The sequence below is a fragment of the Acipenser ruthenus genome, chromosome 28 (genome assembly GCF_902713425.1).
Source record: "Acipenser ruthenus chromosome 28, fAciRut3.2 maternal haplotype, whole genome shotgun sequence".
Taxonomy (NCBI): Eukaryota; Metazoa; Chordata; class Actinopteri; order Acipenseriformes; family Acipenseridae; genus Acipenser; species Acipenser ruthenus.
Genome location: NC_081216.1, coordinates 14,743,940 through 14,844,878, shown reverse-complemented (window position 1 = coordinate 14,844,878; position 100,939 = coordinate 14,743,940). Strand labels below are relative to the sequence as shown.

At 39.2% G+C, this 100,939-nt stretch overlaps 1 protein-coding gene across 3 annotated transcripts; it reads left to right on the top strand.

Moving 5' to 3' along the window:
- Window positions 1-531: 531 nt before the first annotated feature.
- LOC117435123 (USP6 N-terminal-like protein) lies at window positions 532-96,861 on the top strand. 3 transcript variants are annotated; one of them, XM_059002980.1, is made up of 15 exons: window positions 532-737; window positions 3,718-4,567; window positions 45,419-45,492; window positions 59,712-59,797; window positions 59,926-59,965; window positions 62,134-62,214; window positions 63,204-63,311; window positions 67,049-67,158; window positions 70,796-70,844; window positions 71,876-71,996; window positions 75,444-75,538; window positions 80,219-80,284; window positions 85,305-85,404; window positions 87,222-87,374; window positions 87,724-96,861. In XM_059002980.1, the coding sequence occupies exons 3-15, from the start codon at window positions 45,427-45,429 to the stop codon at window positions 89,337-89,339; spliced, it is 2,691 nt and encodes an 896-aa protein (XP_058858963.1). In that variant the 5' UTR covers window positions 532-737; window positions 3,718-4,567; window positions 45,419-45,426; the 3' UTR covers window positions 89,340-96,861. The 3 variants fall into 3 exon arrangements, with proteins under 3 accessions (XP_058858963.1, XP_033913967.2, XP_058858962.1); XM_034058076.3 differs by lacking the exon at window positions 3,718-4,567; XM_059002979.1 differs by lacking the exons at window positions 532-737; window positions 3,718-4,567 and adding an exon at window positions 45,739-45,805.
- The last annotated feature ends 4,078 nt before the right edge of the window (window positions 96,862-100,939 follow it).

The following is a 100,939-nucleotide window of genomic DNA, read 5'->3' as shown; positions in this document are numbered from 1 at the left end:
GGAACAAAATACGGGAGAAAATCGGTCCCAGGAGTTGTCCGGGATTTGTGTCCAAAAAAACAGGAGAGTCCCGGCAAATAATGGAGAGTTGACAGGTCATTCATTCTGGTGCAGACTTGAGGTGAACAAACGTTTTTTTTATTTTATTTTAACTGAGCCACGACAACACGGCCCCCTCGCAATTGCATGTGCTGCATGTGCCTTAAACCGCTACTGAGCACACACTACTGCATGTATTAGTCTCTATATTGTACAGTTATTTGAACTGCTTCAGCTTGCTATGTCCCGGTTTTTCACTCTGGAAATCTGATAACCCTATTCACGTAGGCACGTTTTATTTATTTTTTGTGAGTAAATATGAACGTATCAGTGCAAAACCTAGTAATAAACGAGCAAGCTGATACATCTGAACATGGTTGTTTCCTCTTTGTCTAACCCACAAAAACGAAATGATGTTTTCGTTTTAAAAAAAATATTCGTAAAATACAGACACTCCCTAAATTGACAGTTTTCTCTCCTCGCAGGGCGCGCTTCAGTGCGCTTGCTCGCTTTGCAGAGCATCCCGTGCATGTATTTGGATGCCATTTGTTCACTGTGTTAGTGGGGTAGTGTAGTGTTTGTATTGCATTGTTTTCTCTGTGACAGCTCTTTTGGTTTAATCAGTTTGTAAACAGGAAAATAATGAAAACCGTGGATAATTATTCTGAGAGGACAGCAACAAAATACCACAACAAACGGTAAGGACGCGGTTTTTATTAATATTATTTGTTTTAGTGATACAGTCAGGAGCTTTGTAATTTAAAAAAAATGTAATGTGCATGCAGTGGTAGGCTTTGTAAAGTATTGGGATAGCGTAGCTTGATATCCAAATCCCCATTAAATTAAAACGTGTTCTTTTGATCTATCCAGCGTTTTGTGACAAACTAAATGTTCAGAGAAGCAGACTTGATTCCAGTTAGCCTGAAGCGCTAATGTTTCCAATGTTAACTCGTCGATTGTGATTCGTTATATTAACAACACAACACTGAACATCGGATTTCCTGTCTAGGTTATTTAAATAGAAGCATAACTAAAGTAGTTGTCTGTGGAATTGATCAAACCGTCGCGTAGCATTAGCACGGATAACTGTGGCATTTTTCTCCCATGGGACAGCAAAACTTAATATTCGAATTCACATTGTAGATAAGAAAATACTTATCATTTTTAAACTGCATGTATTATTCATGGTAAAATATCATGTGCATACTAATAATAAGGGAACATATTTAGAAAGTCGACAAAAAATAAATAACGGTACCTTTCAATTTGACTTGTAGTAGTCATATCAACATGTTTCCAGATGATTAAAAACCAAACGCTTTGAGATATGTCTTCATAGTCACAATCTAACTGTTGTGCGATTATCTTGAAGTTCCATCGTGCATGCGGTAAAATGAACCCTTCTGCAACAGTGATGTTTTGTGCACAAAACCACCCTATTATTGTTTCAGAATCAGATGTGTGTGCCTAATTGTTTAAGTAGTATTACTAAATTATGAATTCATTACAGTTAAAGCTGGGTAAGGTAGCCTCCACAAAACATTTATACTAATGCAGTCCTATAATGAACTACCTATATACATTCTATCTATCTGTCTATATATAAGTATTAAACAGTCAATAATGCTAAATTTAGATATACTAAAAGAACATTGAATATATTGAAAAAATTCTTTTAGCAGTATCGCATGTAATATGGATCTGAGCTATGGCTCTGATACTTCTATTTACATATACTAGGTGTTATATAAGAATATATTTAAGCATATTTCTATATGGAACATGTTTTGACAGATTTCTTTGCTACAGTAAAACACAGTCTTATGTATTTTTTGGCTCTATAGAATTGTAGTGACTTCAAGTCAAAAGATCTACTGGCACGCAGTGATTAAACAGTGTGATTAAATAGAGTGCCTTTATCTGCACCTGGAGTTGTGTGATACTGAAGTCAGTGCTGACATTGCTGCATCAAATTATGTCATGTTGAAAGACAAGCCATTCAGCATGTGGACCGCTGCTTTTCTTCCTAATGCCAAGCTTGTGCGACTGATGGGAGCTACACTTTTTTTGGTTTAAAAATATTCAAACCAAGCTTTAAATGTAGCCTATTTGGTGGCATGTTTGTATTCGTTCTTGTAACAGAATTTAGAAATGACTGTATCCAAGAGATGCAAAGGAAATCAATGCATGAATGGTATCTGTAATACATCACACACTTTCTACTATAAAGATTAGTGTTTCTCTCCTTTCTTCAATGGTTAATTTGATGGGGTGCCAGGAGTAATTTACTCCCAACAGTTCATTTTATCATTTAAATAATATACTTCATCAAAGGCAGGTCTGAAATCCAGGAAGGATGCCGGGCTAGTGTAAGTTTCAAAAAGATCTGCAGATTGTTTTCAAATTGTGAGTGCCTGACAGAGAGCAGGTAAAGTGCTGATAGCTAACAAAATAATTCCATCAACTATTATTATTATTATTATTTATTTCTTAGCAGACGCCCTTATCCAGGGCGACTTACAATTGTTACAAGATATCACATTATACATTATTTCACATTATACAGATATCACATCATTTTTACATACAATTACCCATTTATACAGTTGGGTTTTTACTGGAGCAATCTAGGTAAAGTACCTTGCTCAAGGGTACAACAACAGTGTCCCCCACTGGGGATTGAACCCACAACCCTCCGGTCAAGAGTCAAGAGCCCTAACCACTACTCCACACTGCTCCCCAACTATACCTGTTGTGCACATCTGTTTTCTAAATATATCTCATAAGTGCAGTTTAGAAAGAAACACGTACTTTGACTTTCAAAAATGATAGCTGGTACTTGGATAAAGTGTTGTTTGTGTGTGTTATTTAGGCTTTTACTTCCTAGGTGATTTTACTTGGAGATTGAAATTGTTGCCTGCTACAGTGAAACCTCCCTATTATGGCCAGTCAAGGGACCAACAAAATGTCCATAACAGTGGGGTGTCCTTGCTACTGAAGTTACATGGTCGAAACATTGGCCAAGGAATTTTACTAACATTTTATTTATTCTTCTATGCAAACTGTATAATTTACTTGTTTTGTGTTTTATATATCTAAATCTTCTAGGGAGAAGCAGTGGTTTACATTGCTGATGCGGGGACCTTCATACTGAAAAAGGGGTAGCCTTAATATTGAAGGTTGCTAGATATTACAATCGGCACCGCTTTATTGGGAGGCATTTGAGACGACCTTAGTCACACTTGTTTGTTTATAAATGAAAAGAAAAATAATGAAATCACATCACGTAATGATTACATGTTAAATACATCATTTAAAATACAAGTCAATTGTTTGTTTTTTTTATTCCTAAACTAAACAATTCATGCCAAGATGCCCGATTCCAGCCTTGCTGAAGCACCCCCAGATCATCACCGATCCTCCACCACATTTCACAGTGGGTGCGAGACACTGTGGCTTGTAGGCCTCTCCAGGTCTCCGTCTAACCATTAGACGACCAGGTGTTGGGCAAAGCTGAAAATTGGACTCATTTGGGGGTGCTTCAGCAAGGCTGGAATCGGGCAGATTTGTCTTTGTGAAGGACGCATGAATCAAGCCAAGTACAAGGTTGTCCTGGAAGAAAACTTGCTTCCTTCTGCTCTGACAATGTTCCCCAACTCTGAGGATTGGTTTTTCCAGCAGGACAATGCTCCATGCCACACAGCCAGGTCAATCAAGGTGTGGATGGAGGACCACCAGATCAAGACCCTGTCATGGCCAGCCAAATCTCCAGACCTGAACCCCATTGAAAACCTCTGGAATGTGATCAAGAGGAAGATGGATGGTCACAAGCCATCAAACAAAGCTGAGCTGCTTGAATTTTTGCGCCAGGAGTGGCATAAAGTCACCCAACATCAATGTGAAAGACTGGTGGCGAGCATGCCAAGACGCATGAAAGCTGTGCTTGAAAATCAGGGTTATTCCACCAAATATTGATTTCTGAACTCTTCCTAAGTTAAAACATTAGTATTGTGTTGTTTAAAAATGAATATGAACTTATTTTCTTTGCTTTATTCGAGGTCTGACAACACGCATCAACACGAAAGCATCTTTTTTGTTATTTTGACCAATTGTCATTTTCTGCAAATAAATGCTCTAAATGACAATATTTTTATTTGGAATTTGGGAGAAATGTTGTCAGAAGTTTATAGAAAAAAACAAAAATGTTCATTTTACCCAAACACATACCTATAAATAGTAAAACCAGAGAAACTAATAATTTTGTAGTGGTCTCTTAATTTTTTCCAGAGCTGTATATATATACTGTATATAGTGGCAGAATAGAGGGAGGAAAGGTGAGGTTCAGGACTACATCCCCCAGAATTCCACAGGGTTGGTATTAGCCAGGATTGGAATCACCTGGCTCTAATTTAATGAGGGACATCTGTCTGGGATTAAGCAGGTGTGTAAAATAGCAGGTCTGACAGGGAGGTCTGCGTTAAGGCTAAGGCCTGGAGGAAGCTCTTTGGGTACAGGCTGATATAAAAAGGTATTGTGATACTTTGATAAGTATATGTGTTGTGTTACCGTTAAACGGCCTAGCCGTCTGGTTTTTCGTAGCTTGGACTTGTGAGAAGTTTATTTAAGCACTCCTTGGTGGAGTTAAGCTTTTGTTTGTTTTTGTGTACTGGAAATAAATATGCAGGCACTGCCCTGTTTACACCCTATCTGTTCAAGTACTTCATTTACACTTAAAGGCAGTGTTAAAGATCCCGAAGTGTGGCAAAGCAACCCCATTTTGCCACACTATATATAATAAAATCACATGTTTAAATGGTATTAGCTGATCTTATTTTTCTAACCTGGCTTTTTGTACATGTTTTGGTCAGGTGACAATAGAAATAATGCAGTGAATTGTTATGATCTGCAATAAATACACCTGATATTTAACTTTCAAATTATTATGTTTTATTTAGCAGACGCCTTTATCCAAGGCGACTTACAGAGACTAGGGTGTGTTAACTATGCATCAGCTGCAGAGTCACTTTACAATTACAATCTCACCCGAAAGACGGAGCACAAAGAGGTTAAGTGACTTGCTCAGGGTCACACAATGAGTAAGTGGCTGAGGTGGGATTTGAACTGGGGACCTCCTGGTTACAAGCCCTTTTCTTTAACCACTGGACCACACATTGATTGTGTTATTATATACAGACTGCTTCAGAGTTGCTGTGGCATCAATTTGACAGTACAGATTTGCATGCCCTCTGTTTAATCATAGCACTATGTGTTACAACAAATGGCTCTTTTATGGTAGAAAATAATATCCAGTAACTAAACCTTTTTTTACCCAGTTATTTCAGCTATTACCTGTTACTTAGATCACTGTTTACCATGATCTAATGTCTTACTTGAAGTCTGCCGTTGCTTGGAGAAAAATGTAAAATTAATTAAAAATTCAGTATAAGAAATTAACCACTGTTACAGATTGATCAGAATTCCAGTACATGCTATCTTGTAAATATATACCTTGTGATTTATATTAAGTTAATATGCTATGTTTGGGGTGTCTCTTATTGTAACACAAATCATTTTGCATAGTTTGAGCAGCCAGAGAGCCCTGCTAAAGATGACATCTCTTATAATAGGACACTGTACACACTGCATGCAGTTCTATTATTTATGTATTTATTTTTAAAAACACATCCTTAACTATAGCCACCTTGGCTTAAAGCCCTTGTTTCCTCATTATTTTTGTTTTACTTACATTTTCACTGTTGATGCAATATTTTACTGATACTCAAATGTCCTTGCTTTAATTTCACATTATTCACATTGCCCAGTTCACTTCTTATCAAGTCTCCGGGCTCTTCAGTTTAATCCATCAAGCCAGGCTCTCTGCACACCCAGAGACATTGCCCCTTGTTTTGAGCATAGTGCCATTCACACTACGTTTGGGTATCTGCAAGAAAATAAAATAACGTAAGATTATAAGAATTTAAGAGAAAGCTGTTTGGCTCATCAATCCTAATAGCTGATTGATCTAAAAACGAAGAAGTTTAAGGATGCAAATTGTAAAGGAACAGAGAGTTCAAATTAGTGGACAGGACTAAGTAGAAAACAACTGCCAAAAGCCTCCCCTGGGATATGACGGCACCTCATTATTTTGCTCATTGCTAAAACATATGTTGCTTAGTAAAGAATTCTTCAAGACAAACTTGAGCTATCCACATTAGCTCAGTAACCAAGATGTGAGTGCTGCAGTGCTCAATGTGTTAGCATTGCTGTGTCAGAGCGGAAAATGGCAGTGGTTTGAGTGCTGGTTACTACTTCCTGTTGCATTGTCAGCCAGGCAATAATGAAATTTCACAGTGTGGACTAAAACTTTAATTTCAACACTCTTCCAGCGAGGGCCATTTGTTGCCAATGCTATAACTAGGCCTTCTGATTTTCGGTTTAACCGATAAATAGAACACCCCAGATAGAAAAAAATGTAATCTGAAATAGTTACTCAGTTCATGTTGACTTCACCCATTTCCATTTAAAAAAACCCAAATCCTACTACAAAAAAACAAAAACAAACTACCTTTCCCAGTGTAGTTGGGCAATATCCCTCCTTCCTGACTTGTATCTATCATTGATTCGATCTGAATACTTTAAACACACCCCATCCTCTGAGTAGAATCAGGTTACTATATTTCCATGGGTGGAAGGTTTTCCGTCTGTAGACGAAATTCCTTCAAAATGGCCTCTCACAGGTCCATTCCTATGATTCGTGTAGAAATGGCAAAAAAAAAATTAGGAGGTGGGGTGTATGTTTTTTTTCTTGTGGAAAACTGTAAAATGTTTTCGCATGTACTTGACTTTTGTGACCTTTTGTTTTCTGCTGAACTGTAACTTGATTTAGACCATAGACGCCTAACCCATTGGGCACAGGGAAGGCGAACTATATATTTTGTCTCTCTACTTTTTTGCTCCGTATATACACACTGTTATTCTATGTGTTGTTATGGTTTTGCCTTTAAACGGTTTAAAATATAATAAAAAAAAGTCATTCAGAAGACTTTTCAGAAAAAAAAAAATAAATAAATAAACTAAATAAAAGGCACCCTACACGAACATTGGTTTGACCCATAGTCGGCACTGCACTATTTACAACACATTAGCAGCGGTGAGACTGCAACAGAAGATGCTGTGCAGTCCGTGGAGACTACAAAAAATGATTAATTAAATATAGGCTAGGTAGTTGTTAGTTTAGTTTGTTTTTATTGTCTATTCATGGAATATATGGATTGAAAAAAAGGCAAGAGAGAACCAGACAGGTAATAAGGAAGTCAGCAGGTTCATATTGCTGCGGGGTCATGAACAGGTTTAAGTTCAACACCAACTCTAAATAAAATGTTGTTCCTGTTATTAAGCACTGGTAATAATCTGAAGCAGTTGTATTTCAGAATAGCAGAAGCCCGTTTTTACTTTAGTGAAGTAACTAGAATGTTTTTGTTTTTCATTGCTAACTTGTCGTTCTTTAATGAAATACATTTTCAGCTTTCATATTAAAGCTTGTGTACTTATTCAGTCAAATAATGTATATTCATAGTGTAGGAATTTGCTTGCATCGTTTAAGATGTTTTTAAATTCAAGTAAACTTATTTGTGTATAAAAAATGACAATAGTCACAGTCCTTCTTTCGCAGCCAGTGTCATCTTACTTTAACAGCATGTACCTGAAATCGTAAGAGAATTCATATGTTGCTTATATTACACTCCTTGCAGTGGCAGCTATTACAGTATTGTTTTTAGTTATTTTATTATGGGCAAACTTTGCCCTCTAACTGAATGGACCATATTTAGAAAGGCAAAGACAGAATTTCTTAGAGGAATAAGACCATTTGAATGGTATCTTTCCTGTGCACAAGTTTTTACTGTTAAATAGATACTGCTGAAATAGTTTTATTCAGCAAAAAAAAAAAAGTCTTTGCATTTATATAGTAAACCAGTGCTTCGGACATGGCAAGTATTTTGAACGACCTTAAATTATGGAATGCTTACCTTCAAAAGAACAGTACCTGCTTTTCTTTGTTTAACACTTTCCTTGCAGAGATGCCATTGGTACTGGTTGTGCCATTTGGTGCTACTTGCATGTGTTTGTAATTGTTGCATGCTCAGTAAGTACATATTGAACATTTTATGCTGAAACACCTGCCCAATTTTGTTGGTTTGCAATTACTAAAACCGTAACTTCACAAGAGCAAAGTTGCCTTGGTTTCTTAGAGCTTCTTAATTGTAAATATAAATAAATTTGCCTCTCTACGCTCGGCAGTTAGTCCTTCAGTTTGCCCCCCACTTTTTAACAAAATTAAGTGCCTGTGATTGAGACACAACATTCTTGGACTATTGCTTCTGACATTTGTTTAAAACACTGAATTGTTGTACTGCTTTTAGAATGAAACACTCACTTATAAGTACCAAAATGTTACTGAATAAGGAAGTTTACTTGTCCACAGCTTCTGTATACTCACAGTGAGTATAATATAGATTTTAACAGTGAACAAAATCAATTCGTGAATAACAGGGGCGGATCTAGCCTCGTAGCTTGACTGGCTCACAAAATGACTGATACACAAAAGGCCTCCTGTGACCCCACCTCACCTCACCTCACCTCAACAAATGTGTATAACGTACTTTAAGGAAATGTTCCTTTCAGTGCAGTTTGGAACACATTTACTAGTAAATGTAAATAACATACTAAGAGTACAACAATAATAAGCAATACTTGGGAGTCATTCAAATATAAAAATAGCTTCAGCCTGTTTTTTTTCCACACTTTCTCTATAAGCAGAATTCAACTCCTGATGTACAGGTGTTTTAGTTTGCATCACAGATACAAAATCATTGCCAACTATTACTGCAGCTTTGTGGAATTCTGATTTTTCTTTGTTCTTTCAGTTTTGTAACTGCTGAACCCCAGGTGTTTAAAGGACTTGTGTGTAACCTGCCAAGTTTCTTTGTTTTTTTGTTTTGTTTATTTCTATTATAAACTTATTTTTTAAACAGTGTACAACATTTTACAGCTATTTTTCCTCATCTAACATCTTGTCCCGTGATGGCTAACTGCAACTGTGCTGCAGCACAGTGATCCTGGTTTTATACCTTGATGGGTTTTTTTGGGAGGGCTACATTCTTTCCCTGCACTACTCTCACTGAAAAAGTACATAAATTAATTAATACATAAACACATTGCCATGAGATTTACAGTTTATTTTATTTTAAAATAATAATACAATATTGTATAGGTAATCTCATATAAGCATTTCATGTTTATCATTATAAACATGTTTGTCAATCTTCATGTTTTAATAGTTTCACAAATTGATGGATTGTGCAATAACTAATATCGCTTCCATTCAAAACTAGTACAAAATGTTTTTTTTTTTTTTTTTTTAAATATAGCGTTTAAATCTAAAAAATATGGTAAATGGCAAACTAGGTTAGCAATACTAAAATTGAAAGAAAACACATTATTACATTTTTTGCCAGGGAAAGTTTGACTTGAAATGCTTCTAAACAGTAAACTTCTTTTAAAACATCCCAACAAGTACAGGCTTGACCACGAAGTGTTATAAATTACACAACACGATTTCTTGTAATCCACTAACACCTTAGCGACTATGGTGGGGTTTTTCTTTTGTAAATTTACTAGATTGCTGCATTTAAATGTCAGGTTCATGTATTAAGAAAGCAGTATCACTTATTTGCTAATTTACAAAAAACGTAAATAATACCTTAAGTTAAAAAGGTTAGTCTGTGCCTTGCCAGAGGCTGCAAGGGCAGACATTTCTGTGTTTCTTTGTAACCAATAGAATATCCGCTTTTCCCCGCAGCTAGCCAATCAGAAGTAATAGGGGTGGGACGTAAACACTTTAAAAAATGTTTGTGTAGGTGCTAGACTTCCGCAGTTCAGTTTTCAGACACTTGCGTGGCCCTCTAGAAATATACCCGGAGTGTGTTTCAAGCAACAGAACGAACATAGGAAAAATAAATAAATAAAAAACTATTTGTCTAACTGGCAAAGTATAACTGCAAAACTTGTTGTCCTTCACACAAATCTTGTTGTCCCGGGCGTCGCGCGATATGAATTGCACACCCCTGAATGTTGGTAAACTATCAGACCTACCTAGAGAACTTCTTTTCGTTTTGGTTAGTACAGTACTCTGTGAACATTCATGGTGTATTCTCTATTTATAATTCTGTGTTTGTCCTGTTGGTAACTTTACCATTCAATTGCACGACTACAGTATCTATCACAAACATTTGGAGAAATGACATGCTGAATGGAGCACTGCATTAGTGCCGGATTATGCTGATTTTATGAATCGCTAAAAGCTTTCCAATTATCTGATGGAAAGAGCTAATTAAGGAAATGAAAACTTTCACACAAATGTAGCGTAAATATTGTCTCATGCAGACTTGTGTAACCAGAAGCTTATTGTGTAACTTTATCCAGTGGAAGGAGGGTAAGATGAGGTTGTATAATACACTGGGGAGACTAGCCTATTCTGGTTACCACAGCACCAAAGGGACATTGTGGTCCTGGAGACGGCTCAAAGAAGAGAAACCAGACTAATCCTTGGGTAGGAATGAGCTATAAAAATAGGCTGAAAGAACTGAATCTTTTAAGCCTAGAACATAGAAAACTTAGGGGAGACTTGATTTGAAGTTAGCCTTAACTAGTACTTTAAGTGCAATGTGTAGTTACCTACAGTACTGTGCTGTTTGGGGTAGGCTATTGTTTTTAAAATTTCTGAATTTTTTTTATTTTTTTTATTGGTGTAGTACACATCTCTGTCATTTTTGAAAGCTGGAATTGCTATATTATGCAGAACATAGCAAACCACAAATATTTTTGCACACATTTTTGGGAGATAATTACAGCACACCTCCAGATCTGTCCAAACACCTGAAACGCATCCTAATAATCCAACTCTCCTAACATATTTCAGGGTTTAAATACTCTCGACTCTTGACCCTATTCCTGTTGACAGGAATCTCGGCCACAAAAGCATTAAGAGCAGCCATTTCTTCTGCCAAAACACCCTCGTTAACACCCTCGTTATTACATTAATATAAGCCTGCATGTATAAATGTGTATTCCATTACACAAGAGTAGATGTTGAAACTTCATGCTGATTTGAACTCGGCTCTCACCAAGATAAGCACCAACTAAGACATAGCTTTACAGTAAACTAATGTGATCCATCTGTGTCTCCATTCATTTGCGTTTCCTTCCATATGATGATGTAGATATCCTTCTGTCTGGTGTTGATGGCTGAAGTGTAATGCTGGCTCCAGGGATCAGCTTATTTGCCTCCCTGGCGCATCAGCACACACAACGGCTGTGATGCTGGCTCCGGGGATCAACCACAGTGCACTCTCCCCAGCGCATCAGCATGACAACCGTCTGGATCGAGCGATGTAGGGTACATCTCTGGGGTCTTCAAGTGGGCATCTTCCATCCTCGGTGTTTCGTCGACTAGCCCACGACACCTCAAGAGGGCTCGACGGTGATTCTGGCGTCCCAGCATCACCCCCCTCCGTCCCCCACTCAACTCAGCCCAGCTTACTTACCCGTACATCAGCGTTTCTTTCTTTCTACTGTGCTTGAGATCCCCAGCCAGAATTGTTCCGTCTCAACCACAGCCAGTTGCGGCTCCTCTCTGCTGCTTCAGATAAGTTCTTCACTGTGCGACGCAACTCTTGGCCACTGAATCCGACGTCTCTGAGAAACCAGGTTGTAGAGTGTGCCACAAATCCTCGACAACCCACCTCCACTGGGTAAACCCGGACTCTCCATCCTCACTGTTCCGCTTCAGAGGCTAGTTGAGCATATCGCAGTTTTCTTCCTCTCATACGCCTCATCTACAGCATCCTCCCATGGCACTGTTAACTCTAGCAGGTGAACAAGGCGTGCTGATAAATAAAGTTTGCAACATGTTGGCTATTTTTAATTATCAGCAAAGCACCACAATGTCAAAAAAATCACAAATAGTAATAATAAAAATACAAATCTAGTCGTGGAAGCCTAAGTAGAAAAATGTATGGTTATAAATGGAACTAAAATGTTTAAGTGTGGAAGTTTTGTTTTTAGTACTGCATGGCACACTCACTTGGGCATTTTAGCAGGGCGTAGCAAAGGCTGTGCAGTTTCTATAGAGTTTGTGTTGATGCTTTTAATAAAGCTGTTTAGTATTGCAGTAGAAAACCCCAGTCTGCTGCTGGCAGTTGCTGATTTGTTTTGGTCTTTGTTGCTTGTACGAGGCAGTGACAGTGTCTGCAGGTGGTACCAGCTTCCAGATGGGCCTATGAATAGACTGAGTGTGAAATGTTTCACCATTTAATTCTCTCAGAAGGTGATATGTGTACCATTGCATTTGCCTATTGAAATTAGAGATCAGCAAGTTTACTTTAAAGCAAAATATTTCTGACTTATGTTTGAAATACAGTGAAACTGTAAGATGAAACCAGAATTATTAGAAGATTTTAAAATGATTTAAAATAGGGCTAGCCATGGTTCATTGAGCTCAACTATATGGCTCTTTGGAAGTTTCCCTTTGTATTGGGTTTGAAAAGACAGCAAGAACAGAATCTGTAGTCTTAGGCAGAAGCAAGCATATTGATGCACCATATTGCAGCATATTAACATTGTGTTTTACACGATGTCATCGCTACAGGCTGTGAAAAGTGTAGTTGTTTCTTTTTTGTCCCTTATAAATATATGTATATTTATTTATTTATGTGTGTGTGTGTGTATATATATATATATATATATATATATATATATATATATATATATATATATATATAATGTATAATATATTACATTGTCTTTTATTTTCTTATTCTTTTTACAATATTTTTTGTAATTACTGTGTGAAGCGCCTTGAAACTCTTGGTGCTCAACAAATAGTTTATTTATTTTATTTATTATATATATATATATATATATATATATATATATATATATATATATATATATATATATATATATATATATATAATATATATTATATATACACTGATGCACAATGAAAACGCAACAGTCTGAGTTTTACATCAATAGCTCATTGGGCACTGTGGCAAAGTGGTTTGCAATGCGCAGGTGTAGTGGTGATGTGATTACGAAACAGAAGACGGACTACAAAGTTGACGGTCCAAACAATACGTTTATTTTGTAATCCCAGTCTGGCGACCGCAAAGAATATTCCCAATTTCCAAATAATAAACACAGTTCGAAAAAATAAACACAGTAGAACACACACAAAGACACACACCCGATCACAAGTCTAGAGTGAGTGCTAAAGTGCTTGTGGTGAAATACAATTTATTTGTGCACATTTGTGAAGTGTTGTCCGGGTTTATTGCTGGCCTGTAGCGATAGCTCCGGATCGTGTTAGCCGTCTAATAATCACAAACAGTACAAACAGTACAGACTCAACAAACAAACAAAAGACTCATGGTTAAATCACAGTTCTCCTTTCTTGGTTTCAGCTTAACCATAACAAAAGGAACAGATCACCTAGCCACGTCTCCTTTTGTACCATCAGTCACACCCCCTTGGTTAGCGAGTGCAACCGTTTCTCCTCCAATCTGCGGTTGCCACATCACTTCCCTTCTGGGGTGATGACTTGGTGTACCGTAGCTCTGCCCCCTTGCTAGATGGCCGACTTCCACCTAACCCTTGGAATGAATTGTCTTACCATCCAGTCTGGGGCACTCTGTTCCCTTTACACAGCGCCCTCACAGGTCGGGAGGGAGATTTATAGCCAAGATTCATTCTTTGTCACAGGCACGTTAGATAATGTTATTTACATTTTAAATAATGAGCAGATTGTTTGAGTAGTATTGTTCCTTGGGATAACAAAATACTGAGCTCAAGTCATGTGATTTCATAAAAACGCCAGGTGCTCAGTGTTTGATATTTGAGTTGTTAATATTGCCAAAGTGAGTTGATTAACCCTTTGCGGTCCATTTATTAATTGCGCGTCAGGCACATCAGGTCTAATTAATTTTCACATGCGCAGTTAATTTTAGACGCGCTGTTTAAAAGTATTTTTTTCCACAGTCAAACGGGTTTAAATGGCCCTGCATATCAACATAGCACTCACTAGGCATCTCCAGCCCCGCCCCACCCTTTCGTTTGCTATAGTGTTCACCTATGTAAGAAATAAATAATAATAATAATAATAGTCGTACATACCGATCGATCATCTCCGGATCACTCGTTTTATCACCAAACTCCTCAATAATGCGATCCAAGTCATTATTTTATTACTATAACATCTCAAAAAAGCTCTGCAAATGTCCGTGTTTTCTGTGCGCTGATTCAGTCAGCCAACTTGTTTACTTACGACCCGCCCCGTTATCTGATACCAGATACCATGTATGACTAATCATGAGATACACCTTTTTTTTTTTTTTTTTTTCGACTTGTCTCGGCTCTTGTCGCTCCCACTCGGCAATTGAATGGTTTTCTCGGCTTTTTCCGGAGAAAAAACGACTAGAAACCCGTTTTTTGCGTTGCTATAATGATGTCAGACCCAGTCCGACAATGAGGTGGCAGCAGAGAGAGTGGTGGAGTGTTTTATTCACCAATGAATGCCGTGTGTGGCGATGTCATGGTGAGCGTTATGCTGACTTTTGCCTGTTCAAGCCAACCGGTGGGGCAGCGGAAGTGTGATGTTTTGGGGAGGAATCTCCTTTAACACAAGAATGCCTTTGGTGCAAATTGAGGACAACCTTACTGCTCAGCAATACATTGACTAAGTCCTTGAGGTAACAATTTTTCCGTTCCTGCAAGCCAATCCGGACGTGTCGATTTTCCAGCAGGACAATGCAACATGACACAGTGCTAGGATTACAGTTGCACGACTTCAAGAAAACAATGTCAAGGTCTTGCCATGGTCCAATAGAACATCTGTGAGACCAAATCACCAAATTGCCATCCACAGGAGATAACTGTGACCAGCCAACCTTCGCCAGCTGGCTGCAGTTGCACAGGAAGAGTGGCAGAACATCCAACAGCAATCAATCCAGAGGCTGTTCAGGTCTATGCGTCAACGCTGCCAGGATTGTGTTAATGCTAAGTGATTTCATACCCGATACTAACTGTAATGTTTTCATTTTGACAGTGTGTCATTTTTCATACTAAAAACTTAGCAAGATTGTTTGATCTGTTTGTGATAATGAATACAAAATTAATGTTAATAAATAAATTACTTTCACTGCATAGTTACTACATATAAACAACAAGACCAAAATCTATATTTGACGTACATATTTCTTATAGCATTTAAGTATTTAGATCAAATTCAAAATTAAAGTTTGAATAAGTCATCAGATCATTTGAGACTTCAGTACTTTCAAGTTGTCTGAAACCTGAATTATAAAACTTAATTTAATATTAATTAACCTCATGGTGAAACTACAAACAAACCACCATCATTTTTGTTTTAATTTAGAAGGGTTAAGGCTGAGATATTGATGTGGGTCACAAGGCAAGTAAAACCACTAGATACACGATGACAAGGGCAGCAGGAAGTGGCAGATCAGCTGGTTTGGTCACTGTGTTTTACTCGGCCTTTTGCAGTAACTGTGATGATTTTGGAATCCAGAATATTCTGAAATGAATTCAGCATACTGCAGGTATATCAGCTAAATGAATGGCAAGCAAATAAAAAGATTTTCGCAGGGTCCTTCGGCTACAGGACATTATGAACATTCAAATGTAAACCACAAGTGACATCAAAGACTTAGGGTAGGAGACACTTCACACAAAGAGTGGTGAGGTTATGGAATGAGTTACCTACTGTAGCCTTGTTGCTGATGCTGAATCACTGGGATCCTTTAAGACCAAGCTCAACAAAGTTTTGAGAGCAATAAGCTACTAGGAACCGGACGAGCACAGAGGGGTCAGATGGCCTCCTCATTTGTAAATGTTCTTATGATCTTAGTAGTGATTGACTTAATGTAAAGGTCTCAAGGCATCACCCCTCCAGCAGTATTTATGGTACCTGATATATTGCAAAAAAGAACATATTAGAATGCCTAAGATTCACTTCTCTGATACCGTTTTCACACAAAGCTAGTCCACCTCACATCCAAACTTAATATTTCCACCTCTGGCGATAACTTCACAACGAAGTTTGCCTAATCTTCTAATTAATACGTTCATTTAAGCATATAGAGCTCTGGCCAAAAGTTTTGCATCACCTAGAATATTATTACACCAAAAAATAAAAAAATGAGCAAGTAGCTATGACAGGGTTTAAGTAGCAGCTCCCTGCTTTATGAAACGAGTAGGAGTAAATGTAAACATCTAACATTATGTACATCCAGCTGTTCATCATTGTGATGCAGAGCACTCGCCATTGCCTGATGAAGTTTCTATTTCGATCTTCTTTTTTTGTAACAGTGGTTAGCAAACTACTGTTGTGCAGACACTGCAGACTGAACAACTCATTTGAGCACTATCGTTATTAAACTCTAGCCATGGGTACATCTTCAGCCAGTTGCTTGAAAATCTTTTTTTTTTTATTTGAAATTGGCAATTATTTTTGCTTATTTTCTCCCCAATTTGGTAAGCCCAATTCTTGTTTATTTCAACCCTGCCACCCCCGCGCTGACTCGAGGGATGAAGACGGACACACGCGTTCTCCGAAACATGTGCCGTCAGCTGTCCGCATCTTTTCACTCTGCAGGCACGCCATGCAACCACCTTGGAGCTACAGTGTCACAGGACCACGCAGCTCTGGACAACTTTACATGCAGCCCGCAGGTGCCCGGCCAGTCTACTGGGGTCGCTGGTGCATGGTGAGCTGAGGACACCCTGGCCAACCTAAGCCCGCCCCCCCTGCGTGGCGGTCTGCCAATTGTGCACTGCCCCCTGGGAACTCCCATCCACGGTCGGCAGTGGAGTAGCCTGGACTCGAACCGGCGACCTCCAGGCTATAGGGTGCATCCTGCACTCCATGCAGAGTTTCTTTACCGGATGCACCACTCGGGAGCCCACTGAAAATCATTTACTTTTCCTTTACTGACATTGCTTATTTGTGCTGTTGTATCACTAAGGCTGTATAGCTGTATATAAGCCTAGTCTAATCTATGTATTAGTCAGTGGTGTGTGACAGTTTAGTAAAAAATACCCTGAATATTTATTTTTTTTATACCATTTGATTTTTACAATGGATAAGTGACATTTATTTTTGTAACAATTAGGCTGTGTTTGTTTGAATTAATTTCATCAACATAATAGGCACTCTGTATTTCTTTTTTGTTGTTTTATGAGTATGAAATCACCTTGGTGCCCTTGGGTTGGATTTATGTTTTGCCTTTTTGTCCCCTAGAACTGCCGGTGCCCCTGAATCTTCACGTCCAACGAGGCAACATTGCCTTGCCCTTCATGACCTTAACTTCATGCCCTGTAGTCCTGCATCGTCTGCTTTAGGTTCTGTATAGTAGCGATGACACACTTTAAAATGTTTTTAATCTGATTATGAACGTTACCACTGCCCCTCCCTCCCCCTTTCATTGTGGTGGGAATCTTTTTGTTACTTGCTTTTATATGCAAATATTTATCAGCTAGATCTGTTAATTTTAACTAGAGTACAGGAAATGATTGGGATAAAGAATCAGCAACTTTTCATATGTAGCATTGTATTTTAAATATCTATGTAGGAACATAAGAAAAGTCTGAGAATGAGAAAAGGCCATTCGGCCCATCAAGGCTTATCAAGCCTTGTCCCTTGTTAGCACACCATTCTCCCCTACTGGGGAGCAACCAATTTAATAGTGGAGAATCTCGTCTTTTTTATGTTCCCAGTGTTTTAGGTACTACTGCTTCACCTGGTAGGCTTTCCATGCATTTATAACTGTGTAACAAAAGGGCTTCCTACCATCTGTTCTAAACTTCCTTATACTCCGCTTCCATTTATGCCCCCTCGTTCTTCTCCCTGGCTAAATTTGAAGTAGTGTCTTGGGTTAATGTTATCTATACCATTTATGATTTTAAAGATTTCAATCAAGCCCCCTCTTTCTCTTCTTTGTAGTTTTTGTCTGCATTTCTATTGATTGGAAACACCTTTCAGGGTGTACCAGATAAACTACTATTCCCAGAAGACACTGCGCGTCCATATGCCTATTGCATTGTGACAGCGAGAACATCAGTAAATTGAGATATTTTCAAAGTTTCATATTCTGATGTGACTTCCTTTCCCTGGGAACAAATCTAGTTGTTTTAGTGTTGTTTTTTTCTCTGTTCGTGTTTGTTGGAAGTTGTGTTTGTGTTATTTTAGCCCCAGCAGTGTTTGTTTATCCAGCGAGGGTAAACTGTTTCACTTTCTTTTCACCTGTACGGTATATAATTATTTTGTTGGTCAATTAAGTCTCATATATTGTTTGCAAAGTATGTACCAATGTCGTGTACAGTGCATTTTTAAACATAGCAGTGTGTAACAATTACGTTTTTTAGAATAAACTATGATGGGCAACTGTTTGCTTTTCTCTGTTGGCTAGTGGAGCAAATGCATTTAACAGACAAATTGGGGTACACCTGTTTAGACTGCACTTGTAGATATATTGATCTGCCCCTCCTACTATGCACTGGACTTCCCTGATCTGCACCACGTTACTGGACCCTGAGCTGATGCACTGTCCTTGCACTGATACACTACTGTTATGTCATAGTAGATATAACTTGACATCCTAACTTGTTACATCCTCATTCATATTGTATTTTAGTAGTATTTTTTGCATTTACTGTAACCTATACTTTATTTAAATATTAATCTTGCATTGTAACACTATACTGCCCTATAACACCTGTATGTCACATTTAATAATAATAATTAATAATAATAATAATAATAATAATAATAATAATAATACTAATAATATGAAAAGTGCTGTCAGTCTGAATACAATGCTGGGAGTTTAAGAGGACCCTAAGCCCTCTGCCTTTTTTCTCCTTTCCCATTTATTTTGGCCACCAGCTGCCACTTTTATTTACAGTATCTATCTATCTATCTCTCTATCTATCTCTATCTTTCTATCTATCAAAAAAAACAGAGCATGGGTGGTAGGTGTTGCAGCTCTCAGTAGGATGTGCAATACTGCAAAATAAACAACAGTGAACTCTGCTTTGTCATTTCAATGTTTGAATCAATTTCATTTGGTTAAAATATATTATTAATAAGTCATGTAAGCTGCAGTGTCAGTTGTACCAGAGCATGGTTACAGGTTATTTTCAGCGCTATGAAAAGCGTGTTTGTGTGAGAAACGGATGAGTGGTCAGGCTAGCTATCTGTGCAGTTTTAGGTATTTTGAGCTTCAACATCATAATTTGTCATGCCTCATTTGTAATTTGTCATGTGATGTTATGTTCTTAAAGCTGAAGTCACTGCGTATAGTACCTAGTGATGGGACAGTGTAGTCAAATACACCATTACACGAAAATAAAAAACTATTCGAATAGCATATTACATATTCGAGTACTCGAAATAGACTTGTATTAGCTAGGCTACTAGTAGAAGCTGCTAGTAAATACTGCTGCTTGATAAGTGTTCGAAGAGCGTTGAACCCCGCGCGTTCATGTGAATGAGATGCATGCATTGCTTGTAACAGCAAAGTTCTACAGTAAATGTATTCTGTTTGAAATTGCTGCCAATTTTGTTTCCATGTTTTCAGCTAATGTTAACAGATCCCCTGCTTGAGTTCCCCTGTAATGACTGCACACAGCTGCTGTTGGTAGGCAGTTGTGAAACAGCTTCCAGGAGCACGGCTACCTTTGTAAACAAATGGATATAGCAAGTGCTGAAAAGGAAGACAAACTTTGGTAACATTGAAATTAGAAAGCTAATTTAGCTTTATGATAAATATAAAGACGTACTAAATGCTAAGTAGAACAAAGCAATGACTAATAAGAAAACAGCATGGAAGTTTTTTTTAACTCTGGATGGCAGTACAATGTGAAACATCTACTGTTGACTTTCTATGAATGGATGGAGTAACGTCAACATTTGCACTGACCATTAAAAGTACAACCAGGTATCCTTGTTTTTGAATTATTTACAAGTTATTGAATAAACAAAGTAACTTGAAGAAATCATTCTCGTCTTGGACGGCTGGGTCCTCCGAAGAGTGAGGTAGAGCCGCACCAGTCCCCTGCAAGAGAGGGAGCGCCGCACCAGTCCCCTGCAAGAGCAGGAGACTACACGCTGCTCCCACCGTCGCCAGGAGACTACACGCTGCTCCCACCTCCGTCGCCAGGAGACTACACACTGCTCCCACCTCCGTCGCCAGGAGCAGAGCAGCAGGAGCTGCCTCTGCCTCTGCCACCTCCAGGAGCAGAGCAGCAGGAGCTGCCTCTGCATCCGCCACCTCCAGGAGCAGAGCAGCAGGAGCTGCCTCTGGCTCCACCGCCACCTCCACCAGCAGAGGGTGAATACCTGCTGGTTGCACCTTCATTGTCGCGGGAGGACTGCTTGCCCCTCCCACCTCCACCAGCAGAGGGTGAATACCTGCTGGTTCCGCCTTCATCGCTATGGGAAGATTGCTTGCCGCTCCCACTTCCACCACCAGAGGAGCTACAGCTGAGTTTCACACAGCCCAAGAATGCCTGCCTCGCCTCGCTTCGGCCAAGGATGCCTGCCTCGCTTCACCCAAGGATGCCAGCCTCGCATCGCCCGGGGCTGCCTGTTGCTCCGCATCGCCCGGGGCTGCCTGTTGCTCCGCATCGCCCGGGGCTGCCTGTTGCTCCGCATCGCCCGGGGCTGCCTGTTGCTCCGCATCGCCCGGGGCTGCCTGTTGCTCCGCATCGCCCGGGGCTGCCTGTTGCTCCGCATCGCCCGGGGCTGCCTGTTGCTCCGCATCGCTGCAGGAGATACTGTGGTCGGAGCCCCGGAAAAGGGAGCTGCCTGCTACGAAGAAGGGGGGAGGTCAGGAGACCACCCCCCAAGCAGCCTTTCCGCTGCCAGGACTACCCCGGCTGGAGAAGCCAGACTGGGGACTATTAATGTCTCTGCTGACAGCATTTCCGCTGTCAGCTGGGAAGCTGCCGGCTTTGAAGAAGGGGGAGGTCAGGGGACCACCTGCCCCTGCAGCTTTTCCGCTGCCAGGACTGCCCCGGCTGAAGGAGTCAGCCTGGGAGCTGTCGGCAGTTATGCTGACAGCATTGCCAGTAGCAGCCTGTGTGTATTCTTGTGTTTTATGTTGTATGTTGCGTGTGGTGTGTTAATGTTGGTGTATAGAGATGGCTGCACAGGATATAAATGGGTGTGTGCAGCATGAGTTATTTAAAATGTATAATTGTATTGTAATCACTTCACGTGCATTTAAAGTATATAATATGTGAGCACGAGGTTGCACATAATAAATTCACGTGCTGGGATTCAAGTGAATGATTAATTAGTAATTGAATTCCGGCACAACAGATGCACGTTTCACTCACTCGGGGTTGTGTGTTCGGTGAGTGGAGAATGGGTGTGGAGAGGAGGTAAAATAAATGCTAATAAAAAGATAATATTATTATTATTATTATTATTATTATTATTATTATTATTATTAATAATAATAACTGTTTAGACTCACTGTGTTTGTTTGTCTGTCCGTCCATTGTTTGTTTTAGTGTTAATCCGTTTTGTTTGTCTGTTTATTTTGGCCTCAAGTGCCGTGTCCTGTTCTGTTTAAAAACTTTTGTTTGTTTATTAAATGTACTGAGCGCAGCCATTGTGTCTCAGTTTCAAGCCCAGTACCATCTGTCAGTGTGTTTCTTTCTGGCCTGAAGTCCTCCCTGCAGCTAGCCTGTCGCAGTATGTTACTAAGAAAATGTTTAAACGTAACTTTTTGAGAATCTTCTTAATCAGGAAATCCATCATAATAAGCACTCCAATAGAACATTTTATTATTTTGTTTATAAATTACAGCAAAATGTATGTTTTTTAATTGAGTTATTTATTTTTTGTGTGAGCATCTGCGCAATGAAAAGTAGTATTATTGGGTGATATGGAACTAAAAAGCTATTGGTCGCAGCTGTATTGTGGGTTTCGTGTTATAAAAAGAGACGAGGGACCATTGAAGTAAAAATGAAAATAAAGTGTATTTAAACACAATATACTGAAGACGGAAATAAATGTTTTGAACAAGCAGTATCAGGACTGTAATCAGGTAAGATAGTGCCAGGATTTGTTTTTTATTTATTTTATTTTATTTTTTAAAATTCATTTTGACAGGTGTTTTGAAAGTATGAGTCTGACTCAGTTTCAATAAAATGACATAGACAGGCCCTTTGAAAGTTTTATTCAGTGGAGGCTGAAGTTTGAAAAATGTAAGCCTTTAATGGCTTTATCGCAGGATTTACAATCTGTACTAAGATGCTAAATTGTAGGATATACTGACTATTTCTCTAAGTGTCAATTTGACTATTCCACATAGACAGATTATTTTCAATAATGTAAGTGTTGTAGTATTTATTAAAACACTTTCAGACATTTTAAAGTTGTAGGAAACTTGGACTTGATTTAGGGGATAATGGCTGATTCAGGCACAGGCCACAGCAATGACATTGTCACTGTTACTACTTTTATAAGTTTATTTATTTATTTACCTCTGTTTGTCTGAAATACTCATTGTAGTCCACTGGAAGGGTTTTTGAGAGTAGGGTTCGAGAGTCTGTGTGAAGCATTTTTAGTAAGCACTGGTTTAATTAGTGTCATCTGTCAGCTGTGCTTCATTTGTCATTCTCTTATTGCATAATAACAGAATGGCTGATAGAAAACAATTGGAGAACAGCATAATAATCTGTACTTGCACTATACAGACTGTACAGTTTAGAGTTGAAATGTTTTCCAGGTCTTAAACATCTAGAATTGCTCCCAAATGTTTAACAATGCAGACCAAATTAGAGGTCAGCTGTAGTCTTCTTCATATAGTAGGATGGTGTAAGGTTATTTCAATTCACTGCTTATTTAAAGCTTTTTCCATAGAACGTTGTGCTCATGTAGGCTCACATTCATTTTGTTGTGTATCATTAAACGTTTCAGTACTCTAATGGAGGGCTTCTTGTGGTGGCTTTATTTTGATTAGTTGTAAACATTTGTAGTATGATACAATTTAAACATTTAGGAAATTAAACAGGACCCAGGGTTGATCCAGGATTTAACTAGAAAACCCATTACAGATGTCACTGGCCACTATCTGGTTTAAAATACATTAATATCTGAGCTTGTTCTTGATGTCATAAGTTCATTGTGTGACCTTGGTTACATTTGTTTGCAATAAATACTTTACATATCAGACTGTATACATGAGCTGGTTTTTAACACAGTAGAATACTCTGGTGTATCAAGCCTTCCTGCTTCACAAGAAATGAGACACTCTGCTCCACGTTAATATTCTTCTATGCAACACACAGGCCAATTTATTCTGGATCTCAATGGCAGGATTCTGTTTTTAATACTTGGACATTTATATTACAGTGTGTACCAGAATCTGGAGATGTGTGGATTCAAGTGTATGTATGTCTGTCTGTATTTGTAGCACTTTTTAAATATTCCAGGAGAGCTGCTTGTCCAGTTGAGAGAAAAACATGGTACGAAGGGTTCGATTTGAAGGATTTTTTTCTGATTGTCCCATGGACTGGTTGACCGTATAAATTAAGTTACATATAAACAACAGGGTTAATACAGTAATATGCAAATTTACAATAGTGTACTACAGTGTATGTAGTTCTTAAAGTTTCTTCCTAAAGAACGGCACTGCAAACCACATATCTTACACAGCTCAAAGTGACAGGCACTTTTACAGGGATGCACCCATTGTGTTTTTTGGGGCCGATTCCAATTACCTATATTCCATATCAATAAATGGCAGATACCGATTACGATAGAGATATTTGTTTTCCATTATTAATAATGCAATTGTAAATCATCACTTAAAATTATAATTTGACACTTGACAATGTATTTAAGCTTTAAACTGAACACATCACAGATTTTACTTATTGTAGGTATTTAGATACATTCTGGCAGAAGTGAATTTAGCAAAACACTGGTAAATCTATAGCATGTGACACGTTTACTGAACTTATATGCATAATGTACATGCAGTGGTGGGCGGACTTACTAAATAGTGGTATCAGAGGTCGCACTACACTAAAACCTGCATTTTATAAATCTACACATTTTTTACAGATTCTATTGCATTATTCATATTACAGTTCTGTTTAATGCTTCAAACATGAAGTACACCATTTACCATGAAAAACGAGTGTACTACTAGAAATAATAAAAGTAAAGACAAACATCGAAAAACGTTATTTTGAAATCTTTTAGTGTAATATGCATCCAACATATGTGTCAGACACATAACCTAACAGAAAACACATAGACAAGGTGTCAATGAGAACTATTTTTGCATCCTCACCACATGATTACACACATTTAAAGGGTAAATGGAGACAGTATTGTGCTCTACTGCAGTAGTAAATGCACTAATTAGCAGTACAATGTTTTCTGATCTTCAATAACAATTAAAATATAAAATCTATATGGGTTATACAATATATTGCATGTTATGACTTTGTTATTACAATTGTGCTGACAAATCCTGCCAGGACACACTATTTGGCACAACACCGGTACCTGAAACAAAGGTCCAAGAAACGCAGATGATGAACTGTATGAAAAGAATTGGAAAGCCCCAAGCATACAAAGTGGTTATGCATTAACAGAACTATTATAGAGCGTTAACATGACTAAAAGTTTGCAAACAAAAAAAGTTATAAATAAGATTACACTTCCTACTGCGAGCCTCCACAGTCACAACAGTGTGCTCTGACCAATGGCGAGTTTGCTTGATTGATGGGAAGACCCACATGCATGGGATGGCAGAGCGGAGATTGAAGATGAAAACTCTTACCCCCATGCTGAATTGAAGTCTAACAACACAGATTTGAGACAGAGCTTACAAGAGCGGATAATAATAATAATAATAATAATCTCTAGTGAAACGCTGATTACAGAATATAGTATTTTATTAATAAGTGTCAATTCTGATTCCTACGCATTCCGTCACCTGCAGGACATGCATCTACATCCCATAATAGTACTGCGAGCTGCAGACTGAAACTGCAAGATGTTGCTACAGTATGTACACTGCTGAAATGGTTTCCGCTGGTTTCCAGCATCTCTATGATCTTTAGCTACTGTACCACTGCATATATGCTAGCACACACCAATGCAGGAAGCGTCAGCTTTCATTATACAAGATGTTAAAATACATTTATTCATGAAGCACTTGTCCTACAGACCAGAGAATATGTTGGAAGCACTATGTCCATCCAAATTTTGGACTGTCCTGGGCAAATGGGCAAACCTTAAAATGGAACCCTGGTACGGTCTTTCTCTAGCACAAGCATCAGATTGTGGAGATGCATGGAGCTGTCTGTCAGTGTGTATGGATATTCAGCACATACTGTTTTTGCCTTGCATCTAGGGAACTTGTCCAATTATGAATACTTTGTTTTTCAGAGTATCAGAGATGTAGGCCATGTTGATCACTTCAAAAGTAGCCCTATACAAATTAGTGTCAAAAGATGCTTTCTAAAATGTGTTATACATTGAAATTATTTTATACTGTCATTACTGTTTTCCTAAAATCTCAAATCTAACATTACTAGACACATCTCTATTTGAAACTGTTATAGCTGAATTACCTCCAACATCTCATAGTTTTAAGATTACTGTGCACAACAAAATAGGACAAAAATAACGTTAATACAAACAAAGTTTCATCAGAATTGGATTAGTTGTTTTCTGATCACGTTCATTATATCCCCTGCAAGGGACAATACATCTCACCTGAGTCTTTAGGTTAACTATTTGGAGCTGTTGATGTTACTACAGGGTAAAAACTATTTATTTAAGAGGAGGCTGTTTGCTCAAATTCCTGGTTGCAGTGCAAATGCAAGTTTGTAACCTTGGGTGATGCATATGTGGTCACTCTAGTATGTGCATGTATAGTTAACTTCAGACTGAGAAAGTGTTTCTCACCTACTTGAAAATTCCATAAAAGGATGTCATGTCAAAAAATCCCTTTCTCACACACATTACATCAGCATGATTCACTTGGGCATTGCAGTTATTACTTTGGCGCTGTCTGATCTCCTGGGACAGGCATGAACGGTTAGGAAGTTAGCTGCTCCTATAAAGATTTTGTTTAGATGTGTTGTTTGAAGAAGTTTGTTTACAGGAATCTGGAGTAAAATCTAAAGAGCACTTTAAAAGAGTGATATTAGAAAAGTCCATATAGACTACAGTGTCTAGGGGACTGGAGGAACCCTGCTTCCTCTTAGAGGGTAAGGGAGCAGTTCAATCTCCATGCCTCAAACCTGCTCTGGAATGGTGGGACCACCCTTTCTGTTAGGGGTGAGGGAGCAGTTCAGCCAGGGCAAGCTTAAGCCATGGAGACTGGAGGGACCACCCTTTCTCTAAGCATTAAGTCTGTCATTGACTAAAGGGACAACCTGTTGCATCAGAACTTCTTGTCAAACTTTTTAAAAGGACCGGGGCTGAAAACCACTACTCTAGATTACTGATTATCCACTTGAGATGAAGCACATTGATAAGGAAGGACATTCTTTATCACAGCTTATTGACAGTGTCGGTTTTGTGGGCTATACAGAAGTGTCTGTACTCATAGATGTCCCTTAGATGTGTACATATCCATACAGTGGGTGTAGGTCAGGGTGTTTTTCTTTTGCATGATATTGATAGCTCTAGTTTTGAATCTAGAGCCCTGGTGGGGGAGGTGTGAGTTAATAATTATTATTTTTATTATTTGTTTATTTAGCAGGCGCCTTTATCCAAGGCGACTTACAGAGACTAGGGTGTGTGAAGTTAATGACATGCTACAGTAGTTTCCTTCCCCTGTGGTCAGCCTTTGTGAGCTCAGTTGTGTTTAAAGTGCTTATGGTGAATTTATGATTCTTCTGCTGCACTTCAGACATTAGGAGACAGATGGGATATGTGCTTAAAAAGGGGAGGTCACAGCTTGAGATCTCCGAACATCCCAAAGTGAAAGGATGAAAAGCTTACGCTGCTATTTCATCCTAGTTTATTTTAAATTCCTCTGGGGGGGGGGGGGGGATACACATCCTGTTTGTTTTTGTCTAATAAACAACTAATATGAACAGAGATGAAGGTATTGTGTGGTTTCACTTACATACTGTAAAAAGTACTGTAGAGTAAGCAGCCACCAGTTATGTTACTGTAGTGGTGGAGCTTCGATGGTACAGTCAGTAGTTCTTGATTGAAAGGGGCTTCTGTGTCTACGACTGGATAAAGTATTGATGTTTTTATGAGGAACAAAGTGGTGGCCATTCTGGAAGCCTGCATTTTGAAGCAGATATCCACCCCTTACCAAAATGAGGAGTTGAGAATTTCCATCCAGAACAGTTTAAACTCTTAGCAGACTTGTCACATCAAATTCAAATGTTGGTACTGTAGCTGGATCTTCTTTTTTTTATATATAAAATATATTTTACTCAAATGATTCAGTATTTTTTTTTAAATTGTGTTCAAATAGATTTGTAGTCAGACATCTTCCTTTAATTATCTCCCTGGGCTCACACACTTGAAGAGCCATAGTATTTTTCTTTAATTTATTATGCCATAGAGTATTGAGTCCTGCTGGAGGCTTTGATGATTTTCCAAAATTAAGTGTTTTTCAAGTAAGAATTAAAATTGGATGGGGTATCTGACTTGAGCATTTATATTCTGAATACTATTTTGTTTTGTAACGGCATTAATATTGCAAATTAAAAATCCAATGTATTTGTTTTTGTTGCAAGTGCAGGTTTAGGAGACACTATTGAGATACATGTGATGGTTCTAGTGAGCTGCTGTTTGTGATGTGCAGTGTAATATAATATCAGATGTGCATTAATGATCCTTAATGATGGACTGTTTTGGTAAAAGAGATATGAAGAGCATGCATTCATACCAACTATCATTTAGACATCAATCAAGAACCATTTGCTGGACTACACTTAGATATGTAGGGCTTTTATCCATTTACCGCAATACAATATATATATATAGGACAGCTGATTCCAGGCTATTACTTAATAATTGACCTCAGCACATTTATCCTACAACATGCACAGAGTAGGGGTATGCCAGCAACAAAACATTTTTACAACAAAAATATCGTACCCAATAGGCTGGAGTCAGCTATCCTATTTATTTGTATTTTATTAAAAGAAAAAATTAAATACAAATTGTAGAAAGCTGTTGGCAACTGCCTGTTCTCATTGATGGAGAGTAGTTAGGGTAGAAAGAGTTTCAACAGGTGCAGGTGCTAAGGTATGAAAATCAAAGTTTACATCCAGCGCTATTTTTCTTTTAGTGTCAAGATAAAATAAATAACGTTAAAACAATGCTCACAATGAGCTAGTCAGTGTTTTGTGACGTGGTACTGCAGGTAATAGGCTATCAAGCATTACTAGTGGTATAATAATTACATGTCATATTCAAAGGTTCTAGCTCTCCAGTGTTTAATATGTAAATACATACACACACAGGGCTGCTATTTAGAGTAAAGTGGTTGTAGTTTACATTGTTTATGAGGAACTGCGTGGCAAAGAACTGCTATGAAGCCACAAGGGACATTGCAATACTGTGAAGCAAATTCTACTTCCGTAAACGATCTCGATAATTTAATTATTAGCAACACTTTAATTACTGATATTTCAGAGTATTGCAGAGTATTTTAAAAAAATGTATATATATATATATATATATATATATATATATATATATATATATATATATATATATATATATATATAATATATATATTCTATTAAGTAGTGGTGCATTGGTATGGACGATATATCACTCCAGACTCTCTAGGTTCGGTTCAATTGATAAGGAATCATTCATACCGATACAAATGAACTGCAACTCATTAAGTAAACACAGTGATAGTGCAACATCGAAAAATAAACTTGTGTGTCAACACCATGTCACACCAAAGTTAAAGTGCAGAAGAAGGGTTTGTCGGTCAAACATGAGAGGGTGATCTTATGACCTGGGGATAATGGAATAATACAGCTTGAGAGTACAATTATTTGAATGTTTTTGAAAAGCTCTGTAGCCCAAGTAGAACAAAAGTTATTTTACTCATGAAAATGGCTGTAAAAAACCCACTCAGGTCTATAATCTTTCCACCATCCTTATTCTTGGAATAACTACAGTAGTATTACATAAAGATTATTCTTTTGTTTATTCATTTTAATTTACAGATGTATATTTTAGCTTTAATGAACAGCCTTGGAGTGCTCTGAATTAAAAAAATAAGATTGCTTCCATATGTAACCAATGGGTTATGCAATCAAAGCAAATAAAAACCCTCAGGAGGTTCTGCAGCTTCATGTCACATTGCTGTGATCAGAACTGTCAGCTTCGAATAATCAAACTCTCCGATGCCAACAGGGTTTACCCACTCCAATCCATATGCTTTACCATTTTTTTCTGAGCTGTTCTGGCTTGTTCTATTCATCATTAGTTAAAACCCTGCCTTTTTCAAAAGAGCAGATCATGCAGCTTGGTCTGTGTATTTGTACAGGTAACTAACCCACTCTGACTCGTCTGAAAAGCATGACAACTGGCATCACTCTTCAAAAAGCAACAATGTGTGCACTGTAAATTGCTCTTTGGTTTGTCAAGAGGCTATCGGTAACCTTTTTCTTCTGTCTTTTTTAGACAGTCATGTCTTATGGAATCTTATGCATGTCATCCAAGTTTCTAAAAGTCTGATAGAGTTTCCAGATTATGTTTTATTGATTGTCTCTGTAAGGTATTTTTTGTCTTCTAGGAGATGTAACCCTAATGGTTTTAGTAATATTATTGTTGCTATGACGAACATGGGTTTTTCATGTTGGAATATTATTTCAAAATTAAACAACATAAAAATATAATCTGTATCATACTGCAGTTAAAAAAAAGTACACTTTTAGTACACTGTGTTGTATGTACTTCGTGCGCTGCCATTGCTGGTAGTGTCACGTGAGCTGTTCCGTGTGTTGGTATGTAAATAAATCCTGTACATCTGCAGGGCGTATCAACTTCAACCTCCGTTTCGATCTCCTGCCTGTCACTCAGCAGTGCATGCACGCACCCACATGGCAGATGGCTACCCTGTCAGAGGCATTAATACCCTGTATCTTTCTAAACAAGGGATTTAGGGGAGCTCCCTAATAAAAGCTGAATCTCAAAACAATAATTGTGTGAATATAGTAATTGTTACAGCTGTGTATAATGGTATTTAAAACAGGATTCATTCATCCGCCTTTTTACATATCCGCCCTTACTCTGGTCCCAGCGCAGTCGGATATGCGACGGATTTCTGTACCTTATTAAACAATTGTTATATGTATTATTTCCTGAGCCTTAAAATAGCTAGTAGACATTTATATTCTAATGCTGCAGTAGTAACACGTCCAACTTGCCCTTTATTCTCTTCTTTTTTTTCCCCAAGTGTTGTAGCTAACTATGCTGCCTCCTAAATTCATTACCTATGTGTTACTCATGCATCACATTTTCTGATAAGCTACTCCTATCTATTTTTAGATAATGCTAGTTGAATTGTAGCAGTTTTGCCTAAGATACTAGCAGACAGCTGGCCATTGACTTATGGAAAGCAAAATCCACACACACAGCACTATACCATTTCAGCAATTGAATTTAAATAGTCAATGTGATAAAGAATGTCACACATATAAGCAGTATCTTCTTGATATACAGTATGTAAAAATGTAATTCGCAGACTTACACACTGTACTTGCAGCCCCCTCTCCTACAGTGCATTCCCCAGGACATCATTAAAGCTGCATCCACACTGGACGTGAGCGACGTGAGCGAATCATTTAGAAGTCACTGCAGTCAAATGGGAGTATCCACACCAGCAGCGAAAAGTTTGCGTCGTTAAAATAGAACCTGTTTCTATTTTTTTTTTCTTTGCTCGACTGGAATGAAACCGACCAATCAGAAGCAAGGTTGACACCCTTGAAACACGTCCAGCACACGCCTCAAAACACGTCATGACTCAAAACAAGTCACGCCTTAACGTTATTAAGTCATAGAGGCAGTGTGATCCAGTGGTTAAAGTCCAGGGCTTGTAACCAGAAGGTCACCGGTTCAAATCCCACCTCTGCCACTGACAGACTCACTGTGTGACCCTGAGCAAGTCACTTAACCTCCTTGTGCTCCGTCCTGCGGATGAGATGTAAAATCAATGTCCTATTGTAAGTGACTCTGCATATAATGCACAGTTCACAGCCTACCTCTGTAATACGCTTTGTGATGGTGGTCCACTATAAAAGGCGCTATATACAAATAAAGATTCTTCTTCTTCTTCTTCTTCTTCTTCTTCTTCTTCTTCTTCTTCTTCTTCTTCTTCTTCTTCTTCTTCTTCTTCTTCTTCTTCTTCTTCTTCTTCTTCTTCTTCTGCCTGGGTGGCTTGCAGGTGGTGCATTTAGCAGCACCTAGACATTTTCTTTCCAATTATGCAAGTTGCATAAGAATAGGTTTATTAATAAGCAAAAATAAATCTGTGACAGGAAAAAGTTATTTACATACGCATAAAGCAAAGTTTTGTGAAGATTCACCAAACAAACACAAATATAATCGAGGTCCTATTATTCCATAAGTTGTAAAACAAAGCCATCGATACGTTTGCATTCTATGTGACACATCCCAACATTACCAAGCTCATACATAGTGTTGAAGATTGTGAGCCATAAAACATTTTCTGTCAAGTTCACCGGATTGTTTTAAAAGGAAACACTAAATAAAACTAAATAATAATACAAGGTAAGTTGTGATAATAACACATATTTTAATAATAATAATAATAATAATAATAATAATAATAATAATTTTAATAATGAAGATGGTGATTATGTTGTGCTTAACAACAATAATAATAATAATAATAATAATAATAATAATGAGGTTCAATGGGTTCAATTCAGGCCTCAGGGGTCTGTCTGTGGAGTTTGCATGTTCTCCCAGTGTTCGCGTGGTTTTTCTCAGGGTACTCTGGTTTCCTCCCACAGTCCAAAGACATGCTGGCTAGGTGGATTGGCCTCTCTAAATTGCCCCTTAGTTGACCTGCGATGGACTGGCGTCCCGTCCAGGGTGTAGTCCTGCCTTGCACCCTGTGTCTGCCAGGTCAGGCTCCGGCTCACCGTGACCATCTATAGGATTAAGCGATTACAGATAATGGATGGATGGATGATAATAATAATAATAAAGCTGCACTTTAAAATACTAAACAAAAAGGATCAAAGAAGGAATTTGTAAAGAAACACAATTGAGATTGCAGTAAGTTGTATATATAAATGTGTAACAATAAAATAATTTTGTTGAAAATATCACTTCAACTATACTATTATTGTCCAGCAGTCTTCTGACAACTGGAGATGTACTGGGCTTCAAATCAGACTACTAACTACTACTGGTACCACGAAAAAAAAAAATACTATGACTACAACTCTACAATTACTACTACTAATAATGATAACAATAAAACTGTTGGATATATAGGGATGTTCAATAACTCTGATCTATAGATTTTACAAGTCCAACCTTTATTTTACAACGGATTTGCCGGAGATCGGGGTGGTAACCAAACAAGACCTGTTTTGTAATGGGACAGGCTGTCTCTAGTATGTCCAATAGGAATGCATGGGCGGGGTCATATATTTATTTCCAGTATTTTGGATCGTTTCCAAGTCATGTCTGGTGTGGACTGACATTCGGCGACTTCGCCCACGTCGCTCTTTCCAGTGTGGATGCAGCTTAAGACCACTTAGTAGATGTCCGTACATTACCACAGATTTTTTTTCATTCATCTAGCTATTGAAATAGATTTAGCTATTGAAATAGATTTAGCTGTAGAGAAACTAAGACCAGCCTGTTAAATGGATCAGCTTTCTTCTGTATGTCTGTATTCTTTAAATAGGATTCAGTTTGTTACATGCAAAGCCCTATAATCTTACAGGCACAGTTCCATTTCCTGCTTGTGTTTCAGTAATTAATCTCCCTGAAGCTTTATTAAAGATGCACCAGTCCATTAGGGTAAATATGGGCTAGGAGCAGCTGAGGAACGTGTAAAATAGGGGCAGCCCTTTCTGTTGAGCTTCAGTGAGGTACAAGACAGCGAGACCGCACAGCTACAGGAGAACACATCACAAAAAAATGAACCAGGTATGTCCAGGTCAGAGTGGGTTACCTAAGGATAAGTCCTCTTGAGGAGTGTCAGTTTGTTGTTTCTTGCAAAAAAAAAAAAAAGAAATAAAGTAAAATAAAAATAATTAAAGACAAAGTCAGGCCCCATATCATAATAGTTCTGGGCAAACATGGGCTATTGATGTTTGAATATTTTGTCAAATAAATATTCTTTCACTTTGAATGAAACTATAATTTGTACCATATTACAGGAGTAAAATAAACCTGCTCTCCCTTCAAATTACCTATTAAAGAAAGGAGAATAACACTCTTCTGCACAGTAGAATGTGTGTTATTTATTTTAGACATTTATGCATTGCATCTTTACAACTAGGTATACATTATTTCATATGATTGAATACAAACATGGTAATCTTTGCTACTGAATACATTCCAAATATTTGTTTGAATATCCAATATTTGTCCCAGTACTACATCATAATGTTATGTAGTAGAACTGTACAGTACATCGTTAGGATGTTTAAAAGTATATTATTTGTGAAGACGTGTTCGATATTTTGTCAAGCAAGTGCAATCTCCCTCTAGCTATTGAGCAGACATTTAGAAGCATGTTTGTTTGCATTTCAGTTTAAAGATGAACTGCCTTATAAATGACACACTTTATATTCAAGTGGAAATACAGCATTGTTTTGCTTAACTGTTGTGCAAGAAGTAAAATATGAGTGGGTGTTTGGGTGATGTAAAACAAAGCTTTTTATTAGTGTTACAGTGCAATAAATATCCCTGAGCAGTCATGACAGAAGAAAACCCATTACCCCCAAAAACCTAAATGGACTGAGATAAGTTAAGGTTACTGTGACCAGGCTGTCTGGTGGTGACGTCAGACCCGGAAGAAGTAACACACAGACAGTACTACAGGGTATGAAAGCGCAACTTGCATGTTTTATTAATAAATAAAAAGGTTGAACAAAGACAAAACACTTCACAAAACAGCACAGTGGCCAAAACAAACAGACACGGAACAAAACCAGTATAGTGCTAGTCAAAAACTAGCACCCATAGCAATTGCTTTCTCTTTTAGTTTCACTTTCTCTTTACCTCCCGTCTCTCATTCCGCCTCTAAACACACCAACCCCATGTGCGTGAAACACGATTACTAATCAATCATTGAATTGAATCTCGGCACAGGCTGCATGTGAACTAATTGTGCACCTCCCGTGCCCCCATACAAATACTCATCTGCACGTGAAGTGATTGTGTAATCCCTGTGCCTAAATACAAGTACACATTTTAAATCACCTGTGCTACATAACCTACACTTTCGTGCAATACTACACGCATACGTGATTGTGACTTGCGATCGGCTGATTAAAGTCTTTATATAGTGGTGGTGCCCCACCTGGACCGAGAATTATTAAACTGTGAAGGAGACAGATTACCAAGTCAATTATTTCACCAAGTCCTTCAAACGCTCACCTATAACCCATGAATGCTTGTTTCAGAACTTTGCAAGACTACCCCCCCCCCCCCCCCCCCCCCACAGAAGAGGGTGTATCTGAGCAAATCATCACTGAGCTCAAAATCTTGAGGCTGGGATTTTTCTGGATTTTGGTTGATTTCACACGGAATGACCCTGTAACAAATGAATGCACTTACCCGTCACACGCTACTTATGACTTCGTCACAAGTTTTCTGATAGAAAGCCCATCTCTTCAATGTTACAATATACTTGATTATCCATCACAGCCCGCATTTTTTCTTTCTGACGAAAATGCAGCAAAAACAAAGCTACGGTAATGTTAAAGTTAATCATTAAACAGTTTTAGATACTGTGATGCATTTTCTTTTTTAAATCTCTGATCTTTAGGCCCTGACCACACTACATAACCGATCTGGAGAACTGTACTCAAAACCGTTCTAATTAATCCAGCTCAAAGCATCCACACTGAAGTACTGTTTCATGTTTAGTCAGGCTTAATGTGTACACACACTATTAAAATAGTTTGGTTACAGTTCCTAGCAGTGCAATGAACAGTGGAAATTACTATGATAGTGTCCCACCAAGCACTGTATTTAATTTTAAAATAATGTGTTATACCCCATATTATCAAAGGTCCATATTGCTAAAAATAAATAAAATAAGTACTGTATTTTGGAAAAAGAAAATATGAACACACAATCACCAGTAAGGTTTGAAGTTTTCTGGTTTTATTTCTAATCAGGTGACATCACTTTTAAACAAATTGAGCTGATTCTGTTTCATAATTAAACCCAGCAAAAGTTGTTAATTACACAAAATCTGAGCCCAATTGTGGTCCCCTTAATTTTATTTCAAACAGAGCTGACAAATGACAAATTGTTCATCCCCGATTTTTCATTTTTCATTTTTGCAGTCACCTAATTTATCGTTGTGCTTTTGTTATTTTCCCCACCAGTTTAACAGAGATGTTGTGACAGATTTTTTTTTTTTTTAAGCATAAGAATAAATACCCAGTGCGGAGTGTACACTGATAGCAAATCCTTCAGGCGCCTGCTCTGGGTATTTCGCGAAACGTATCAGAAAGCATTTTGGGATATTGGAGGATACACAAAAAATGTAGTTCAGTATTACAGCATCCACACTTCTGACAAACTGCACTACCTGATGCGATCTAATTTAGAACTGGAGGTGGTCTTGAGTCCAGTTCTTGAATATGGCATTAAAGTCTGGGCTGGCAATATTGAAGTTGCTTGTATTGTTTATAAACTTAGCACTGGCTTTTTAATAACTAAACGATTTCATACTGCATTTCAAATGAAGTGCTGGAGATGGGAGATGGATTTATTTAGTCTAGATTATCATGTGTCTCTCAAAGTTCTACCAAGTTGAATCTATTTCAGGAGATGCAGAACAGCTGTATCAGGGAAGCTAACCACTGGGTGCAGCTCCAGCTTGGCCAATGTTAAATCTTCCAGGCACTCTGTTCCCTGGAGTCTAATGTTTCTGTTTCACATGAGAGGAGAGGGAGGTTTAAAGCAACAGTAACACTTACAAAAACACAGTCAACTTTATTGGGAATGCAAATCAATATACTGCGAATGTAAGGGACTGTCTAAGTGGGAGTACAATTTTTAAAACATGAATTACTTCAGAAACTAATCATTCAATTTGCAATCCATTGAATGGCTGGCATTTATGTTTTAGATATTTCTATTTTTGTCAGTGTATTTTCATAACTAGGGTAGTACATTGTGTTTGCCTTAAATCATATCCATTTATAATCTAACCATTTTAGCTCTTTAGGTTCTCATTTATTTACTGGAAATCTGTTACCTTTTTGAGTTAGAGTGTGGTTCCTTCACCCTATTTCTGTAGCTCTGTCTTTTAAGCGCTGGGATTAGTATGCTTTTGTTGGAAACTCTCCAGGGCCACAATATCCTTTGGGTAATGTGAATTGAATACATCTGATTTTGTACTCTAAACCTTTGACTAGATTCATAATCCATTATCTTAGATTTCCAAATGCCATGTTTTCTAAATGTGATGGTTGTAGAATTATTGATTTGTGATAATCCATATTTTTGTGATACATTTTATTTTTTTGATAACAGGGAAAATGAATATCCACAGTACTCTACATGGTTTTGGTAGATTACATAGTCTGGCTAGGAACGTAGCATCATTGCCGCTAGCTCACGCTGCCACCACGCTGCTTTCTCATTCATTCTGCCTTCACTCTCTCTTCATGCTACTCTCCTGCACATTTCACCCGACTCTCACGCTACCTTCACGTGGCATTCTTATATTGTGTCCAATGAGGGAACTGCAGCACTACAGACAGCAATATGTGCTTTAACACTAGAACCACCGCGGTTATACTCGTACCTAAAAATGCAGCCGGCAGTCATTATGACGGTTACATTTTAAACAACATCAGTATTAAAATGAAAGACAAACTATCGGATACAACTCAAAAGTTTTATTGAAGCACATCATATCAAACATCTGCACAGCCGAAACGCCGTATTTAAATGAACAATTAAGCATAAAAGGGTTTATTTTCTAACTTGCCACGTATAAAGCATTGCTTTAAAAAATGAAAAACTGTAATAAAATAAACATTTCAAAAGAAACTAGTTTGTAAACAGGTATATGTACATACAAAACTGAAAAAAACGAAATTCGTTTTTAATTTAAAACGAAAGTAACATGTTTTCTCTTGCGTGTGTCACTCGGTGCAGCACAGAACCCAGGTTGAGCTGCAGCAACCTGCTGCTTTGCAGTTTTCTTATCGAAATGTTTATGCCGAAGCGCTGTGGCTAACTTCAAGATAAAATCTCTCCTGCTGATATTTTCCCCAGTGCATTCCTTGTACAAAACAAATGAATTTGTGGCTGCCAGGTCCAGTAGAGATAACAACAGGCTTGTATATAAAAATAGAATATTGTAGGTTATATTCAAAATAAAAACATGTATTGTAAAAGGCAGTCAAAATGACTGTTCTGGCGGTTCTAGGTAAAGGGGATTATAACTTTTATTTTTGCGATCCTGCCTTTCAAACACCATCAGGGTATTTAATACATGTATTTAGTCAAGTATGATTCACACACGCAGAGTAATTTTAAATTTTAAAAGTCAAAATGACTGCCATGGCAGGTGTTAGTAGTCCCTACTCTGTACCTCCTCCAGTGACAAGCAGAAAGAGGAATTTAGAAAAGTGTGAAAGCCTCAACATAAAGCAGCTGGAGATCTTATTACTAATTAGTATATGTGACAGGGTACACCCCACCCCTGTGTGTAGTTTGTCTGTTTTGTATTGTTTTGTAATGTATTATTATTATGATGTAAATGTACTGTTTTGTGTTTTACACTATGGTTTGTTATTGTTATTTTACAACATGGATGGGGTTAAAATTCCCCGTCATGTTAAACCAGTGCAGATTGTGACCGTCTCCAGCTTGATTAATTTATTACTAATCTGGAGACGGTCGCATATATAAAAACCCGCAGCTTTCACTGAACGAGTTGGGGTGTTCAGAGGTGGAACGATAGAGTCAGACAGTAAACTTCATAAATAAACAATTGCTACCCGTGATGGTTTTACACCAGCACGTTACTTGTTTGTTTGTGTATCCTGGTTTATTTTGGCCACCATGCTGTTTTGTTTGCTTAAATAATTTTATTTGAAATAAATCTGTGCACCAGCGCATTCACTCTCCTTACTTGTTGCCTATTTCCTGGTCTGCCGTCACCACCAAGCCATCATACCACAACATACCAGGGCTGTGTTCGAAGGTTCGTTCGCCAGCCAGGAATTCAAAGGTAGTTTTAAACCTTCGAAGGTTCGTCAAGTTACATTCACGCACTCCATGTGTTTTTTTGTTGTTTTTTTCTGTTAACAGAAACCGTTTTACAATGTGTGAGTACTATAAATGACACATTAAATGTCACTCGCATGCAAAATTCGATCTTTTGATTTCTATAATGCATATTACGTAAACAGAAGTTGTTGTATTAAAATCCACTGCCAAATCGTAGCAACTCTATATGGTGCTGCTGCCGTGTATGAAGCAGGGTATAGTATGCCAAAGCACTGGGGCGGTACCTATAGCGGTTGTAGTGCTTCAGTAAAATATGTACTGAATACCTAGTGTACCAGACAGTGTAAGAGAAGTGCTATGGTAGAATATGTTTGAAACATACAAAATATACAGTAACACTAAATTTTAATTTTGAAAACTGAGCACCATCTGCCTCTCCACCCTTCAGCTTGTGTTATCCAGAGGCAAACTTTAATTTCTTAATTCGCCTTTTCGACAGCAAAGCGTTGTATAGCGTAAACTGTATTGAAGAAATGTCTCGAAACCCCTATGCTGTTTGGGATTTTTTTGTTAAATGCCCAGACTACCAAAAAAAAAAAAAAGTTGAATACAAACTGTGCAAGCGAGTCGTGTCATGGAGCCATACCCAATCTCTGGGGTCACTTGACAAGCATAAGCTCATATTATTATTATTATTATTATTATTATTATTATTATTATTATTATTATTATTATTATTATTATTATTATTATTAGTGTTATTATTAATATTTATAGTAGTAATGAAGTGTGACTGCTGCTGATAACCTGCTTAGAATGATCACTTTAAATAAAGCTTTGTTTTGCCTAAGTCCATTGCAGTTGGTGCTGCTGCAATGCAAGCTTACTGTATATATCACAAGCAGCATCAATTACGTGTACATAAATGTGTATTTTTATTTTTTATTGAAATTATAAAAACATGATTACTGTTCTAATATAATGTATTTTTATCTACATGTGAATGTTTTAATCCATTTATATGGATTAATTGTAAAATAGGATTTTCAATCAAATCTAAACTAGTAGCTATGGTGACGTCACCAGTAAATTATGCAAATGAGTACCATGGAAGGTTTGAACCTTCCTTCGGTAATGTGTTCCGAACCTTCGAAGGTCAAAATGTACCCTTTGTTGCAGCCCTTTTTGCAAATTTAATAACTTCTTCTTTTGCATGATTTCATATATTCGTTGCAATTTTCTACAGGGTCTGGACCAACAAACTCTTGCCATAACGCTTTTAATAGGACAACCATTTATTGATCATAATAACTCTGCCCTTTCCCTCATATTAATGGTGCTGTATTGACTAATAAAGGCACATTTCTAGTACAATAAAAATAGTTATATTAGGTCTACATCAAGTTTAGAAATTTCACAGACAACCTGCATCACAAAGACAGAAGCGGTACACAAGATTGTAATAGTGTGATGATATGAAAGAACTGCTTAGACACTTTTTTAATCTTGTTTTTTTTGCCAGGTTGTAAAAATGTTACTTTTTTTGTAGGTAATTAGGAATATAATGTATAATGGGGCTTTGAAACTAAGGGTAATAGCTGCTTGCCTATTCTGCCGTCTGACGGTAAACTAGTTCATTGCTGAATTTTCAATAGAAATGATCAAATACTGTAGCATGGTATGCAAACAAACAAAAGCTTTAGCTTGTATCTCAGTGTTTAATTTGAACACGTTCCTTTATATATATTTTCTATAGAAATATTTTTATAATTACTCCTTGTGATCTTGCATATTTGGTTTATAGTCATAAAGGCAATATGGTATTAAAGAAACTCAGTGGAAACATGTTTCAACAAAATCCTTTTTGTACTGGTTTACCTGAAGATCCAGCGGCAGGGTACAGTCCAGTATCACCCTTTGATTCTGGTAGTGGGATTAGGTATGGATTGGGGGGGACTGCTTTAATGCTTAAAAGTGTCACCGTTTCTAAATTTCAGGCATCGATATTAAAATCCACTGCTGTTTAGATAAATAAAATAAATCAAATTATACAAATGTTTTTGCCGATTCTTACACTTATTTTGAGTGTATACAACTTTGGAAGAGTTACCTACAGCATCTCAAGATCTGCTCAAAAGGAATATATATATATATATATATATATATATATATATATATATATATATATATACTTTAAAAAATACTTTTCCAGTGAGAAGTTTTCTGTTTATTTAATCTAATCAAATGTGCAATTCATGTTCAGATGGTTTGGTAGTTTTACAACATTTTGGTTTCATAAGAGGCCATTTAAAAGTGTCTTAAATGGACTGCTGATGGTGGCCGATAATAGTAAATTGGGACTATAACACATTGGCCTTAACTGTAAGGTGATCTTTTTTTTTGGGTGGCCTTAAAACAAGTTTGGTCTATATTTGGTATATTAGGCAGTGCATTCATTGTATTCAGAGCATGGGAGTAGCATTAGGGTTCTCTTTGGTTTTAATCCTTGTAAAAAAGCAGAATCATTAGCATAGCTTGCTCATTTTAGTCCTGTGGTTTCAGCAACGTAACTGACCCTTCACTTTTTGGTGGTTGATATGAATTAGGCACACACATACTCAGAGCACACTCGACACCTCACAGACGTGATCTCTCACCCTCAGTAATGTATCGGTTCCATTTAATAGTGCAGCTGTGAGACATTGAAAAGGCTGCTGATTGTCAGAAATACTCTTTGAATACCATGAAACTGCATAACGGCAGTGATGAAAGTGACGATTGTAACGTGTTGTATTGTCATGTAGTGAAATAAAAGTTGTGAACGGTCATCCAAAAACAAAAAAGTTACTGTGTAAATGTTATTCATACCGAAGTGTGATGCACAGAACACCACAAGAAGGTGTTAATATGAAATGACAGCCTGAGCTTCAGACAAAAGTTCAAGTAAACGGTTACAAATACATCCGTTTAACCCGTAAAACAATGTTCAAATTGGTCTGGAGTCCAGTCTGATTAGTTTTATTAAGAACATTTCAGAACAAGAGGAGGCCCTTTGGCCCATTCTTCTGTCCATATCTGCTCATTTTAGCAACCCGTCTGTTTATTTCCCATTAAAATATCTATTATGTTGTTGATATCAACTCTTCTATGTCTGAAAATGTTCAGTATATTTTAGAGATATATTAAAAGATTTTAGGCTATAGTGTCCCACAGTCCTGATCCAACAGTTTGTTGTTCATTTTGATTGTCCTTTCGCTATATATATATATATATATACAGACGTGCTCAAATTTGTTGGTACCCCTCCACAAAAAACGAAGAATGCACAATTTTCTCTGAAATAACTTGAAACTGACAAAAGTAATTGGCATCCACCATTGTTTATTCCATATTTAATAGAAATCAGACTTTGCTTTTGATTTTTTATTCAACATAATATTGTAAATAAGAAAACAAATGAAAATGGCATGGACAAAAATGATGGGACCGCTAACCTAATATTTTGTTGCACAACCTTTAGAGGCAATCACTGCAATCAAACGTTTTCTGTAGCTCTCAATGAGACTTCTGCACCTGTTAACAGGTAGTTTGGCCCACTCTTCCTGAGCAAACTGCTCCAGCTGTCTCAGGTTTGATGGGTGCCTTCTCCAGACTGCAAGTTTCAGCTCTTTCCATAGATGTTCGATAGGATTCAGATCAGGACTCATAGAAGGCCACTTCAGAATAGTCCAATGTTTTGTTCTTATCCATTCTTGGGTGCTTTTAGCTGTGTGTTTTGGGTGATTATCCTGTTGGAGGACCCATGACCTGCGACTGAGACAGAGCTTTCTGACACTGGGCAGTACGTTTTGCTCCAGAATGCCTTGATAGTCTTGAGATTTCATTGTGCCCTGCACAGATTCAAGGCACCCTGTGCCAGGCGCAGCAAAGCAGCCCCAAAACATAACCAAACCTCCTCCATGTTTCACTGTAGGTATGGTGTTCTTTTCTTTGAAAGCTTCATTTTTTCATCTGTGAACATACAGCTGATGTGACTTGCCAAAAAGCTCCAGTTTTGACTCATCTGTCCAAAGGACATTCTCCCAGAAGGATTGTGGCTTGTCAATATGCATTTTAGCAAATTCCAGTCTGGCTTTTTTATGTTTTTCTTTCAAAAGTGGAGTCCTCCTGGGTCTTCTTCCATGGAGCCCACTTTCGCTCAAAAAGCGACGGATGGTGCGATCAGAAACTGACGTACCTTCACCTTGGAGTTCAGCTTGTATCTCTTTGGCAGTTATCCTTGGTTCTTTTTCTACCATTCGCACTATCCTTCTGTTCACTCTGGGGTCGATTTTCCTCTTGCGGCCGCGCCCAGGGAGGTTGGCTACAGTTCCATGGACCTTAAACTTCTTAATAATATTTGCAACTGTTGTCACAGGAACATCAAGCTGCTTGGAGATGGTCTTGTAGCCTTTACCTTTACCATGCTTGTCTATTATTTTCTTTCTGATCTCCTCAGACAACTCTCTCCTTTGCTTTCTCTGGTCCATGTTCAGTGTGGTGCACACAATGATACCAAACAGCACAGTGACTACTTTTCTCCATTTAAATAGGCTGAATGACTGATTACAAGATTGGAGACATGTGTGATACTAATTAAAGAAACTAATTAGTTTGAGATATCACTATAATCCAATTATTTATTATCTTTTCTAAGGGGTACCAACAAATGTGTCCAGGCCATTTTAGAATATCTTTGTAGAATAAGCAATAATTCATCTCTTTTCACAGCTTCTTTGCTTTATTCTATGACATACCAAAGGCAAGTATACATGATAAAATAGCTTTTAATTTCATCACTTTTCAGGAGGAATGAAGCATTATTTCAATGAGCTGCAAGGGTACCAACAAATTTGAGCACGTCTGTATATATATATATATATATATATATATATATATATATATATATATATATATATATATATATATAATTTTTTTTGTCACAGTGATGCAAATGTTTTTGCAGTTTTGTTTTAAGAGTACTTAAATCGATCTAGAAGAAATGGATTGTAAATTGGATTGGATTGGTGTTTATTCTTGTTGTCTTTTGTGGTGATACTTAAAATATACTGTGACATATTTGAATATTCAGACTAACAGTGCTTGAAATATACTTCACTCTGCTTCTACTCAGAAGGCTGCAATCTCACTCAAAACTCGCTTGTGGGTATCCTACAGCAAGTATTAGGACAGCTTAATCAATGTAGAATGACTGAGGTTCGGAAATATAGGCTGTGAAAGGAAGCGTCAGGAATGAGACTCAGAGTCTGGAAGCTGCAGTTAAAGTGCTGTTGCGCACGTTTATTAATGCAATAAACAGAAAACACAGGGACAAAATAAACACAAGAACAAGGAACAAAAATAAAAGGTTTAAACAAAACAAAACCCTACTTTCCAGGCTGGGCATCACCTTCACTAGAACTTCTGCTTTTAAAACTCCTGTTCAGGCTGGGCATAAACCTTCACTGAACCCTCTTCTCTCAAACAAGGGATTTGGCTCCCCTTGTATACCATGTGGCTGGGGCTTGATTGACCATCAGTTAGTCAATCAAATCCCAGCCACCTTCCACACGTGAATCTGGCAGGGATGGAATTAACCCCATCCCTGCCAAACTTAAATTCAACGGAATACATCTTTATTTACACACAGCCAAACGAAACACTGTTTACAGACAGGGCTTCCACCCTGTCACATGAGCACGTTATTGTTTCCCGTGAAAATCAGTCTTTAACAGGGCGATGTTACATACGTGGGTCTTCACTGAATAATACCGAGTCAGACACAGAGCAGTGGGTATTGACACGCCACACAGGCTTGCAGATTTAATAATACCAACAATGGTAATCCTAGTGCCAGATTTCATAAAGAAAACAAAACAAAGCTCAAAATAAAAGTTTGCCACACACTGCGAGTGCTAGCCTCACTAAAAGAGACGTCCCGCTCCAGGAACCTACTGTACGAAACCCTCACCGTACTGTTGTTGGGATCAAAATCCCCTAAACTAACCTAGCCAAGTCCCGGCATCCTCCCGGCGACTCCAGCCTCTTCCTGATGGCCACGAGCACCGTCTTGGAGTGGAAGGGTTTCGTGCAGTAGTTCTGTCCTCTGGAGCAGACTTTCTCCTCGGTGTACACTAACACAGAGGCTTTCTCTCAGCACCCGTCTGTGTAGCCATGGCGTTGCAGTAGCCTTGAATGTTGGCACTGCTGTCTTATACAGGTGTAAGCTCCCCAGGCATGCCCCCTGCCAGCCAATCAGGACCTCCCAATCCGCTCAGCTCCGGGCAAGCCTTCCTGTTTACCAAAGCAACAGCGCAGCTGAACCAGCGACAGGGTCCTTCCTGTCACACAGTCTATATATCACAACTTTTTGGGCTTGTTATTTAAAATGTTTGTTTTTAATACATGTCCACCAGTTTACATTTTCCTTTATTCCTGCTAAATTGAAAAATAAAATAAATAAACAGACAATAATTTAGGTTAATTAAAAAACAATGTTTTACTTTTTTTTTTTTTATTACAGCACGTTCCACGGCTTTCTATACAGCAAGAACAATAAACTTTAAAAGAGTTTTTTGTGTGGAACCATCTCAAAGCTCTGTACATATTGCACACAAACTGTTACAACACTGCCCCAGCATAACACTGAGAGTTCAGTGTTTTTAAAGCAGTACTGCTTTGAGCCAATGATAAGTCACCTCTGAAAAAGGTCTACATTCATGCAGGTTCTAACAGGTTCATTTTGTGCTTATTTTGCAGATATTGACATGAAGAAAGACATTGAGACGTTGATAGCACAAGAACGAGCTGAAATCATCTCCAAATATGACAAGGTACTGTAGTGTGTTGCAGGTTAAAAATAGATTAACAAAAATATGTCCAACTGTGATTTATGTATTGTACAGGGACAGATGTTCAAATATTGTTTTTACAGTTATTTAATGTTGTGTTTTTTTTAAACACGATTGCTTGAAGGATGGTTCAAAACTTCCTATTACATTTGGTGAAATATTATCAACTGTATTTTTTAAACATGATTCCTGTATATGCTTTATTTATTGGTTTGTTTATTTACACAGAAGCTGGTCGTTCATTTATGAGCCCATCCTTATACAGCGCCGCCCTGTTCCACAGAAAAAAGACAACGTAAAGAAAACTTGCACCGTGCATATGCATGTTTATAGTAAACAGGGGTTGGACATATAAATACACATCTGCAATATTAATATGATCTGTGTCATGATACATATGATGGTCCTAATGGGCTTCTTGTATGATGCATAATAGTTTCAAATTATCATATATTTTGTTAAAAGACAAAAATGAAATGATAGGGCAGTATGTATTCATACCAACTTTGCTTCATTCAAGAACCATTATGCTGTGCTGTTGGTCTTGTGTCACAATACAAATGATACATAAATTGTTTGTACGATATGTCATGTAAAGAAAGTATTGAGATTCATTGATACACGATTAATCATTACACCTTCTGCTGTAAACTCAGGATTCATTTTATAAATGCCTCGTGCAAAATTAATCATTAACCTTAACCTTAAATACCCCAGCCCAGCCCAAACCTTGCTGACAGTGTCATGGCAGTTCTTATTACTTTTATGTACAACCCCTGCAGCTTACATTTGTATTACTGTACAGTGGTAGCCAAAACCAGCTATAAAAATGTCGAAATATGACGTGGTACTCTTCGTGATAAAAATGAAGTCAACGCGATATGCAGTTCAGTTAACCAGTCCTGCATATTCTGCACACTAGAGGGCGCTATCTGACTAGAAGCTAGTTTGTTACAGATTGCCAGGGATCCTAGTTTTCCGCAATTCAAAAAAATAAATAAAAAAGATTAAAATCTGCGTTATTCTCCAATTAAAATAAAAGGCTAAAATTGAGCCACCCGCGTCACATTATAAGTTACACAAACAGTACTACTGAAGAAAAGTTAACACAGGAAATATTTATTGGTACACTTTTAAATTATAAGGAAGTTACACGCTCACCGGTGTCATCAATCAATAATATAAACGAATTTACCATTTTACTTTAAAGATTACAAATAAACAGTAATAATAAAAACCAAAAGATAGTATTCATATTAGTTTATCTCCAAGTTAATCTTTGTCGTCTGGATGGCTAATGCCAAACTTATTGACCCGATCTTTTAGCATCTTTAAACAGCTTGTTCAGTAGTAACAATGCACTGGGTACTGAAGTAAACTGCAGCTACGTTTCAGCATGTTCAACCTTGACCTCTGTTTACCAGAAGCAGTTTTACTGAACAAGTATGTTTATGTAAATTTAAAGCAAAATTGCCTGTGTTGATGATTATATATGACAAGTGTACTGATTTGGTTATTAAACAAATCCTTGCATGATTTTGCTTCGCCCCAAGTGTAAAACTAAATTATCCAACAGCATAGAAAATCCGAGATTTAGTATTTTTCATGACAAGCATGTGAAGGTGGCTTCATCTTTTCCTAGCTATTGGGTTAAATAAAAAATAAGGTGCTGTCCGTCCGTCCTTTTTTTTTTTTTTTTTTTTTTTTTTTTAATTAAATTTATTTTCTGTTCTAAAAAGATGGATGGAAATCCTTCCATGAATATTTTCTCTAAATATTTGTAAACCACTCTAAATAAGCGAGTAAAATCTAAAGCAAGACATTGATAATTTCAAACTTGTAAGCGCTTATTTCTCAGACATAAGAAGGTCATGATTGGGAATTTGATGTCCAGGACACTCATGATATCTGAACCGTATCAGCAGTGGACCAACAATGTCAATTACCATGGATCCATGGCAAAAAAGGGCTGACTAGAAACCGGAAGGATATTCTATTAGGATATTTGCACAGACGGTTCTATCAGCTTTGGTTTCAAAAGTGGAGGAGGCAATTTCTGTAGCTAAGGCATGTAGTAATACAATTAAAAATAAACTTTCTTTTCATTCATATTGGCACTTTTGCGACGTTCAGAGAACAGGAAGGGGTATTTCACAGCCACTCTATGGTCCCAATGTTCAAAACAGAAAATATGTTTATAGTACTGTGACCATAGACAGCGGAAATGGTATCAGCGTTGCCAGATTGTTTTTGCAATGCCCCACCACATTTTGGAAGAAACCAGCCAAAAACAACACATATTTAAGACTTAAATATATATTACAAACGCATAAAAAGTGCTACACATTTATTTATTTATATGCTTTGCTTGTTTTTTTTCCTCACAATTTACAGTACAGGCACCGCTGTTTCTTATCTGATGAGCTCAAATGTGGTAGATCCAGGAAAAAAAGAAATTCAGAATGTAGTGTAAAATTAAATTGTCCAGAACTGCCAGCGGATACAGTGTTAAAAAAATGTATTTCAGAACAAAAACAATTGTAATTGTACTGATACAGTCCTTAAATTGGTGAAGAATAAAACTAACTTTATTTCTCCTCGTTTCACAATCAAACAAGAAGTAATGTGTAAGAATCCCCATATAATCAGTCCAACGCAGAAATGCAAGCACCACATTGCCCTGTGTAGTATACCACACCCTCCCCTTTTTTTTGGAGCTCAGCATCCAGTAAAATTACAAATCACACAAACGCTCGCACTTGCAGTCTTGAGCCAGATTTGCTGAATGCACAATAAAAATAGCCGAACCACCAAAGACAATATTTACCCGCTAGATGCTTTCAAAATGAGCCAAATTAATCTATCTGCCAAATTACACTGCCATGTCTGGCAGCACTGAATGGTCTCACGATTGAGAAATTTCACAATGAAAAAACTTGTACAAACAGTTCTTTACTACTTCTCCTGTCTGCTGGAGATCACCAAGAATACATTGCATGCCAACGCTGCCTTTGTTGATTGATGTTTCTGCTGGGTCATAGTGGAGATGTTATACAAATTGTTGAGAAATACAAGTTGTAGTACTTCTGCAATGTGAGGGGGACATTTCCCCATTGTTGAAAAAGTGATCATCTCCTGTGCCATTCAAAAAAGGATGAGTGTTTTGTGCTGTATTAAAACTTGTAAGCACTTTTTATACAGCCTGCTATATTGATTTTAGTTGAATAACTATAACTCCTCCTGTTTGAACGAGCGTGAACAATCAAGCATAACTCCAAAGCTAAATTTTGAAGTCCACAGCGATCCCTGCTGGTTTATTTAATGCATTTTCTGCTCTCCTTTGCCTCCTGCTGGCAGGACTAATGAAGTGCAGCTGATTCAATGGTAGTCAGAAAAAACAAGATTGTAAAGCTGCGACAAGTTTCCGTCATCGCACTGCGACAGTATCGCGACAGGTTAATAGCTGGTTTTGGCTGCCACTGCAGACTATGTGTAACACATGCAAAGCAATATAGTTTTTAAACATAACCTTACACAGCATGAGGGTTGTGTTTATGAGTGCTGTGTGCATTTTGGTTGAACAGCAATAAGCCATCATTGTATACAACATATTGTGAGGACTGCATATACTAGAGTTTGGGAGCAGAACACCTAAACCAGTTTGCTTTCAGATAAAGCATTTGAGAGTCACTATGTCTCCAATGTGTAGTTTTTAGCCAACATATATTTTCTTTTAAATAAATGATATCTGGGACTACACTACTGTGTATTAAATAAATATCTGTTTGCAGGCCTAAATACCTAAATAAATTAAAACTACCTTTCAACATTATACACAAGTCCTTTTATAAACACAGTTTTGTGTCCGTTATTGTGAACCAGGGCCCTAAGGGGATATAGCGCTATACTTCGCATAGGTTTGTGGGCTCCAATCTGGAATATATACTGTAATGGTGCATAAGGGCTTTCTTCTGTATGTTTAAGAAACAGCTACTGTAGCTATGAGTGAGTGGCTGGGCGAGAATTCAAAACCAGAACATGTTGGCTCTTGAAATCAACTCTAACCACCAAGGGATCTGCCTGCCATCAACTTCTCATAAAAGATGTGAGAGAGATGGGAAAAATCCATTGCAGCCACGCAGTTTCTCATTGAATTGACTCTTCCATGTACTTAGAAATAACCAGGACTTTCTAATTCTTGTCAGCCAAAGGGAGGGACTCTTAAATATATAGCAACCAGGGGTTTTAAAGAACATAACAGGGCTTGAAACTCGTAGTAGCCCTACACCCAATCCTGGTTTCAGAACTACCTTCAATTAAGTTTATTATTTAAATGATCAGGAGCCAGTAGTTTGTTGTTACTCCTTTTATAACTGCAGCAGCAACAACTTCTGCTAGTGAAGTAGTACAGACTCAGCAGGGACTTATTCATGCTATGATGAGAAATGTGATCAGTTCAGAGCAGATTTACCAGGGAACGGATACAGTACTAGATTCAATACTATACCTAAACAATCCAAGTTCTGAAACCCAGGACTGGATGCAGTTTCAAGCCCATGTGCTACTAGAATAAGAGCAGTACACCTGTGTTCTGTGCTGCCCATGTGATCCTAGTCAAGTGTGATCCTATTGCTTGAACAGCCAGAACTAAACAAGTTCTTCAGTCAAACTTAGTGTCGTGGCTGGTTAAAGGCCTTCATCTGAGTCAAAGTAAAAACAGTAAGAACATAAGGTAATAAGGTAATGTAGCAATTCAATGCTAGAGAGGAGAGAAAATGTTTTTTAAACACTGGAATCTGTCATCGTACATACGTATAGATAAATGGATGTCACACTTCACATTTTTCCATATATCTGGAGGAGTCACCCATCTAATATTAATGAAACTTGGTTATTAACATTATTTAGCATGCATTTTTGAGAGTATCAGATTCTGGGAAGAAAGGGGTTTGTCTGTCCATACTGTCCATCTGTATGTCACACTTACATTTTTACATACATTTGGAGAATTGCTTATCAGATTGTGCTTAAACATTTCATTCCTTGTTCTATACCATTCTGTACATACTATACATGGTCATCAACTTTTTCATCATGCTGATGACTCTAAATTTACAGCCGTGGTGGGGGTGTACTGATATGCGTGTTGTAAACTTACGATCATTGACATTCGCACAGTACTACCACTTGTGTGCTATTCTAAATTGCCATTGGCAGTAAAAGGCCAGAATCTTTTGCACCTCCTGGGTGGACTATTTCCTTTCCCCAAATCTTAGATTGCTAGCTCAAAACCGACAGGGACAATATGATTAAATAGTAAAGAACAAACAGAACTGTAAGAGTTTGGGGTTTAATGCAGCAGCTGTCGTCTTTAATCAGCATGTGTGTTTTTTCCAGGAGACCATGGGAACATGAAACCGTCCCAATGTTGTAATTAGAGCCTGTGTTAGAAATCTGGGTCAGCATCCTTTGGCATCCAAATAGAGAATGAGCAGGCAAAATTAGACCATTGTACTTGAAGGCAGTATTTTATTTACAGTATGTCTGAACACTTTGCTGTGCGATTTATAATGATACAGGTTGGTGTTTATTCATTTAAAAGATTAGCACAATCTTGCAGATGTCTGTTTGATCGCTCCAAGGCTACCTTTGCTCTGAAGTTTATAAAAAGGAACCGTTCTCGGGACAGTTGGACAAATGTCAAACTGCTGGGGGTGAGATATTCACCCCACTGTCTAAAAATGAACTTGCTAAAAATATATACAGTCAGCACTCACATATCCAATTTTCCTATTTATTATACAGAGGAAGATAACCACTAACGTGCAAAATCCCCAGCACCATCAGGTAAGTATTGCACAGCATCAGACACTGTACCAGCACTTAGCATCTCCGCTCTGCGGGTCAGCTGACGCGTAGGCGTCGGTGCTAGCGTTCCACACTCAGTACTTGCGCTTCGGCGCTCGCGCTCCGGTGCTTTTGGTGTCAGCGCTTCTGCGCTTGGTGCAGCGCTTCGGCGCTTTGTGCAGCGCTTCTGCGCTTGGTGCTTAGTGCTTCTGCACTTGGGGCTCGGTGCTCGACGCTCGACGCTTCGGCTCTCGGTGCTCGACGCTCGGTGCACGTTCCATCGACGCTCGGTGCTCGACGCTTCGGTGCTCGACGCTTCGGTGCTCAACGCTCGGTGCTCGACGCTTCGGTGCTCGACGCTCGGTGCTCGGCGCTTCGGCGCTCGACGCTCGGTGCTCGACGCACGCATCCTCGGCGCTCGACGCTCGACGCGTCGGTGCTTGACGCATCGGTGCTTGACGCATCGATGCTCGATGCATGCACCTCGGCGCTTGACGCGGCGGCGCTTGATGCACGCACTTCGGTGCTCGACGCTTCGGCGTTTGACGCACGCACATCGGTGCTCCTCGCTTCGCTCTACTGCTCGTCAGTGCTTGCGAGTGCTAGGCACGATGTCTGAGTTTCACCGCTGCGTGACCTGCCAAGCCAAGTTGCCTGCCAGCGATCCACACGAAGACTGCGTAGCATGTTTGGGGCCGGACCATGCCGTATCTGCCCTGGCAGATAGGGCATACTGCCATCTATGTGCGGGTTTCCAGACACGCACCCTTCGCCAGGGGGCAAGGAAGGCAGTTGTGGGTCGTTCCCCATCCTCGGGGTCGTCCCATACCATCTCGGCCCCACCCTCGTCTGTTTTGACGCCGCCGGTGACGTCACAGCTACCCAGGAGCCCATCCTCCCAGCTTACAGCTGGTCAGAGGTCCCCAGCCAGGCGTGCTCGGGAACGTTCCCGCAATCCCTCCTCTCGTGGGGCACATCCCCGTCGGGAGTCTAGGTCGAGATCGCCTCGCTGTAGAAGGCACTCTCGCTCCCCTCGAAGGGGCAGGCGACATCAGGACACATTTGGAGTGGCTGAGCTCACCTCCAAAATGTCACAGTTCATGGAGGTCATGATGGGACAGCAATCCCTCCTCATGACCCTAGCGAATGTGGCGCCTCGGGCTCCAGAGCTAACATCCGGGCCCATCGCTAGTCAGCCGGTGGTTCCTCCACCAGTGCCTCACGGCCAACCCCAGGAAGGGTGGGACGTCGATGCTGTCTCAAGGGACGCGTCCAACGCAGAGCCCCTATTTGAAGAGGGCACGGAGCCTGAGGTGGCATCCCAGCACTCTGGGCAGGATGACCCTGAAGTGCTGGATACTAATGACCCTATGTGGTCAGTGGTGGAGAGGGCAGCCCATCACTTAGGCGTGGACTGGCCTATGTTAGAGCCAACACGACGCTTTCTATTTGAGTCGCCGTCAGCTCAGCCCCTTCAGTCCAGGATGCTACCGGCATGCCCTGATTTTATTAAGGAGGTGCAGTCCACCTGGGGGGCCCCGGCCTCTGCCCCTGCAACTTCTCGCAAGGCTTCGGCCTTCACCATGCACGGGGCGAGCGAAGCTGGGTTAGCGTCCTTCCCACCAGTGGGCGCTGCGTTCGCCGCGTTGGTAAAGGCGCCAACATTATCGGGGCTGGCTAAGGACCCCTCCTGCCCTAACAGGCAGTGTAGGATTATGGAGGCCCACCTAAAAAAGGGATACGCCGCGGCTACAGAGGCAGTTAGGCTGTCTAACGTGGCCAGCCTCCTGATGGTCTACCAGGCGGCGCTCTTCCGTGATCTGCCTGAGTGCCCATCCGTTGCCCTTAGGACCGAGCTGGGTGCAATTGCGCAGCTATTGGTTAAGCTGGCTCAATTGAATGCGCGAGCACAGGGCAGGAGCATCGCTTCTCTTGTGGTGGCAAGAAGGCAGCTCTGGCTCTCGCAGGCGAGGGTACAGGAGCCTGATAAGGCCCCATTGCTAGATGCTCCGATATCACCGGGGCACACGTTTGGCCCAGCGGTTGAGGAGATGCTGCAACGCTCCGTCAAGGCACGTGAGGCGTCACAGCAGTTGGCAAAAATGTGGCCAAGCAAACCCTTCCAGCCAAGGCGGCCACAGGAGCACCAGTGGCGCAGGGCACCGCCGCAGCAGCAGGCACAACCACAGGGCAGTAAAACCGCCCCTTTGGGTGTATCAGCACGCAGCCAACCCGCGTTTGCAAGACCGCAGCACGGAGGGTGGCACCCTAGAGGAGGTGGCAGACCACGTCCTTGTGGCTCTGGCCAGGCCCCTCGTGAGCGAGCGCAGCCTAAGCAGCCCTGAGAAACCCAGGCAGCTGTTAACCCACCCCTACACTGTTCCACAGCTCCTGTTCTGGCAACAATGCACCAACGACATCTGGGTGCACAAAACTATACTCACCAGGTACACCCTTCAATTCCGGTTAAACCCCCCCCCCCCCCCCCCCCCCTTCAGGGGAGTGGTGGTAACTGCAGTGAGGACTCGGTTCAGTCCTCAGCTCTGAATGTGGAAATACAGGCATTGCTCAAGAAGCGTGCCATTCAACTAGTAGACCCTGCTCTGACCGACCAGGGGTTCTACTCCAAGTACTTCCTAGTGCCAAAAAAGGACGGCGGGCTCCGCCCTATTTTATATCTGCGAGTACTGAACAAATACCTACGGGTGTTGTCGTTCAAGATGCTTATGCACAGGCACATTGTCCAGTCTGTCCGGCAGGGCGACTGGTTTACCACCGTAGACCTGACAGATGCGTACTTTCACGTTCCCATCTGTCCGGGTCACAGGAAGTATCTACGATTCGCATTTCAGAGCAGGGTCTACGAGTTTTGTGTCCTGCCATTCGGCCTATCTCTAGCTCCTCGAATCTTTTTGAAGTGTATGGATGCCATTTTAGCTCCTTTCCGGGCTCAAGGCGTCCGACTGCTGAACTATCTAGACGACTGGCTCGTCTGCACGCAGTCAAAGGAGCAGTTGGCACAGCACACAGTGATGGTTACAGACCATCTTCAGCGGCTAGGTCTGAAGGTCAATTCAGAAAACAGCCGCCTCGTGCCGAGCCAATAGACCGAATTCTTGGGTCTGCATCTGGACTCTGTGTCCATGGAAGCAACCCTGTCGACACAAAGAGTTGCCTTGCTGGAGCGGTGTCTCTCCCTATTCAGGTTGAGAGAAACAGTCAGCATGGAGCTGTGTCAGCGCATGCTGGGGTTGATGGCTGCCGCCTCGCAAGCCCTTCCTTTGGGCTTACTACACCAGAGACCTCTGAAGGGCCTGGTTCAATGCCTTCACGTTGCATCCGCGGAGAGACAAACACCGTAGGTTGAGGGTATCCCGAACCTGCTGGGAAGCACTGCGCTGGTGGAAAGTTCTGTCGAACATCCGCCAGGGCGTACGCTTGGGTCCCATCTTCCGAAGGGAGGTTATTACGACCGACGCTTCCAACCAGGGTTGGGGAGCAGTCTGGAACGGGTCGGGGACTCGCGGAGTGTGGTCAGGACCCTGGAGGTCAGCCCACATCAATGCTCTGGAACTCAGAGCGGTGGACCTCGCCCTTCGGTACTTCTTGCCAGTGCTTCTAGGCAAGCACGTGTTAGTGCGGTCAGACAACACCACGGTAGTGGCGTATATCAACCGCCAGGGCGGCTTGCGGTCCCCTGGTCTTCACCAGATGGTAACACGGCTGTTGCTTTGGGCACAACTGCGTTTAGCCTCTCTGCGTGCGGTTCACCTACCGGGCAGAGTCAATTATGCAGCGGATCTCCTGTCCAGAGGAGGTCCTCTTGCAGACGAATGGCGTCTTCACCCTCGGGTGGTAGAGCGCATTTGGGAATGGTTCGGCACAGCACAAGTCGATCTCTTCGCTTCGCGAGAGACCACGCACTGTCCCCTATGGTTCTCGGTGAAGGACCTCGACAGCCCCCTAGGAGTCGATGCACTGGCTCACGAATGGCCGCCAGGGCTCCTGTATGCATTTCCACCGATTCCGATGCTCCCCGCCTTCTTGGAGAAGGTCAGGGTAGAGCAAGCGACAGTGATTCTGATCGCTCCTCGGTGGCCTCGGAGAATATGGTTCCCGAGTCTGGTACAGTTGTTGCACGGTCGCCCGAGGGAGCTCCATCTGCGAGCGGACCTGTTGTCCCAAGCCCAAGGAGGGCTATGGCACCCAAACCCCAAACTCATGCAGTTATGGGCTTGGCCCCTGAGCGGGAGCGCCTGTCAGCCTTAGGGCTTTCGACGGCGGTTATATCGACCATTCAGAGTGCGAGAGCGCCCTCTACTAGGTCGCAGTATGCGTATAAGTGGCAATTGTTTCAAAGTTGGTGTCTGGCTGAGGGCCATGACCCGGTCTCCTGCCCTATGGCAGTGATATTACAGTTTCTGCAGAAGCTGCTAGATGAGGGGAAATCTCCCTCTACACTTAAAGTGTATTTAGCTGCCATTTCGGCTTGCCATGTACGCATTGATGGGTTATCACCTGGTTGCCATTTTCTGGCATCTCAGTTCCTGAAAGGTGCAAGACGCTTGCGGCCTCCAAGGACGACCAGTTTACCGTCATGGAGCCTTGATGTGGTGCTAGAAGCCCTTACCAAGGCACCGTTCGAGCCTCTCCACAGTGTGGATATGAAGCTCGTGTCTATGAAGACTGTGTTTTTGCTATCAGTGGTATCAGCAAAACGACTGGGCGAGTTACATGCACTTTCGGTGCATTCATCATGTACTCGTTTCGCAGGAGACAGTTCTAAGGTCTCCATGCGTCCAAATCCGGCCTTTTTACCCAAGGTCATATCCCCGTTTCTTATGAACCAACCAGTCGAGTTGATGGCGTTCCATCCTCCTCCTTTTACTTCCCCAGAGGAAGAGCGGTTACACATGCTCTGCCCTGTGCGGGCATTGAGGTGTTCTATTGACCGCACAAGGACTGTGAGGCAAACAGAACAGCTGTTCATATGCCATGGTTCTAAGACTTTGGGTCAGCCGTTGTCTAAGCAACGCCTTTCCCATTGGATAGTGGATGCTATTAAGTTAGCATATGATTCTATGGGCCTTCTGCCACCAGGGCAGTTGAAGGCACATTCCACTAGGGGTATGGCAACATCCTGGGCCCTCTTTAGAGGGGTGCTGGTGTCGACATTTGCGCTGCAGCCAGTTGGGTTACACCGCATACTTTTACGAGGTTCTACCGGTTGAATGTACTGGAATCCTCTGCTCCGTCATTTGGAGCATCTGTGTTACACTCTACGACACCTCATGTTGCGGACGTATAGAGTGGTTGACAATATGGTGTGACTATTCCACCTTAGGACAGGTGTCATTGCGAGCATAGACGCTGAGGCGCAGCTCCGCATATGCGTAGATGTACTGCCTACGCAGTTGCGTTATGACATAAGTCTGTCCTACTGCCGAGAATCCTCCCTCGCGACGGCTTGGGTACACTGTTCCCATACCTTGATGGTTATTTTCGACTTGAAAGGGAACGATAGGTTGCGGATGCAACCCCGGTTCCCTGAAAGAGAAAATAACCATCAAGCCGCGAGGTCGCTCTGGAGGCCTTCACGGCCTGAAGGGCAAAAGAGGAAGTGACTCTCCGCGCGTTGCGTATAGTAAGCTCCCAGGGGGGCGGGCTTACACGGCAGCTTGCGCGGAGGCCTATCGGCAGCTTTGACATAAAGCTCAGCCAATCCCTACTGCCTGACGGCAATGTCCCATACCTTGATGGTTATTTTCTCTTTCAGGGAACCGGGGTTGCATCCGCAACCTATCGTTTTTTATATGTACATCGAGCGAAGTTGGCGACTCAGTGAGTGCAGAGGTAACGGTTGCGGGGACCAGCACTGGTGTTTACATTTACTGGATCCGAGGACGACCCAAGCCCCAGTGCTTTATTTGTCAGGAGATTCGGTCGCCATTTATCTACAAAGTATTCAGAATGTGAAAAAAATTACATCTTTAAATATAAGAAACAGGTACTTTGCCATCAGCAGCTTTTAATGCGTAAAATGACAACATTCCTTGATTAACTGGTAAGTTATTTAAATACTTTACTTTCTACATGTACTTATACATATACACATACAATGTGGTTTGTCAAACTTGTACTTTACTTGAACAAAAGTTATTGTATTTCTTGCTCTTATTGTATTACTTGTATTGTAACGCTTGAAATGTTTTTGCTTACGATTGTAAGTCGCCCTGGATAAGGGCGTCTGCTAAGAAATAAATAATAAAATGCTGATGTGTAAAAAATGCGTGTCAAGTGGTCCGTGGGAAACATCCAAACACCGAGATGGTCCCTACATTGAAAAAGGCTGGGAACCATTGATCTAATTTAAAGCAGCTTCCAAATATTTGTCCGCAGCATCCCTTCCGCTTGTTTTGTAGCTTCGCTCAGTTAATCCTGCTTATTCCAGTTCCTCAACTAACATTTTCTTTTCTTTTAATAAGTTTGCATTTGGCTGTTTGGCACCATTATTAAATGTGTTTATTAAGTCTACAGAGAGTAATTTAAGAGATGCGACAGAGACCTATGGGGTGACATTTTGCAATATCATCCATTTTGTAACTAAAAAAATTCCAGCTTCAGCTTTTCACTTTTTTTTTTTCTTTTTTTTTTTTTTTTTTAACAAAGCTAGTACTAGCACCAGCACCTTTCATCAACAAACCGCCATAGACACCTCAATAGAGAATATGAAGCTAAAGTTATCCCTGGTGTAAAACCAACAAGGGTATCAATTGCTTTCTAGATGTATTATTTTTATCTCACAACTCGCGTCTCTCGTTTCACTTCTGAACACAGCTGATCCGCTCTTTATATGTACGTGATCATCTCCAAGCTGATAAGTTTAATTAATTTGGAGATGATCACATTATGCACATGCTTTAGCTGGATGGGGGATTTTAACCCCACCCATGCTGTAAAATAATTAACAACAAAACAACATTCAAACAAAGACAGTACCTTTTAAATATTAATACTACAAATACAAAACAACACAAAACATAAAGTACGCACAGGGTTGGGGAGTACCCCGTCACAAGTGTACAAAACTGCCAGCTGGTGTTTTTGAGAAATCTGAAACACGTGTGTCACAGCTGAGTTAGTTTATCAACATTCCAGAATTCAAATTAATTGTGATGACTTTTGTGATCAAAAGCTTGGAGCTGAGATGAAGAGCACAGTTGTACTGTTTGTTCTTTTTAATATGTTCAGTTTTAACTTTAACACCACTAGATTTGCTTCAGTGAAACATTTTTTTCTCTTTTTAACAGAAAAGAGAGAACTTTAACGACAAACATATATTACTTACCAGCACCCTGTGCAGCACATGGATGTACTGGGGAAGAAGTGCAGAACATTGAGGAGGGGCATTTAATTAACATTTAACTACCCCACGAGCGCAGTGGTACACCAGATATTATCCATTTACACCTATGCAGAATGACTGGGTGGGACATTTGTTCTTTATTATATCCAAGTTGCAGTGAGTTCACTGCTTGAGAACCTGGCAAAATGTAAAGATGAATTGCTTTAGCTCGGTCTTCGGCTGCACTGCTTTCTCAATCACTTTGACCAGACTTTATAAAATACAGATGATTTCTATTCTATAATTCTCTCAATAAAGTTCTGTTACAGGTGGTGTCTAATGAACATTAACCATTTCAGTGCCACGTTCTTTTAACCTCTGACCCTTATTGATACAGGCCACTCGCTTTCAGACGTGGTCTTTACACGCTTTAATTTCCTTTCTCCCAAAAAAGTCACAGCTGGTGTTGTCTAGGAAAAATTCACCTTCGTGTTTTAACCTCTTGAAAGAAAGTGTTGAGTCTGATACGTAATTAGTTTTATTTTACTTCAGATTTACAAACCATTCATTGTGATATGACTTACGCAGTGGATTATGCTACCATTGTTCTCAAAAAGTCCTAGTTCATAAGGTGTCAGAGCTCAATACAAGCCTTGAGGTTCTTGTGATGAAAGGCGCTATATAAATGTAAATTAAATAAATAAATATAGTGTATCTAAACTAACCTGTGCATTGGTTTTTGGGGACTGCATCCCTTAGAAAAGGTTGCCACTGTAATTTGTACAGTCATTTTGCCCATTCCATATTTCTTATGTATTGCCATCTCTCTGGGCTCACAATGTTATGCTTTTACTATGGGAAACATTATAAGGGGTTTGGATAAAAGCCTGTTTTTCACTGAACGGATATGTCTGCACTCCTGTGGCACAAATGCTGTAGATTTACACCTGCATGGCTTGTGAGTGCACCGCTGCTGATTTTTATTCTAATCTCTCTGTTATGATTTCAGGGTCGGTGTGAAGGAGCACAGATCGACCCCTGGGAAGATGCTGATTTTAATATATACAAAGTCACTGACCGCTTTGGCTTCCTGCAGTAAGTGCTTTTCAGTTATTCAGACGATGAATCAGTTTGTGTACAGATAAATGGTGTTATCTCGTGGAAGTGCTTTGTATTTTTCAATGCGGAACTAATTCATGACTCTCTTTTGTTTTGCCCTTTAGTGATGAGGGGCTGCCGACACCGAGTGCACTGGAGGAGAAGGTAGGAGTCGCCTCAGCAGTTCTGTTTTAATTTAGTACATTAAAGTGTTACAGATTACCCTGTAAAGTGGACATGAAACACATTATCCTGTTGTCTGTATTGCAGAGTTATATTTTTAAACATATACACTTGAAATTAGTATTCACACATCTATAAATTAACTGGGCAATACATTTCTCAACATTTACTCAGGAGCGTTCACCGGGAGAAAAAATAAATACTCTAAGGATCACAGTGTGTCCAGTTCATGCTCCCTCCTGCAACAATGACAGTTTTTTGTTCCCACAATATATGCTGCTCATTTCCACCAGAGTGTGTGAATAAAAAAAATCCAAACAATCGCTATAATGTTGGAAAAATAAAATTGCCGCTATTTGGGCAACATGGGATACAGCAAAGGTAAAGTAATATGTTTCTTGTAAACACTGCAGGGGGGGTCTGGAACACTTTTAATGCAAAAAGAGAACTGAAAAGAACTTACTTTAAATCATCCACCTTTCTTATTTTTCAATTTTTAACTGTTTAATATCCTATTAGGTTTTTTTGTATACTTTTTTATTGATGTTTACCACAAGAAAAGCTTAGTTAGTAAGCTTGGTAAATAATTGTCTAGCAGAAACACAATGTAGAATTACTTATTAGTTAGGCAGCAATTGCGAATTTTCTGAAAAACCTTAATTCAGCAACACTTTGTTATTCCTGCCACCAGAAGAACATTTAATAATTCATTAAAATAACAGCAGGGGTTACATAAACCCCCTTGCAAAATGTATTTGTGACCTTGACCTTGACCTGCTATATTGAGATCATGTGACTGTTTTAAATGTCGTCTGTACAGACAGAGTTATTGTCTTAATGTACAGGAGGTATCCTCTGAACAGTACATGTTTCAGTGCCCCAATGTTTAAAGGTACAGAATGAATGATACACTTTCAAACAGTGTCTTTACAGTTTGTACATTGATGTAGTCATAAGATTTTCTCAATAAAATTCCAATGCAGGTAGTGGTCAGTAGAATAAACCATTTCACTCCCACATTGTTTTATATTTATAAATTGTTGTAGTGTGGCCGTGTGCAGTGGTAAAGATTCTTGAAACACAATATTGATGATGTTTCAACAAGTTTTATTTACAAAACAACAAAATCTGTCTCTTCTTGGAGAACTAAATACACTTTTCAAATAAACCCCTACCTACAACAGGACAGCTAAGCCGTTTTTTCTGTGATTTTTACCAATTTGTAAACCTTTTTTTACTCTACACTCTGCCACGCCACGCCACTCTCGTCTTTCTCCTTCTTACTCCCCACCCAGAGCTACAAAAATTGAGGCTTTTTATACTATAGATTTAATTGCTTAACAATTCATTTGTTTCACTTTTTACATGCTGTCACTTAACTGCCCAGTTTAAACATGTTCAATAAAAGAAAACGAGAAAACAAGGGAATAATAAAATTACTGTACCATTAAAAAGGTAAAACCAGATTTTTTCCCCGACCCCCAGTTTGTGTCTGCACTTTATCGGGTCAGTAGTATATGTGCAGCGCTGTACTGTGGTGTTTTGACACACTGATTCATATATTAACAAATGCAACATTAACAGGACTGTATAATCGTTTGATACAGAGTAGTGAATCATTATAGTTGGAAGTGTACAAGTAATGTACCAGTAGTGTAAATGAATATTTACATTAATATTATAACAAATATTTCCAATCAGAGATTCTTGCTGGATTGATCATCTCCTGTGCCCTTAAAAAAGGGTGGGTGTTTTGTGGGGCATTTGTAAGCACTTGTTAACAGCAGGCTATATTGATTTTAGTTCAATAACTGTAACTCCTGTTTGAACGAGTGTGGACAATCAACTGCAAACCATGTGCAGTTTAGCAACGCTCTGACAAAATCCACAATTGCCTTTAAATCCTCAGCGCTTCCTGCTGTTTTGTTAAAATGCATTTTCTGATGAAGTGCAGCTAAAGTAGTAAAAAAAAACAGGATTGCAAAGCTGTGACATTTTTGCGTTATCGCTCTGCAACAATATTTCAACAGGTAAATAGCTGGTTTTGGCTACCACTGTAGTGTTTAAAGTAATGGATGTACTAATGTGTAACTCTAGTTTTAGTCTATTTACAGTCAGATTTAAATCCAGTTTTATGTCTTGTGTTTAAGCAAAAACAGCAAGAGATTGAAAGAGTGGACAAATGGCTGAAAATGATAAAGAAATGGGATAAATACAGAAACAGTGAGAAGGTAAGAATGATAAACGTTGAAACGTTTGTCACTGGATGTATTTAGTGTCTTTAGCATTTCTAAAATTAGCACTGTTGAGTGGATGAAAGTAAAACATGAAATCACTGAAATGACTGAAAATGACACTGTATAAGGTATAAACAAAAGAGCAATACAGATTATCCCTTATAAAAGTGTACCACAGTAAAAGTATAGCAAAATGTAATAAAGCGAAGTGAAAGCATGGCAAAGCAAAAGTTAGCATTGTAAAGACCAGATGAGTATGGTAAAGCATATTGTAAAACATGCCAAACCAAGGTAAACTATGTTTAATACATGGGGGGGAAGCATGGGAAAACTGCAAAATGATAGTGGTAAACTTTTATAAAGGATCCCCAGCACAGGGCTAAAGTAGAGATGAACTGTAAGTAATAGAGCTGACCTACCACTGGAAACACTTGATAATTCATTTGGCTACGGCTGCTTGTGTTGAATATTATAAGTGGGCTTCTGTTTATCTGCAGTCATCTCAGAATCTCGGTTTATTTTTCCCTTGTTCTTGTATATCATACATAACTATTGATTTTAGAAATACTAAAAGAAACATAGTAAATTAAATGACAAACATTTCAACTAGAAGTCTTTTCAGTGTCTTAATGTTGGAATGGTTTGAGATTCACTACCTACAACCGTGGATTGTGGATGATCTCTTAATGGTCACATTAAGAGGAGTGGGTGTGTGCTGATTATCCACTAAATGGGGCATTAAGCTTCCAGAAGTAAAAAATAAATTACATAAAAAATGCAGACGAATTAGAAAAGTTGGTAAGAGGGTAGAATAAAATGAACAACTTCTTATACGGTAAAGAACAGATATCCTAAAAATTGTGTACACCATTTCCTTGTTACTGTACTGCAGAGCCTTCAATAATGTCATCACTTTGTCAGCTTGCTGCAGTCATAAAATATGCACCATATAGTGTCATTGATCCATGTGTATCGCCTCTCAGATGATGCGGAGAGTCTATAAGGGAATTCCCCTGCATCTACGAGGTCAGGTCTGGTCTGTGCTGCTCGATGTGGAGAAACTAAAGAATGAAAACACAGGAAAATACGAGGTAAGAGAAATGACAACAGCTTGTAAAGAATTCAAGGATAGCTGGTGCTACAACACTGTGACGTTTAAATTCAAATCTTTGAAATGTAAAAACACAAAACCAAACATTTAAATAGGTTTGTGTCTAAGATAATAAAATCAAGACTAAAGTATTTTATGTTTCCAGGGTAGTAGTTTTCTGCCTTTTACACCAGTGTGCCAGAAGGAACAGTGTCTATTCTTTTAGTTTGATTTGCTGCAATGCAGAACTAGGTTTTATTTATGGAAGTGTTTGTAGCTAACTAAATCATTTCATAACTCTTACCTGACGTGCACTTCCAGTGGGGCTTTTTGTGTTATCAATGTGACAAGTTGAACTGAACTAAGGCTATTTGAGCTGGTCTTCAGTAGATAGGCTTGTGGCTATAAAACTCACTCTGCTTAAACCTTTTTAAAAAGACGTTTCAATGATGTGATGAAAAACAGAAACAAGACAAGAAATGAAAACCAAATGAAATCCAAATCTTTTTTTTTTTTAAACCCTTTAATTCCTGCCTTCCTACCTTGTCATTTGACTATTGTCTTTTTAAAAGATACTAATTTGAAATAAGGTGCTGACATTGTAAGACTCCAGCAATGTAGATAAAAGAAAAGCATGCCGCTCATGTATGACATGTCATCAGCTTAAGCTCTTAATGCCTCTGTTGGCCTAACAGGTTACAGAATGTATTATATTATAATGTATTATACTCCCTCATCCTGAGGATGTGTCGTATCAGGACATTTGACTACCTATGTAACTGTGTACAGGACAGAGGAACAAAATGACAAACACCTGCAATATGTAACACACACATTTGTGTACACGGACTGTACGCTTTATTCATATAATATATGGTATGCATATACTTGAATCCCTGAAATGTAATTATACTATATTATACTGTATAAAACTACAAATCAGTGATATATAGAAGCTGTATCTCCCCAATGCAAGTCACTTTGTCCCAAAAGGAATGGTTATGTAGCCCTGATTTTGAGAATCAATTATTCAGGTAGTTTTTAGGTGGCATCAATGGTAGGAAAATTATTCAAATATAAGTTTTAGAAATATATTACTATTAGAACAAACTGCTTAACAGTTTGTACAAGCCTCGAGTGAAAATTCCAACTCGTGCAAACAGAAGGCAGTCTTTGTTTAACTATTTTGTGAAGAAGCTCTGGCCGCTTTGTAGATTGAGAGAAAAACGCAGCTGTTCCTTCCAAATTTTTGAAAAATAGCCTGCATTCCCTAATATGCTGCAAAACTAAGGACACGATTTTAAACATGTGCACAGCAGTGAACAAAAAGTGCAGAACTTTTCACACACACGTTTCTGAAGTCCACTTTCTTCGCGTGCCATTACTCCTGCACCATCATATCTCTGAGCAACCAACTCATAGTTCTTCTGGCACACTGCATCAGCATGCAGGAAAGGGGCAGCTGCAGTCCGACTGTCGGTAACATCAGTAAAACCAACAAAGTGTTCCACAACATCACTGTCACATAACGCAGTACAGTTGAAAGCTAGATCTGAGGGTTCATCAAGTAGAATAGCAACAAATGGTGCCTCCTCATTTTCTTTGGCAATGGCATTAAGTTGGACATTACTCACTGCTTCGATTAGGTCATTCTGAATCTTGTTTGATGTCCCAGAAAAAACAGTTAAGGTTTCCAAATGCTGTTCCAGTAAAGGGTCAAACTCACTGACTAGCTGTAAGGTTTCGACATAATTTCCACGATTCAGGGAGTCATCCGATTCGTCGTGCCCACGAAAGGCCATCTCTTGTTCTCCGAGATGACATATAACACGTCTTTGCAAAATCCCAATAAGGGAGCCTCTTATCAAATCAAAAAGCCAGCTCTCTGGGAATCCGCTTAAATGCTTATGAGCCGCTGTAGGCGCAGAGCTGGCAGATGGTAGGGCTTGCACAATAGGCTTGTCTGATTAGGAGCAGGATCTGTTTAATGTAATAGGCATGTGTCAGATTCTTTCACAGCAGATTAGAGTGTGGCAGGTAGGATCAGATGCACTCAGGTAGGCGAGAAGGGAGATTGCACAGCATATTGTATACAGCGATGACCAAACATTTTGCATCACCCTATAGAATTAACTCATTTTGCTTCATAAAGTCAATTGAAACCTGCTGAATAATGTTACGTTAACATATTGAATTACATATTGCTTTGTAGTTTTCTAGATACTTAACGAAAAACTGACAACAATTAAAAAATGTGACATTTAAAAATCTAACATTATCTGTATTACTATTATGGCTTTGGGTAGATTTTTGCATGATTATTTTGTACTTTCTTTGATTACATGATGTTAAATAAAATATCTAAATTATGTTCATATCGTTCATGTCTAAAGTTGTAGGTGATGCAAAACCTTTGGCCATAGCTGTATAATACTAAACATATCAACTACCTGTTTTTAGGTACAGTTTTATGTACATAGGTTGAACAAAAAATGATACATATCCCGTAACATAAAACATAATTTGTGACAGAAAAAGAGAGAACTGATTATCCAATTGTGATAAAACTTGGTGAGGATATTCTTTACCATAAAATACTATAAAGCATATCAGAATCTAGGGATTTATGGAGGCACCTCTCTATCTTCATATATGAATGCTTGTCACCCTTTTACTTCACCATACTGTGGTGATCTACTTGAACATGTTGCTCTGATGTTATATTTATTGTGAGTGTTACTGAGAGTATTGTTTTTATATACAATACGTCCTTTAAAGTGATTGTCGTTAAGAAATGATTTCCTTAAATCGAACATATCGGTCGGAAGACGTTGGGTCAGACAGCACATCCCCTGTCTTGCCATTTGGCCTCTCTCTCTAGCTCCCTGTGCCTTCTCGAAGTGCATGGAAGCTATCCTGGCCCCTTTGACACTCAAAGGCATCAGAGTGCTCAATTATCTGGACAACTGGCTCCTTTGTGCCCAGTCTCCAGCACAGGCAGATGCCCACACGGGACTTGTCAATGGTTGGGCCTTATGGTGAATCATCTGGAGCCAGCTCACGCCTTCTCAGACAGCCTTCTATCTAGGAGTGTGCGTCGACTCCAGGTCCATACTGACCACTGTCGGACAGCAGAGTGCAGAGAACAGCTGTCTGTTTAGGATCTCTTTCATCTCATCGCACTCATGGTACTGACGTTCCAGAATCCTCTGGGTTTGATGGCAGCAGCTTCCTAGACCCTTCCAAAAATAAATAAAAAAGGCAAACCATGTAAAACCTCTAAATTACTGTGGTAAACTTTTATAAGGGTAACACTACAAACCGGTATCTACAGTATCAAAAACACATTATGGCACTGTAGAGAGTCCAACAAAGAGCAACTAGACTGAATCTATTTAGCTTAGAACAAAGGGGAACTTGATTTAAAGTCCTTAATGTTAAAAGGAGTTGGAAATTCGGTGGACATTGACAGAGGGTGGTGAGGGTAAAGAATGGGTTGCATAGTCATGTTGATGATGCTGAATCACTGAGATCCTTTAAGACCCAGGTTGACAAAGTTTTGAAATCAGTCAGCTACTCGGAAGCGAATGAGCATAGATGGGCTGAATGACCTCCTCTTGTTTACACATTTTATTATGTTCTTCCGTATCATGGTTCAGATGGAAAAGACTGCACTACCCAAGCTCATACTGTGGTTTAGAATCATCATATAAACTGCAACTCTGTTTTGTTCCACAGAAAATGAAACAGCAAGCCAGGCACCACTCCACAGAAATCAAACAGATAGATCTGGATGTGAACCGCACCTTTAGAAACCACATCATGTTCAGGGATCGCTTTGGAGTGAAGTAAGTAAAAATGGATACTGTGACAAGCAGTGTCTCGTCACTGGCTTCTTGGAGGCATGTGCATGTTCGGACGCTCCATCTGGACCTTGCTACCTGCTGTGTTTGGTTGTGAGTTAAAGCAGCGGGGGGATTGACCAGCTGGGATCCCTAACCAGCAGGTGGGTGTGGTAAAGCAGGGGGGGATTGATCCCTAACCAGCAGGTGGGTGTGGTAAAGCAGGGGGGGATTGATCCCTAACCAGCAGGTGGGTGTAGTAAAGCAGGGGGGGATTGATCCCTAACCAGCAGGTGGGTGTAGTAAAGCAGGGGGGGATTGATCCCTGACCAGCAGGTGGGTGTAGTAAAGCAGGGGGGGATTGATCCCTGACCAGCAGGTGGGTGTGGTAAAGCAGGGGGGGATTGATCCCTAACCAGCAGGTGGGTGTAGTAAAGCAGGGGGGGATTGATCCCTGACCAGCAGGTGGGTGTAGTAAAGCAGGGGGGGATTGATCCCTGACCAGCAGCTGGGTGTGTCCAGTTGGAGCGTCTCACTACAAAAGGGAAGTGCCGACAAACTATCGAGGCTGGCAGCCAAGGTACGATCACCTTACAAACAAAGTCAGACAAACCTTTTTGCAGAACCTTGGGTAACAGAGAAAATAACTACTACGAACCACCAAGTGTGGTTATAGTTTTCCCCCTTAGTAACAGGGATTAATTAGTTAGGGGATTCTAAAATCCCAAAACAGTGGAATTTTGTGAGTGTGTGTCAGCGTAGGACCTCATTGTATAGCAGTGTTTTGTTTTCAACCTTTTTGTACTTTCTATTATTTTACACTCAGCGCCTGTACTGTCGGCCGCAGCGAGTGCCATTGTTGGTACCAGCACCTTGGTTGTTTACTTTCTGGACTTCTGTACTGTAAGGAATAAATCCTGAGCAGTGTTTCAAACACAACTTCTGTGTCTGTCTGTTCTGTCAGCAGATTTACCCACACCCCTACCCACTTCTCCTGTCACAGATACTTTAAAGGGATGCTTAAGAAATAGAACATTAAGGCTGTAAGGACCTTATTTATAAAGTGTTTACTCTGGTCATAAAATTATTCTTATTTTTTGAAAGAGGTATAACACTTTTTACAAAATAAGAACCAAACAACTAACTAATGTAATCCAAGTTTCTTATTTTATAACATTTAACATGAATTTTTCATTTAAAAAAGGGATTCAAGAATGAGGAAAGACTTTGAAAATACGGACAAAAGGTTAAACATTTAAATGGTAAACGAAAATCTAAATGGCATTGTGTTTTACTAAACATTTAATTGAAAATTCTAAGTAAATACTAAATCAAGTCTACTTTGTCATTGGAAATAAGTTTGAGTTTAAATGACCATTTAGACAGACTTTAATCTGTTAAACATAGATTCACAGCCTTATATAAGGTAAGTAAATTCATAACAATTTACCCTGTTATGTTATCATTCATTGTGCAATGTTGATAAGAAGATACAGCTTTGTGTAAATTGTATGTTTTAATCCTGAAGCATGCATTTTGCTGTACTGTGCTTATATTCCCTTTCACTCGACCTGGAGACAAACACTCACTAAAACATTTGCCATGTAATCCGCAGCAGCTGTTAGAATGACCTGCCTCTCCCCTTGCTCTTAGCGCTACACTGAACAGTATTGCAGATTTATTCTTTTCTATTTCAGGGAACCAGGGTTATGGTAATAACCTAATGTTATTTTTTTTTACTCCAGGTCAATATTATGGACAGATATACAAAGTACAAAATGCATGTTTTAGGATTCAAATATTGGACGTCATATCATTCTTCTTATGAACTAGAATATGACCCTAAACAATGAATGAAAGCAAAATAAGTGTTTGTTGATTTATTTACTAAACTTCAGTGTGTTTAAAAATAATTATCTCTGTAAATAAAACAGTTTTATTAGAAGTGCCACAAATAAACACAATAAAGTTTGGGGAAATTGCAAATAAGGTATTTATTAGTTTTCTAGGAAATGTAGCAGCTCACCTGCAATGTTCAGTTGTAAAATAAACTGATCAGGTAAAGCTAGCAAAGTTACCCTGTATCAGGCCTACAGTATGTTTAACAGACAATTTTTTTTGTATAAAACAGTATTTTCACTTACTCAAGCAGGCCACATTTATTATGCAAATTGGTAAAAACAGACCTATAGCTTTTGCCGCGTTTCCTACAGACTTCTTTTTCCTAGAATGCATGTTTTGTAATTTAAGAAAAAATATTTAGCCTTTTCACAAAGATAAAAAAATATATTTTTTATAAATTAATAAAATGTTTATAAACTAGTTAACAGTTAAACAAACCCCCCCAAAAAAATACATACTAAAAAAAATGTAGGCTTTTAAAGAGCCTATTTATAATTTGAGTATTTGAGGATTTTAGCTGAAATTCATACTATGAATGTTTTGTGCTATGACCTTCAGTTTAGTGCACAGAGCCGTCAGACAAAGTGCTAAACAAAAATCATCAGCAACTTCCTTTACATCGGTGCATGGTCTTCCTGTAACTAAATACAGCCTCTTATGGTTTACAGGAGAGGCGATATGCTCTTGAACAGTGTTTATGTGCTAATTTTAAATCTCTAGTCTTTAGATTGTACGATTAGTAGCAAACAGTAAGGTAGCTGCACAACAAAGGGGGGCATTGCTACCTGTGCTAGTGCTAATAATTAAAATTGATGTTTAAAGATTGGTCCTTCAAGGTCTTAGATATTAAAATCTCAATGCCATGAGCTACTGGAAACAGCTACCATTTCCTGTTGTGTTTACCATTCAGGTAAAACAGTACCTGAAGATGCAGTTGGAATTTAAGTGGGGAAGTAATTAATGATTTCATCTAATTTATAACTTATTGTCTTTGGTTCTGGTTTTTATTCCTTACTTAATCTTAAAAGGAGTTGATAAAGTTAGCCTTAACCACCACTTTTAAGCACAGAAACCGGTACCTTAAGACACATTTGGAATTTAAGTGGGGATGGACTTAGGACAAAGTGTTACACTTTAGACAGAGAGTGGTTATGTTATCGAATGGGCTACCTTGTCATGTTATTGATGCTGAGATCCTTTAAGACCCGACTTGACTGCTTTTTAAGATCAGTCAGCTACTAGGAAGCAAACAAGCATAGATGGGCTAAATGGCCTCCTCTTGTTTGTACGTTTGTTCTTATGTGATGTAGAAAGAGGGCTGAGAACACTGGAAGGCCACTTGTAGCACATACTTTGGTGGATATGAGCAGTCCCACAAATGACTGAATCATTTGTTATGCAATAAATATACTACTGACAACTCCATATTTCAAGTCATTTTAAGCAATGGTAGAAAAGACCGTACAACAGACTTTAATAGAGGGCTGGTAGTAGGACATGTTCTTCCATATCCAATGCAGACAGATATTATTGATATTACTCAATGATCTGTCTCAAAAGTGATGACAACAGATGACTAGAGATTTCCATCCCCAGCTAGTGATATGTGACCATTCTTCAAAGTGTATTCAGTGGCCCTACACCATATCAGCATTGGTATGTCAACTCCTGTATAACATGTCCCTAGATTTCTGTTAAGAAACAGCCGATTGTAACAAGGTTCATCTTCATCTCTCTACAGGCAGCAGGCACTGTTTGATGTCTTGGCAGCTTACTCCGTTTACAACACAGTGAGTTATTTCTGAAATATTACAGCATGTGTATTAAACACTGTGGGAGACTCACAGTATGTTGGTGATTCAGATGTTCAGATACACAGCAAAGAGTGAATCGTTACTGGAGGTAAGGTTACTAGACTTTAACTGTGAGGAACAGAAATCAAGATTCTAGTAAAAAATCTATACTTTTGAGGGACATGAGTGCCACTCACTGACACATCTCACTTTCCACTGCTGTTTGTTTTCCAATTCAGAAAGCAGAACTAATGTAGAATTTGACTTTTCTACTGAAATGCTTTTTAAAAGTTACATTTATTATTTGTACTGTTATAGTTACAGGAGATTAAAGGCTAAGGCGGACTTTCATGAATTACTCCATTAGCTCAGATATGTTGAAAAAACTTTTAAACACTCAACGGTGCTACATTTAGAAATACTACCCTAACTTAATAGGTTCAGTGGCAATCATTTTGACAAGAATTATTTTAAAAAAAGTGTTTGTCATATGATTTAGTCATTTCTTTTAGTACTTCTGAAAACTAGAAATATACAATTTAAGAAAACCTTGAATTCAATTTTATTTGAAGTATTGTTACTTCAGAATTGTGCTAATGAAACTTTAGCTGTGTGATATTCCCTCTTATTCTTTATCTATTGATTCTGTAGAAGAAATTAAACGTATAATTTATCATTTACAACAGAGCTGTCCAACCTGTTTGGCTTTGATTATTAGAACTAAATCGCTAACTGAACAGATCCAAAGAAGTGCTAGTATTTTTGTGTCATGTTTAAACAGAACATAGCTGTTGCTGCATTTTGACTGTAGTCTTTTTCCAACCCATAAAGATCCTTGAATGGTATTCTCCACTTCTTCATGAAACTACATGGGGGGGCTTAGTGAGACATACAGGGTTCAAGTCATCTGTTGGACAGCCCTGGTGTCTATATAAAACAATAGCACAGCATGTTTTGTAAAAACTATTGGAAATGCTTCATTTATTTTTGCCAGCCTAAATGATTCTCTTTGAATATATTCACTGCAGGAGGTGAGCTACTGTCAAGGAATGAGTCAAATTGCAGCCATCCTTCTGATGTATCTCAATGAAGAGGATGCTTTCTGGGCGTTGTCACAGCTGCTGACAAATCAGAAACACGCAATGCATGGTAAGAAAGAAGAGAATCCCCCGAAAATACTGATGTCAAATTCACCCATTAAAGTGGTTAAAGCTAATTAAATCATTCCCTAGATACTGACTGTGACAGGGCAGAGAGATTCCGTTTTTTGATGTGTGTGTGTTTGTTTAAACCGTTTGTTTTGTTAAATATGAAAAGTGCACCAAAGGGCTGAATTGCAGTCTGCCACCTCTGGGTTTGTTATTTCTGCCACTGGCCAGCCTTGACCACGATGCTTCAATATGCCACACAGACCTTTTGATGGTTATCATCAAAAAGTGTAATTTTCATTGTGTAAGCGGGACTTGTCATATGTGAGAGAATCCGTTACCCAGTTACATATCGAATTTCACAACACAGTAGAGCAATATTATTTTGAAGAACGTCGGTATTGCATGACTTCTGGCAGTGCAGGAATCGAGATTGGATTTAAGAAGCTCCTAACGATCAAAATTCTTTGCTCTCTTTATTTCAACTTTATTCATGCTTCAGGCTTCATTCACACTGGGTCCGTTTCGAATGGACTCGTTTCGTTTGAAACAATGTATCAATGTGCTTGTTGTTCACACATATCTGCGAGCAAAGGGACTGAGTTTGTTTGGATGCGAGCTAAAGTGTTTTTTTTTGGTTTTTTTTGGTCCTTTTCGATTTTTTTCCAGGACCGAGTTAGTTTGTGTTCACAATGCAGTTTGCAGGTGCACTTGGCCCGTTTATATGGTCTGTGAACCAGATGTTTACAATACCCTGCGAGGTATCTTGAAGGATGGCAGCTTTGATGTATTGCTGTAGTTTTTAAAAGCGTGTTTTAGATTCTTCATACTGGTGTGGAAGATGGCACTGGGGGAGCACTTCGCTAATTTAATTAATACATTTCTCGAATGTAGGAAAATAGGCTGAACACAGAGACAATCCCAGTATTCCCAGGTAACCCTAATGTAGTTCCCAGAGACATTTAGTTTTTTGCTCTACTTATTTCCTCAGAATATGAACTAATCTATGTGCAAAATGTTTACTTCCTTGTATAGTTTGTTTCCTATGTGCAAAAGGAGCCCAGCTGTGCACATTGAGGTTTAACAAGCGAACCAGGTGCGTTTGCCAATCGGACCGAGACCACCTCTTTAGGTCAAAGCTGCTTGTATGAGCCCCCACTGCATCAGCCACGAAGACCCCACCCCCGAGGGTATAAGGTGTCGCAAGCAGGAGGGATCAGGGCCATCTTCTCTTTAGCCTTGCCTGAGAAGGAGCAACTGCGTCTGAGCGTCATGGTTGTTTTGTGAAAAATATTCACGCTTCTAGTATATGTCATACTTTATTCTGCACCTTTAGCCCTCGTTTATGGTTACTTTTCACCGCGGCCTTGTGCATCGGTGGAACCTCCATTTCCCCCCTCTGGGTTAACTCCATGCTCTTCCACTCCTTGCTCCTGCGCTCCTGTGGAACCTTTTCTTCTATTTCTCTTCATTAGGGAAAAAAAAAGGAAATACAATATTTGTATGGTTACTGGTTCTCGGACTGGTCCAGCCTATGGCATCCCAACCCAGCGAGCCCTGAGCGGGTGCAACTAAGCCAGCTCGGTCTCTCGGATGAGGTTATTGCAACCCTCCAGAATGCCAGGGCCGCTTCTACGCGTTCCCAGTACGAGTTTAAATGGGGTTTTCCAGGTTTGGTGTGTCTCGTGGGCTGGACCCCATGTGGTCCAGTGGTTAAAGAAAAGGGCTTATAACCGGGAGGTCCCCAGTTCAAATCCCACCTCAGCCACTGACTCATTGTGTGACCCTGAGCAAGTCACTTAACCTCCTTGTGCTCCATCTTTCGGGTGAGACATAATTGTAAGTGACTCTGCAGCTGATGCATAGTTCACACACCCTAGTCTCTGTAAGTCGCCTTGGATAAAGGCGTCTGCTAAATAAACAAATAATAATGCTGCAATTGCAGGACCTTTTTAACAAGGGTAAATATCCCTCTACTCTTTAAGGTCTTCCTGGCAGTTACTTCAGCTTGCCATATTTAAAATACTCTGTCTCCCCAGGAGATCACTTCCTGGCAGGACAGTTTTTGAAGGGAGCTCGGAGGTTGCATCCTCCTAGGAAGGACCTTGTACCTCGCTTCTGGTTGAAGATGGTGCTTAACGCACTTACAAAACCACTATTCAAGCGAGCCCCTGCATTCAGCAGAGCTGAAATATTTATCTTTAAAGGCGGTTTTCCTACAAGCAATCACCTCTGTGAAGCGAGTAGGTGAAATGCAAGCATTTTTCATTGCTAAAGCCTGCCTGTTTTTCACAGAGACCAGGACTAAGGTCACGCTCCGTACTAACCCTGCTTTCCTCCCTAAAAGCATCTCTGCTTTTCATGTCAACCAGTCAATGGAGTTGGAGCCTTTTCATCCACCATCTTTTCAATCTGACAGTAAGAGGGCATTAGCGTACTATGTTGACCGGACTCAGGGTTGACGTCAAACACAGCAGCTCTTTATCTGCTATGTTCCATGGACAAGCCCTGTCCAAACAGCAGCTGTCAAAGAGTTCTCAGGGCAGCCACCCAGTCTACCATTTGACACACATATACCATAGTGTGGGTTTAACCTACATTTTGTCTCTAGTTTCTGTACACTAGATGTCATGGATTCCTGAAAAACCCTGGGTTCTTACACCAGTGCTAAAGGTAGCTGTTCAGTCTACATTTTGCAGGTGCAGGTTCTCCCCACAAATTTTTTTTTGTTTTTGTTTCAGTGGACCATATGTCATGGGTCCTCAAAACCTAGGTTTTGGGACCAGAGTGCTAAGGACAGCCTCTCAGTCTACCCCTTTATAACACATCTGCAAGTCCTACACTATCCCAATCGGTAATGGAATAACATTGCGTACTTAAAAGGGAACGTTATGTTATATATTATAGCCCTGGTTCCCTGAAATAGAAATGTTACCTATTACCTTTCGAGGTAGCTGCGCTGACTCCAACACAGTGGGCTTGAATAGAAATTGGCGCAGATCCCTTCTGCTAATGGCACCTTATCCCCTCGGGGGTGGGGTCTCCATGCCTGACGCAGAGGGGGCTCTCCGAGCAGCTTTGTCATATGTACTCAGATCAATCGGGCTACACAGAGGTATATCCCAATCGGTAATGCAATAGCATTTCTATTTCAGGAAACGGTTTACAGTATTCTAAAATGTTATAGTGTATGTGTGATTGCTTGATCTGTAAGCAGTTTGTTTAGTCAAATTTAATATATCTTGATGTGATCCCCCAGAGAAACAATTGCAGTTGCTTGGAGTAACATGAAAGAACATTTCTTCACCGAGCATGCCAATGTTGCTTGCTTGCTTGCATACTAATAGAGATTACAAAGAAACAATTGTGTTGTTTTTTTTTTTTTTTTACTGTGACTATTTTGTCTTCGTCCCAGGTTACATGCTGTTGTATCTTTTTTTCCTCATAGGGTTTTTTATTCCTGGATTCCACAAGCTTCTGCGGTTTCAAGCACACCACGACCAGATACTATCCAGACTGATTCCCAAGCTGAAGAAGCACTTGGTAATGGTTGTGTTTTGTCAATTTTGTATCTGAGTTTTATAAATGATTTATTCACAGAAATAAATTGTTTTCAGTACTTTAAAGTAATTGTAGCTAATAAAGTAAATCTTACCTGCTGTGCACTTCCATTAGCTACATATGACTCACATGTGCAGTTTAATAATTTACAGGTATTTTTATTTTAAAACATGATAGCCAGGACTACTTTTGGTTAAAGAATGTTTTAATTTCCCATGCCTTATTCCTAGGACATCTGTTACACTTGCACATCCTGGGTCACTACACCCACCAGGGTGGTCTGGGTCGAAGCAGTCTATTGGATGAAAGCATGTCAGTCAATAGGGGGAAGCAGCTGGTGGGTAATTGCTTTAACCAAGTGTAGTACCAGATGTCATGTTTTAAAATAAATGTAACTGGAGCATGCCTTCATTTTTAAATTTTTATTTATTTATTTATTTTTTTCCCTACAAATGCTTTGAATTCGTTCATAGATCTTTTCCAAGGCTTATAGGCCAGCTTGCTTCCAGTTTAGCAGGAGCAGCATCTAACCAACACAGGTCAAGGTCTCACTGTACTTCACAGGGGACTGTCATTACTTTTGAGTAGCTGGTGAATTTAAGGCTGGATAACTGTAAAGGCCGGTTCCCTTTCAAGTACGAAATAAAACCATTACCAAATGGGTATTTACCTCCTAAAGACCCGAATCCTGAATATTGTATACCAAAGCTGCTCAACCTGTGACACAGTCATGCCCTCCCCCGAGGGCACAAAAGTACTGCGCTCACAGATCTCAGCACCATTTTTCCTTTCAAGGCTTTCAGGAGGTAACAGCTCTGCTGCAAAAGCAGGCTATTCGCAGTATACACCCCCTCAACTTGGAGGAAGGGTTCTACTCTAGGTAGTTCCTAGTGCCCAAGCGGGATGGTGGCCTCAGGTCGCCCAACCTCAACGTCAACCTGCATCTGAGCCAAAGGAGGTTCAAAATTTTGACAATGCAACAGCTGTTGCAGTCAATCAGGCCAGCGACTGGTTCACCACGGTGGACCTCACACCCCCATAAGACCAGCGCACAGGAAGTACCTGTGGTTCACCTTTCAGGGAACAGCGTACGAGTTCCGTATCTTGCCATTTGGCCTCTCCCTAGCTCCCCGTGCCTGCTCGAAGTGCATGAAAGCTATCTTGGCCCCATTGAGACTCAAAGGCATCAGAGTACTCGGTCATATGGATGGCTGGCTAATCTTCAACACAGGCAGAGGCTCACATGGAACTTGTCACCGGCCACCCTCAATGCTTGGGCTTTATGGTGACTCATGCAATGAGCCAGCTCACGCCTTCCAGACAGCCTCCTATCTAGGAGTGTGCTCGGCCTCCAGGTCCATGCTGGCCACTCTGTCGGACAGGAGAGTGCACTCACGGTAGTGACGTTGCAGAAACCTCTACCATTGGTTGCTTTTCATATATTTCAGAATACACATCAGGAATACCATTTGTATAACAGTGACCTCGTTTTCAGCCGATTTGACTGTGAAGCATCAGGCATAGGAGAACCAGTCATTTATCCAACATTTTTTATATTTCTGTACTTTTAAACCTTACTGACTTTGTATATAAGTAAAAAGAAATAGCTACAGCAGATACTGAATGTACCTTTCATGTATGTGAAACATACCATATAAGCAATTGTTATCTTTTAAATAGAATTAAAAGGCATACGAGTCTCTGTTTGGATGAGATGCTAATATTTCAAGCCACCTGGTCATGCTGTCGCTGTAATGAGTGCATGCTGTGGCGAGGTGCCGTTTTAGAAAAAGTTTAAATGTTGAACAAATCAAATACCACCACAGGAAGTCATAGAGCACCTGTTTTGTACTGACTGGTGGTACATGTGTTTTATTCATACAGTAGTAGCCTTCCTATTCTGTTACCTTACAGTTGTTTCAACCATTTTTACTATAAAAAATTATAGTAACACAGCAAATTATTCAAACATTTATAACCATAGTTGAGAATGCATAGGTCACTCTTATATGTTTACATACTGTATATAGAGAGAACCATTGCAGAATGCAGTTGTGATGAAACCTGTCTTTCCATCAGTGCGTATTTACATATTTACTATCTACCACCACTTGTCTCTCTAATTCCCTTTTCACTCCCCTAGTCTGCTTTTTAAGGTCTCTACAGGCCTCTCTATTCTATGTGTGAGGCTGCTCCCTTTGATTTAATAGAAAGATAACATTTTCTTTTATTTTTAATACCCACCTTAATAGATCGATTTATCCATCATGGTTTATTTTTCTTAAGTTTACCTTTTCTAATTTTTGGGATACATTTATCCTGCAATTGTAACATTTATATCCCTAAGTGTAATCCAATTGTTTTCAGCTTCATCTATTAGTATTCTATCCCAAGCTCCTGTTGCATTACTTTGTAATCTACTCTCCTGGAATTGTAAACCATTGTCTTTGATTTATGTTATTATTATTATTATTATTATTATTATTATTATTATTATTTATTTCTTAGCTGACGCCCTTATCCAGGGCGACTTACAATTGTTACAAGATATCACATTATTTTTACATACAATTACCCATTTATACAGTTGGGTTTTTACTGGAGCAATCTAGGTAAAGTACCTTGCTCAAGGGTACAGCAGCAGTGTCCCCGCTGGGATTTGAACCCACGACCCTCCGGTCAAGAGTCCAGAGCCCTAACCACTACTCTACACTGCTGCCCCGATTTATTTATTCATGTTCTGCCCTTGATTTATTTGCCACAAATTCTATCACATTATGGTCACTTATTCCTAGTGGTTCTGTTACCTGTAAGTTATGTATCCTTGCTTCATTGTTTGTTAATGATTAATTTTAATGAATTGTCAGAACTTGGGGCCTATAACAGACTCCCATTATTAAACATTTAGATTTGTTTTTATTTAATTTAATCCATATTGATTAATTGTTGTTGCCATTACTTTCCAGTATTCCCATTCTAAGTCATTTTTAATGTGTATTGCGACCCCTCCTCCATCTTTCCTAACTAACCTATATCCTTCCATGTTAAACTTGTCTCCATCATTTGGAGTTTACCAGGATTCTGTTATTCCTATGTCATAGTTATCCACATTGACTACGGCTTCTAATTCTAGAAAAGTATTTCGAATGCTTCTTGCATTTACATATAGGCATTTCAGTTTATGAACATTGGCAACAATTTGGTTGCACTTTGTTTGCTGTGTAGTTTGTAGTGTAGCTCCCATTGGTTCTATCCTCCCTGCCCCCCAACTTAACTGTCTCCCCAGTACACTGGATCCCCTCCTGTTCAGATGCAGCCCGGATCCCCACCTGTACAGGCCACGCCCCGTCGAGAAGGTTCCCCAGTGACCCATAAACCTGTGCCCCTTTTGGCTGCACCAGTTTATTAGCCACGTGTTAAAATTTCTAATCCTCGCTTGACTTCTTGACCCTGCGTGTGGCACCGCAGTATTTCCGAGAAAACTACCACAGAGGCTTTGCTTTTAATCCTTTTCCCTAGCTCTAGAAATGTATTTTGCAGAGCCTTCCGACTCTGTTTACCTATGTTGTTTTTTCTTACGTGAACAACGACAACTGGATCCTCCCCAGCCCATGCCAAGAGCCGGTCCACCCGTGTGGTGTTATCATGCACCCATGCCTGGTAAGGCCGTCTTGCCGAAGGGAGTAACCTAGTTCCTACCCGGTACTGACTGTTCACTCCCCCACCCCCCACCTCTATTTGAGGGCTACTGTTTGAACTAGTGTTTTTTGTTGTTTACATTCACTCGGTAGATGGTAGATGGTAGTTGTTGCAGTTACAATGGATGCAGTAGATGGATTATGCACACAAGCCAATCGCTCTGTAATAAAATAAGTAAACAGAATTAAATGAAAATAGACTTTTAGCTTTTGGTGGCGGTAGCCCTGTTCCTCCTTCTCCTCCCCCCTTGCTCTCTCTCGTTCTGGTTCTCACTTCCGCTTGCTCTCGCTCTCACTCTCACTCTGTCTCGTGTTCCTGCATCTGGACTGCACACATTACATCCTCTATTTCTGTCCTCTCAGAGCTATATAAATAGAAACTTCTCCTTGTATTGCGTTTGATTCACTCACATCCCTCCGCCTCTCCTAGCTCCGCTCTTGTTGCTACCCCTTTGGTACTGTCTGCCTCGTCCAACAGGCCAGGTGTTGGACCCTCAAGCCAAGCGGGTTTGAGACTTCTTTATTTCTGTGTATCGCATAATCATCAATAAAATATTCATTATTCACATTTCTGTGTTGTGGGGGTTTGTTCTGATCGACTGAATTCAAAATTAGAGCAATCAGTGAAAACAAAAAGGAGTAAATCTGAACCTCATATTCAGTGTATAGCAAGATTATTATACTCTCAACAATGCTAAATTTAGAATCACTAAAATGAACTAGATAGATTAAATGACACATGTTTCAGCTAGCCTTGAAGTAAAGAATGTCCTTACCAAATGTAATCACAATTGGATATATAGTTCCTAGATACTGGGGTTATACATGGTTCTCATGTTTCCCAAGAGCCACTAAAGGAAACCCCTTGTGAATTACTGGCGTGTAACTGTCTGTTTTGTTGTTGAATTTCCACAGCCACTGTGTCTCCGTAATAATCACTTACCAGCCCTCTTTTGAATTCTAGGACAAGGAGCAGATGTCTACAGGGATTTATACCACGAAATGGTTCCTCCAGTGTTTTATAGACAGGGTAAGTGTTTAATTATTCAAGTATATTGGATGTAAATATTATCTGATTTTTTTTTTCTCCGAATGTTGCTGTATTTCAAGGCTAAAAACCAAGCCTCTTCACCAGTATAACACCTAGTTCAGAGAATCTGTACCCCTAATTGAGTGTCTCTGCATACAAAGTGCTTTAAGGCCACCAGTTTAGATAAGACTGGAGAATGGAGATCATGCAAGTCTTTAATTACGCATCTCATCTGGGGTGGAAACCAGGACCAGAGGACACTGTTGGAAATTAAGTGGAGATAGATTTAGGATAGAGAGTAGGAGACTTCTTTACACATAGATGTGTAAGGTTTTGAAATCATCCAGGTATGAGGAAGCAGGTGAGCACTGATAGGCCAAATGGCCTCTCGTTTCTAAATCCAGTATTTAAATTGTAAATGACGCATAGTGAAATGGTGAATGTAAATGTGCCTTATAATTTAAATAGGGTTTGCAACTTAGTTTTGGGGTACCTGTTTCTTACCATAAAAATTGCATTTTTATAGAGTCCTTCAAAATTCAAAAGCAGCTCTTCATGCCAAATAAAGAAAAGCATGATAAAAAAAAAAGATATATGTTTAAATGAACCTTGTGAACCATGTCAGCACTCCAGATGCATTACACTGCACAGGAATTTCCAGAGCTGTGGAGCATGGCAGCTAAACATCCTGGCAGAACCACGGCTCTTTGCTGCGGCTAGCAGGGCCAAGACCAAACCCAACTTTGTTTTAACCTAGAATTTCATGTTTTATTTCAGTATTGTTTTCCAGTGCACATATAGCACTAATAATAATCTTACTATAATAAATAGTGCAAAGCTACAGTGGTCACTCTATGTACTAAAATACAATACCATTTTTTTAACCTACATCTTCATTGAAAATCTTAATTAAATTAATGAATTAATTAACAGGCAGCTCATTGGTTACTGACAGGGGAAAAGGCCCTGAGGGGGTGGGGACAATCTTACTCTCCTAATGGAGTGACCAAGAAAGTGCAAGACTGTCTGAAAGCAGAGATTGTACGTATTAAAGTACCAGATGTTTTAAAATATAGGCTTCTTTAAATAAAAACATTTCATACTTGTATAGTGAACAGATAGCGTGGACATTTTACAGTATTATTTTGTTAGCTTAAATCACTAAATTAATAGTTCAGAGAACCAAGAAGGCACTTTTCCTACAGGAATTTTAAAATAACTGAACCATTACAAATGTATAGGATTCTCTTAATCCTGGACTCCTCAGGGATCTATTCTTGGAATGATTTCCTGGGTGTTTTGGGTGATGCTATGGTCTTCAACTGTATTTCCTGTAAACATATCCAAGTTCCATTGACTTTGATGAGCTAAGCAAAGATGAGCCATTGTCCACATTCCAAACCCACACTCAAATTCAGCACAGGCAGCACAGCTTGCATTAAGTCAAGACCGCATGTCTCAGAGTTTAACACTTTGAGGGAAACTTCTTGAGCTACTAGAAACTGGGTGAGTTTTAAATTATGTTCTCTTGTCTGCAATAGTATACCCTTGTTTTTTTTGTTACCTCACTTAACAGTATTCCCAAATGGAATTATGTTTTTCTGGCAGATACAGCTGTAGACATTTCATCTAATGCTTTCATCAGCGTTCTGGTTATCAATGTAAGTGCAGTAACAGTTACTGTTATACAGGTGTACCTTTGTAAAAGCATTAAAAAGTGCAATAAAGCACAGTCAAAGCATGGTGTTGTGAAGCTTCCCTTATGAAGTTTCCCTTCTATCACGTCCCAAGTTATTTCTGTTGTTCAGTATTGGCTATATATTTAATCGCTACATACATCTGCAGATTGGAGTGTGGTATCAAGGAACATAAGAAAATTTACGAACGAGAGGAAACCATTTGACCAGTCTATGCTTGTCCACTTAATTTCTGTGCCCTCTGGCCCTGGTGTCTATGCTTAATGTATTTGGTTAACTTTGTCAGTTCCTTTGAAGATTGAACAAAAATAAAAAGACGGGGGGTCCCCGAGTGGCTCAACCACCAAACACACACACGCACCCATGTGCAGAGCCTGTGCTCTGTCACAAGGCCATTTGGACCATCAATGCTCCTCTGGTTCCGAGTAGCTGATTAATCTCAAAACTTTGTCAAGTTGGCTCTGAAAGGACAACGTGGCTCGGTAACCCATATCCTAGCTCAAAGTCAGAGAACGGCCCTGAAGCTGCATTAGCATATACATGGTATATTTTTAAAAGGAGTTCTTTTTGGGAAATACATTTTAGAAAGTAACTGTTCAGCATTATTTTGATGGTAAAATACACAATACAAAAAATGGAGGTTGGTGCCATACATGTGGCCACCACTAAAATAGCAGGTAATTATAACAAACTCAAGACTTCTGGCTGTTGAAAAAGCCTGACTGAAATGTTTTTGCACTATTTTGCACTGAGGATGGATGCACTTTATCTTGTTCATCATCTATCTGTGAATAAATGTTTCGCCAAGCAAATTTGGATCTGACTTCTTATCTATTACTGTGTATGTCTGTTGAGATTTCCTTGGCTCATCAGTAAAAATGACAAATCAAATTACAAATTGCAAATTTACCCTATGAATAAAATACAGAAGGAGATAGGGTATAGGCCTACATTACTAGCCTCGTTGTCAATCAAAAATGTGTTTTACATTTTGACCTTTGAAGGTTAGGACCACATTACCGAAGGAAGGTTGGAACCTTCGATGGTACTCATTTGCATAATTTACTGGTGACGTCACCATAGCTAATTACTATTCTGACTTCTATTCAGTTTATAAATCCCTGCTCATGTAAGATTACTATTTAAAACCCCACAACCATGCAATCTAAAATACAAACAAGAATAACAATTTTAAACCACAGATCGATCAAATCTCTAGCAAAAGGGGATTTCCCAAAAATATAAATAATAAAAAGTGATTACAAACATTATTATTATTATTATTATTATTATTATTATTATTATTATTATTTAGTCATTTAGGAGACACTTTCATCCAAAGTGACTTACAGAGACTTGGAGATGAACTATGCATCACAACTGCTGCTGCAGAGTCACTTACCATAAGACCTCAGTTTGACGTCTCATCCGAAGGATGGAGCACAAGGAGGTTAAGTAACTTGCTCAGGGTTACACACAGTGACTGAGTCAATGGCTGAGCTGGGATTGAACCCGGTACATCCTGATAACAAGCCCCTTTCTTTAACCACTGGACCACCACAGTGGGAAACATGTCAAATAAAACATTTTTAAAATTATATAGATTTTTTTGCTTTAGTAGTCTTGTTGTCGATTAAACAATTTACTTTTAAAAATATAGTACCCAGGAGAGGGAGGGGAGTATTAAACAAATCCTGAGCAGAAATCCTCTTGTTAAGGAAAAGCAGTGTTCAGACCATTCAATTCCTAAAAGCTCTCTGGTGCACTGTGCTGGAAGAAGAAAGTATTGCTTTTACGCTTGTTTCTCTGATCCAGTATTTCTTCAGTGCAAATGGAAATGCGTAAATATTAATCTAAAAATCCAACAGTGTTCCCAGACAAAGCAGAATTAATGAATGAAAGGTAGGTAGAAGTGGTGATCAATGCAAGTCTGGCATTAGTATTCTGTGTCTTAAAATACTGGTGGTCAAGCAGTATTGTACCAAACTTCAAACGTTATGTTTCAGTTGAGGCAATAAATTCCTAAAGACAGACTTGATGTCTGCCGAATATGTGTTTCATACGAAATCTGGTCAAAAATGGAGTAATACTGCCATCAGGTGGACAATGGAGAGATTCAGTTTGTAATTAAAATATATCGTCTTCTCTGGAGATTTACAGAAATTGTTATTAAAACAATATTCTTGTGAACTCGTAAATTTACAAACATAGAAAATGTAGTGTTTTAAAAGCCTTACTTAAATCACTAAAAATTAAGTAATGTGTCATTCAGGAAATTGATTAAAATTGAATTAATTCATTAGAATGAGAATTATGGTACGTATATGATTAATTTTGGTACTACATTGTGGCACATCAGGAAAATAGAAATGTGATTAAGTAAAAATTAATAATTAGGAAAAGTTATTTCACAAGAGTATTTAACTAAATGCATTTTGTAAGATTTATGACTGTCTTTTGTAAGATTTATGACTGGAGTGAATTTACAGTGTAATCTTGCTTACATTCAAAACAGCCAATCATTTAAATGATAATGAGAAATATGCTAATGAGAACTGTTCTGTGATTTGATAATCTTGACCATGTCCTGCCCATTTGCAATGTTATAACAATGCTTGCAGCATGGGATAACACGCTCTCAAAGAAATAAAACTCTGTCTCTGTCAAAGAAAAGGAAGACACTGAACATGAAAGCTGTCTCTTGGAAAAGCTACACATATTTGGGGGTTCATTGAATTCTCACCACATACCTCTTTTCCATGAGCACGGATTGCCCACCAATCCGATCTGATCCGAGTTCTCCTGCATTCCTCCTGAACCCCTGTTGATAGTCTACCTGAGCTGAGTGAAAAGACTGCGAGTTTTCGATGGATGTTGCGGGTCGCATTCATTTGTTAAAAACCGAAAGGATGGACACTATGTTGCTTTGTTTCCAATAATCCTAACAATTGTTTGGAGCTTTTTGTTACTAAAAAAAAAAAAACAATACCGGATATGTTTACGCCCACTCGTCACTTGATTGGTCAGTATTGTGACGTACTTCCACCCATCCTGCTTTGGGAAAAGAGTCCGAAAAAAATCGGGGGCAGCTCGAATTGGAAGCCATTGCAAATTGGCTAAATTAACATGGAAACGCAGTATCAGGGGCAGCAGGGTTTTCATCTCGGGTTGAGTGGTGCATAGACACGAGCTATAAGATTACTAGAACAATGACTAGAACTTTAGATGTCCTCCTCTAGTTCTGCCCTACATTATCTATATATATTATATATAATGTGTATGTATGTATGTATGTGTATTAATGACTCTTTCTTCCTGGACAGACCCCATTTACGTTGACTCTTCGTCTATGGGATATCTATATTTTGGAAGGTGAACGGATCCTGACTGCAATGGCTTACACCATACTTAAACTCCACAAGAGTAAGGACTTCTTTTTTTTTTTGAGTCATAGTTGTGTTATAAAACTGGCTAACTGTACAGAATACAAATGCGCATACAAAGATTTCCTAAAACAGTTCATGTTACCCTGAGAGTTTTTTTGCCCAAAGATGTCTTCATCGATCAATAACTTTTAATCCTAAGAGCATAGTTTGTCCCAGAAAAGCAACTATTGAGGAAGGTATTCATTGATCCACAGGTAAAAATTTAAAATTGTTGGGTTTCATAAACTTAGCTAGTTTAAATGAATATAAAGCCTTCCTCACACTGGATGCATGGTGAGCGAATTTCCCTCTCTAGATGAGTCACAGCAAATGCGACACCTCGTCCATCACTATTTCCTTGTGAAATGTACATACATTTGCTTGCTAACATCTTAACCTCATTCCACAACCGATGTGACTGTTTCCATTGATATCTATGGTTACTTGTCATGCGCCAGGTGTGAGGAGTGCTTTAAGATATTAATAACCAGTTCAAAAAGTGGTTGCGGTCATTTCCTTTTTTCAAGTCCTTCAAAGGAATTCCTGAGAGAGGCCCAAAACTGAATGGAAGAGAGTGTTCATGTTTGAAATGCAGTCTTATGGAGTCCATGTCACAGTACTGACATAACCGACAGTGTATCACACAGTACTGACATAACCATAACGACAGCGCATCGCACAGTACTGACATAACCGTAACGACAGCGCGTCACACAGTACTGACATAACCGTAACGACAGTGCATCACACAGTACTGACATAACCGACAGTGCATCACACAGTACTGACATAACCATAACGACAGCGCATCGCACAGTACTGACATAACCGTAACGACAGCGCATCGCTCAGTACTGACATAACCGTAACGACAGCGCAGCACACAGTACTGACATAACCGTAACGACAGCGCAGCACACAGTACTGACATAACCGTAACGACAGCGCAGCACACAGTACTGACATAACCATAACGACAGCGCAGCACACAGTACTGACATAACCATAACGACAGCGCATCACACAGTACTGACATAACCATAACGACAGTACATCACACAGTACTGACATAACCGTAACGACAGCGCATCACACAGTACTGACATAACCGTAACGACAGCGCATCACACAGTACTGACATAACCGTAACGACAGCGCATCACACAGTACTGACATAACCGTAACGACAGCGCATCACACAGTACTGACATAACCGTAACGACAGCGCATCACACAGTACTGACATAACCGTAACGACAGCGCAGCACACAGTACTGACATAACCGTAACGACAGTGCAGCACACAGTACTGACATAACCGTAACGACAGTGCATCACACAGTACTGACATAACCGTAACGACAGTGCATCACACAGTACTGACATAACCGTAACGACAGTGCATCACACAGTACTGACAGTGGCACATGGCGCTGGAGCAAAGGGGCAGTGGAATAGATTATAGTATTGGGATTACAAAAGAGCAGCAAAAGTAAAGAATGGTAGATAACCAACACTGTGTTTAACTTAATCCATAAGTATTAAAGACTCAAGAGTGCTCAGCTAAGAAATGCTAAAAGAAACTTGAATGACAAATGTTTGGACAAGAAGACTTTTTCATTTGAAGACAATAAAAAAGACTTGTAGTCCAATCTTTGTCATTTAAATAAAATATATTTTAATATTTCTAAATGTAACTCTTTTAAACTAAAGCTGCAGAAAATACAAATAATTTTAATTGAAAACAGTATTTGGAGTTTAGATCCACAAGACTGCATAGATGTGGGTGTTCATTTTTAAAATCTTGTGTTTCAGAGACCCTGTTGAAGATGTCCTTAGAAGAGCTGCGTGAGTTTCTTCAAGAGAATATTGTCAGATCTTTTAATTTGAATGATGACATTGTCATAGAGCAGCTCCAAGCATCCATGACTGAACTGCGGAAAATGAAGCTTGATCTTCCACCTCCAGGTATTAAAAATGTGCCCTCTTTTTTTTAAATACATGAAATTCATACGTCTATTAAAGAAATCATGTTTATTTTGAAATTATGCATATTTTCCAAAGATTTCCAAAGAGCTAAAAATAGTTTCTTAAATTTCTTAAAAATGGTTCTGTACCCAGTGACAATGGAGGTGGGTAATGAGCCAATACATCACAACTTCAACGTCTTCTGTCCAGCAGTTGTTATATATGTGCACTGAAAAGAACGTCTTTCAGAACTTGTCCAGACAAGCCCCTGCACAGTATCAGGTTATGATTATTTGTCCCATTTCTGTTGTGAATGGGTTTAATGAATATATTTTCATTTTTTAAACAGCAAAACCTGATGAATTTCCCAAAAAACCACTTGGCCAGGAGATACCAGTCACCCTTATACCCATGAAACCACACCATGCTGCCAACGGGAAGAATAAAATCGCCAGGCCAGAGTCTGTCAAACTCAAAATTGAGGGAGATCAGGAAAGGATACTGTCAGATAACAGCCCTCTGTCACTCAATGAGAACAATTCTAATACAGTTAATGGTGAAAACCTGCCCATTCCTTCTCCAGAGCCCGTTCTGGTTCATGCTCACAAACTGCACAATGACTCCTTGCCAGGAGAGCAGCCCTTCACTCTTGCTGGAAGTCAAGTCAATGCCTCAGAAACAAGCCGGCCTCTGATTTTGGAAAACCCTAGCACTTTTTCAGCAAGAGAGAATATAGCTTCTACTGGGCCTGGGGTCTCAAATTTTAACAAAGATATTATTTCAGAAAAGGAGGAGGGAACCCCCTTGTTAGAAAACCTTGCAGGTCCTGCTATGGAAGGAGGTTTCCATACAGCAGAGGGATGCTTTCCTGCCCTGGAGATAAAAACTAAAGCAGACGAGAGCCAAGTTGCCATTCACACAGAGCAACAGCAAGAGCTAAACGACTGGCCCCCACCGTATGTACCTGTTGAGACTGATAGTACATGCTGTACTGCTCAGGTAGTAGAGAATGAGGAATTATTCGTACAACAGCCAGAAGACTTTGACTTGCCTCCACCCCCACCAGAATCGTATCTTTGTGATGACTGTTGCACTGCTCTCCTACCTCAAGATGATATTTCTTTCTCAGAAGACCTACCACTGCCCTCAGATCCAGTTCCCCTCCTAATTAAGGAGGACCTCTCCTTTCCCCCGCCTATACCAGAAGACAATATGGTTACTCTTGGGGTACCAGAACACTTGGGAGAAAGACGGCCCTCAAATACATCCCATTATGATAATTTGTCAGAAGGGGAATTTGAGGATCAGTACTTGGTCAAACTTCTTGAACTGACTGGTACTGGATCTCAAAGTGAAATTGCAGTACAAAGCTCAGAAGTATCCAACCTTCCCAAACCTCCTGATGACAGTTCAAACATGCCGGCACTGTTGGAGAAAGAGGACTTTGCATTGTTTCCTCCACCGCCACCACCACCTTTACCCTTTTACCCACCAAAGCAAACATCTGCAGCTTCTTCCAGACAACCCCCATTCCTCCAGATTTATGACCCCAATCAAGATATAGGCTACACGGGGCAAGAGTACAGCAGGACTGTTACCAACCAATCGTCTGTTCAAGAGGAGGCACTGAGTCCATTTCAAATAGTCAGATCCACCCCCCCGATCCATATGGCCTACGCCCGGGGGCGCAACCACTTGAACCAAAAGCAAGTAGCCTTGCCCATCCAGGACGAGCTGATAGAAAGCTGTAATGAAGCAGCTAAGCTCTTCATAGTTGAAGAAGGGGAACCTACACACTGTCCAAGAGACATTTCTACTGTGTTAGTGAGAAGGAAGCCTTCTCCCATCCTAACCTCGCTGCCCCCTGCAGTAAAAGCTAAATCAGTCCCCACTGCCCATTCAGATACAGAATGCTATCGGGCACACTCCTCAAATCCCCAGCTTTCTAAATCAGTAACATTTTAAATTACAGCTTGATGGCTTTGGGCAGACTTTAAGTTTGCCGAACACTTTGTGAATAAAACTTTTTTTTTTACTGGAACTGTCTACTCTGATGTAACTATCTGCAAATTATTTTGCTTTGATATGTATGTCACGTATCCAGGGTCATTCATCAGCTGTGGAATAAAACCGAACAAAAACTGGTCTCAAATGATCTTCAACCGAACATTAGATCACAACATTAGATCACTGTGACTTAGTAAATAACAGCTCCCATACTGAGCATGAGAGTTCTCTGGTTTGAGTTAAGTGTCAGGTAGACACTACAAACCAATGGAGTGACTCTCTGATTGGTCTTTTTAATGATCATTTAATGATCCGGGGTCCAGTGTGTACTTAATAAATACCAAATCACAGTTATGTATAACAGTAACATATTAAGTGCCAATTTCTGACCAACCTTCTGCGTTTTCCAAAATGAGCAGCTGTTACACAAGCTTCTTCCTTCATTAGATGTAAACATACTGTGCAATTACTAATGCTTTAACTTTTAGAAATGTGTAAATGTCTTGCAAGTTTTCCTAACCTTTTATTTACTACTTTGAAAAGTATGCTTTTTAAAGTTTCTATTTTTTAGATTCACACCATTATTTTTTTAACATATTTCACCATGACTTTTTGATCAGTTCCGCTTCTTAAAAAACAGAAATACGACTGAATATATGAAGGACTAATGACCAACTTAAATGTATTTATTTATTGAATTGTGCACAGACAGTTATTCAAAGAGCGACAAAAAGCCATATATTAAAACAGAAATGTTTTATTTTTTACGTGTTTTAAATAAACAGTACAGCATTGGCTTTTTAGCAACTTCTGTGCTTAAAATCTGTAATCTGCAATTTCCTAATGGTGGATGTCATGCTCATTATGTCTTTTCTATATCATTCACTATTCCTGTGGCTGCTTAGATTATTATTTACCAGCCTAATGAACTATTTCAACAAAATGTCCTTCAACCACTTCAAAAAGCTCTCAAGTGAGAAGGGTTGAAAAAGGACCACAAGGGCTGTATAGCTGTAATCCCTGTCTCCTCTGAAACTGGGATATTTGTTTACACATTTTTTCATTTTCTAACTTAGTTAGAGGGGACATATATTACAGTTGCACACCATTTAAAAATTCAGCTTTTAGAAGTGGTTGAATATTTTACTTTGATAGAATGGTCATTAATGATCTAAGCAATGAAGAAAGATAGAAGACACACATAGTTGGGTATGAAACAGATAATAGATCAAATATTCTGAATTTGGATGATCTGAAAATCCCTGTAATGGCTATTGGTAATCTGCATATTAACAGATCTATGTGTCCCTAATAAAGGTACTAGAATCCACCCCCAAAGTATTTATTAATACTTACCATGGTTTCTATGGTTCTGTATCAGGTTCAGGTGGGGTGGTAGTGCAGGTGCTCTGTGGTTCTGTATCAGGTTCAGGTGGGGTGGCAGTGCAGGTGCTCTGTGGTTCTGTATCAGGTTCAGGTGGGGTGGTAGTGCAGGTGCTCTGTGGTTCTGTATCAGGTTCAGGTGGGGTGGTAGTGCAGGTGCTCTGTGGTTCTGTATCAGGTTCAGGTGGGGTGGTAGTGCAGGTGCTCTGTGGTTCTGTATCAGGTTCAGGTGGGGTGGCAGTGCAGGTGCTCTGTGGTTCTGTATCTGATTCAGGTGGGGTGGTGGTGCAGGTGCTCTGTGGTTCTGTATCAGGTTTAGGTGGGGTGGTAGTGCAGGTGCTCTGTGGTTCTGTATCAGGTTCAGGTGGGGTGGTAGTGCAGGTGCTCTGTGGTTCTGGATCAGGTTCAGGTGGGGTGGTAGCGCAGGTGCTCTGTGGTTCTGTATCTGATTCAGGTGGGGTGGTAGTGCAGGTGCTCTGTGGTTCTGTATCTGATTCAGGTGGGGTGGTAGTGCAGGTGCTCTGTGGTTCTGTATCAGGTTCAGGTGGGGTGGTAGTGCAGTTGCTCTGTGGTTCTGTATCAGGTTCAGGTGGGGTGGTAGTGCAGGTGCTCTGTGGTTCTGTATCAGGTTCAGGTGGGGTGGTAGTGCAGTTGCTCTGTGGTTCTGTATCAGGTTCAGGTGGGGTGGTAGTGCAGGTGCTCTGTGGTTCTGTATCAGGTTCAGGTGGGGTGGTAGTGCAGTTGCTCTGTGGTTCTGTATCAGGTTCAGGTGGGGTGGTAGCGCTGGCTTCATAGCTTCAGCTCCGGTGGTGTCCGCCTGCACAAAATACAAAAACAATAACAAACACAGCGCTCCAGCTTGTCTACTTGTCAGTGTAAGGATCTGTACTCACGTAGCTGCATCCCCTTTGTACTGCCAAACTCCTCCCCATGATCAGCACGGCGCGACGCTCTATCCAATTGCAATGCACAACCTGATCACAATAGAGTTGTTTGGGGACTTGTTTAGCACGGCCTTTCACCAAGATGTCCGATTTTAGGTTCCGTACTACCATTGAGGCGGCCCGTCCCTGTGAATGCATACCACCAACCTTACTTAGCGCCCTTCCTGGTCGGAAGGTAGATTTGCAGCTCCAGTTCATTCTCTCCTGTTCACATGGGGTTTTACAGTTTTAGGGAGGGATAGCAAGAGTTTAGAACCGATTTGTAAAGCTCTGTCAATAATTATGCACCACAAAGCTTTAATTTGTTTGTTTTTTTGTTTATCATACTGTATATTTTGATGCAGAAAAAAATGTAGAATTTCATTTGGCTTTAAAAGATTTTTGCAGTATAAAATGCTAATTCTTTTGATATATGTACAGCAATAAATAATGTTTTGTAGGAGTATTGTAGATATTTTGTATTTTAAAAGTATGAATATTTCTAGTTTCTCAAGTACTTTTGAATGGGTTTGTAAATAGAATCACATAGATTGTGCCTTCATCTGTGTTACTTTTGTGTACCCGACTTACCTTATTCTTGTGTTTTTTATGTTATAGAGGAAGTTGGTGTATGAATAATACCATATTTGTGGCATTCATTACTAGTTCCTGGACGTTTGCATAGGCTTTCATTTTCATATATGGGTGCTGTACGATACCAGCTGATATCCACTCTATGATCGGTCAGAGCAGTCAGCTCTTCAGTGGGGTAACGTCTATCGTAACTACCTATAATATCCCTGTGACGGGGAACTCCCCGCCCCTGTGCATAATATGTATTATTTTGTATGATTATTATGATTATTATTTATGTATTTAGAATATGACAACAAAAGCCCTTTTGTTTAAATGTAGGACGGGCGGAAATGCCGTCCGCTATTTGTTTTGTTTTAAATTCCTTGTGGAAGTCAGCGATTGAATTAGCTGACAGTCACACATCTTTAGTAAACCTGTGCAGAATATGACCGAGGGGTTGACTAGATAATTAGTAGCTGGTTAATCCCTCGGTCACCACTATAAGAACCCCGGTAGCTTTGGCTGCAGGGGGGAGTGATTTGGGGAGTATAGGAGAGAGCACGAATGCTACTGGTGTCTGTGTGAAAAAGGTACTTGTGTGTTTGTATTTGCTTTGTTTTGGCCCTTGTGTCTGTTTATTTGTATTTATTCTGAAAGTCTTTATTTTGTTAATTTGGTATTTACTTAATAAATACGCTGCACAGCCATGAGGTTTTCCCCCGCATTCCTACCTGTGTTATCCTTCCTGGTTCTGACGTCACCACCCACATCACACCCCTCACATCCTGACAATCCCCTTCTGTCACATTTTTTAAATTACAATTTTTTTAATTTTTAAAACATTTGGTGTGAACTTCATGGGGTTTGATAAGTTGCCCTGCCAACTGCCTTTGAGAATTATGCGCTACCGAATGCAAACAAAACAGACTTTCAAGGTTTAATAAAATATAACGACTGGATATTTCATGTTTTGTGGGAAACTGTTGTCCCCTGGGGTTGATATAGTGGTCTCCAGGGGGCACTATCATACACTATGGGGGGCAAGACAATCAATAACTACCCTGCAGGGAAGTACTTTTTTAGGCAGTTTGCAAACTTCCAGGGCTCCAGACTGCAACTAAACTATTTTTTTGGCAACTGTCTTTTTGGTGTTAGTCCCCATTGGCACCTGTAACCCAAACAGTGCTGCCTCTCCCTTTAAAACCTTTCAGAGGGCAGTCGGTCTGTAAGTATCACATTTATCAAAGAAAAGTGTGAGAAGGACGGTAACAATCTGATTAGATACAAATGTCTAAGTCCAAAAGTGCTGTGAAACCTGCAGAACATGAAGTACCGTAATCCCAGTTTCATGCAACAGGAGGGTGGTGACCAAACGTGTGTGAGTACAGTTTTGTAAAAATGTACCTTTAAAATCAGTTGCATTCAATAAATTTAGAACAAGAAAAATGAATATAAATGCACTTAATGGTGTGTTGCACACTAATAAAATGCCCCGAAAACTAAATAATCATAATGATGGGCTGAAATGCGGAAAAAAGGTCAAGAATTACAAAAAAAAAAGTGAACTGTACCAAGCTGAAAAAAAGTTTCTTTGTGAATTCCAATATACCAATGTTGTCTTTTTTTCATTTGTTGCATCTTCTTTAGCAGACACATCTATCCCAGATATAATAGATTTGGTTACATTGTTTACCGTCAGGAGTTTGACGATGATTTAATTGCACAGCAATTAGATGAGCCAAAACGCAGGCACAGCAATTCAAGACGTTCCCATGATGGAAAAACAATAACTGTATCAGCAACAACAACAATTCACATGTCTATAGCACCTTTCATCACACGGATCCCAAAGCGCTTCACACACACACAGAAATTAACAATTTAAGCATTAAATTAAAAAGTCTAATACAGAATTTGATTAAAAAAACAAAACAAATGAAAATAGATACACAATGTGTTTTTTTTCAATTGTAAAAAAGCTAGTTTACAGAAATAAAACAATTAAAATAAAGCCCTAAATGGATTAGCACCTAGTTTGCAGGAGTTACTGACCCCATATCATCCAAATCGCAATCTTAGATCACAGGATGTGGGCTACTGGTTATTCCAAGGGTCAACAAAATTAACATGGGAGGAAGGGCTTTTTCTTGTAGAGCTCCTAAATTATGAAAAGCCCTCCCTCCCTTTCGTCAGGGAAGCTGGGACTGTTACAGTTTTTAAGTCAAGACTGAAAAAATACTTTTATAAAACGGCTTTCTTATCTTGGTGGGTTTTAATATCACTTTTAAATTGCTGTTTTTTAACATATCTTTTGGTATATACTGTTATTTAAATATGCTATTTAATATGTAGCAGTTGTGTGTGTGACATGCCTGGGGGCCTTCATACAAATATATTGTGTTGTGTAAATATTAATGCCTTTGCAATGTACTGTACAGTGCTTTGCAATGGTTTTGTATAAAAAGCGCTTTATAAATGCAATAAATAAAATACATTATTGGTTTTGATTAAGTTAGATAAATATTAATTATCTAACCAATGCCAGCGCATTCCTAAAATGTACCTGATGGCTTCTCCATGCAAAGTATCTAGATTCCTAAACTGAGTTTTGTACTAAAGCAGAGTCAGCTGTTGCAGGGAAAACTGAGTTTGTTTCTCAAAATGACCGTTTCAAGAACAATTAAAGCAGAAAGCACAGAAGTACTGGGACCTTAATTAGGAAGTGTACATCTTCCCAGACACGGCAGCCAGAGCAATGTGCTACTGAAGTAACTGCTGAGAAAAAAAAAACAGGGAATGAGAAATGAAATTTAAATGCACTTGATTGCAGTAGAAAACCTGCCATTCACTGCTAATGAAAATAATTGCTTGGAAATATCAAAAATATAAACATGTTGTTTTCATGGCAGTTGTCAGGTGCATAGATTACCCATTCAGCAGAATGAGGCAATGCACAAATGAGTACATATTAAGTTTATGTTTCAGTATCACTTACTGTAGTGTCATAATAAATTTATGTTGTATTTTAAGCAGATGAATATAGTAGCAACCAACTTGCTCCTAAAATAGCACCCAACAGTTCAATTTATATTAATTATTGTTATAGATTAAAAGAGTTATAAAAACATGATCAGCAATCTATAAGGAATTATATTTTCCCAAATGAATCAAGCAAGAAGCAGGAACAGATTCTGGACATGCCTTGTTCATGTGAAATGTCAATTTTGTGTCACTTTATATGCAAGATATCTGCCAATGCAGGGGCTTCTGGTGTGTTATCTATATAATAGATGCCTTGAAGCAAAATTGGTCAATGACAAGATTTATGATTCTCAATTCAACACAAATGCAGTTTGTAAAGAAAGGCTGTCAGTCACAACTAAATTGTAATACTTTTAAAAAGAATTCTGAGAGCTGGATTTGTTCCTTGTACCTCAGGGATCTGAGGTAAGTTGCCTATACACTGGGCTGCTGACGGCTGGAAATCAAGATAAAGCACAGATAAAGTACTGTAAAGCACATCAGTACAGTTCACTTACTCTCCCGATGTGCTTTAAATGTGGGTATAGGGTAGCTAGCCATGGCTCTGATTTCCTCCTGGCAATATTTTGTGTCTTGTATATCTAGATAAATATTAATAACTATGTGATTTATTTGCAACACTGACCAATAGGACATTCGTTAATGTGTGACGATGTTTCAATGCGAAATGCTATTCTGGATGAAATAAGATTAGTGCAGAATGAAACTATGGCCATATCAAATAACTTTATTATAATAACCACCTTGACAAATAAACGGCTTGCTATTGTTTTTAATGGAATGAAACCAGTTTTGAATGGTAAAATGTACTGCACTGTGCTGTTTCCGTTTATTCAGGGGGAACTGGTTTGGAGAAAACATGTGCGCTTGACTATTTTTAGAGCCCCTTGTTTTTTGCAAATGCGAAATAAAACTAAATAAAATGATATGCAAATATAAAAAGAAAAATCATTATAAAGCAAAGATAGAATGACATTTTTAAATTGGGAGGTTTATACCAAAAATACTTTACATAAATACAGTGTACTTAGTGTTTATAAGAATCACTGATATAAGAATGAACCACATATAGTGATCAAAACCAGTGGGACAAAATTATGCCTATACTAACCAATGTAAAATAATCTGCTTGTATGAATCAAGCAATCCGTTTAAAATAATCATTTCAGGGCAAACTGACTATGTGTAATATGGTACTTGATCAAGTGCAATGATATGTACAGCCAATAAAGCTGTTTTTTAATTAAAATTTGATCACATCTTGCGTGATTAGGCACGTACGCAGCGTGGATCGTGCAGTGATGCAGGAAACACTGCTTTGTTTGTAAGGTATGTATTTTGTGTTCTCTGTTGGTGAAAATTTGTTTCAATAAAGTGAATACTTTAAATACATACATTCATTGATAACATACTGAGTACAGCAGTGTTATTGTGTGATATGCATGTAGAGGGAGTGGGATTGCAGTGCGTGAGGAGGAGGGGGGGGGGATTGCAGAGCTTTGCATCTCCACTTAGTGAAAAACTGTGAGATTTGCATCGCAACAGAAAAAAAGCAAGCCACAGATGCTTAAATGCAGTGGTAGTCCTGACAGTAAAATACTGTACTGTAATGTCATTTTAATTCAAAAACCATTGCACGTAACACCGCACGGCAGTTAAACTAGGCATCCTCACAAGATGATAGCTTCTCAAGTATACTGTAATGAAATAGGATTCTGCAGCCTTGAGTAAACATAATCGTGATCATATAACAAGTTGCTTACCCAACTTGATTATTTTGATGTATTGTCCTCAGTGATTGGGCACCATTGACATTTGTATATTGTATTTAAACTGCTGACCCGCTGAGGCGCTTTTGCTAATTGTAATGTGATGTGGCCGAGGGCTGTGTAAATGATCAGGCTGGAGTCTTGATTTACAGTTAAAAAACGGTGTTGGTTTTATTTTTCTGAAAAACAGCCGCTAATAAAACAAACAAACAAAATAAACCTAGCATTCAGTTGGAGAACTAACTAAACAATACTTTGTGTGGTCCCTGTGCATACATCCAGAAACTCATGACATCTAGTGGTCAACCCATTACACTGCAGGGAACAAAGCTTTCATTGTCAACCACAGTAATTATATCTGTCTGTTTTTAAGAATTCGCCTCTTATAAGAATCAAATCATCCAGGACGGATGCGATTCATATAAACAGAGTGCACTGTACTTGCAATTGCAGTTGTCAAGGCTCATCTGTTACCATAGACACGGTCTGAAAGGAAACAGAGGCTCTGACTAGCACTTGCGCAGATGTATAATTTGGAGTGAGTCAGTTAAACAACACTGCAAAGAGGGGATGTATGCAGCTGACGAAGACAAAATAATGTGCAGATTTTGCAAATGTCGGCTGGAACGGGATTCGAAAGATACCGTCATTAAACAGTAGATGTTTATTCCTTTTGGGGACAATATGGCTTGTTTGATTATATTTTGTATTAGTATGCTAATTCTTTGTTTTATTTCAAGTGGTGCAAACTTTGCACTGGAGCAAATGGTGTTTTGGTTTTGAATGAATGAATCTGCTTTACTTAATAAATACTGAGAAACCCCAAGCTTGTTTTGTATTCCTATAGTTTTTATTTTTAAATGTATACAGACGTGCTCAAATTTGTTGGTACCCCTCCACAAAAAACGAAGAATGCACAATTTTCTCTGAAATAACTTGAAACTGACAAAAGTAATTGGCATCCACCATTGTTTATTCCATATTTTATAGAAATCAGACTTTGCTTTTGATTTTTTATTCAACATAATATTGTAAATAAGAAAACAAATGAAAATGGCATGGACAAAAATGATGGGACCGCTAACCTAATATTTTGTTGCACAACCTTTAGAGGCAATCACTACGATCAAACGTTTTCTGTAGCTCTCAATGAGACTTCTGAACCTGTTAACAGGTAGTTTGGCCCACTCTTCCTGAGCAAACTGCTCCAGCTGTCTCAGGTCTGATGGGTGCCTTCTCCAGACAGCAAGTTTCAGCTCTTTCCATAGATGTTCTATAGGATTCAGATCAGGACTCATAGAAGGCCACTTCAGAATAGTCCAATGTTTTGTTCTTATCCATTCTTGGGTGCTTTTAGCTGTGTGTTTTGGGTGATTATCCTGTTGGAGGACCCATGACCTGCGACTGAGACAGAGCTTTCTGACACTGGGCAGTACGTTTCGCTCCAGAATGCCTTGATAGTCTTGAGATTTCATTGTGCCCTGCACAGATTCAAGGCACCCTGTGCCAGGCGCAGCAAAGCAGCCCCAAAACATAACCGAGCCTCCTCCATGTTTCACTGTAGGTATGGTGTTCTTTTCTTTGAAAGCTTCATTTTTTCGTCTGTGAACATAGAGCTGATGTGACTTGCCAAAAAGCTCCAGTTTTGACTCATCTGTCCAAAGGACATTCTCCCAGAAGGATTGTGGCTTGTCAATATGCATTTTAGCAAATTCCAGTGTGGCTTTTTTATGTTTTTCTGTCAAAAGTGGAGTCCTCCTGGGTCTTCGTCCATGGAGCCCACTTTCACTCAAAAAGCGACGGATGGTGCGATCAGAAACTGACGTACCTTCACCTTGGAGTTCAGCTTGTATCTCTTTGGCAGTTATCCTTGGTTCTTTTTCTACCATTCGCACTATCCTTCTGTTCAATCTGGGGTCGATTTTCCTCTTGCGGCCGCGCCCAGGGAGGTTGGCTACAGTTCCATGGACCTTCAACTTCTTAATAATATTTGCAACTGTTGTCACAGGAACATCAAGCTGCTTGGAGATGGTCTTGTAGCCTTTACCTTTACCATGCTTGTCTATTATTTTCTTTCTGATCTCCTCAGACAACTCTCTCCTTTGCTTTCTCTGGTCCATGTTCAGTGTGGTGCACACAATGATACCAAACAGCACAGTGACTACTTTTCTCCATTTAAATAGGCTGAATGACTGATTACAAGATTGGAGACATGTGTGATACTAATTAAAGAAACTAATTAGTTTGAAATATCACTATAATCCAATTATTTATTATCTTTTCTAAGGGGTACCAACAAATGTGTCCAGGCCATTTTAGAATATCTTTGTAGAATAAGCAATAATTCATCTCTTTTCACAGCTTCTTTGCTTTATTCTATGACATACCAAAGGCATGCAAGTATACATGATAAAATAGCTTTTAATTTCATCACTTTTCAGGAGGAATGAAGCATTATTTCAATGAGCTGTAAGGGTACCAACAAATTTGAGCATGTCTGTACATTGCTGTATGTGCAATTATTATGACAGCCCCACAATAGTAGGGCAGTGTAAATATAGATTTTGTTTTATTGTATCTTGTATTTTTATAGTATAGTATTTACTGTAAATAGGCAGTTAATTAAAAAAGAGTGTGGGACTGTTTGTTACCATTACTGCCGCTAATGAGAAATTAAGGTAACTAGATTTTTTCTGTGTGTGGTCTGTTTATGTCAAAATGTTTAAAAAAATAATAATAATAATAATAATATGTATGTAGTTGAAACATGATGTATACAATACTATTATTGATATACTATACATATATTTGAATTGTTTTATTAATGTGTATCTGTAATTAAACAAAATAAAGCGACATTTGTGAAAAATAAAATGAAAATTTTTATCAAATAAAAATTAATTCATGGAGCTCTAGCTATTTTTCCCCACACTCAATCTGCATATTTTGTATTTCTGAACTTCCACTAGGCTTAAGGTTGATCAACTATTACTGGGAAGTTTCAGTACTAGCCTGCAGAGAAATTAATTTGGCCACGGGGACAATTGTGTGTGTGTGTGTTATGCCAGCTGGACTCAGCAGAAAAGAATGAATTAATTAACTTCAATAAATATATAACATTTAAATAAATAAACAAAATTCATTCAAAAGTTGTGCATGCTGATGCGCTGGGGAGGCCAAATCTAGACTGATCCTCAGAGCCAGCATTGCATGATATAATAAAAATATAAGTTTATATAAAGTAATGTTAATTAGAATTAATACAGATTCAAAGATAGAAGTAAAAATGATGTCACAATATATAGAACACCATTACATCATGTAAGAATAAATCATGGATTTGAATGTAAACAATAAGAAGTAGTTGTCATGCCATCAAAAACCTATAAATACCTCCAATGTTTTGATTCAAACACAGGCTCCCTTGAGAAAGATATCTACAACATATCGAAACATCGGACAGCTGGCTCTTTGAGCTTTTATATATATATATATATATATATATATATATATATATATATATATATATATATATATATATATATACACACACAGTGCCTTGCAAAAGTATTCAGACCCCTGACCAATTCTCTCATATTACTGAATTACAAATGGTACATTGAAATTTCGTTCTGTTTGATATTTTATTTTAAAACACTGAAACTCAAAATCAATTATTGTAAGGTGACATTGGTTTTATGTTGGGAAATATTTTTAAGAAAAATAAAAAAAAACTGAAATATCTTGCTTGCATAAGTATTCAACCCCTGTGCTGTGGAAGCTCCCAGTTTACACCGATGAAAGAAATTGCCCTAACGAGGACACAATTACCTTACCATTAGCCTCCACCTGTGAACCATTAAAG

Bases quoted from the DNA above. Each gene is read 5' to 3' on its own strand.
- LOC117435123 (XM_059002979.1), top strand. The intron at 67,159-70,795 runs GTAAGTAAAAAT...ATCTCTCTACAG, and splicing joins AGGGATCGCTTTGGAGTGAA to GCAGCAGGCACTGTTTGATG. The intron at 80,285-85,304 runs GTAAGTGTTTAA...CTTCCTGGACAG, and splicing joins TCCAGTGTTTTATAGACAGG to ACCCCATTTACGTTGACTCT.